This window comes from Mustelus asterias, chromosome 20 (genome assembly GCF_964213995.1).
Source record: "Mustelus asterias chromosome 20, sMusAst1.hap1.1, whole genome shotgun sequence".
Lineage (NCBI taxonomy): Eukaryota > Metazoa > Chordata > Chondrichthyes > Carcharhiniformes > Triakidae > Mustelus > Mustelus asterias.
Genome location: NC_135820.1, coordinates 45,006,475 through 45,128,370, shown reverse-complemented (window position 1 = coordinate 45,128,370; position 121,896 = coordinate 45,006,475). Strand labels below are relative to the sequence as shown.

Here is a 121,896-nt window from a genome sequence, read left to right as displayed (position 1 = left end):
TGGACTTTAACCTGGTGTTGTTAAACTTCTTAATGGATGTGCCACCAGGTTTACGGCAGCAAGCTGAATGAATGGAGTTGGCTGGAAGTTCCAGTGCTGTTCTGAGCAGGCTCCACAGGTGAGTGACTCTGCCCAGGAGCACTCTGGGATTTGTAGTCCTCCTCCCGGCAGGCGGACTACATCTCCCGGCAGGCTGTGCTGCGACCGGACGTGGTGACGCAGGCAGGCGACCGGCCGGAGGCGGCGGTGGGATTCATTGATGAGCGCTCGATACCTGTGGCCATAGCACCCACCCAGAGGGATGGCGGGGGCCGGGAGTTGCGCTGTTAACCGCGTGGTGGTGGTCGCCGTCTTGCTGGCGGCTTGTTGCAGCAGGTGCGACCGGCTGCCGGCCGACGGTCAAGCCGGGGCCGGGCAGGTAGCGGCTGGAGCTGGGGCACGGGCATCGCCTCACCTGGACCAGTCCAAGAGCAGTCAGCAGCGGGATGCTGTACCGTCCCAGCCGGACCCTAAACCTGCCAGCGGCCACACATCTGCCCAAGGTGGCGATACAGCATCCAAAGGACACGCAGACAGGTGAGGCAGAAAATGGACAATAAGGCCCCAAAGTGGCTGCCAGGAGGGCGGTTAAACTCCTCCACCTGTATTTTGTTGTGGTTTGTAAAATCATTCACAATCTTTTGAAGCAAGCTATAAGAAACAGGATGAAAACTTTTTAACGACTTTTAAAGATGTTTTGCGTTGCTTTTGCATATTTTAAATATGAATGCAAAGTGACTTAGCAGAGTGGCAATTAACATCAGGGCAGCACGGTGGTACAGTGGTTAGTGCTGTCTCTCAGTGCCAGAAACCTGGGTTCAATTCCGGCCTTGGGTGACGATGTGGAGTTTGCACATTCTCCCCATGTCTGTGTGGGATTCCTCTGGGTGCTCTGGTTTCCTTCCACAGTGCAAAGATGTGCAGGTTAGGTTGATCAGCCATGCTAAATTGCCCCTTAGTGTCAAGAGGATTGGCAGGGTAAATATGTGGGGGCTACGGGAATAAGGCCTGGGTGGGATTGTTGTCACTGCAGGCTCAATGGGCCCAATGGCCACCTTCTGCACTGTAGGAACTTTGGTTCATAGAAACCATAGAAACCCTACAGTGCAGAAAGAGGCCATTTGGCCCATCGAGTCTGCACCGACCACAATCCCACCCAGGCCCTAACCCCATATCCCTACATATTTACCCACTAATCCCTCTAACCTACGCAGCTCAGGACACTAAGGGGCAATTTTTTAGCATGGCCAATCAACCTAACCCACGCATCTTCGGACTGTGGGAGGAAACCGGAGCACCCGGAGGAAACCCATGAAGACACGAGGAGAACGTGCAAACTCCACACAGACAGTGACCAAGCCGGGAATCGAACCCAGGTCCCTGGAGCTGTGAAGCAGCAGTGCTAACCACTGTGCTACCGTGCCGCCCTTTTTCTACCATGCCGCCCTTTTTAATGGTTCAATGGTTTTAAAATAAATAACTGAGCAATGCTTGGTTTTCTTCATATTGAATTGGTGACCAGACCATTTATATACTTCTAATGTGTTCCTTCACTGCTTTCACATTTTATTTTTTGTACAGGAATGCTAGTAATCTGTTGAAGAATTATTCATACACTATAACAGTGCAATGTTGTGAAGACTTCAAGGTCTGACATGAATACTGTCAGCAACTCTTGTACAGACTTAAGTCAGCAGAGAACCACTGGGTTGAACCACTGCTTTATGGGTGGCAAGGTGGCACAGTCGTTAGCATCGCTGCCTCACAGTGCCAGGGACCAGGGTTTGGTTCCTGGCTTGGGTTACTGTCTGTGTGGAGTTTGCATGTTCTCCCCGTGATGTGTGGGTTTCCTCTGGGTGCTCCGGTTTCCTCCCAGAGTCCAAAGATGTGTGGGTTAGGTTGATTCGCCATGCTAAATTGACCCTAGTTTTGGGGGGAAAATTAGCAAGGTAAATATGTGGAGTTGTGGGGATAAGGTGGGATGGCTGTCAGTACAGGCCTGATGGGCTGAATGGCCTCCTCCTGTACTGTAGGGATTCTATGAAATCTTCAGTCATACTTTCTAACTTGATGGGAATTTTGTTCTCAATCCCGAAGATACTGGCGTGAAATTGTCTTGATGTGTATTAGGACAAGACCTACTGCTGACTTCTTGGCAATGCAGTGCAATTTTATTGAAGGTGTTGCTATTTGAATAGGATGACACGTCACTTGGTTACACCCAGCGACACAGCGGTACTCTGAAGAGTGATACATTTTTAAACTGCCTCCATTTTAACTAGTAATATTGCTTTGGATTGACAGGATTGTAAAATTAAGTAGCATTCTATCCTCTGAGTCATAAGGTTCTCTGTTCGGGCCCCACTCCAGTAAGCAAAGTAGAAACTTCAGACTAGCACTTCATTGCCGAATGGACAGACTACTGCCCTGTCAATGCAGATGAGATGTTAAACCAAGAGTCTGTCTTTCTTGGCTGGTGAATGTAAAAGATCCTAAGACACTCCAAAGATTAGGGAAATTCTCCCAGTGTCTTGGCTGACCCTCACTCTCAACCAACCGAAAATGGATTACCTGGCCATGTATTTTATTGCTCTTCATGGAACCTGTCTCTGTACAAACTGACTGCCATTGTTCCTACATTGCAACGATAAGCACATGCCAAAAGCAAAACCATTTTGTAGCCTCCTAAGACCATGGAAGATGCTATGTACACTCAAGTCCTTTCTTTAGACATCAATTAATAAGTCCAATAAAAGCAATGTCATAGTTTATCAAATAGATTCTGTGCACTCTGACCTATATCAGACCATTGTGATTTATTTGGCTGGTACAAATATCTGGGAACTATTATATTACATATCATTTGTCAAACCCTTCCAGCAACTGTTTCAACAGATGTTCATCCAACCCTTGCTTGAACTTGCTGATATAATTATCCATACTGATGGCAATGCATTCCATGCATATGTCACCCACTGTGTAAAGTAGCAAAATCTAACTTGACTCTCCAACCCCTCCTTGAAGTCATTATTTCTTATCGAATTGACGTAACTAAACCAGTCTGGAATTTAAATAAACCATGGCTGATCTGTAGCTTTTAGTCCACTTGCCAGGCTTTACTTCATATTATTTGACATCTTCTTAATCTATCAATTAAAAATGTAAATCAATCCAGAATCCTCACAGTGAAGGAAAACATGACATCCTTTGTGCAAAAGTCCTTCCTGATTTCACTTCTAAATGACTAGCTCTAATCGTATGATTGTATCTTCTTGTTCTGGATTCCCCCAATAGGACAAATACAGAAAGCGGATCTTCCAACCTTCGCCTCCCCAAACTCTTGTTGTTCACAACTTTAAGGCCTCACTCTTTTTGGCCCTCCTCCCAGTGGAAGAGGTCTTCACCCCATCTGGGCACAGCTTTTCTCATAGGCCTTCAATGTAAGGGAAACAGTTAGGCCCACTCTACCCAAAAATAACATACATCCTGGAAGGACTCCGACATTGACTAGTGAACCCTGACCCTCAGCCCTAATCCCCTTCTAGTGCTATAGGACAAAGAGATGCACGCCTTTACCTCACTCACACAAGAGCTGGGATTCGGTGGCAACACACAAGTCAGACATAAGCAGTAGCTGAGGAGCATCAGAGCTTTCCTCACTGAGTTGTCAACACCTTCCTGCATTGATAGCTAAGCATGCACCAGGACTCCCCAGGTCTCGCACCCAGATGAGATGATTTTCATCCAATTTTTCTCCCTTGGTGTTGGAGGGGGTTACAAAGGTCTTGTGGGGGGGGAGGTAGTGCTTGTAGAGCTGTTGGACAACATGATGGTCTTATTGTGTGAAGCGGGGAGCCATTACGGCATCCCTGATCCTCCTGCCCATGCAAACCCTCGCCTGGCCTCCATCCTCTAGCTCCTCTTCGGTCTCTCCGTACACTTCCTACTGGACATCCTCCTCATTGGAGGAGACGTTCAGCTCCTCCTGGTTGTCATCATCAAGGACATGCACCTGCTGCTGCGCTAAGTTATGCAACTCTCAGCAGACCACTCTGACGCAGGAGACTCTCCGGGGACTGTACTGCAGGGCCCCACCAGACCTGTCGAGCAGAGAAGCATACCTGAAGCAGGCTGATGCACTGCCCGATCACAGACCAGGTGACACTGAGCCTCGTTGCAGCAGGGCTGTACCTCAGACTCAGGCCTCTGCACTGACATCAACCAAGACCTCAGTGGGTATCACTTGACCCCAACGAGCCATGCCTGCAGCCTGGGGTGGATATTGAATATCACAGGGATTTATGAGTGCCCAAGGATAAAGCTATCATGCACACTCTCTGGATAATGTGTACACATGTGCATGATCCTCATCTGGTAGCCACACAGCAGCTGGACATTAAGGGAGTGGAATACCTTCCTTTTAATATATAGGACTACTTGATGCCATGGGGTGCGTAGAACCACAAGTGCCATCAATGATCCCCTTGCACCTGTGGCACACCAGCTCTTGTGACAAATCCCACAGCCCTTGTGTCCTGATGGGCCTGGTTCAGCCCCTCACCCCCCCTCCCCCCAGCTTATGCTGCAGCCAGCCCATAATCCTGGCCTGCGGCTCCCGGCCTCCTGGCTGTGTGTTCCGCTTGTAGTTGCTGGAGTCTGTGCTTATCCAGCGCAGTTATAAGCAGAATTACTATCTCCACTGGTTCCATCCCAAAATATCTCGGAAAGCTGCAAGAGATGAGATAGGTTGGTATCCCAGTCAGTTAGCTTTGGACCCTACCAAAACCCTTTGTCCTCCTGGTCCTGGAAGCAGCCAGTCCTACACCTGATCCAGTGGCTGTCACTGACTCACATCTCTAGTACCCTTTGAACTTCATCGCTTGACCCACCCCAATCAATGCCCTCGCCCCTTCAGAGTCACCTGTAGCCTTCCATCTGGTTGTTCCCTCCCTTAATCTCTACATCACTGAGGATCTGACAGGCTGTTTCAATGGTCTCCCATTCCTCGTGGACAATTGGATGTCTATGTATACGTTGAGGGCTAATGGCAGGTGCTGGGGTCCAGCAACTATGCTCACATGTTCCCTCTCGATTCCCTGGACCCCACCTTTAAACCTTGAAACATGAGCTTTCACTCATATCTTCAACTTTGAGACTTTGGGCAGCTCATAGTTAAGGGTTAACTCATGATGGCCAATTTGTTTGACGAACATGAGTTTCAGGAATGTTAGAGGGAACAAATACTCAATTACTCTCTGAACCAGGGTTAGGAAAGGCTAATGGGCACCATTCTTGCTCAGGCTGCATCATCCTGACAGCTCATTGCTGTTATGCCTTTACACTTAAGATTCCTGGCCACTCCATGATTTCAAAATGATTGCCAATGCCTGGTTCCCCTTTTTAAAAAGTGGTAGTAAGTTGTGCCCATGTAACATCACGCTGGTGGGCAGGAAGATTCATTGGCGTCTGAAGATTTGACTTTAACCTCATTAAAGACATTGAAATGCATTCAAATCCGGTTCTCACCTTCCTGGGCACGAAGCTGATCGCGTCATCGGCGAGGGCCCGGAAGATCACGATCAGAAATTTCGTCGGCACAGATCTCATTTCTGGCCTGTTGCGATATTTTGCGGCCATGATGGGATTTGCGCCCGCGACTAATGGACCCACAAAATCATGCCCCTTGAATAAAGTTTCCTCAAAATTACATTACATAATTGAGCAAATGTGTACATTAGCTGGTGCCGAGAAAGTGCTTCCTTTTGGATTGTTTGGCAAAATGTGTAAACAGGAACATTTGATAATAAAGTGAAGTGAATGATTGATTCAATTAGAAGTACCCGGCAAATGTTAAGATAGCTTTGGTATTCACCAGATTATTGTTACTTTCAATGTTACATTCAATGTTTGCAGGATTGGAAACCACAGTGACTGCATTGTCAAAGTACTAAAAGTCTTTGAGATCACATTGCACATTTCACTTTGATAATTGTTCATATTACTGGCAATTACAATATCTCCATTGTATGAAGTTCAGATGTAAAGAGCTAACTTTTGAAAGGCAGAAAATTAGGTGGATCTTGGATGTAACATTTGACCTAATGGGTCAGTGTGAGGAAATAAACAAATTGTTTAGTATTTTCTGGGTAGTTTTTCCGACCTCAGTGTTTCAGCCTATTAGCATAGTTACATACAAAAATAGTAACAGGACTCGGCCATTTGGCCCTTTGCACCCCATCTGCCATTCATTATGATCATGGCTGATCATCCAACTCAGTAGGTTGATCCTGACTACCCCCATATCCTTTGATCTCCATCACCCCAATTGCTGTATCTAGTTCCTCCTTGAAAAGATTAAAGGTTTCGGGATCAACTGCTTTCTGTGGTAGCGAATTCCACAATGTGGGTGAAGAAATATCTCCTCCATTCAATCCTAAAAGATTTACCCTTTATCCATAGATTATGATCCCTGGTTCTGGACACTCCCACCATTGGGAACATCTTTCCTGCATCTACCCTGCTTAGTCTGTTAGAATTTTATAGGTTTCTACGAGATCCCCCCCCCCCCTCGTTATTCTAAATTCCAGCGAATATAATCCTAACCGACTCAATTTCTCTTCATACGTCAATTCTGCCATCCGAGGAATCGGTCTGATATAACTTCCCTGCACTCCCTCTGTAGCAAGAACATCATTCCTCAGATAAGAAGACCAAAACTGCACATTGTATTCCAGGTATAGCCTCACCACCAAGGCCCTGTATAAATACAGCAAGACATCCCTATTCCTGTACTCAAACCCTCTCGTTATGAGGCCAACATATTATTTGCATTCTTTACTACCGGCATGCTTACCTTCAGCGACTGAAGTACAAGACACCAGACCTCGTTGCATATTCCTTTCTTAATTTATAGCCATTCAAATAATCTGTCTTCCTGCTTTTGTCACCGAAATGGATAGCCTCACGTTTGTCAACATCATACTGCATTTTGCTGACTCTTTCAGCTTGTCCAAATCGCCCTGGAGTATTTATGCGTCTTCCTCACAGCTCACACTCCCACCCAAACTTTGTATCATCTGCAAACTTGGAGATATTACATTTAGTTATCCAGCTAGGTAATGGTTCTTTATTGCCAACCAGAAAAGTTCAAAGTTTTAAGAAGCATCTTTAAGGAGGAAAGAGACAGAGGTTAAGGGAGCGAATTCCGGAGCTTAAAACCTAGGTTGTCAAAAGTATAGTCATCAGTAATGGAGAAATTGATATCATGGATGCTCAAGAAATCAGAATTAGATGGATGCAGATGTGAGGGTTCTGGCTCTAGAGATTGCTGAGATAAGGAGGGGTGAGGACATGACGGGGTGAATTTGAAAACAAAGATGAGTATTTTAAAATTGAGGTGTTGCTTGACCTAGAGGCAGTATAGGTCAATGAACACAGGTGATGGGTGAATTGTATTCTTTGGTTATCTGGCTTATTTAGACACATTTAATTTGGGAGTCATAAATGTTGGATATTTATCCAACCAAGTGACAAATATTTGTATTGTAATCAACGCCAAAAAATGAGCCACTCGTTTTCAAACCAGTGTTGCTGTTTCATTAATTTCAGGCTGTCAAGTAACACTACAGAACAAAATGACACCCTGCAAGCCACCTCAGTTTCTATTACCACCGTCACTACTCCGATTCCACCAACTCCACCAAAACCTATATTGCCTCTGCAGACAGGGGCTGAAGCACAACAAGAAGAACAGTCAAGTGGAATGACTATATTCTTTAGTCTGCTTATATTAGGTATGTCACTGATGCATAAGACTAACGTGTTCTGAATTTTCATTTCATATTTTCTCAGAAGTCTTGATCATTAAACTCTCAAATAAAAGCAAAATACTGCGGGTGCTGGAAATCAGAACTAAAAACAGAAAATGCTGGATAAACTGAGCAGGTCTGGCAGCATCTGTGGAGTGAGAAACAGTTAATGTCTTCAAGTCCATATGACCCTTCTACGGAACAGTTAACTGTTTCTGCTGAGTTTATCTGGCATTTTCTGTTTTTATTAATAATCATTGAACTATTGTCTATGGTTAAACCCATTGACCCTAAACTAGTAATTTTTTTTCCTGCTCTCAAACTCATGCGAGACAAATGTTGATGTTTAGTAACAAAGCTCCTCAGATTTCAGAGTAATTATACAATTATTAACTGTTTTCTTTGATCTGATATTGTCCATTCTCATTGGGCAGCATGGTGGCACAGTGGTTAGCACTACTGCCTCACAGCACCAGGAACCCGGGTTCAATTCCCGGCTTGGGTCACTGTCTGTGCAGAGTGTGCTCTTTCTCCCCGTGAATGCGTTGGTTTCCTCTGGGTGCTTCAGTTTCCCCTCTCAGTCCGAAAGACGTGCTAGTTAGGTGCATTGGCCATGCTAAATTCTCCCTCAGTGTACCCGAACAGACGCTGGAGTGTGGCGACTAGGGGATTTTCACAGTAACTTCATTGCGGTGTTAATGTAAGCCTACTTGTGACTCAACAAAAGCTTTACTTTTACTTTTTAAAAATAATGATGTAGAATGGTTTACTGCAATAGGCAAAAATTATATGTACTGAAAATTTGATCAATGCATGAATGACAGTTCTTCCAAAAGCCTCATTGTTCATTTAGAGAAGCAAATAACATTTACAAAACAATCTTTGCGATTACAAGGTTGTTTTAATTCTGGCTGGTCAAATTCTAAGAAATGATGCATTGGCTTCATACCTGTAAGTAAGTTTATTTTTTCCTCTCGTGTCTTTGTTAGCACTCTTGTCTCTTAATCACAAGGTTGTGGGTTCAAGACTTTGAGCGTTACAATCTAGGCTGCACTCAAAGGTGCTATCTTTTGGATGAGATGTTAAACCAAGGCCCTGACTGTTCTCATTTCTTTTTTTTTTATTAGTCTCAGAAATAGGCTTGCATTAACACCGCAATGAAGTGACTGGGAAAATCCCCTAGTCGCCACACTCCGGCGCCTGTTCGGGGACAGTGAGGGAGAATTTAGCATGGGCCAATCCACCTAAGCAGCACGTCTTTTGGACTTGTGGGAGGAAACTGGAGCACCCAGAGGAAACCCACGCAGACACGGGGAGAACATGCAGACACCGCACAGACATTCACCCAAGCCAGGAATCAAACCCAGGTCCCTGGCACTGTGAGGCAGCAGTGCTAACCACTAGAGTGGTTCAACAAGACACCTCATCACCACCTTCTCATGGGCAATTACGGATGGGCAACAAATTGATGGTCTAGCCAGTAACATCCAAATCTCATGAAATAATTATTTTTTAATCAGTCTTTGAGCCTGAAATGGCACAGTAATCTGTGCTTATTGAAGTCATCTGTTCTGTAGCATTACTATATATTTAGCACAGTTTGTTTTGTGGTTTCGGTAATCGTCTTGAGTCTTTGCTATTTGCAGATTTTCTGTATTATTTACAGGCTTGGCAATTCATACAAGACTCTGAACTATTGATGCAACATTATGCTTCATAATTCTGTGTCATGTTTACATAATTTAAACTGACAATTAGTGAATGCCATTTGCTGCATATGTTATGAAGTATTGTTTACTGAAAGGTACTGCAGTCATTGAGCAGTGTTGGGCTGTTGAGTTCTGGATGCAGTAAATGGGCTTATTTACACACTACTATCAAAACTAAGGAAATGCCAGATAATTTCCCTTTTGAGAATTATTGAAACGTGCTGTTATGGCATGCAGGTAGTGTGTCCAGCTATATTAGGACAGTTTTGTAAGCGTAGGATAAAGCCTGCCACTTGCATTTCTTTGTTTTTCTAATTCAAGTTTATTATGACTTCCTTACAAATTTAGCTAGAGTTTTTTTTGGACAAAAATCAATAACAAACTGTTATTGGTAGTTGTGTGTATCTAGTCCGAACAAAATCTTCATGTTTGCAGATTTGAAAAATTACAATCTGTAACTTTATTGTGCTTGGCATGTTGCAAAGTACGTCTAAATATTAAAGTAGTGTAATTTTTTATTGTAGTTTGAGCAGTTGCTTTTGTGCAGTGAACAATTTTTGAACTTGTAGAAAGTTGATGCACTGAATTTTGAAAATTCTGAGGTCGGTTTTAAAGGCAATACTATGTACAGGAAGTAGAGTGGACTTTGGTCCGAAAATAATTTTTACTTGAGGTGCTGGGAGATGGACATATTATGTATGATGTTATTTATGCATAACTTGCATTCTATTTTAATTTCACAGCTATTTGCATCATATTGGTGCGACTGCTGATCAAGTATAAACTACATTTTCTGCCAGAAAGTGTGGCAGTTGTGTCATTAGGTAAGTGAACTGTCATTTTTTAAATTTAATGCATTGAACGAGATCATTTTTATTTTTAGTAGGATGGCATTTATGTGGCTACAGGGAGCCTTTTTTCTATAAGCTATCTGAAATTCCAGAGCACACAATAGGTGTATTTGATATTTACAATTCTTGACTTGGACATCTCTAAATTGGAGTCCCTTCTGTGTGACCCAAGTTCTAATTGCTCTTGGAAGCCACATTCTCTCAGTACAGCCAGTGTAATTGCAGTATCTTACCATTGCTAAGATCAGAAATAGCGGATCATCAGGTAAAGTAACCAAACCATTAACTCTGATAACTTCAATAAGACACAACCTTTTCACTGCATCAAGTCAGGCAGACCTCCTATCCTGATTAGGCTGATGACCAAGATAAAAAGGAGTCTTTACCAAAAAACCCAAGTATGATCTGCTGGATATAAAAATAGTACACAGGATAAGTTGAATTAGCTGTGCAAGATAGAAAGAGAATTAACATGCTTGTATAAAGTCTTGACTTGTTCTATTTTAGTCTTCATTAGCCCTCTGAGTTTTGATCCACTGTTACACAATATAGTTACACAAATCTTTTTATGGTTACTACTACTTTCATAAAATCCATTCATGTGTGTACACAAAATCAATAAAAGCGATAGACACTTTTGTGAGAATTTTCATATCTCGGCTTAAAAGGATAGAATTGCAGCACCTTTGGCGTGGCCTACCTCCTTTTGTGTTACATGGAGAATAATCTGTGTTGAAAATACGATTAGGCAATCTAACCATATTTATTTTCCCAAGAAATACCAACCTTTTCCCGAATGTCCTCTCCCTTCTTTGATCAGAAGTGCAAATAATTTGAGTTGTATTAATGTGATAGGGGAGACCATAGGATTGTTTGGCAGGAAAGGAGAAAGAGTCAACAGTACAATTTTTTTTCCCTACTGGCTTGCTGCCAAAATGTTGATACTGAGAGGTTAGTTTATAATTAAGCAATGAGAAAGTAACGACTCTTTTAAACAAAGTATCTTTTATAAACTTTGCTCAATATGCACCAACCAAAATTGTTCTCAGACAGCCTGCTTTGTTTCACAATTGCAATAAACTTCCATCTGCTTTTCAAAAGTTGAAGGTTTTATGATTTGTAGTCCTACGCTGCATTGGGGAACTGAGCGGTTTAAAGGAACAACATTTCACAAGTTGATTGTTCTTAATGGTGACAGATGCTGTGGCTTGTTCCTTTGAGGTTAAATAAATGCAATGGAGTAACTTCAGGGAAATGGGAATGTGGGTAATTCTTGCAAAAAATTGCACAAGCAGACCAAACAGCCGACATGTAAACTGTAAAATTCTTTGATTTGTATTTTAGTTTCCATTCCTTCAGTGAAATGTAGTACCTAGCCAAATTCACCACTTTACAATGCAGTGGCGCAAAAAACATCTCTGCTCACTATTCTGAAGTTCTACTGCACTGGATAGCACAGTCAAAGAGGACAGAAAAGAGCAGTGTGATACTTTAATCTGAAATCCAGCCTGATATAATAGCTGTTGCTTTAAAATGAACTCTCTGGAAATATTAAGGTTTTAGGCAAATAGAAATTGAATATCCACTTCTGGTTGTACTATATTTTAGCACTACTCCTTTGGATACCAGTTGAGAGAGTCATTGAAACCCACAGTGCAGAAAGAGGCCATTCAACCCATCGAGGCTACTCTGACAGAGTATTTTACCCAGGCCTCCTCTCTCACCCTATCCCTGTAACACCACACATTTACCATGTATAATCCATCTCACCTCAACTCTTGGGACACCAAGGGAGAGCTGATAGCCCATTGGTATTATGGCTAGAGTATTAATCCAGAAAATTCAACTGATGTTCTGGGGACCCAGGTTCGAATCCCGCCTCAACAGATGGTGGAATTTGATTTCAATAAAAAATGTCTGGAATTAAGAATCTATCGATGACCGTGGAACCATTGTTGATCGTCGGAAAACCCCATCTGGTTCACTAATGTCCTTTTGGGAAGGAAATCTGCCGTCCTTACCTGGTCTGGCCTACGTGTGACTCCAGAGCCACAGCAATGTGGTTGATTCTCACCTGCCCTCAGGCAACGAGGGATGGGCAATAAATGCTGGCCAGCCAGTGACACCCAAGTCCCACGAATGAATTTTAAAATAAAAACCTACCTACCTAACCAGAACATTTTTGGACTGTGGGAGGAAACCGGAGCACCCGGAGGAAACCCATGCAGACACGAGGAGAACGTCCAAACTCTGCAAACTGTCACCTGAGGATGGAATTGAACCCTGGAGCTGTGAGGCCACAGTGCTTGCCACTGCATTTTAATTGCTTTCAGATCATGTGTCCAATTTAAAACCAACTTGTTAATTTATTTAAGAGGACAATTATCTAATAGTATTTGAAATAATATCAATATATTGTTACCCTTTTCTTTTTTTCTCAGGGATCTTAATGGGAGCCGTGATTAAAATTATAGAATCACAGCACTGGGCCAACTGGAAGGTAGGTTTTCAATTGTTGTGTGATAAAACACAAAGCGGATAATTAATCCCAACCATGAAAGTCAGATCACAATCTTCATTTTAAGGATGGAATTTATGTATTTTTGTTACTTATTCATTCTTGGAAAACTTGAACTGGCATCTCTGCCAACGCTAACCAAACAAATTGCTCAACCAATCAACATTTTTAAATGAATCACATAAATTAGAGTAGTGGTAACTAGTTGTGACCTCAATTTTTCACATCTTGAAGAAATTTGAAAGAGAACATTTTTCTTCCAATGTTTTTCTTTCTAAAGGACAAATGGCTGTGATTTGTAGACATGAAAGTCATGCATTACACAAAATCCCATCTAAAGTTCTTGCTTGATATGTATAATATCTGTTCACTTAGCTTTGGCTGGGGATTAAACAGATTTCCCCCTTGTTACTCCCCTGGCCTTCTAGTTTTTCAATGTCAGAAAAATAACCACGATCAGATTTTATGACTTGATATGTGAGCTACAAACCAGATTTATTAAAAGATGTTAAACAATGACATAAGTTCAGATTTGATTTAAAACATTTAACTTCACTTCCATGGAAATTCAGAATCAACAGAAAAGCACCACTTCACAAATTCCTGTGTTCATAATATGTCATTTTGTCTATTTTGTCAGTCTGGTCTATACCTGTCACAATTTTTTTTAGTTTAATTTGAAATCAGGAAAGCAAAATGTCCTCTTCATAGTTGAACAACTATGCAGATATTAAAAATTGTCCCTCAACTCTACCTAGATGCGAGACACGAGGTGGTTTTTACACTTTACAAAACGCTTGAGCTTTAAATTGGTTTCAAAATGAAGCAGTGTAAAATGTCTTTTACTTAATCATTATGTAATGAGCAGACGGTGTTTTCACTGAAACCTGTCCCACGCTATCCTATCCCACTCATACATGGCCAGCTCTTCAGCAGAGACCAGACATAACCCTCGCCCCTCAAGATGCACATCGGAACCTGCGAAGTCCCAACTCAGAGTACGAGGGAATTAGCTGGGAAATTTGAACTTACAATGCGCAATTCCCCTGTTCCCCAGGGTGCTCCAGAAATTTTGACTGACTTACCAGGAAATGTTACACCAAAAAATCCTTGTCTAATTCCTGGGGAACTGTAGAATCATAGAATCCATTTAGTGCAGAAAGAGGCCATTCAGCCAATCGCGTCTACACCAACAAAAGTCCCATCCAGACCCTATCCCTGTAACTTCACATATGTACCCTGCTAATCTTCCTGACACTAAGGGACAATTAAGCATGCCAATTAATCTAACCCGCACATCATTGCACTGTATGAGGCAACCGGAGCACCTGGTGGAAACTCTCTCAGACGGGGAGAACGTGCAAACTCCACACAGTGACCTGGGGCCAGAATTGAACCCAGGTGCTGTGAGGCAGCAGTCCCAAGCACTATGCTACCATCCCGCCCCTGGCATGCCCACTCGATTTTCCCCCTCGCCAATCCACCCCAATGACACAACCTGACTCGCCCCTACCACCTGAATCCACCCCCTCAATCCACTTAGACATTCCAGACCATCGTATCAAGGAGGCAGTACAGCTGTTTGGACTTGCTCTTGGCAGCAGACAACTGTGTACATTACCCATGCTAAACTGTCTTGTACTACCATTGCATTCCTCAAAACTCCCCCTGTTTGAATGGCTTCCTGTACCATGGTCAATTTGCTCATCCACTTTCATCTATGCATGTTGCAATGCCTTGAACCTCTTGGCCAGTTGTAAAGGCTGAGAATCCTCTACTTCTACCTTCTAGGCCCCAGTACCTGCTGTCTCTTGCAGTTAAAACGTCCTTTTCCTGACCACTGACCAAATCACAAAATTCTATCCTAAGTGGTGTACTACCTCCTGGTACAAAGTGTTCAGTAACTTTTCCTCTCCCTGATACATCACAGCTTGGCCTCCAGACTCTTGAGCCAAAGCTCCCAGACAGATGTGTTTTCCATGGATTACACTGGCATGAAGGAGCACCCACATTCCATAATTGTAACACATCTCCTGCCTTGCCGTCTTTATTATGTGTTAATTAATCCATTTACAATTAATGAACACTGCTGCTCCCACTACCCTTTACTACTACTAATATATTTTAGTCCAAGCACAGCTTGCATTTATATTACTCTTGTCGCATAGAAAATCATGGGTATGAGGATTGGCGGGGCAGGATGGGGGCAGCATAAGTAGCCAGTAGCTATCTGCAACTATATCCTTGTAGCATTATGCTTCCCCTTCCCCTAGTCTATGCAGCTTTTATAAATGACAAATATAGTTATGCTGGAGGAATTGTTTTTTTAAGTTAGTGGACAAGGAGAACAGTGGGTGATCAATAGATTTTGTTCATCAGTGTCCCCAGCCCTTCCCTGCTCTACAAGAACTGTGAGGCCATCGATCTTCAGCCATTATATTTTTGATCTCCTCCTGCACAGGAAGAAGAAATGTTTCGACCAAACATGTTCTTTCTGTTGTTGCTTCCACCCATTATATTTGAGTCCGGATATTCATTACACAAGGTAAGTGAGACAGTGAAAGAAGTGTGAGAAATTGTAAGGACATAATTGTGTTTGTGTGTGCCATTTTATTTTGTAAATAGTATTTTAAAACCAATTTGGGGGGAAAAGATGCATCGTGTTATTCCTGTGTTTGTTTCTAGCGTAATTGTACAACTGATTTAAAATAAGGTAATTTTGGGGTGAATGTACGGTGAATGTTCAGCCTTAGATCAGTGCTGTGTTCTTTCCCTGCTTTTTTACCCCTGTCTCCCGTAATTAGAGCTACATCTTAAGTCGCACATCTGCTTAACTATTTCAAACATAGTGCTTCCAACACTACAGAAAAACCTTCAATTTGTGATTTGCAATTAAACTTAATTGGCAGATAGAAACACCGCTCCGGTTCTATTCTGAGTCAAGTACAGTACTTTTGAACGTTATCCATTTTGTACTTGACAGTCAGAGTTCTTGCGAAGAGAAAACACAATTACTTTTGGCTAAGATCAAGGGCAAGATGGGATGCAATGCCTCATCTTGTCAGCTTGGATCTTGTTTGTCTTTCTTATGGAGACCTTAAATTGGACTCAAATTGGATTTTGAATTTGGTGTTTGGTGCAAGCAAGGAATGGATTTGGGTTTGCCCGGTCTATTCGGAGCGTTGGCTTTGTAACTTTAAGGATGGAGTAAAAAAAAAATTTTTAAAGCACACAATTGTAGTGAGTTGGTTACTAAGCTTTATGTAGTCTTGTACTCCCATCTGAAGCACTTTGTGTTTTGAAATATTGCTGCCTAATTCAAACTTGTAATGTCTAAAGATTTTTCATAAATTGTAAACAAAGATGCATGTGAATTTGTTACATAAAAAGTACAGTACATAGAATTTTGTGGGAAAAAAGCACTAGAACCATAGAAAATTACAGCTCAGAAACAGGCCTTTTGGCCCTTCTTGTCTGTGCCGAACCATTTTATGCCTAGTCCCACTGACCTGCACTTGGACCATATCCCTCCACACCCCTCTCATCCATGAACCCGTCCAAGTTTTTCTTAAATGTTAAAAGTGACCCCGCATTTACCACTTTATCCGGCAGCTCATTCCACACTCCCACCACTCTCTGCGTGAAGAAGCCCCCCCTAATATTCCCTTTAAACTTTTCTCCTTTCACCCTTAACCCATGCCCTCTGGTTTTTTTCTCCCCGAGCCTCAGCGGAAAAAGCCTGCTTGCATTCACTCAGCTTCTATAGGTGATGTCACTGAGGGATAGATGGACTGCAGAAGAGAGACATTGTGAATGATATGGGCACACAAATCAAGTATTTTGGAGAGACTGAGGAAGAAAAAAGGGGTGTACAACATCATACTCAGAGAGGGTGTCGCTTGTGACTTTGGCCAGGTCGTTTTAGTACTCTTAGCAAAGTAGAAGCCGAAACTAAGGCATTTGAAAAAAAGGATTGGAAGAATTGGGAAACATTCAGCCTGCTTGGAAAGGAAAGGGAGTTCAGTAATGTGGCAATTTTAGACAGTGAGGGATCAGGGTAGACCTTTTGACAAAAAAAGTGATGGCCAATATAAAAGGATTAAGTATTAAGTAAGTGCACAGGATTCCAGGTGGGGCATTTGAATGATCAGGAGTTGAGTGAAAAGGGAACCAAGGAAACAGGAAATGAGCAAAGACGTTCCCTCACATTTTGACAGTGAAAGAAGGACAGAATTCAGTTGTAAAGGAAATGGGATGGTGCAAGAGCATTAGAACAGTTATGCATATTTGTCTCTCAGATAATTTTTAAAATATGATATGAAATAGATATTTCACTGCACTCCCCCCACTCAAACTTTGGAAATGTGATGTTAAAGTGTTAAATTCATTATAAAATACTAATTATTCACTGAGGCACATGCAAATTGGCACAGTGTGCATCAAATTAGAGAGATGAATATGTGGCTCAAAGACTGGTGTGGGAGAAGTGGGTTCTAGTTTTTGAGGTACTGGCACCAGTATTGGGAAAAGCGAGGACTATACCGCTGGGACAGTCAACATCTAAAGCCTGCTGGTACTGCTGTTCTAGCAAGCTGCATAACTACGGAAGTAAAGTGAATTTTAAACTAAATACTGCCGACAGGGGATCAAATTTTGGAAGATATGGTAAGAGTCAAGACGAGGCAAAAAAGAAATGCTAGCAGTAATAAAAAATTAAAATGACAAACTAAAGGTTTTGTATTTGAATTCATATATAATTTGAAACAAAACAGATGAACAGACATTGCTATTAGGAATAAATACGTATCATCTGATAGCTATTACAAAGACAAGGCTGCAAGAAGACATAGATTGGGGCCTGAATATTGAAACGTACAAGGACAGGAAGCTGGGAAAAATTGGAGGGTTTGGCTCTTTTCATTAAGGATGATATTAAAACAATAGAGGATGACCAAAATTCAGGAAACCAGGATGTGGAAGCAGTTTGGATAGAGATGAAAAATGATAAAGGCAAAAGTCACCTATGGAAGTGGTGTACAGGCCTCTTAACAGTAACCATGGGGACTTTAATCTACATATAAACAGGCGAAACCAGATGGCCAAAGATAACCTGGGTGAGGAATTCATAGAATGTTTTGGATAGTTTCTGGCACCAACCAGATACCAGGTTAAACTATACGTGGTATTGTGCAACAAGATATGTTTAATGACCTCATAGTGAAGATGCCTCTAAGTAGCAGTGCTCATAATATGATTGAGTTTTACATTCAATTTGAGGGACACAACAGTGGGTCTAAGACTAGTAATAAAGGTGATTATGACCGCCTGAAAGCGTAGAACAGTACAGCACAGGAACAGGTCCTACGGCCCGCAGTGTTGTGCTGAGCATGACACCAAATTAAATTAATTTCTTCTGCCTGCCCTTGGTTCATATCCCTCTATTCCTTGCATATTCATGTGCTTATCTAAAAGCCCATTAAACACTCCTATCATATCTCTGCCTGCACCACCACCCCCTGGCAGCATGTTCCAGCCACATATCACTCTGTGTATAAAAGTTGCCCCTCACATCTCCTTTGAACGCCCCCCCCCCCCCCCCCCTTCCCCAACCACCACCTCTCACCTTAAGTGCATGCCCCCTAGTATTTCAACTCTGGGGAGAAAGGTTGACAATCAGAACCTATTTATGCTCTCATAATTCTATAGATTTCTAACAGGTCTCCCCTCCATCTCTGCCGCTCCAGAGAAAACAACCCTAGTTTGTCCAGCCTTTCCTTAAGGCTCATAACCTCTAATCTAGGCAGCATTCTGGTAAACTTCTTCCCACCCTTTGCAAAGCTTTCACGTCCTTCCTGTGATGTAGCGATCAGAATTGGACGCAATACTCTGCAGCCTAACCAAAATTTTATGAAGCTGCAACATGACATCCTGACTCCTGTACTCAATGCTCCAATCAATAAAAGCAAACATGTCATACGCCACCTTTACCACGTTCTCTACTTTCAGGGAGCTATGGACTTGAACCCCACGATCCACGCTGTTCAGTGTCCTGTTATTCTACACTTAACCTTAACATTTGATCTCCCAAAGTACAGCATTTCAAACTTGCCCAGATTACACCCCATCTGCCATTTCTCTGTCCATATAAGACCATAAGACACAGGAGCAGAATTAGGCCACTCGGCCCATCAAGTCTGCTCTGCCATTCAATCATGGCTGATATTTTTCTCATCCTCATTCTCCTGTCATCTCCCCATAACCCCTGATCCCCTTATTAATCAAGAACCTAACTATCTCTGTCTTAAAGACACTCAATGACCTGGTCTCCACAGCCTTCTGCGTCAAAGAGTTCCACAGATTCACCACTCTCTGGCTGAAGGAATTCCTCCTCATCTCTGTTTTAAAGGATCATCCCTTTAGCCTGAGGTTGTGCCCTCTGGTTCTAGTTTTTCCTATTAGTGGAAACATCCTCTCCACATCCACTCTATCCAGGCCTCGCAGTATCCTGTAAGTTTCAAGAAGATCATCACCCCCCCCCCCCCATCCTTCTAAACTCCAATGAGTACAGACCCAAAGTCCTCAACCATTCCTCATATGACAAGCTCTGCAACATCATATCTACAACTGATCTGAGTCCAGTTCTATCTTTTGACAATTTCTACACTATCCACAACTAGCAAGAAATGTAAAGAAAGATAGTAAGAGTTTCTACAGATATCTTAAAAAGAAAAGAGTTAATAAGGAGCGTTGGTCCTATAGAAAGTCACACTGGGGAATTAATAATAGAAAATAAGGAGATGGTAGATGAATAAAACAGGTATATAGAGGATGCAAATAACATCCAACAAATAGCTGTAAATCAGGAAATGGAAGAGAAGGAGGGACCTAAGAAAATTACGCAATCACCAGGAAGTGTTACTGAGCAAATTGTTGGAGCTGCAAGCTGACAAGTCCATGGGTGCTGAAGGATTTCATCCTCGGAGCTTAAAAACAGTGGATGGGGAGATAATTGATGAGTTCGTTTTAATTTCCAAATTCCCTAGGTTTAGGGCAAGTGACTTTAGATTGGAAAATAGTGAATATAACTCCTTTTATTTAAAAAAGGGAGGGCAACTATAGGCCTGCTTAACATCTGTCATTGGGAAAATGTTTAAAAAAAACAGTATTAGAGACACATTAAGGAAGGGCACTTGAAAAAAAATTCCAAGAAATCGGGCAGAGTTGGCATGGTTTTGTGAAAGGGGAAATCATGTTTAACTAATTTATCAGAGTTGTTTGAAGAAGTAACGTGCAGTGGCTAAACAAAACCAGTGGATACACTTTCCAGAAGGCATTGGGCAAAGTGCCACTTCAAAGGTTATTGTGATGTTAAGATCACAAATGATATTGGGGTATTCCAAATTCTAGAAAGGAAGTTTGAAATGCCTGCTCTCAACCTATTTTTGCAATTTGGTATAAGGAAAAATGTGAAGACCAGTAAGGGATATCTCTAATCTTTTTGTGATTATTTTAAACAAAATAAATGTTTATCAAACAATAAAACACAAGAAAGTCAACCAGAAATGCACTTTACTACCTTGTTGGCTATACACAGTGGATGGAATTCTCCCCAAAAAGATTTTAAGGGCTGAATTCAAATAAAAATTGGAGTAAATCCCACTGCTTTCTTTCAGCAGGATTGTCAAAATGGAGGGATTTGGAATTGGGTAAATTTAAAGATACTGGGGGGCGGTTCTCCCAATGTAGCGTAGCGGGCCAGGAGACATCAGTGAAGGCTGTGTAGCGGGCTTCTCACTGGGCGCCACAGTCTCAGCATGTCTCCCACGCCCTGCGTCACAGAGAGCACTAGCGTGAATCAGACTGGAAAGCTGGGGGCGGGGCCTATTCCCGCTGGAGAGGCTGGCAACATAGCGCTCAACAGGCCACTGCACATGCGACGGTCTGTCAACATTGTGATAGGTGCATGTTCAGTGGCGCATGCTCAGTCGCCCTTCATTGCCGGCCAGCTCCGTGACCCCTGCAACGCTGTCCCTCTGATCCCCTCACCCTCCCAATCGTTGGTTCTCCGGGCCAGCTCCGATCTCCCGATTTGCCAATCCCCCCCACCACCCGATGGACAGCCCCGATTGCTGTCCTCCCTCCCTCCCACACCGATCCCGACTGTAGAATGGCAGCAAGTCCCCCCTGCCCCTTTGACACTGCTTGATGCTCGGTGGGCATTGCCACTTTGCTCCTTGGGCAGTGCCAGGGGCCAAGCTGGCACTGGCAAGCTGGAAATACCAAGGGGGCACACCCTTTCTTGCCCCGACCTCCTGGGGGCCTCCATGGCGCCCCCCCACCTTCACTCCAACCGGGTCGGGCCACCAGCATCCCGCTGGTGGGAAGCTGTTGTAAACCCCACGGGAGTTAAATACTCCTGCCAGGGATGGAGATGCTAGTGGGCCCGGAGACTTCAGTCCCAGGCCCACTAATTGGATGCAAACCCTGATTTAAGTAAGTTATTCAGCTCTGCGTCGATTTCTCGAGCGGAGCTGATGATGCTGGAAATCTGGCGGGCGGAGACTGTGGCGCCCAGTGAGAAGCCCGCTACACAGCCTTCACTGATGTCTCCTGGCTCGCTACGCTACATTGGGAGAACCGCCCTCCCAGTATCTTTAAATTTACCCAATTCCAAATCCCTCCATTTTCCTCCCGTAAGTTTTAAAACAAAGGCAAAATCCAGCAATAGTTACCGCACCCGGCAATTGTATGTTTTGGGGTTGCTTCTGACTTGGGCTGAGGCCATAAGACATAGGAGCAGAAATAGGCCATTCGGCCCATCCAGTCTGCTCTGCCATTCAATGAATTCATAACTGATTTGATATGATAATCCTTAGCTCCACTTTTCCGCCTTATCCCCCGTAACCCTTGATTTCCTTACTGATTAAAAATCTGTCTATCTCAGCCTTGAATGACCCAGTCTCCACAGTATTCTGCGGTAAAGAATTCCATCGATTTGCTACCCTCGGAAGAAATTCCACCTCATCTCTGTCTTAAATGGTGATCTCTTACTCTGAGATTATGTCCTGTGGTCCTTGACACTCCCACAAAGGGGAACAATTTCTCAGCATATACCCTGTCAAGCATCCTGAGGGCTTCTATGTCTCAATAAGGTCATCTCTCATTCTTCTAAACTCTGAGTACAGGCCCAACCTACTCGACCTCTTCTCATAAGAAATTCTCCCCATTCCAGGGATCAACTTGGTGAACTTTCTCTGGACTGCCTCCAATGCCAGTATATCTGTCCTTGGATAAGGGGACCAAAACTGCACATATTCCAGATGTGGTCTAACTAGTGCTTTCTGCAGTTTTAGCAAGACTTCCCCATTTTTATATTCCATTCCCTTTGAAATAAAGGCCAACCAGGAAACAACAGCTAGTTTCTCAAATAAGCTTTTCTCCAAACACAGCTTTTGGGAGTTGACTCAGCTTCCTGCTATGGGCTGAATTCTCAAAGACAGCTAGCTTGCATAGCTTGAACTTGCCCCTGGAATATGGGTTTCCCTTTTGATCTCTTATCTGAACCAACCTTAGAAGGCACTTTCATTTTGAAGATCACCTTTTAGAATGCAATTGTGAAATTTGTGCATCACCACTTCCTTTGAACTTCTTTACTTACACCTTTCGACATTATATTCACCATTGTTACCAACTTGCCTTAAGTAAAAATCCATTTATAGTGTAGCTAGGCTTAACAATATATCAAAACATTAGTTTCACTAACCCAGCCAACCCATCTCTGTTGTAGTTTCCATTTTTAAATAGTCTTTTTTTTAAACATGCAACCAACAGAATACTTTCCCAATTCCTGGATTATCTTGGTTTTCACTTTATCACAATTTCCTAACAGCAAAAAAATTAAAGCTTATGGTGTAGAGGGCAACATATTGGCATGGATAAAAGATTGGCCAGCTAATAGGAAGCAAAACATAGGCTTAAATGGGTCATTTTCTGGTTGGCAAGATATAATGAGTGGTGTGCCATAGGGATCAGTGGGGCTTGACCTTTATCTCATTTATATAAATGACTTGGATGAAGGGACTGAAGGTACAATTGCTAATGACACAATATATAGATAGGTTAACTGAGTGGGCAAAGACTTGACAAATGGAGTATATTGTGGGAAAATATGAAATTGTCCATTTTTGTCAGGAAAATTTTTTAATGCACATTTAAATGCTGAAAGATTACAGAACCCTGAGATGCCAAGGGATCTGGAGGTCCTAGTGCCAAATGTTAGGATTCAGGTATCGCAATTAGGAAAGCTATTGTTTATTACAAAGGGAATTGAATACAGAAATAGGGAAGTTTTGCTTCAATTGGGGGAAATCATGGCATAGTTTATTGTCACTGGACTAATAACCCGGAGACCCAGCATAATGCTCTGGGGACCCAGGTTCGATTCCCATCGTGGTAGATAGTGGAATTTGGCTTCAAAACAAAATCTGGAATTAAAAGTCCAATAATGACCATGAAACATTGCCGATTGTTGTAAAAGCCCATCTGTTTCACTAACATCCTTTGGGAGGGGAATCTGCCATCCTTACCTGGTCTGACCTACGTGTGACTTCAGATCCACAGCAATGTGGTTAACTCTTAACTGTCCATCTGAGATTGCTTAGCAAGCCACTCAATCCAAGGGCAATTAAAGATGAGCAATAAATGATGGCTTAGCCAGTGATGCCCACATTCTATGAATGAATAAAAACAAAGTTATAAAGGGCATTGGTGAGATCACATTTAGAGTACTGTGTACAGCTTTGGTCTCCTTATTTCAGAAAGGACATAAGGGCATTGAAAGCATTTCGGAGAAGGTTGGGTGAAGATTTACTAGACTACTACCTGGAATGGGGAGGTTGTCTTGTGAAGAAAGGATAGACAGACTAGGCTTGTATCAGCTGGAGGTGAGAAGAGTAAGATCCTAAAGGGCCTTGACAAGTAGGATGTAGCGGGGTGTTTCCTCTTCTGGGAGAACCTAGAACTAGGGGGCCACTGTTTAAAATGGGAGGTCAGCCATTTAAGACCAAGATAAAGAGAAACATTTTTCTCAGGGTCGTGAGCCTTGGAAACCTTTTCCACAAATATTGGTGGAAGCAGAGTCTTTGAATAGTTCTAAAGAAAAGGGAAATAGAAGCAAGGGAATGAAAGGTTATCAGGACTAGGTGGGGATGTGGAGTTGAAGATCTTATTATATGGCAGAGCCGGCTTCTGAAGGGCCAAGTGGTCTGTCTACTGGTTCTCCTAATTCTTGTGTATCTTCGTATTGTGTCTCAACTACTGCGGCTTGAGGTTATAAATATCAAAATGTAAAGCCTTTAATTTATTCAGTTGCAATTTCATGTGAGGGTTGGGAGAAGTGGGAGAGTAGGAATTGGACACGGTCTGATTTTGCTGTTGTTCCCAATTTGGAAACCTTGCCAATATTTGCGATTTCGTCTTACCAGACAAGTAGAAATTTATTTTTAAATGTTTTTAATTAAACGTTTTCCATGTTAGATTTGCCACAAAATGCAACAAATCCCCAAAATCTAGTGTAGTGACCATTATTCCACATAAACATGCAGAAAGGATTAGCAAATATTAATACAGATTATTCCAATTATCATTCATTGCAATCATTGTGGTCAGCGTCGTCTCTTGTATGGATAAAGAAAGGATACAAAAAAAGAGTAGAAGATCTCAGGATACAATCATGAGCACGTGGCCCCATGTTGCACACCCTCCTCCACAGGCTAACAGAGAGAGAACTGCTCACAATTGTGAGACATAATATACAGGAGCCCTTATGGGGTAATATACAATCAACCAGCGCCTAACTCAACATCCCAGGACATCCAAGTATTGAAAGATAACCCAGAAAAAGAGGAATCTCAGGATACCACCATCGGTATAGGATGTGGTGTGCCAGCATACACTCTTTATGTACAGGAACCAGTAAGCCAAGGATTCAAGCACCTCGCCTAAGCTCACAACACTACAAACCTCCCTCCTCTCCAGCCATACCAGAGGCACTGATTAGGCTCCTCATCACTAGAAAATTTTAACCATTTTCCTCCAAAGAAACCCGACTAACAAGGAGAAGAATCATCGTCAAGACACCTATCAACAGGGTATCTTGGGGAGTGATACCTCCTCCTTCCTCCCAATAAGATAATGGAAACCCTCTGATTAATTATAACAAATCAGAGCCTATACCTACCCAGATGAAGAAAGTAAGCCCCAGAGAGAGAGGAGCATCAGAATTATCTAATAGGTGCCAGACATAGATTTCATGCAAATAATTTTGCAGAAAGGATACCAGAAACGGAGACTCATATGGAACAGGACACTGCACCCACCCCACATACCCAGGGGAGCCCAAACTTAGAAGTCAGACAGACTGGGATTCTCCATATATACCACTTGGAGGAGGCAATCTACTCCTTCATCCAGCCTAATCGCCAACTGAAGAAAGAATCCCAACAAGGGCGGCACGGTAGCACAGTGGATAGCACTGCTGCTTCACAGCTCCAGGGACCTGGGTTCGATTCCCGGCTTAGGTCACTGTCTGGGTGGAGTTTGCACATTCTGCGTGGGTTTCCTCCGGGTGCTCCAGTTTCCTCCCACATTCCAAAGATGTGCAGGTTAGGTTGATTGGCCATGCTTAAATTGCCCCTTAGTGTCCTGAGATGTATAGGTTAGAGGGATTAGTGGTTAAAATATGTAGGGATATGGGGGTAGGGCCTGGGTGGGATTGTGGTCGGTGCAGACTCGATGGGCCGAATGGCCTCTTTCTGTACTGCAGGGTTTCTATTTCTATTTCTATTGCTGAATTGAAGCTCCCAGGCTCGCACAAAATTGAAGATTAATGATGAACTGCAGGTTAATATAACCAAACACAGAGTTTGAAAAAGCCAAAACCATGACGGGATCACTGAGAAACATCCAGGATCCATCCAGAGAGTCATCAAAGCCTCTGCACCTCCGCCATGTTGTTGCCGAATCTGAAGTGACTGTGTGGAGTTTGTACATTCTCCCCGTGTCTGTGTGGGATTTCTCCTGGTGCTCGGGTTTCCTGCCACAGTCCGAAAGATGTGCCAGTTAGGCGGACTGGCTATGCTAAACTGTCCCTCAGTGCTCCAAGATGTAAGGGAATTAGTGGGGTAAATTTGTTATGGTGGTAGGGCCTGGATAAGATGCTCTGTCAGACTTAGTACACAGCCAATGTGCCAAATGACCACCTCTTATGCTGTAGGGATTCTGAGTCTATGATAGGCCCACTCACCAGCAAGACCGCCACTGTGAACTAACCCTGGCCATCTCTGACCACCTTGACCAAACAAGGATTTTCTTGACTTAACTCTGAAGTTTGGTGAAGGGAAACACAGTCAGGATCATAGCACAGATTATACACATCAGAATCGAGTAATTGTGGATTGTGCATCAGGATAAAAAATGGCTTAAAAGATGAGTAGCACTGGAGCTCGCGAGAACAAGCCACTTCTGCGCTTACATTACGTGTTTCTTCTCTCCCCCCCCCCCCCCCCATTATTTGTATAACTTGTTGCATTCTATAGCTCATAAACATAGCTAATTGTGTTTTGACGTCATTCCCTCAAAGTCCAACACCATCCTGACTTTGAATTATATCATCGTTCCTTTACTGTTACTGGGTCAAAGTCCTTGAAAATCCCTTCCTACCAGTACTGTGGGTGTTCCAACAATACAGGACCGCAGCGATTCAAGAAGGTAGCTCACCACCACCACCTTCTCAAGGGCAATTGGGTTTGGGTAATAAATGCTGGCATTGCCAGCAACTCCCATATTTCGTGAAAGGATGGAATCTATATTTTATTGGTCACTCTTTTCTCATTTTCAGGGCAACTTCTTCCAAAATATTGGCTCCATTACCCTCTTTGCTGTATTTGGCACAGCAATATCTGCTTTCATTGTAGGTGGTGGAGTATACTTTCTCGGTAAGGTGAGTGTTGACTGCAATAACTTACAACCTTGGTTAAATCTTAATTTTCTGCTTGAATTTATGCTTGCGGGAGAAATTCAGAGCATCATGTGAATGCACAGACATGTACATGACCCAAGACCTACACATGCATGCTTAGAAATTATAAACTCAGAATTGAAAGGAAACTCAAATATAAAAATGTATGTAGCTAGACTGATGTGAACTGTGGTTAAAAGGATATAACATCATCCCTAATTTACTGAAACCATTGTTTAGAGTTTATAGATTAATATAACACTGCTTCAGCAAAAGAGTATAATGGGATATTTCCGATGGTATGTTCCGGCTGTGGATGTCTGTGCTTGGCACATCAATGGTGGAAGCTTTGTGCAAACTATGTGGCAGAATCATGTCGCCTGTTTTTTACAGCTAGGATGTGTTGGTTTCACATGAGGTGCATGCACTCTGACACTGACCAGTTTCATTAAGGCTTTGAAAAATGCAGCAAGCTTCTTTCTAGTTGTCTCTTTGACATCAATCACTGCATATATTAGCTGACTGAAGTGCTTTTTTGTTACCAGAACTAATGACTTGCTCACTTTTTCCGTGAAAAGCAGCAGGCGATGGCACCGCAGTTTTTCAGTCTGTGTTTCCAACAGTGCAAGGCCTCATTAGTGGAACCATGTTACAATGAGGTACCCTCAACAATATGGTATCCTTAAAAGAAAGGAATGTGTTCTGTTCTGTTAGTTACATGAACCTGTACCCTATCAGCACCACATTATTGGGGTGCTGGATGAGAAGTTCAAGTTACTTTAAGAAACCAGACTAAACACTAACATTTATTTCTTTTTGGCATAAATGTGAGGGTAGGATGCATCTCTCTAGGAGTGATTCCACTGACAAAGTATGGATCTTCTATAGTAAAACCAATTTTAATTAATAACAAAGCTTAAATATAACTCCAGGAAACTAAACAGCTTAACCATTAACATTTAAAGAATATTTAAAAATGAAAGTAAGCAACTTTACTTTCTAGCTTATGACTGTTCCAGTTCCAAATAAACCCCATTCGTACAAAGATCAAAACCACTTTTAAATAAATAGTTAGCAAACCGGGCATATTTGCTATAAATTGTGTCAACAGTCTTAAAGCTTTCAGAGAGAGATTTTGTGGAGAGAGAGTGAGTTCTCAGGAACAGCCTGCAAGTCCCTCTGACTTTAGCAGAACTCCAACAGCAAGTGCTTAACTATTCTCTCTGCTATTGCCCCAGCTCTGCACATTAACCACATTATCACATGACCCTGTCAATTAACATAACCCACGGGAAATCTCCATCTATAAACAAACATCCATTGCTCTATCCTAAGTAAACACTATATGGCTAAGATGAGTAATTATCCTGCTCTTGCAGCATCTGAGCAGCATTCCTCGACTATCAATAGAATAGGGTGGCACAATGGTTAGCACTGCTGCCTCTCAGCGTCAGGGACGCAAGTTCGATTCCTGGTTTGGGTCACTGTCTGTTCTGCATGTTCTCCCTGTGTCTGCGTGGGTTTCCTCCGAGTGCTCCAGTTTCCTCCCACAGTTTGAAAATGTGCTGGTTAGGTGCATAAGCCATGCTAAATTCTCCCTCAGTGTACCCGAAGAGGTGCCAAAGTGTGGCGACTAGGGGATTTTCACAGTAACTTCATTGTAGTGTTAATGTAAGTCTACTTCTGACACTAATAAATAAACTAAAGCTGAATTGTTAAAAGTTACTGTAATATATTTATTCTGCAACAGTCAACAGTGTAACCATGATTTCATGAAATATCTCGATGAACCAGATGGATATTTTGGAAGCATTAGAATAATCTTTCAATCTGTTGTTAATAAATACACCATAAACCTGTTAAAGTAAAAATCTGCTGCTTGGATAGGTCTGAATGTATCCTATTGTACATCTCCACTATACTTTCCAAAGTAATAATGATATATAGCCCAATTATATTTTGGGAGGGGAGATACCATGCTACAGTTAGAAGAGGAGGGTTAGACATACCCTGAAGAGGACAATGGGAATGCATCTGAGGCTGAAGAGGACGTTGCAGTTGCAACAAGGCAGATAAATCCAGCAATGTCCACTTTCCATTATAAATCAATCACCTCAGTTCAAGTATGGCTGAAATAATGCTCCCCGCGAACTGGCGATTATCCTCGAATTTGATCTTGACTAACATGCTATCCATTCACCTTCTACAGAAATTCTGCACTGGACCTAGTGCAAGATACATTGCATTGATATGGTACCTTTCACATCTTCAAGATGTCACTAAGTGCTTCACAATTGATGGCACACTTCTGAAGTGCAGCAACTGTTGTATTGCAGGTAATGGGGCATGCAACTTGCACACCGCAAGATCCCACAAGCAACAATGAGATCAAAGGCAAATTAATATGATTTGGTGGTTGTTGGTGTTTGAGGACAGGTTGCTGGTCAGGAAACTAGCAGAACTCATCTGGTCTTTTTTGAGTAGGCCTCTGGAATATTTCATTTGTCAACCTGTCTGATCAGAATGATGCCATCTCCCCTGTAATGCCAGTGGAGTCCTGTATGATTTTAAGTGTTGATCAAGATTATATAGACTAAGGTTGTGGATTGAAAATTGAGTCAGAAGTAAATGCCAACACTAAGCCAAGCTGACTCTTGTCTCAATCATTTCGGACAGTGGACACTTAAATAACAATTTTAGTCCTCGTCTTGCAGCATTGCTTTTTGCGAATTTAACCTCTTGAGAGCTAAGTTTAGCTTTAATATAAATAATATCATTATCTTGCTATGGCAAAGTAGTCAGAAAACTTTGATTTTTAGAAAGAGAAGTATACTTCTGATCTTTTATTTCACTTCCCTCTCATTTTAGGCTGAAGTTATCTATAAACTCACAGTGACAGACAGGTAATTATTTTGCAAATTATCATTCTGTAAGTGGATCATTTTATACTTGATCGAATAATGTTTGAAATTGTGCACTTGGCATTTTAAATAATTTTCAGGCCCTAATATTGCCAACTTGAGCGCTGTCAGAAATGAGCATGTTCAATCATTATAACATAACCTCTTTTCAAGAGGTGCGATGTGATGATGGGAGTTATTCATTAATCTGAAGATGGTTTTGGAGAATTAAAAAACACATTCAAGTGCTTTCACAATTTTTATTAATCATAACTTTCTGTGGGTTTTGATGGGGACCAATACATTTTTAAAGAAAGATTTTAAAATGCCCAGTGATCAGCACTAAGGAATCACATAACAAGGTTTCACATTGTAAGACTTTTAATGAAACAACCCAATTTAAAATCCATATTCACAAAGTATTACTAAGAATGTAATTAGTACCATAAAATGCCCCCAAAAAGTTATCCCCAGTAACTACTCAACACAACCATATATTACTTTAAAGCACGTTCTCAGCAGATGAGCGGTCTTGTATTTAAAGTCCCACTACGTATGCCTGCTATTCAACAGGCTCTCTTCTCTCTCTGCCATGCCAGGGTGAATTTTCCAGTGTCCTCTTCACTCAATTTTCCGAGCAATTTTGAATGGGCTTCCAGCAGCAAGGCACCCACTGGTGAAAATACAACGATCTTATAAAGTCCAATGGTCATAACTCTTCATAGATCATATAGAAAGTTTTAAGCTTTTCGTGGATGATTCTGAGAGGATACCACATCAAAGACGACAGACTTTTTAACTGTAAAAACGTTACAATTGAGTGAGATCTTCACCTTTTTCTATTGGAATACAGGCTTTCCAGATGGCATTATTGGTTAATATTTTCCCTCTCTAAGGGCACTGAGTTCCATTGTATGCAATATTCGGAGTAGATAACCCCTTGCAGATTAGTGATCAGAGTGGGAATACGTAATCCACATAACTCAGCACATCAAACGATGCATTTGCAATTAAGAAAGGCTCCGTTATTTGTTAGAAAGTTTTGGATGCTTTTTATTCAGAGTCATGATGGTAACTCATGGCCTGTTAATATTTGTGCTTGTCTAAACACAAGTAAAGTGAATGAGTTTCATCCTCTTAACAGTTATATAAATCATGTGAAGTGTTTTCCTTGAGTTTGTTGTTGCTAACAAATCTTCTGCAGAGAATTGATCAGTTTTTACCTATCTTTGTGTTTTTGCATTGTTTGGTGTTATCAAGGATATTTTGTTTAGGAATAAAACTGCAGTATTACAAAATAGCCTATAGTAAATTGGGTAATAGAATGCATACTAACTAGCCACAACCCATATGTAGAGATTACTTTTAACTTGGCTTCGCACATGAATAAACATCCATCAGCAAACTTTGCTTACTGTTTGCGGAGGATGATGGACATTTTGTGTTATGCTGCTCCAAGCTGATTTTGAAGCTGGACCTAGTTGACCACCATGGTTATTGCAAAACCCAAGTAGAATTAATTTGTACCAAGATTTGGAAAAAAAACTGAGAATGTTCAATAACCTGTCGTAAATCAGTTTGTGGCACTCATGCCTCTGAATCCAAAATTTGAATACAAATTAGTGGCCAGGTAACATTGCATAAGTAAACATGCATTTTGTAAGATAGCTGTCAGATATGCTTGCTTTGTAAGGCCAGTTTTCTAGCTAGTCAAATGATGGCATTGCGCTAATTTCAGTCATTTCAATCAAATATGTCCTGTATGGGCATGCATGTAAACCTTGGAAGAGAACTGTTTTTAAAAAGAGCCTCAGCTAAGTCGCGGCAAGATGGGGGAAATTGTAGCTACCTTGCATTCTTTGTCTAACTACTTGATATGTTGCACTGCTGGCCAACTCTGCCTTGGCAGACTTCCTCATCCAGATCTTCTGAATGTTTATTTACTCTGACTGTTACCTCCTGTCAAGCAAAAATACATTGGTAATTATTTTGAGAGGATGGTATGCTGGAGTGACAAAGTGAGCAACCTTTCTTCAAAGAAAATCCCAAAATTTGCATCCAACGATCGAGCCTATTTCTTCCTGGTTCCCCCCTTCCCTTCAGCAGCATTTAACTCCGAGCAGCATGCCATTCCCTTCAACAGCAAGTTGCTGCAGACTGACTCGCTTTGTATTGGGTACTTGGCTTGAATATATAACTAGCCAACCTCAATGAACCTTGAAAGATTAGCCAGCAGGATTTTGAAGAGCAAAAGTTTTAATCTCACAACTCAAATGTTTCCTATAATATACACTCATGTTATCTTGCAGTTTGAAATGATATTGCATTTTTCAGTTAGCTTTTCTTGTGCTGAAAAATATAAACTGCCATTCAAAAGCTACCTTTTGCAGTTCTTTAGAATAAATATTTATTCTAATAAGGAATGATTGAAATTTTTTATGGTTTCTTATCTGTGCTATTTAACTGTTTATATTTTTCAGTTTTGCATTTGGTTCCCTAATATCAGCTGTTGACCCGGTAGCTACAATTGCGATTTTTAATGCTCTGAATGTGGATCCTGTTCTGAACATGTTGGTATTCGGGGAGAGCATCCTCAATGATGCAGTTTCTATAGTCCTTACAAAGTAAGCTTTCATTTCCTCTTCCTCCATTGTTATATCCCTCTTTAGTGTATTGAACATGTCATTTTATTTAGCGGTTGAGTTATTAAATTTGCAACATAGTTACAACAGATATTTATTCTGGAACATTAATTGTCCGATAGCTTCACGATCTGTTCGGTGCAGTTTTCCCTTATTTTCATAATACTTGTACTGTATCTGTTAATCTTGGTTTTTAGTTTACATTTTGCAAAATTTACATTTTGCATGTAATATCCCTGACCGGGGGTATATCCTGTATCTTATCAATTCTGGCAAATATTAGTTAGCTTGCAAAGTGATGCAAATGCTGAATAATTTATGTCCAAATACTGTATTCTAGCACAGCAGAAGGTTTAGCCAGGGAAAATGCACCTGATGTGAGTGGATGGCAGACCTTCTTACAAGCATTGGGCTACTTCTTGAAGATGTTTTTTGGATCTGCAGCACTTGGAACACTCACTGGTCTCATCTCTGCATTGATATCTTTTTCTGCCCATCAGGAATATTAGCATTCTAGTTGATGTATTCTTGGTATTCAGTATTTTAACAAAAAAACAAAAGAAATGAACATGCATATTGAAAATTCTTACCAAACTATCTTCAGAAACCATAACTTCCTGGCTCCCCAGCATCACATTTGGGGGGGGTACCCCATTGATGTGCTGGGTAATCCCTCTAGGTTTACCGCTAATTGTCCAGAAGGGCTAACTTTGCTTGAACAATTGCGCTGGGCTGGTCTTTTGGCTAAGATCAAGTGTCAGATCAAGCCCAAGATGTGATGCAGTGGCTTGTCAGCTTGGATCTTGTTTGCCTCTCTTGCAGGGACCATGAATCGGATTCAATTGGAATTTGAATTTGATTTTTGGAACAAGCAAAGAATAGATTTGGGTTTGCCTAATCCATTCTGAGCATTTGCTTTGTAATTTTAAGACTGGAGTAAATAAAAAAAATTTTTAAAGTTGCGCTGGGCTGGGAACTATCCAGCAAAGTGATTTAAATCGCTAACTTTGGATGGTTCTGCCAGTTTTACCCTCGTAGTTGCTCTGAAATTAGAACTGTTTTTTTCCCTTCTAACTCTTTCAGAGTGACTATTTTAAAGACCCAGACTGAGCCCTGCAGGGGATACCGTGCACAGTTTGCATGTTCTCCATGTGTCTGCGTAGGTTTCCTCTGACAGTCCAAAGATGTGCAGGTTAGGTGGATTGGCCATGCTAAATTGCCCCCAGATATATAGATGAGTGAGGTAAATATGTGGGGTTCTGGGGTATGCCTGGGCAAGAATCAGAGCATAATCGATCAGATGACCGATTGACCTCCTTCTGCACTGTAGGGATTCTATGAAATCTTGCATACTTAGACTGCCTGGGTATACAATACCCTTTCAGTGTAAGGTACTATCAAAGGAAAGAGTAACAACTTGATAAATATTTTTGAATTTACTCTTTCACAGGAAGTGGCTCGGCCAGCATTAATTGCTTATTCCCTAGTTACCCTTGAGGTGATTGGCCTCCTTGAACTGATACAGTCCATGCGGTGCAAGTACACCCACGAGTATGGTAGGGAAGTTCCAGCATTTTGACCCAGTGACAGTGAAGGAACGATGTTATAGTTCCAAGTCAGGATGGTGTGTGGCTTGGAGTGGAACTTGCAGTTGGTGGTGTTCCCACCATAAATAGAACTTTGAAATCTGCACCCCTCCCACCACCACCTTCGATTTGGAGAGGGGATTTTCGATATGCAAAACTGGGGACTGAACACAACTCTCAAGCTGAAATTGCTTATTTATACTTGTGTGCCTGAATAAGTAAGCATTCATTTTTCTTAATATCAAAGTATTTACCTGTTAAAGCATATAGACCTCCGAAAGACTCCATCCCTCGAGTTTGGAATGATGATAATCTTTGCCTACCTTCCCTATGGACTTGCAGAGGGTATAAAGTTGTCTGGTAAGTGTTCATCTTCTTAAATGTGTATGAAAATAATTCTTTGATCTTTACCCTATAATGAGAATGTAGAAGATTTGTTTGAAGAGAAAATCACTGAGGAGGTTCAAAATGTTACTTCTTAATGGCATTGCATTTTATTTTGCATTACCCATATATTTTGTCTATAGTCATGCTTATAACAGTTTTAAATAGATGTCATTTTTTATGTGTTTAGAAAGTAAATTTAACTGAATCTTTAGAGGCTAAAATGTTTTTAACTTGTGAAGTTCTAATACGTTCTTTTGGTAATCATTCATAGGAACATAGGAGTAGGCCATTTAGCTCATCAAACCCACTCTGCCATTCAGTACGATCATGGTTGATCGGACACTTCAATGCCTTTTCAACACACTATCCCCAAAACCCTTTACTGTTCATCAGAAATCTATCAATTTCTATCTTCAATATATTCAACAACTGAGCTTTAACAGCCCTCGGGTACCAGAATCCCAAATATTCACAACTCCCTGTGAAAATAAATCTTTCCTCATCTTGGTTCTAAAGCAGCATCCCTCTTTTTTTTTTGAAATTGTATTTCCTGGTTCTCGACTCCCCAACCAAGGGAAGAAGCCATCTTATCTGTCTATTCCTTTAAGTATTTTGTAGGTTTCAATGAGATCATTTTTCAGAAGTCTAGAGAATACAGGTCCAGTTTGCCCAACCTCTCTTCATAAGACAGTCCCGCCACCCCCAGAACAAGCCTGGTGAACCTTTGTTGCACCCCCTCTATGGCAATAATATACTTTCTGAAGTATGGAGACCAAAACTGCACATAGTACTCCAGGTGCAGTCTAACCAATGCATCCCAATGTGTTTTTTTTCTTGTTTTCTTTTGATCAATACACCAATTTCCCTTATCTGCATTCAGATTGTAAACCTGCAACATGCTTTGTGTTCAACTTCCTTTTGCAGCTCTTGCTGTTATTATCAAGTGGCTCTCTTTTGTTCCTCTTGTGTTTTCCTCTGAGAAGTTTGGCCAATTAAAACCATAGTAATTCCCACAGAATTTTTGCAATTGTTCTTAATGTCTATGTTCTTAATGCTGCAATGATCGGCTGGAAGTAAATTGGGGTAAACAGATTAGGCAAATCATAAAATCATAATTTCTTTGTGATGCATTATAAGGCTATGGTAAAGTTAAAAGATCCACTTTACATCTTACATAATGGAAAACATCAAAGTTAATTTACTCGTAATAACTTGTTATTTGTAATGTGCCTTTAATGTAATACAATATCAAGATACTTCACAGGATTATTTTAAAGCAAACTTTGATACTGAACTGCATATGAGATTCAGCCTGATGACCAAATGGTGGTGAGTGGTGATAGGTGATCCTTGCTGACAATTCATGGGGTCAACAATGGGAGGGGTGGACTAGACAGAGAAGATTGGCAAGGTTAGACCGCAGCCAGCATGTTGGGTAAGAAGGTCAACAAGATAATGTAAAATGGAGCAGTTGGGACTCCTTGTAAGGTGACAATGCTGAATGCCTTGCTGCACCCTTCAGAGGATGCTGAGAGGTGGTGTGGGCTTATCTAAGATGGAGTCAAGTTTGGGATGGCAGCAGGAGAATAAGATGGTTGAAAAACACTGAAGGATTGGAGAGGTGATTTGGAGCAGAGTACCTAAGAGGGGGGAAATGAAAGGAGGCCTGATGACAGGAGCGAGAGAAAACTAGAAAGGGTAAAGACAAAGGATGGGTTTTTGTTGTTAAAAAGGAATAGAATGTAAAATAGAATTGGCGTGCTCAGATCTGACGTGGCAGTCAAAATGCACTTGTGGATGGGCACAATGAAAATTTGAGATAGATAGGCATAGAAACGTAAATAGTAAAATTTGTCCACCTATTACTTATGATACTGGAATGAAGAGTTTAAATACTAAAACCAACAGACTGATGTAAGTTTATTTACATCTTCTGAATGTGGCAATTATGTTGAAATGGTATCTGAAGAGCTTCCTTAATTAGTTAGCTAGAAGCAGCCTTGGCAGAAGTAAGGATGGTGCAATTGCCCTCCTTGGAACTTAACTCTGGAAATAGAATTGCCCAGGATTCTTTGTGGATTGCTAACCTTTGGTGCACGGTGGAAATGCAAATGCACACATGCAGCAGACGAAGACCGGGTCAGGCTGGATTGGAATATCCATTGCAATGAAAGTGTTTCCACCATGCTATAGACTGCCAACTCTCTCGACCACTGCCACCAATCGTGCCCCCCTTCCCCCCAACTGTCCCCTTCATCTCCCAGGTCTTTACTGCAGCCAATGATGCCCATTTCCCCCTTCCCACTCGGCGGTCATGGCACCTGGTTCCTGTTTTTAAAGAGAGTAGTGACTCATGCTGGCATGCCATCACAGCTGGTGGGTGGGAAGATTCAATGAGGGCGGAAGTAGTAGATACTAATGGTCTCAAATTCATTTTACTCAGGTTCGCACCCTTCCTGGGGCATGAATCTGATCGTATCATCGGGAAGGGCCTGGGAACATTGCGATCGGAAATCTCATCAGTGCAAAAGCTGCTTCTATCACCCATCATTGGCTGGCAGCAGGATTTTCCTGTTATTTGCACCCTCCATTGCTGGGAGGTTTCTGTCAACGGGATCGTAAGATCCCACTAGTAGGAATGGCCAGAAAGTTTCAGCCATAGTTACTAGAATAATGAAAAGAAAATGAACAAACAAATTATTTGCCCTGAAGGCCAAGTGCAATCACTAAGGCAAACATTGATGTTTTAAAATTCATCTAAACACAAAACTTTGTGCATTAATGAAAGCAAATTACTATGATTGCTGGAAATCTGAAATAGAAATTGAAAGTACTGGAATCACTCAGCAGGTCAGGTAGCATCCGTGCTCAAAGAAACCTTTCATCAGAATTGAAAGGTGTTAAAGATTAGTAACTTTTATGTGAGATAAATGTTTTGTAGATAAGCTTTATATACATATATACACAGTAGCTTTGTGTGTTTCCATACTTGAATCATATTTCCAAGTTGAAATCTTGTCTGTCATTTATTTTGATATGAAGTTTCAAGTAGTATTTCAATCTTAGTACATTGAAACCTTTTGTCATTAGTCATGTTTTTTACAGTTTCAATGAATGATATTCATAGCAAATTTGGAAGATTGAAGTAAAATTAGTGCTAAAATACATCAATTAACTAATTTGTAATAATTAAAATCAAGTAGTCTAGTTCTTTTAAACACATTTTATTTGTTACGATAAGAGACACAACTCAAGATTTTATCTTGGTTTTTTCCAGTCTTTATAATTTAAGTGCTAAACCAGTATTGGCGGCCATCAACAATAAGAAACTACTTTTTATGGTTAAAGCCAACCTCGTTCTAGATTCTCAAAAACCACCAGTGCAATCTCTTGTTTAGAGCTATTTACTGTTGGGGGAGAGGAATGACTGTTCCGCATACCTTCCACAGTTAAGTGTTTCTTTGTGTAGGTAATCTATATCCCTCCAATATCTCTCAACTGAGTGCAAACTGGAAATGAGATTTGGGATTTTTCTGGCTTTCTTTTGGCTCAGGTCCTCAAACCTTAACCCGTTAAGCCACTGGTGCTGGTTATAAGGAGCAGAATACATGACAATCATTAATATCCAAATTAACTTCATGTTTCCAGCTCAAAGTACACTCGATAATTGCCGAACAATGGCAACAAATAGGATAAAACAACTTAGCACTCTCTCTGACAGTCTTGTTGTTTAAATACTTCAAATAAGATTTCTTCCCTTTCCCAAGTTTTGCAATGTTGCCTTTCAGTTTTTTGATTTTGTTTCACTGGGAAACTTCATTCAATAACTTTTACAATTATGTATGTGATGCATTATGTTTACCAAAGAGTTTTCTTTCATGGAACAGTATGCACTTTGAACATCTATTCCAAGAATATCTAGATGGAATTAGTACTTTAAGAAATATAGAACGCCATAATAAAATGTAATTGTTGGAGCGTCACTTGATTTGGTTAATCTTGGACAGTTAAAATGCTACATTAAGGAAATTACATGTTTCAGTCTGCTTGTAAGTAATATTTCTGTTGAAATCATAGGGAGTTGGTTAAAGAAATGTACTTGATTAAGATAGCGTGCTAATTTTAATGTCTGGAGGATATAAATAAATGTTCAAATACAAAAAAGAAAAATTAAATCAAAGTCTGTCTTTGCTAGTAGCTTATTCACAATTATAAATTACTTAGTTTGTGGCAGTCTCTGGTTAAGCTTTTCGGTATGATCTGTGCGTTGCTGGAATGATTCTGATTTAATATTCAGTATGATGCACATCTTTGTGATGTGCTGTGTAGGGATGGAGGTGAGTTTATGGCCTGAATTTTGGCTTTGTACTGACAAGTATGCTTTATCAGCGCTCACCGTTACTAAGCTGTAAATCAGACACACAGCACCCACATAAGTAAATACAGAAATCTGCAAGTTCCTGTCCAATTTTCCAAGCTCCTTCAGATGCTTTTCCATTACAGCATCTCACTGAAAAAATTCATTCAAAAACATGGAAGGACATGGTATTGTGGTTTTTACTCATTAAACATGGCAAAATAAGTTAGTGCATGTTCTTTTTCAACTGTGCAGTAAGTTTTAACGTGTGTCAAATAACCTCTGATACTAAAAGTTCACATTTCTAAATATGGAGTTCCATTCTTTCACACTTTAATGATTATTGGGAACTTTATGGAAAATTTAAAAAAGAACCAAGAACAGTACAGCACAGGAACAGGCTGTTCGGCCCTCCAAGCCTGTGCTGTTCATAATGCCCTAACTAAACGAAAAACAACCTTCTGCCCTTGGTCCATATCCCTCTATTCCTTCCCTCCCTCATGTAACCATCCAGATGCTTCTTAAATGTTGATAATATGCCTGCTTCCACCACCACCTCTGGCAGCGCGTTCCAGGCACCCTCCACTTCCCCTGCACATCTCCCTTAAACTTTCCCCCCTCCCACCTTGAACCTGTGCCCCCTTGTAATTGACACTTCCACCCTAGGAAAAAACCTCTGACTATCCACATTGTCTATGTCTCTCATAATTTTGTAGACCTCTATCAGGTCTCCCCTCAGCCTCCGTCTTTCCAGTGAAAACAATCCTAGTCTATTCAACCTCTCCTCATACTCAGCACCCTCGAGACCAGGTAACATTCTGGTGAACCTTCTTTGCGCGCTCTCCAAAGCTTCCACATCCTTCCGGTAGTATGGTGACCAGAATTGCGCGCAATCCTCCAAATGCAGCCTAACCAAGGTTTCATATAGCTGCAGCACGACTTCCCAACTCTTGTACTCAATGCCCCAACTGATGAAGTAAGTAGTCTCACAACATCAGGTTAAAGTCCAACAGGTTTATTTGGTAGCATGAGATTTCGTTGCGCTGCCCCTTCATCAGAGGAGTCTGATGACTGATGAAGACAAACATGCCATCTGCTTTCTTAATCATCTTGGCTACCTATGTTACCACTTTCAGGGAACTGTGGACCTGAACACCCAGATCCCTCTATGTTAATGTTTGGCTTTTTCTTTGTCTCTCCAATCTTTCTCATATTTATTTGCCTTTCTATTTTTTTTTTTGGAAATGCTTTTCACTGAATTAACCATTCTAAGTTATACTTCCTGGCTTAGCCTACAGAGCTCAATAAGGATTTGTCATTACTCTTGGTTGAGGACATACTCTGCCATTTGCCCTGATCGCACAGGTCTCAGATCCCCTGTAGAACACAGCATGTTGTTTAGGCTGGCTGACAACTGCGTATTGCGATTTGAAAACGCAGGAATCCTGTGGGCAAGCGTAATGAATGGTATGTGCCATTCATTTACTGCTAGCCACAAATCCGGGCCAGATTTTTGCAGCCATGTGTAATGATTGAGTCTTTTTCAACTTCATCCATTTCACAAAACAAAAATGCCCATATTCTACAAGTGAATTTTTGTCATTAATTGTGTTTGTTTCACAGCTGTGCCAATGTATCAGCAAGTGCATGCTTTGGCAATTACGTTGTTAAGCTAATTGCCTTATTAAAGACTGGTGATGATTCTTGGCTCAACCTCAGAGTAGAAATGGACATAGCTGGAACAGTTGGTGTGGGGAAACCATAAGCTATTGAGCTGTATATAGAATAAACTTGCTGAAGGTAAAAGACAAGCTGCTGTATTATTCCTGCATCATATCATTAAGGGTGGCATGAACAAGTTGGGCCGAAGGGCCTGTTTCCATGCTGTAAACCTCTGACTCTATATACTAGCATTGGAATTATCAGTTGCAGCAATTAACTGACATTTTAGGAACTTTTGAAAAATTTTGTGTCAAAATCTTGTTTCCTTGTTTATATTTAGGAATCATGGCTATTCTATTTTCTGGCATCGTGATGTCGCACTATGCTCACCATAACCTTTCCCCAGTTACTCAAATCCTAATGCAGCAGACACTGCGGACTGTTGCTTTTATGTGTGGTATGTATTTTTAGGGGAGATTTGTATCACTCCAGTCTTTACAATTATAGTGTGGAATTCTTTTTTAAATTGCAGTAACATGATTTTAATTTGGCTCAAAAAGTAACTAACTTTAATCTAATTTGTAAAATGACAGCAGATTATTTGACTATAATATCCTACTTTGAGAGCAATATTTTTCAAAAAAATTAACACCTTGGAAAAAAAATGGAGGACCTTTCCATGTAAATGATCTTTTTTGTATATAAATATAATGTTCTTTCAATTATATTTATGTAAAATGAAGTTACCTTTGATATTTCAATTATGTCTTTCTCTTGGCTTTTGCTGTGCTATGCTTGTTCCCCAGCCACTGGGATAGTAGAGCTGCTACAACACCTGTATCCTTGGCATATTTGTACCACTGAAAGGTGCAAATGTCTCCAAGATGTGGTTCCCTCAATGTCAGGATCAGGAATTTTCAATATATGAAGTTGAAGAAGTGAGCACAATACATCATGCTTTTGGAATTTAAATGCAATTGTTTAAATTTCAACTTTTTGAAGAAAGCTCTGCTCTTCAACTTTGCGCTGGAAAAAGAATAATTATTTTTTTTTCTAGTGCAGCACCTGTCTGTCAGGTATGGCACCGTATCAAGTGCTGAGTAAATCTACCTCAACTGCACTCCCGCAACATGCCTCGGCCTCAAAAGCAACATCAATTATTACACAATCACCTTGATTTACCTGAATTATGTTATCAATTTGTTTTGTGTTGTGTCCTTTTAGGAATTGTGTTCATACTATCCACACTTTTCATATAGGCAAGCCTCATTACATTTGACAGAAGGACAAGAGGAATTTTATGCTTACAATCTGAACTAGCTTCAAACCCAGGTCCCTGGGCAAAACAGCAGTTTGCAAAGCCTTGCTTGGTTGCACTACTATCTTCATATCTTATTAATAGCATTTTTATCCAATAACATGAAACCATTTTTCTTTTCAGAGACTTGCGTTTTTGCTTATATTGGCCTGGCAATATTCAGCTTTCCTCACAAGTTTGAGATCTCCTTTGTTATCTGGTGTATTGTGAGTACATATTTTAACGATTCTTTACATTAACTAACCTTTTTAATCCAGTACAGTTTATCATTCACTACAGTATCATTTAATGTATTACTTGACCAGAAAAGAACAGAATACCAGCACATTGAAAGTGTGCAATGAGTAAGTAAAACAACTAAGTTATTCAGAACAAAGTCATTTGACAAGCTGATCTATTTTTTTTGAGTCTTTTTATTCACCACCATTGAGACAAAAAATCCTAAAAATATCAAGATCAACTATATTCTTTTTATCTATCCACTCTGATTTCCTCAATAAACTTAAACTTAAAGCTAAATTAGTTTTTATTTATTAGTGACACAAGTAGGCTTATGTTAACACTGCAACGAATTTACTGTGAAAATCCCCAAGCCACTACACTCTGGTGCCTGTTCGGGTATACGGAGGTAGAATTTGGCACAGCCAGTGCACCTAACCAGCACATCTTTCAGACTGTGGGAGGAAACCGGAGCACCCAGATACGGGGAGAAACCCACACAGATACGGGGAGAACTCCGCACAGACAGTGACCCAAGTCAGGAACCAAACCTGGGTTCCTGGCGCTGTGAGGCAGCAGTGCTAACCACTGCCACCCTATCCATAGTAACTCCGTATTTGCTCACTTTGTTATGCTGTGGATTCTAGTTTGCCCAAAATAATCGGGGCCTATAATTCGTTGCTTATTCCTATACCTTTTCTTGAACAGGGGTGCAATATTTGACATCCACAAATATGCTGGCACTAGTTTGGTTTCCAAATCTTTGTTTTTGGCAAAATTGCTGGTAATACCTTTATTGGTTACTGTCCAAATTTATCTGAATATTCCAAAATGCACAAATTCTCGAATTTGTGATTCACTCAACTTGTTTTCTTAACCTGCTCAGCTGCCTGTTAATTTTGAAAGCCTGAATCAAAGGAAGATGTTAGGATGGACTTTCCTATTTTCATATTGCAGTGCTGGAAAATTGAGCAACAACTGATGATAAGGCACTGATGTGGTCTTACTTCAGGGTCCACATTCTTTGGAAACATTGGGAGAAAATAGTGGAAGTAAATGACACTGTATTAGACTAACACCACCCCCCTCTTTCTCCCCACCAATCTTCAAACATGGTAACAGGTCAAGTCACAGTGGACCAATAATCAACAAATAGAATGCTCAAATTTATTGTTAATTCAATGAGAGATGAGCTAGAGTATGTTGCACTGAAACCGTTTTGGACAGAATGTACCTTCTGTTTTGCATGTCAAGACACAATGGAAATATTCACACCAGAGCCAATGCAGTTAAGTCATGAGGCTGATACACCGCATGAGGGGTTTGAGTTTTAGGCAAGAGCACAGGAACTGACGCTCTTCAGCTTTGAACAAAGATTGAAGTCGGACCTTGCAGAAGTTTAAGATATTAAGCAGCATGGAACTGGTCAGTCTTGGCATGCTTTAGCAAGGTTCAAACTGGTGAGAGATGGAGTTAGCACTGATATGAAGAAGAATTTCTTCACAAAAGTAGCTAACACTGGGGCTAACCTCTGGGTAGAATACTGTTGTTGAAAACTTTGGATCCATTCAGTCTACATTGGATACTGTGCCAAAGATTTCGCTTTCTGGACATCTGGAACCTGTGATGTCTTATGTCATTACTTTGAAACAATTTATCTTATTACTGTATAGAGGTTAGTTGGTCACTACTGATGTGGTTTGTGACTTCAAGCAAGCTTTTGAAACTGGCTGCACTACAGTATGCTTTATTTAGTTGTCTAGTCAATGAACTCTAGATTAAAGAGGAATGATCTATTGCTTTTAAATCTTGCCGACTACTATGCCATTTTGATGGCTGTTGATAGTCTTTCATATAACAAAAATGTCTATTATGTAACTAGTGCTACGTAGACTGTTAATCCTCAAAATTGTGCAACTCAGCCTTGCATATCCTATATTTCTCATTTGCTGACTTCTGGAAGTTTGAAAAGGCATATTGTTAGTGTTGTTGCCACAATAGGAGATAAATCCTTAACTGTTTGTCTGCGCTGTTTGAGATGCATGTTCCCATTATTTTACATCAAAGTAAATGTTGTGTCCTGAGACCTGATGCAATTCACAAAGACCAATCTTGGGCATTTCTTCCATTTCAAGCTCCCATATTATCTGCATTATAATTGTGAGGCTAATTGGCCCACAAGGTCTTCTCTCCAGTTCGTTATATGAATGTGTGTTTGGCTGTCTTGCACTGCTTTCCTGTCCATTGATATTTTAAAAATGTTCATCAGAACCCAGCCCATTTTCCTTAGAAATGTCATGAGCATTTTAAGCAACTAGGTGATTACTTGTTAACTAGCATTAACTTGATAAATCTTTGTGCTGTTGAGGGGAGGTGCATTTTAATTGACAGAGAGAATGCAATGGTGCAGTTTTAATGCACTCACGACCAATCTAATTATGACTGCTATTCTTAACTAACCAAATTTACAATGTAACTTGTACCAACTTGCATAAATGTAAATAACTATTATGTCCTGTACCTGTTTTAAGATATTGACGGTAAAAGGGGTGGCACAGTGGTTAGCACTGCTGCCTCCGTGCCAGGTTGATGCGCATTTTGGGTCACTGTCTGTGTGGAGTTTGCGCATTCTCTGCATGAGTTTCCTCCCACAGTCCAAAGATGTGTGGGTTAGGTGGATTGGCCTGCTAAATTGCCCTTTAGAATCAGGGGGAATAGTTAGGGTAAATGCATGGGGTTATGGGGATAGGGCGAGGGTGGGATTGTGGTTGGTGCAGACTCAATGGGCCGAATAGCCTCCTCCGGCAGTATTCTATGATTCTATGAATTTTAACATAACCAGCTGGGCAGGAAACTGGTGGATTTGGATGGGGTGCCAGTTTTGCATCCTAGCCAAGTTATCCCCAGAATCTTTTGGAAGAAATATAGGAATTGCTAGATGAGGAAATATCAAGGTTCAGTTAATTTTACTTCTACCATTCTGATATTCACATATTACAATAATAATGGACCTGTTAACTAATCATAGAGATCAATTTCTATCAATAAGTCTATCACAGATCCAGAGATGACATCAGAAAATCCCCCAGCGGTGCAAAGCTTTGACAGTTAAGGCCAATAAACCTGGCTGCGCAAGCACCTGTTACTTAACTGCAAAGCAACCTACTAAGCCCCCAGTGTGATGGCCAGGAAGCCCAAGCATTCTTCTTGCCTAAATTGCACTGCCCACCAATTGGTGAAGGGAAAAATAGGTGTCAAGGCCCTGAATTAGTTGCAAGGGACTTTATCTTGGCTATGTGGAGGCCCCATGCGAGATTGGTTTGTCTTGAGGTAGTCGATACCAGACCTTGGGACTGCCACTTCTAAAAGAGTCTTTGGAATTTACTTACCTGAATATAGCATTGGGAGGAGTGATTCACTTAAGTCCACATCTAAATAACTATGTTCTGCTTCCACCACTACGTGAAAGTTGTCTTGACTATCTGATATACATAAAACAACGTAGCTGTGTCCAGATTACTTTGTGACTGCTGAAGTTATTTTCATTAAGTAACTTATTTGAAAATTTGTTTAAATTGATAGTCTGGTTATACATAGAGAATTTAATTCGGTTTTGTCCAGTTTTATAATCCAAGCCTGGGAGAGTTTTCTTTTGCTAAAGACCGTTTGGCCCAACTACCTATTAAGTACATTGTCTGTTTTCAGCTATCTAATGAGTATTACATTTTAGATTTAACATTATAATTAATCTTTAAAATATATCTTTAAACTGAACTTGGGAAGAATTAATAATATGCTGTGGAAAGAGTTTAGAGAGATTTTGTGTAATTAAAGACCAATGTTAATCTATTTAAAATACATTGGTTAACTCTTCCATTTTTTAAAAAAAATGTAAAGGGTGATTAGGAATGGGAAAAAATGTTGGTCTTTGCTTGCTTACCCACATCCCATGATAGACTAAAAGAATGTGTTTTATGTTAACGTTTATATGACAAATTTCAGGATCTTTAATGTTTAAGCATTTGAGCAGTGTGCACGTTTTGTGTTACTAGTCTCATTAGTTGACCTATTCTACTGAGTTTCATTCAGGTTAGTGATGGTTATAATCACTATAGAGACCTGAAAAAGAAGGAATCCTCAAATGGCCCCGATGAAAGGAGCCAACAAGATTTTGTTGTAAAAAAAATTTACTGTAACAATCAAACCCAAAATCAACATAAAATGCATTACCAGATACTTGGAATTTCAGTAGAAATAGAATTTCATCTTAAAAAGGCAATACAACAAGGATATGTCTTGCAACTGAGCCAGCATCACTCCCAGCATCACTCCCTGCACCACATGCAGTCTTTCAAACTCTATCTGGAGTCTACGGAAATAGGGCAAACAGGTAGGGAGGTCATGGAACCTTTACAGATTAACGGGGAGGAGGTGCTTGCTGTCTTGAAGCAAATCAGAGTGGATAAATCCCCAGGACCGGACAGGGTATTCACACAGACCTTGAGGGAAGCTAGTGTTGAACTTGCAGGGGCCCTGGCAGACATATTTAAAATGTCAGTATTCACGGGGAGGTGCTGGATGATTGGAGGGTGGCTCATGTTGTTCCGTTGTTTAAAAAAGGTTCCAAAAGAAATCTGGGAAATTATAGGCCAGTAGGTTTGATATCGGTGGTGGGCAAGTTATTGGAAGGTGTGATAAGGGATAGGATCTACAAATATTTGGATAGACAAGGACTTATTAGGGAGAGTCAACATGGCTTTGTGCGTGGTAGGTCATGTTTGACCAATCTATTAGAGTTTTTCGAGGAGGTTACCAGGAAAATGGATGAAGGGAAGGTGGTGGATGTTGTCTACCTGGATTTCAGCAAGGCCTTTGACAAGGTCCCTCATGGGAGGTTAGTTAGGAAGATTCAGTCGCTGGGTATACATGGGGAGGTAGTAAATTGGATTAGACACTGGCTCAATGGAAGAAGTCAGAGAGTGGTTGTGGAGGATTGCTTCTCTGAGTGGAGACCTGTGACTAGTGGTGTGCCGCAGGGATCGGTGTTGGGTCCATTGCTGTTTGTCATCTATATCAATGATCTGGCAAATTTGCTGATTATACAAAGATTGGAGGTGTAGTGGACAGTGAGGAAGGTTTTCAAAGCTTGCAGAGGGATTTGGACCAACTAGAAAAATGGGCTGAAAAATGGCAAATGGAATTTAACGCAGACAAGTGTGAGATATTGACTTTGGAAGGACAAACCAAAGTAGAACGTACAGGGTAAATGGTAGGACTCTGAAAAATGCAGTTGAACAGAGGGATCTGGGAATACAGGTACAGAATTCCCTAAAAGTGACGTCACAGGTGGATAGGGTCGTAAAGAGTGCCTTTGGTACATTGGCCTTTATAAATCGGAGTATCGAGTATAAAAGTTGGAGTGTTATGGTAAGGTTATGTAAGGCCGAATTTAGAGTATTGTGTACAGTTTTGGTCACCTAGTTACAGGGAAGGATGTAAATAAGGTTGAAAGAGTGCAGAGAAGGTTCACAAGGATGTTGCTGGGACTTGAGAAGCTGAGTTACAGAGAGAGATTGAATAGGTTGGGTCTTTATTCCCTGGAGCGCAGAAGAATGAGGGGAGATTTGATAGAGGTGTATAAGATTTTGATGGGTATAGATAGAGTGAATGCAAGCAGGCTTTTTCCACTGAGGCTAGGGGAGAAAAAAAACCAGAGGGCATGGGTTAAGGGTGAAAGGAGAAAAGTTTAAAGGGAATATTAGGGGGGGCTGCTTCACGCAGAGAGTGGTGGGAGTCTGGAATGAACTGCCGGATAAAGTGGTAAATGCGGGGTCACTTTTAACATTTAAGAAAAACTTGGACGGGTTCATGGATGAGGGGTGTGGAGGGATATGGTCCAAGTGCAGGTCAGTGAGACTAGGCAAAAAAATGGTTCGGCACAGACAAGAAGGGCCAAAAGGCCTGTTTCTGAGCTGTAATTTTCTATGGTACCTCCAGTACGTAGGATCTCTCACTTTTGCCACTGACTGGATTTGGCGCTCAAGTTGTTTTCATTGACAGGTCCCGAGATGCACTTAACACTGGCAATGCGCCCTTCTACAAACCCTCTCTCTCCCAATGTCACAACAGTCCTGATAGCGTAGCTTTCCAGAGTTCCTTTTCAACTGACCAACAAACGACTCCAGACGACAGTCTGGCAGCCTCTACTACAAACACTCCGCTCTTTAGTAGACCTGCGCCATTCACACCACTTTTAGGTTTCTGTCCCTTTTAACTCACTCGCACATTGTTTGAGAAAGAACTCCATGAGTTCTCTTCCTGCCAAATAGAAAACTGACCTTTTTTTGAAGAGAGCGCTGCTTGCCTCTCCTGAGCACACCAGAGGTTATTTGTTATGCTGCGGCATAACAGCCTGAACCATCATAGCCCTCCTCCCACCCCTCATTCACTTTCATTTATTTGCCTTTTTTGTTTCCTAGTTTTCACCCTCATCAGTCACTGGGTCACTTCTCAGAAGTGACCTCGCAGCTAGAAAATCCAATTACATCCATCCTATTCAGAATTGTCTCAGTTTCACTTTGGGTTAAGGGATATCTCTCAAATACAAGCTTTTTGCGAAGTTCGGAGCTCATCACAATGCACATACGGGTTATTATAGCATTGAATCCTTACAACCTTCATTATAAGCTACTTAGCTTTACAAGTCAAAGAGAATCCTTAATGGTACACCTAATCATACCCGCATTACACATTCTTTGATCTTTTATTCACCAAATCTCAAATATGATAGGTGCTGATATTGAAATTAAATTAAATTACATTCTCCATTTGTCGTCAGCAAACCAAATATTGGGGAAAATGCATTGCTGTCTGCAAGTCCTGTATTTGATATAATAAATACATATAAATATTTTAAAGCATTTATTATCCATATTTCATTCAACTAAAAAGACTTTGATTTACAGGTTCTTGTCTTATTTGGAAGAGCAGTGAATATATTTCCCCTCTCCTACCTTCTGAACTTCTTTCGAGATCATAAAATTACCCCAAAAATGATGTTTGTTATGTGGTTTAGCGGTAAGTGGATATTCAAGATAATGTTGCTTTAAATGGTTGATTACAGCATACCTGAGTATAAATTTCAGTTTTGGATTTTATATAACATCATAATATGAATTAAGAAAATTCATTAAAAATAGAATATTTTGTTTTGTTTTTGTGTGTTCTGGACATATAAAGATGCTTTATTACACCCAGATTGATGTATAAACTTGCAGCAAGGATTAGTCACATTAATTTGTTGTAGCAAATGAGAGTGCATCAAATTTCCAAGAAGAACTTGAGTTTATGTAGTATTGTTAACGTAGAAAAACCATCTCGAGGTAATCTTTGTCCACTTGCACTTCTGAAACTAACAGAAATAGGGAAATATGAGGAGCAGTTAAAACGTTGATAAATTTGATTTTAAAGGAAGTTGTAAAGGAGTAGGGAGAAATGTAGAGGAGCTGGAAGTTAAGGGAAGGAATCCTCTGCCTTTCCACCTCTACTAAACCATAGCTAAAGCTAAATTTTGCTAGTTGGCTACACTATTTCTTTGTCAGCACAAGAATCTTTCCTACACTAATGTTTCCTAATTCTCACCAATGGAGGTAATATACTTGTCAGCCTTGGCTCATTGGGAGCTTTTTTGCCTGAACCAGAAGGTTGTGGGTTCAAGTCCTACTCCGGAGATTTGAGCACATAATCTGGACTGATGGGACAGCGTCAAAGATGCCATGTTTTGGATGAGATGATAAACCAAGATTCCATCTGCCACCTCAGGTGGACATAGCGCTTTTTGAAGCAGAAATAATCCCTCTGTTTTGGGCTATATTCATTCCTGTTAGATCCCAGTAAAGACGAATAACTTCTAAGGAATTAGAACTTCCAGTGAATGGCTGGAAGTTTTACACAACAAGACTTTTACTGTAATGCATGAACTAAAGGTAGCATTGACTAAACGCTATTTCAGTTGGCAACTTATCCTCTAAACTACAGAAAAGATCCCCCATTTAAAACAACCAAAAAATCTTCCCCTCTAGTTATATTTTACTTTGTCCCTTAAGTATATACCTTATTCTCCAGGAACCAGTCCAGACTGATCCTAGCCAAAGCTAGGCAAATCTTCCAGTGTCATTTTAACCTTCATGATCTTGGAGTCTTCAGTCCGAATGCGATCTCCTACCCCCATCTTGTGTGGTGAACAACAGCGACTTGTTGCCTCTATCTGCTCTCTCTCATAGAATCATAGAAACCCTACAGTGCAGAAAGAGGCCATTCGGCCCATCGAGTCTGCACCGACCACAATCCCACCCAGGCCCTACCCCCATATCCCTACATATTTTACCCGCTAATCCCTCTAATCTACACATCTCAGGACACTCAGGGGCAATTTTAGCCTGGCCAATCAACCTAACCCGCACATCTTTGGACTGTGGGAGGAAACCGGAGCACCCGGAGGAAACCCACGCAGACACGAGGAGAACGTGCAAACTCCACACAGACAGTGACCCAAGCCGGGAATCGAACCCAGGTCGCTGGAGCTGTGAAGCAGCAGTGCTAATCACTGTGCTACAGCGCCGCCCCTCTCATGGATTCTTGCAGACATTCAGTAATACTTTTAGCAAAACTTGTAACCCAATCCCGTAATGATTTCTTGTGGATTCTTGTCCCCAAAGTTAATCTCCGTGGCAATGGGAATCACATGGGGCTTGTATTTTTTCTTTATTCCTTCATGGGATGGGGGTGTCTCTGACAAAGCCAGCATTTGTTGCCCATCCCTAATTCTCCTTGAGTTGAGTGGCATGCTAGGATATTTCAAAGGGTTCAGGTCCACCATGGTAGCTGGTAGAATTTAAATTCAATTAGTCAAGCTGAAATTGAAAGCTAGTCAAAGTCATGATGACCATGACAGCTATCATTGATCGTTGTTTAAAAAAAACCCATCTGGTTCACTAAATAACATCAAAATGCAGTTCAGAGGCAACCACATTTCCAGGGGCCTGGAGTCACATGTCGGCCAGGTAAAGACGGTAGATTTCCTTCCCTAAAAGAAATTGGTGAACCAAATAGATTTTTACAACAATTGATGATAATTATCATGGTCACCGTTGTTGAAATTAGCTTTCAATTCCTGATTGATTGATTGAATTTAAATTCCACCAGCTACCATATTGAGGTTTGAACCCTTGCCCCCAGAGTATTAGCCTGGCATCTACATGAGTAGCCCAATAACATTGCCACTGTCACCACCTTCCCCCTCCATGTAGTATCCAAGTAGAAATGCTATTTAGCTATCATGCCCCCAACTCCATTATGTCTTGAAATTAAATGGACAGTTTAATAACGGGACATTCCTAACACCTCTCTTGGAGACTAACAGCTGTTGTGTTAATGGGTACAGATGTGAATATCTTGCACTTTCTTTGCCACTTTAACCTTTAACAACCAAACCATCCAGGTTTTTTGTTACGCAGAATTTGGGAGTTGGTCACATGACTCTCATTCCTCCATTTTATCCTAAATTAAAGGCACCATCCCAAAACATAATCTTTTAAAACCTCACATTTGTAGCATCCTTTAATCAAAACCACCAGTGGGAGCTTGCTATGCATATAATGAGTTATATTTCCGAATGACAACCCCTCTATCAGCCATTTTCTTTCATGCTATGACTTGCTTCTCTAATCTTCCATGTTTCACCTCAAACCTTTCCATCAATATAAAATCAAGTTGCTGATCTTTACATTTGACCTCATAAGTGTAAACAGTATTAAACAAGTAACCATTTGGTATATTATAACTCTAGATAATGCAATTAAATTTTAATTATCTGTAAATACCATCTACTGTATAACTATGTTCATTACAATCCACAAGTTTTTCTCTATTGTAAGTTTTTTTGTAAGGTCTTATGATTTTATAAAAAGAAAGTCTCCCCATACTGAGTTGGACCCTCCCATGTTGCAGTGCAAGTAGCTCCAATCCAAAGTTATGAAGATGATTTTGCCTTCTAGTTCCTACAGAAAGGTTTTTGATTTATTTATTCTCTTTAATGTCAGGTCTACGTGGTGCCATTCCTTATGCTTTGAGTCTACATTTGGAGATGGAGCCAATAGAGAAGCGTCAGCTTATTGGAACAACCACAATAGTTATTGTGCTTTTCACAATTCTGGTTTTGGGTGGAGGAACAATGCCTCTCACCAGGCTGATGGACATAGAAGATCCCAAAACTCGTAGAAGAAACAAGAAAGATATTACTCTTAGCAAAACTGAAAAGATGGTAATTGATTTGCCTTGTTTCTCCTCACATCTTTTTTACACTTTGTGCTTTGACAGAGGAACCCTACTGTAGGCATTAGATCAGAAAATTTGGAATATAAGACTGGGTAGTTGATTTGTAACTAAAACAATGAACTAAGATATAATATTTTCTTAGCTGCTGTTTGGTATGAGCTTACTAATTCTTTGAATTTGCTATCTATCTTCCATTTTATTTAGCGTTAATGAGCAAGTAATATAATTTTGTGGTACAAATTGTAGCACAGGTTTCCGGAATGTAATTTTAAAAAAAGTTGTAGCTAGCAAACCAATTTATTATAAAGTCGGAGTCATAAGATGGTTCTAATTGGTTGCTGTTGTTTCCAGGGAAACACTGTTGAATCTGAACACTTATCAGAGCTAACTGAAGAAGAGTATGAAGCACAGTATATCAAAAGGCATGATCTCAAAGGATTCATGTGGCTGGATGCGAAATATTTTAACCCATTTTTTACACGAAGACTTACTCCTGAGGTTGGTCATTATAAATTTCTCTGACTGATAAATAAAACAATATTTTACATAATGCAATACAGAAACTGTTAATATTGTGTGACAAGTACAAGAGTTTACTATGTTTTAATAATGGAACAGAAAGTTAAAGGTCATTTTTGTAACTAAATTCAAAAGGATGTTAAACCAAAAGAGAAAATGCTGGAAAATCTCAGCAGATCTGGCAGCATCTGAAAGGAGAGAAAAGAGCTGACGTTTCGAGTCCGGATGACCCTTTGTCAAAGCTGTGCTTTCAGCATTTTCAGCTTTCCAGCATTTTCTCTTTTGGTTTCAGATTCCAGCATCCGCAGTAATTTGTTTTTATTCAAGGAAATGTTTTCAGGCTATTAAGGCAAACTGATGGGGTCAATAAAAGGAAAATAATTTCTGCTGATTGAGGATCCTAGGATTAAAAACCTAAAACTTAGAATTTGATTTTCCTCAAGTGAGGTGGGGAAACATTTCTACAAATAAAGGGTGGTAAAAGTTTGGAACACTCTTCTACGAGTTTATGATACTGAGCAATTGTGAATACATGGATTTAGGTCACACATCAGCCGCCATGATCTCATTGAATGGTGGAACAGGTTCAAGGGTCTAAATGGGCTATTGCTTTTCCTGTTTCCCTATGTCCATTAAACTCGGTGTGATGATGATAGCTGTCATCTATTTTGTCAGTCGCTGGCTTTAATGTGTTGGATTATTGACCGAGAAAATTTGGGTAACTTCGTATTAAGATATTTCTAGCCTAAATTCAGCTTGCAAAGGATTAAAGGCACTGATGCTTCCACATGCTGGGAATGTAAATTAGTCCCATTTGCAGAATGTGTTTGGGATGCTGTTCCCTGCAAACCATTGAGATGCCTTAACATATCATACATCATTTATCTCTAATCCAAGTTCAAGGACTCTGATATTTAAACTGTCGAGTTTTCTTTATTAAATCAAGTCAATGAGGTGATAAATCAACCCTTTACATGCAGTATATATGAGACTGATACCAATTATAGCATTTTATATCATAAGCCAAAGATCTGTTCAGGAGATTCAAAATATGTCATCATTAATTGCTTAACCTCAACAAGACAAGGAAAATCCCCAAGAGAACTCCAGTGCCTGTGCTTTTTTTATATATAATTGTGTCCCCCTGGCAATGTCATTATATTAACACATTCTAACTACGCCTGGTTAATCTTCAATGAGGGTGGCATGGAGGCACAGTGGTTAACACTGCTGCCTCACAGCGCCAGGGATCTGAGTTAAATTCCGGCCTCAGGTGACTGTCTGTGTGGAGTTTGCACATTCTCCCCGTGTCTGCGTGGGTTTCCTCCCACAGTTCCAAGATGTGCAGGTTCTGTTGATTTATCATGCTAAATTGACCCTCGTATCGGGCTTGGCAGGGTAAATATGTGGGGTTACGGGAATAGGGCCTGGGTGGGATTGTGGTCGGTGCAGACTCGAATGACCTCCTTCTACACTGTAGGGATTCTGAGTCTATGCACTAAGATCTGTTTAATCACTGATGAGTCTAATCAATCATTAATAAATTCTTGCTTCCCGCTACGAATTCCACTAAACTGCTGATCACCCCAATTTCCCTTCCTGGCTCCCATGATACTTTTAATTCATTTATGGGATGTGGACCAGCGTGTATTGGCCATTCCTGATTGCACTTCAGAAGATGAGGCTGTGCTGCCATCTTGAGCTACTGCAGTCCATGTGTTGGCCGAGCACCCACAGTGCTGTTACAGAGGGAGTTCCAGAATTTTGACCCAGTGACAGTGAAGGAATGGTGATTTTAGCTCCAAGTCAGGCTGCTGCCTGACTTGGAGGCCTTGAAGACAGTGGTGTTCCCATGCATTGGCTGCCTGTTATTCTAGCCGAAAGAAGTCTTGGGCTTGGAAGGTGCTATTGAAGGAGCCTTGGTGAGTTGCTGCAGTTTATCTTGTAGATGTTACATACTGCTGCCACTGCATTGGTGGTGGAGCAAGTAAATGTTTAATGTGACGGATGCGATGTCAATCAAGGGGGTTACTTTGTTCTGAATGATTTTGAGCTCCTTGACTGTTGTTGGAGCTGCATTCATCCAGGCAAGTAATGAGTATTCCACCACATCTCTAACTTTTGTATTGTATATGGTAGACAAAGTCAGGAAGTGAGTAATTCTTCAGCATAATTCCCAGCCTCTGACTTGCTCTTGTAGCCACCATATTTATATGGTTGGCCCATCTCAGTTTCTGGTCACTGATAACCACCAGGATTTTGATATTGGGATTTCAGCTATAGTAATGCCATTGAATGTAGATAGGAGCTAATGAGATTCTCTTTTGTTGGTGATATTAATTGCCTAACTCTTTTTTGTGGTGTGAACGTTACTTGGCACTTACCCAAGTCTTGCTGTATTTGGACATGGGCTATCAGTATTTAAAGAGTTGCGAGTGATGCTGAGCATTGTGCAATCATCCGCAAACATCTCTATTTGACGGAGGGAAGTTCACTGATGAAATAGCTAAAGATGGTTGAGCCTTGGACACTGCTCTGAGGGACTCATGCAACAATGTCCCAGGAGTGAGATGCTTACCCTCCATCTACTAGAATAATCTCTCTTTGTGGTAGGTATGACTCCATTTAGTGGAGCGTTTTCCCCTGATTTCCAATGACTTCAGTTTTGCTCAGGCTCCTTGATGCCCCACTTGGTCAAATGCTGCTTTGATCTCAAGTGCAGTTCTCACCTCATTTCTTGAGTTCAGCCCTTCTTTCTCATTTTTAGACTAAATCTATAATGAGGTCAGGAGCTGGATGCCTTGGATGAACCCAAACTTGGTGTCACTGAATGGAGTATTACTGAGCAGGTGTTGCTTGATAGCACTGTCGATGACCCCTTCCATCACTTTGCTGATGATTGAGAGTAGATTTATGGGATGATGATTGGCTGGGTTAGCTTTGTCCTTTTTTTTGTGGACAGGACAGGCAATTTTTCATGATGTCAGATAGATGCCAGTGTTGTAGCTGTACTGATCAGCTTGGTTAGGAGCATGGCAAGTCCTGGAGCACGAGTCTTTAGTGTTATTGCAGAAATACAGTCAGGGCCCATTGCCTTTGCAGTATCCAATGCCTTCAGCCATTTCTTGATATCGTGTGGAGTGAACTGAATTGGCTGGAGACTGGCATCTGTAACACTGGGGACCTCCTGGAGGAGGTCGAGATGGATCATTCACTCAGCACTTCTGGCTGCAAATGCTTCAGTGTTAACTTTTGCACTGATGTGCTGGGCTTCCCCATCATTGAAGATGGGGATATTAGTTACTCATATTTATTATTTTATTTGAAGTGAGCATCCTTAATCTTGCAGAACAAAGTGAATTAAGTATTTAGCCGTACTGGAATTATAACTTAATTTCCACAGAGTCGTCTCCTCCAGTGAGTTGTTTATTTATCCACCACCATTCACGATTCGGTGTAGCAGGACAGCAGAGCTTAGATTGATTGCAGGATCACTTAGCTTTGTCTATCACATTTTGTTTCTGCAGTTTGGCATGTAGGTAGTCCTGTGTTGTAGCTTCATCAGATTGAAACCTTTATTTTTAGGTATGCCTGGTGCTACTCCTGCACTCTTCTTCAAACCTCCAGAGTCGATCCCTGGGCTTGATGATCACGTTAGTGAGGGATATGCTGGGCCGTGCTGTTACAGATTGTATTTGTATACAATTCTACTGCAGCTGAAGTCCACCATACCTCACGGATGCCTATTTTTGAGTTGTTAGATCAGTTCAAAATGTATCTCATTTAGCACCTGTTAGAGATGTTGGACAGGATTCTCTCCCCACAGCATGTATCTCGGTGTCGGGAGCCGGCCTGCCATTGACCGGCAGCAGAATCTTCTGGTCTCACCGCGATCAATGAGATTTCCCATTGAATCCACCCCACGGGAAACCCATTGGTGTGCCGTCGGCAAGACCGAAAGATCCCACTGGTGAGAGGGGCCAGAAAATCCCACCTATTCGCAGAAAATGCTGGAAATACTCAGCAGCTGTGGCAGTATCTGTGGAGAAGGAAACACAAGTTAACATTTCACACCAGTGACCTTTTGCCAGACCTGAAAAATTCCCAGATGCTACCAGATCTGCTGGGTATGTCCAGCATTTTCTGTTTTAAATTTCAGTTTTCCAACATTGCGGGGTTTTTTTTGCCTGCCTGTTAGTGCAGGGATACCTGGATGTGAGTGGAAAGTTTCCTGAGCTCTAGTAACAAGCATAGTCCTTATAGATTCTATTAATGAAACAGGCTGTCATTAGCAGTGCCATTTTCCCAGGGTGGAAGAGTCAATTACTAGGGGGCAAGGTTTAAAGGAGATGTACAAGGCAAGTTTTTTTACACAGAGGTTGGTGGGTGCCTGGAATTCGCTGCCGGGGAGATAGTGGAAGCAGATACGATAGTGAGTTTTAAGGGGCGTCTTGACAAATGCATGAATAGGATGGGAGTAGAGGGATATGGTCCTCGGAAGGGTAGGGGGTTTTAGTTCAGACGGGCAGCATGGTCGGTGAAGGTTTGGAGGGCCGAAGGGCCTGTTCCTGTGCTGTAATTTTCTTTGTTCTTGGAGTACTGTCCAATTCAGGTTTCAGTTACCAAGTCTACCAACGGGTCAGCTTAGTTTGAACTTCTATGATACATTACATCCTTGCTCCCATAGAACATGATCATTATTATATTGAACTCTTGAATTATCATTATTGTATTGCATAATTTAATGTTGAGCATGGCAAACCAATAGCATTTTATATTAAATAATTACAGCCTGGTTGTGTTTCAACCTAGTTTACTCCGATATGGACATGCAGTAGATGCAATATATTGGTTGAATACATGGATGATGTTGTTTTCTTTTCAATGACATTTGAAGTAAAATATTGCTATTATTTGATGTTTATGTGGTTCATGGCACAAATGATTACCGTAGCTGTAACCATGTTACATTTTGCAGATGTTTTATTTTACACTCAGAGCGACCAGCAGAAAGGAAAAGGCATATTCCGGAGGAATAGCACTACTTACAGCTGGAGAATGATTAAACAAACTCAGTTGTTCATTTAAAATCTAAGTTTATTTAAGCAGATCATTTTGGTTACACTAAACATTGTTGCAGACATAGCAGGGAGCAAAGCTACAAATCAATTTGCATTTTCGTGTTTTTGTTATTTTGTCAAAAAATTCCAATCCAAAACAGATTTGTTTATTTTATCTTCTGAGTAGCAAGTTGCTGTAAGTTGCTGCAAGTTGCTGTAAGTAGGATTTCTCAAAATATTTGGAGAGATGTGTACTATATTCATTAATGTATATTTCATACCTTTAAATATGGAAGGAACATAGAAGCAACAGAATTATAAAATAATACTGTTTAAAGCTCAATGCTAAAATTGCTAATTTCTTAAAACGGAACATTAATGTAGTTTGTTACTTTGCTTTATGCATTACAGGCCAGGTGAATGGAGATCTTAATATTGCATCTGTGATTTTGGTTTCCTGAGAAAATATCTACTTTCTGAATGTTGTCATCTGACTTTTGATCAAACTGGCATCACGAAATTGTCTGATTTGCTGACTAAAAACATTTCTTTTAACCATACTGAGCTGACGCTCATTGCATGATAAGGAAACATGCTTAAATGCTTTATGTAGTAACTGTCCAGCAGAGTACAGCATGCCAAACTGGAAGACCAAGCACCCAGTTTTGTAACTGGAATTCTGCAGTGCCTTTGGCAAATGGGTGACTCTTCTGACTTGAGTGTATGTATGGTCTTAATAGAATGCTGCCCTTGTTTCAACTCATAAATATCTAGCATATTGAAGTAGCTTAAACTTTCTATGCAATACTAAGATGTGTTCATATCTCACATATATATGCTCCAGGATCTCCATCATGGACGGATACAGATGAAAACATTAACCAACAAGTGGTATGAGGAGGTGCGTCAGGGACCATCAGGCTCTGAAGATGATGAACAGGAGCTGCTGTAGCGTATGGATTGATTAATCACCTGGGCTTTACTCTAGATTTTGCACCACTGCGTTTAAGTTCCGTAAAGATTCAGAAGAAGGGCTGGTACCAATTACATTCAATTACACGGCATTGCAATCTGAGCCTCTTAAAATGTACCTAGTGCCATCTGTTGGCTGTTCTGACATTTTTTAAAAAGACAAAATAAATCTGTGCACTTAATTCTTCTAGGTAATGTTTTGCATGTTTAGCTTATTATGAAGGTGAGCAGTTAACTCTAAAGAATATCTATTTAAAAAACTGTAGGTGTAAATGAACATTTGTATGACACACAGACATGCACTTTATTGTAAATAAGATTACACTTTTACACGATCCCCACTTTCTCTGAGCATTCTGATACTGCAGAAATTTACAATCTCTGGTCAGTCTATTTAGCTGCTGAATCGGAACCCTTGCTGCTTTTTTTTCTCCTCGCTGCTGTCATTAGATGGATTTGCTTTATATTTTTGCTTCATAATTTATCTCAACCTTGACTAAATCAGTCATTTGATAAGAAGTGATACTCTGATGTAAATTTCAACTCGAGCAGTGTTATAACCCAGTTCTGGCAGATTTTATTTTGTTTGCTGCGTCACCAGATTGTCCACTTCTCCTATTAGGTACTCCGAACAAAAGTTTCAAGTAAGTTATATTTACAAAGGAATTTTTCATTTAAGTAGCGATTGATTTGAAACTAGAATGTTTGAAGCATTGCAGATTTAAGTATACCATCGCGATGAGCACATTCTGACTTGCAAGTTTTCCAGGCCAAACCAAGCTTAGTCTAATTGAGAACAATTGAACTTTTGTGCTTCTAAAGGGACACAGCAGCACTTCAGAAAATAGTGTACATTACTATGAAAACATTCTCGCTTTTATAAAATAGCATATCATCTGACTTGAGAGTAATGCCATGGGATGATTAATACATTTTTGACGCTGTATCTAATGTGTGTCCATTGCATATGAAAATATTACACTTCTGTTAAGGATACAGTAGTTAAAATAAAGTAACAGCGATAAGAATGCCACACTATTTTGAGAGTTCTGACCTGGAGACAATTTTACAAATACAGTTCCGTTTTCACCCCGACATCAGGGTTTGCAAGCAGATAAAATCAAACCACTTCCTAAAAGAGTATAGCAACTAAACATCACAATCGTGTTCAAAAAAACTGATGTCCTATGTGCAGTGTCACAGAGAACGACTAATATATATTGTGTATGCAAGTGAGTTTGTTTTCCCCATGCAATAAGATCGTAGCTGATCTGATTGTGGCCTTAACTTCACTTTTGTGCCTGCTGTCCATAATCCTTAACCCCATTACAGATCAGAAATCTGTCCAACTCCACAGCTCCCTGGGGTAGAGAATTCCAAAGATTAAAAATCCTCAGAAGAAATTCCTCCTCTTCTCTGTCTTAAATGGGAGGCCCCTTATTTTGAAATTGGGCCTGCTTGTTCTAGATTCCCCGGAAACATCCTCCTTGCATCTATCCTGTCAGGCCTCCTCGACTCTTGCATCTTTCAGTAAGATCATCTTTCTTTCTTCTAACTCCATAGGCTCAACCTTTCATCATAAGACAACTCCTTCATCCCAGGAATCAGTGAACCTTTTCTAAACTGCCTCCAATGTATGTGTAATTCCTCCTCAAGTAAGGAGACCAAAACTGTATGCAGGTGTGGTCTGACCAGTGCCCTGTCTCTGTTTTTGTACCTTATTCCCCCTTTCAATAAAAGCAAACATTCAGTTTCCCTTCCTAACAACTGCATGCCATAACTTTGTGATTTGTTTACCAGGACACTCGGATCCCTCCGTACCACAGCATTCTCTCTCCATTTAAATAATATTCTGAAATAAGTTATATAATTTTCAGGCCAGTGTTTTCAGTTTGCTATGATTTATAAGTGACAGCTGCATTTCAGATTAGCCTTAATGCAAGTTTCATATTAAGTTTCTAAAGATGGTGAAATATTTATTGGCAGAAGGTGACGATGTGGTGCTATCCATCCATTTTGTATTCCAGCTTGAGATGGAAATATTTCAAAGTAAAGATTGCAAACCCCGTTCATACGCAACATGAATCAAATACTGTAATTTATGTAGTAATTAATAGTGGGCAGAATGTTACATTTGCTTTTTAAAAAGCGTATCGATCAACCTGATATTTGATTATAAATCAAGAATAGTGGTGACTCACCAAGAAGAAAATATGATGCTGTACCCAAAAACTAATGAAAACGGAGTGGAAAATTTAGTCCCATGCCCTATGTTTTCAGTTACATGGCAAACAATTAAATCATGTACCTTGATTTCAGTCATTTGTGTTTTTTAGCTCTCTATCCTTTCAACCTCTTCCCAAAATCATTGTGTTTCTGGAATTACCACCTTTTTGGCATTTGATTTTAACACGTTTCAAGCTCCGTTTTTTTAAATCACTTGCCGCACTCTCTTTTAAATTAAAGTACTACATTTAAAGTAAAATATTAAATACTATAGCCCCTTTCAGTCTTTTCAAAGTTTAACCATTTCAAATTGAGGGCTGCACAGAATTCCTGTGAATGGTGCTATTGAGTTATTTCCACAGTGCCACTAACTGGAATATCCAAGCTCTTATGAATGCCTATAATCTCCAACATAATTAGATAAATGCAAAATCACAAGTTTTAGCGAATGACATGTTTCAGATGTTATGGTTCAGGTTAGAAACTCAAGTGTTTTATGAAGCCTGCCTGAATCACAAGTTTTGCATCTTGAATTTGGCAAGGATAAGCATGATATGTTCCCCACTAGGGAGCTTTTATCAAACAAGGTTTATTTAAGAATATAGTTAACATGTATGGAAATATTAGCAATAACTTCTAACAATTACAAACAAAACAACCACTATAATGTATAACCCTTAACAAAAATATCTAAAGTATTCCAATCAAACCAAAACCCTTGCCATAGACAAAACCCTTCAACCAGGTTCAATGCAGCATAAACTAATGTTCACATGATACTGGGATTGAGGCCATTAGTTGAATTCTCTAGTCAAATGCTCTTGAGATTCAGAACAGTTTGAAAACGAGACAGCTTCCCAAAACACCAGAGAGGCACTGTGGTCCAGCCCCCAATAACAGCAGGTTTTTACCCTTCGGGAAAACAAGATCTTGTTTTCAGCTAAACAACAGAATTTTCAAAACAATAGGGAGAGAGGGAAAACACTTCTTTTTCGCTTGCTGTCCCTTCTAAAACTAAAAGATTCAAACTTGCAGCTCCAAAATGAAAATGAGATTGTCACCTAACCTGCCCACAGTTTTTTCTCCTCCCAACAATGACATCACCTAAGGCTGTGAGCATGAATTTTTTTTAAACTCTTAAAGGTACACTAACATCACACATGTTAAGTAGACAACTTTCAGTACTAAAACATGCTCTAGGAATATAATATTTATAAAGTGCAGTCTGGTTAATGAGTTAGAATTACTGAAGCATTTCTTCAAACAGCTCAAACTCTTCGAACAGAAAAATGTTTACCAAATACTCGTAGGAAGCCATTAAAATGTTTAGATTAGATGGCCTCCAGCTCAGGCTCTTGGACAGTAAAAATTTAACTTAATACAAATTCATTTGATTTACATTTTAAGATCCTGCCAGTTTCTCAGAGGGGACCTTCCTAGACACTGTACATCTCCTTGTAATAAACTTGACTTGAGCAATATAGTTTCTCTTTCTAACTTTAGTCAATGCTTAATTTAGCATTTCCAGTTAGAGACACGGCTTGTACAAAAGCAAAATACTGTGATGCTGTAAATCTGAAATGGGAAGCAAATGTGAAAATACTCAGTTGTGGAGAGAGAGAAACCAGAGTTGTTAACATTTCAGGTCAACGACCATGCACCAGAATTGACCTGAGACGCTAACCTTTTCTCTTTCCAAGTCCGCTGAGTGTTTCCAGCATTTTCTGTTTTTATAGGAGAGAGAGAGACACACACAGTTTTCCACCTTTTGGCTAAAGACAACATCAGAATTTTTATTGTCTTGGCTCACTCAATTTTCCCAAAATATAAAAATAATTAATCATTCAATCTTTCTTTGCTCGCATTATCTTCAAGCTTCAAAACCCAAATCATATCACTTAATCACTGTCCATCGCCCAATTTTAAAATGCTATCTTGTGGGCAGAGTTTTATTTAAGAGGTGCATCGTGCATGGAAGCCTAATGACGACAAGACTAAAATGTCAGTTTTACAGTCAGTTGCTGCACATATTGGACTCCAGAATCTGACTAGTTTTTTTTTCTGAACAACATGCTGAAATGAGTAATAACCATAACAAAATTAGCAAAAATGTAAATGGCCAATTTAGTTGTGCATAATTCTCTACCATGTCTGTGATTTAATTTGTTGTTGATTGCATTTTTAATTTGAAGAGCCTTTTTTTAGTATATTAATTTCTATTGGTTAGCAAAAGGCCATGGCCTGTAAAAATGTAACTATTCATGAAAGCTTGCACACTCACTGTTATTTCAAGCTCTGTCAGCATATTTTTAGAACACCATTAATTAAGTAATTAAAGCCCACATTTATAGAAACATGCTGAGAATTGAACATTTTATTTATGAATATTTGTGCAATCAACAGGCATTTGCTCAAAGTAGACATTAATTGTGATGCTGGTAATCTTCTTTTGAAACCACAATCTCCAGAAGTATAACTTTCCCATTCAAAGCATTCTTGTGTCACAATAGAAATCGAAACAGCCTGCCATTATAATACCTCCAATATCAATGTGAAATTTCATTTCTCCAGACGGTTGTGTGTTCCAGAAATGTGGAATGTTTGGGTAATTTAAGATGTCATTAATTTTTACCACTTCTAGTAAAAAAAATTAGAAGTTAAAATTATAAATCTGCTTCAATTCAGATCAATTGAGCTAGAAGAAAATTACATATCACTTTGGCTAATCAAGCCTGTATGTGTTTCCTTTGTGTTTAGTCGTGTTTAATGTTGGAACTTGTACATGAATGTATCAGTTAGGAGCAGGAGTGGGTCATTCAGCCTCTTGAGCATGCTCTGCCATTCAATAAGATCATGACTGATCTGATTGTGGCTTCAACTTCGCTTTCCTTCCTACCCCCTTAATTCCCTTGTTAATCAAGAATCTATCTTAATTTAGCCTTGAAATATTCAATGACTCTGCCCCCAACACTCTGGGAAAAGGGAGTTCCACAGACTCATGACCCTCTGAGATAAACTACTTCTGCACATTAAATCGGAAACCTCTTATTTTAAAACTGTGTCTCATTCTTCTAAACTCCACCAGATACATGCCCAACCTGTCCAACTTTTCCTCCCCTCATTCCAGGAGTGAGTCAAGTGAACCTTCTCCGAGCTGCTTTTATTACAATTATGTCATTTTTTAAAATAAGGAGACCAAAACTTTGCACAGTGCTTTCGATGTGCCCTCGCCAATGCAACCGTAGCAAAACATCCCTACTTTTATATTCCATTCCCCTTGCAATAAATGAAAACGTTCCATTTCCCTTCCTAATCACTTGCTGTACCTGCATGCTAACTTTGTAATGCATGTACCAGGACATCCAGATCCCTCTTTAGCTTGGCGTTTTGTACTCTTTCCTCATTTAAATAATATGCTGCTTTTTTTTATTCTTCCTGCCAAAGTGGGCCAGTTCACATTTTCTCACATTTATACCCCATCTAGCAAATTTTAGCCCATTCACTTTATCTATTATGATACTATTATCAGAACTTCAATGTTAGTACAGGCTTTTACAAGCGTGGAAACATTTTGATAATTCCACGACCTCGGCTATAAAGGTGACTTGTATTGATACTTCCAGGCAAGTAGCTCCATGATGAATTTTGTAGTTGAACTTCCTGACATCTTTTCGTGATTGAAAGCAAATCCACAAGAGCAAGGAATCTCATGTATGGAAACGTGAAAAGGAATTGAAGTAATAACTGGGGGGTATTACTGAAATTAAAATGATTTAAGCATACAGAATTTCTTGAAAGTTACTGATCAGAAATGAAAACAAAAATAGGAAATGCTTGAAATACAAAGTTCAGTCACAAAGGAGTACATCTAACACATTAACTTGTCTTTTTTCTTTATTCAAGCTGACTGGTTCTGCTGTTCATTTCCAACACTTTGTATCTTTATCATCACCATTTGGTTTAAACAGGCAGAATTTTGTGCTGAATTAAGCTTATCATTAATATTGTAATTATATCCATATGATTTTGAAAATATTTTGTGATGAACTGGAAACAAATTACAAAAGAATATTTTATAATTTAATGTTTTGGGATTTATGAAACAAGATAGCTACTGAACTTTATGATGCTCTTCAGAAGGCAATTTTAAAGCTGTGGTTGTAGTTTCACTTTGCCTGCGTAAATCATTGTGAACTAGTCACTTCACTTCTTGGTATATCTAATGGTAATAGTACTGAAATAGTTGAGCAATATTGATTTGGATTATTAGCACATTATCTAAATGGATTATTGGTTAATTAAATCAATCCATAAATTAACTGGAAGCTTTTTGCAGGAACTAGAAAAAGGCCTTTTTGCAAAATGTTTTTATATAGCATTAAATATTTGCAGGTATATACTTTTCTCCTTTTGATTTGATTGGAATTGCATCCTCTGATCACCTGACTTGTGGGTTGTATCCTGCTTTGTACCTGAGGAGGAATGCTCCATCTAGTCCATTTGAGTACAAATAGCTGCTTACAGCATTCTACACAGATTAAACTTTGGGACAAGCTGGAATCTCAGCTGAATTTGTGGTAGTTGTGAAATTGCCATTCTTGCTGCATTGCTTCTGGCTGATATTTTTTCCTATTTGCATGGATTTGCAATACGTTGTATGAATGAATCTTTAAGTTGTAATTAAAATGCTGGTTGGTCACTGTCAACATTTTATTTTTCAGCTGTTTACTGTCTGCTTTACAGCATTGTGGTTAATTCATAACTTGACTGTGTATCTTGAAGATTTAGGCATGAGTGCAAAATTTACAGTCTCTTGTATGAAATGTTTATACAAGAAATGTTTCCCTTCCATGTTTTTGTATATTTATAAGGTATTTTCACATTTCACATTGTTGAATATGGGGATATATGATTTAAAATAAATCTTTACATTAATTACTAATGAAGCATTTCTGACTTTTTGTATTGAACTATAGAATGCTGATAAAAACAGACTTATTTGGATCCACCAGTTCTGTATCAGTGTTGTTCTCTACATGATTTGTCTGTCCTAATCCATTCATCTCACTGAAAGTTTATGCCAAAAGTTGGTGTATTATGTTTAAATTTCCTACTGCACCTTACAGGTTAAACATCACTAATAATAGGGAAGTATAAAACTCTTTCAAGGACCTTCTTGGTTAATACTGTTTTACAACAGTTTCCTTTCTATAGGCACCTAAATTACAGCAGTTAAGATTGTTATAAGCAAATTACACTATTAAACTTTAATGGTGATGGTGTGTTACAGAACACTTGGAATCCAAGTTGCTTGTGGCAACATCAACTTTTACATGGTTGTCATAGGCTGGAGCTTTGGATAGTTCTGCAATCGGCTGCAACTTTCCTTCCGTCACATGGCTGACCAGGAATTTTCTTGCTCTTAATGCTTGCCATTGGCATGTGTTGGAAAGGTTTGTAGATTGATACTCAGTGAAGCAGCAACTTACTACTTCCAGTTTAGTCTACTGTGTTCACTGCTCACATTATGATGATCTCTACGCTGGGAGACGGAAAACAGACTGGGTGACTGCTTTACAGAATGCCTTTGGTCAGTCCCCAAGCATGACCCCGACCTTCCTGTCACTTGCTATTTCACATTACCATCTTGCTCTCATGTGGACATTTCTGTCCTTGGCCTGCTACAACGTTCCAGTGAAACCCAACACAAACTGGAGGACCAGCACCTCAACTTGCAGTTAGGCACTTTACAGCCTTTAGATTCAACATTGAATTCAACAGCTTCAGGCCATTGTCATGAGCCATGCTGATATCTGCAAGGGTGTCCCAACTTAACACCGGTTCACGGTGGTGTCTAGTTTTGTTTTTGAAATGATGTGAGGAGTCGCATGAAACCCCAGTGAGAAGAACCAGACCAGTTATATAACAATTATTAAAGACTATTTATCAAATTGAAGGCAAATAACACACGAACAGGACTACAATACTCTAAGACAATTAAGTATATGAATCACAATGCACACAGTTTATGTAGAAATTACCCCCTGTTCCAAAACACATCGCCAATCCCAAATTCTTTAAGACTTCCCCTTCCCAAACAACATCCAAATTAAATAAATCTGTAAATCAAATCCAGCAAAAACAATGCAAGGCTGAGGAACAAGTCTGGGAAACACCTTTTCCTGGTCCAGTGAAGATACTTAAACTCCCTATGTGAATGTTTCTGCATTGCCTTGGCTCTAAGACTTCGATGTGAGCCTAGCCTCCTGGATGAAAGTTGTGAAATGGCACCTTTCAGGCTGTTGGGTGTAAACTTGCCTCTCAGCTGCTGGGTGTAAACTGGCCTGCCTACTTCTGAGGGTGCTGGCAATTATACAATTTTCCTCTTTGATTCTTCCTTTTGTGTATTTGGCTGTTTGCATCTCTCAAAGTCCTTGACTCTAGAAATTAGCATGTGTATACCTCCACTGGCCCCTCAATCAGCTAGGTAAATTGTTTCCTACCAACAGGGTTATTTATACTTGATTCTGTCCAGATGCCTGCTAATCTTTTGAATGCTAGCTACAGCTGTCGCTAGGCAGATTTCTACTTGTTGCTGATCAGATCGCATCCTATCATGCCTTAATATCATTACATTCTTGTTACTAGGCAGATCCATGATACAATGAACTTTGCCTCCATTTTGAATTCTTCCCCCCCCCCCCCCCCTCACCTCCCTCCGCCAATCTGTATCTTGTTCTCATGTTTTCCCTTTCAGATGGCACTGATCCTTTTTCTGCAATTAACACATTCTGCTCGTTTGTTTCCAGGTGGGGCTGACCTTTATTCTGCTATTAACACCTACTCTGGACCAAAGCTTTAGACTTTATTACTATCATTACGAAGCCCTTTGTCTTGACATATCTGTTGTTTAATTTCTCCTGCCCTCTAACCTATCCCTGACCTTTTATTTTGCTCCTCTTCCCCTCTCCCCTTTTTCAACAACATGAAGCCCATCAAATTTCTACCTTTCCCCAGTTCCAAAGAAGAGTCATATTGAAGTTGACTTGTTAACCTCTTTCCCTCCCGACATGCTGCCAAACCTGCTGAGTTTTTCCAGCACTGGTTATTATTTCAGATTCAGCGTTTGTAATATTTTGCTTTAATATGATCAACCTGTTTGGCCCTGTAATGAACACAGCTTCCTTAACCACCAAGTCCTGGAGGAGGACTCAAACCCAGAGGTTCTGACTCGGAGGCAGGGACGCTACTCACTATATCATGAGACCTCCGTATTAAACTTGAATATCAAAACTTGACAACGCAGACTGCTGCCTTTGATCAATAGAGGATGTTTGACTGTTATAAAATGTCAATTTGTCTATCATTTGCAGGTTCATAATTAACACAATTCTCTGCCAACAGGATTGCATTTGTTACTGTTCAATCCTAAGGCACAGCTTTTTATTATTAGTGTCACAAGTAGGCTTACATTAACACTGCAATGAAGCTACTGTGAAAATCCCCTGGTCGCCACACTCCGGCGCCTGTTTGGGTACACTGAGGGAGAATTTAGCATGGACAATGTGCCTAACCAGCACGTCTTTCAGACTGGGAGGAAACTGGAGCACCCGGAGGAAACCCACACAGACACGGGGAGAACATGCAGACTCCACACAGATAGTGACCCAAGCTGGGAATCAAACTCGAGTCCCTGGTGCTGAGAGGCATCCACATCCCAGTCCGATACTTCCCACATAACTCATTGATCTAACATCTAGTACCATATTTATTGCCTTGTTTACACCTGCCCATGTGCTTAAACTCTATTTCTTTGTATCCACTCATCAGCAAACAAGTATAAATATGATATAAAATAACAGAAAATGCTGTAAAAACTCAACATGTCTGGCAGCATCTGTAGGGTGAGAAAGTTAACTTTTTTAAATGTGAACTCTGTTTCACACTCCACAGATGCTGCTAAGCCTGTTAAGTTTTTCCAGCATTTTCTGTTTTTTATTTCTGATTTCCAGCATTTGCAGTATTTTGCTTTTATATTATTATATCCCTTGCCTTAGATTCTGCAGACTAATTCCATACTTGAATGTACAGTTTCATTTTCAATGAATGTTGGACTAATGCAAGCTATAGCTTTTCCAGTTGCACAACATTTAATCCTAGACCATTCCTCATGTAATACATACAATTTTATCACTATTGTGTTCCAAATTTTAATTTCTCACAACAGCATCTATTTATTTGGTTCTGTTCAGAAATGTATGTCTCCTTTAAATGGGTGTCAGCCTTGACTCAATAGTGACACTCTTAGCTGAGTTCAAAGGTTGTGACTTAAAACTTAACTCAAGATTTGAACACATTTTCTAAGCTGACACTTCAGTGCTGTCTTGTACTGTCCAAGGCGACCTTTAAGGGAATGGATCATGTAACCTCGGGTACGGGGTGAGCTGGTTGGGAGCCACCATGTGTGGACAGTCAATGTTTGGAGTGTGGAGCGAATAGTCGTAATTAAGAGCTGTGTCCCCTGATGCCTGACTGTGGAGTAGTTATTGAGGAGAAGCCTCAGCACAACAGGATTTAACACCTTATTCAACTGCTGCCCTGATGTCAAGGGCAGTTACTAGGGCAGTTAATTGGCCAGATTGAATGTCCTGCTTTTTGTGCACTGGACATGCCGAGGCAATTTTGCACTTTGTTGGATAGATGCCAGTGTTGTTGCTCTGTAGAGTATCAGGACATCAGCTAAGTGTGCTGGTATTTCTGGATCATGATCTTCAGTGATATGGTCAGGATGTTCTCAGGGCCCAAAGCCTTATCTGCATTCAGTGCTTTCAGCCATTTCTTATCACAGTGAATTGAATTCTCTGAAGACTGGCATCTGTGTTGGAGCACACCTTGGCTATTATTGTTAGCCCCAGTTGGTATCTCTTTCGTCTACAAGATTCCAATTTCAAGTCCACTTCAGACAAAAACCAAGGTTGATTCTAGCAAGGTGCTGAGGGAGTGCTGCACTGTGTGAGGATCCATCTTCTGGATGTGATGTTAAACTGCGGCCCTCTTGGATAGTAGTATCGCTTCTCGGCCTTTTGTAGTATGGATAGGATGCTGCACTCGGTTGAGGTCATTAGGTTACACTGAAGCTTCATATGTTTCATATGAAGCAATTTTTAAAAGCGGCATCTCGGCCTTTTGGCTAAGATGCAAATGAGCTCAAGTCTTGGAGGAGGTATTACTTTCCCTTCTCCAATCAGCTTGGCTCATGTAGATCAGGCCCAGGACAGGGTGATTTGGTCGTTTGCCCTGTCTTGTCAGCCTGGATCGGAAATGTCTCAACTTGTTGAGACTCTGAATTGGATTTGATTTGATTGAATTGGAAAAGTATATTTAAAAAAAAATCCTATGGCACTCTCTCGGCCTTTTGGCTAAGATCAAGTGTAGTTATGCGGATGCTGTACTTGGTTGAGGTCATTGGGTTATATTTAAGCTTCATTTACATATGAAGCCATTTTTAAAAGCGGCATCTCAGCATTTTGGCTAAGATGCAAATGAGATCAAGCCTTAGAGGAGGAAACCTCCGCCTACTCCAATCAGCTTGGCTCATGTAGATCAGGCCCAAGACAGGGGTTGCATACCCTGTCTTGTCAGCTTGGATCGGAAATGTCTCAACTTGTTGAATCTCTGAATTGGACTTGATTTGATTGAATTGGAAAAGTATAAAAAAAACATCCTATGCCACTCGGCCGGCCTTTTGGCCAAGATCAAGTGTAGTATGGATAGGATGCTGCGCTTGATTGAGGTCATTAGATTACATTTAAGCTTCATTTGAAGCAATTTCTAAAAGCGGCATCTCGGCCTTTTGGCTAAGATGCAAATGAGATCAAGCCTTGGAGGAGGAGGACTTGCACCTACTCCAATCAGCTTGGCTCAGCTTAGATCAGGCCCAAGACAGGGGTTGCATACCCTGTCTTGTCAGCTTGGATCGGAAATGTCTCAACTTGTTGAGACTCTGAATTGGACTTGATTTGATTGAATTGGAATTTAAAAAACATCCTATGGCGCTCCTTCGAAGTAAGAAGTTTAACAACACCAGGTTAAAGTCCAACAGGTTTATTTGGTAGCAAAAGCCACACAAGCTTTCGGAGCTCCAAGCCCCTTCTTCAGGTGAGTGGGAATTCTGTTCACAAACAGAGCATATAAAGACACAAACTCAATTTACATGAATAATGGTTGGAATGCGAATACTTACAACTAATCAAGTCTTTAAGAAACAAAACAATGTGAGTGGAGAGAGCATCAAGCCAGGCTAAAAAGATGTGTATTGTCTCCAGACAAGACAGCCAGTGAAACTCTGTGGGGGTTACAAATAGTGTGACATGAACCCAATATCCCGGTTGAGGCCGTCCTCGTGTGTGCGGAACTTGGCTATCAGTTTCTGCTCAGCGACTCTGCGCCGTCGTGTGTCGCGAAGGCCGCCTTGGAGAACGCTTACCCGAATATCAGAGGTCGAATGCCCGTGACCGAATGCTCCTTTGAAGAGCAGGGGGAGTTATCCCTGATGTCTTGGTCAATTCTCCACATCACAAGAACAAATTATCTGATCATATTGCTGTTTGTGGGAGTTAGCGGAGTCCAAATTGGCTGCTGTGTTTCCTGCAATACAACAGCAATTACACTTCAAAAATACTTCCATAGCCTTGAAGGATTTTGAGATGTAACAAAGATTGCAAAGTACTTTATAAATGCAATTTTTTTCTATCAGTATGTAGTATCTGCCTGTTTGAAGATTACCCCATGGAAGAGGAGAGTTCCTCACAGAATGTGCCTATTAGTTTTGCGTAGCTATCTAATAATTGAACTGTTCACATACCCTTTTGTTTCTGGTGAATTTTGGATTAACAGGAGAATTGCCTCACTAATGCATTTCAAAAATATAAAGCTATTAAATATTTAGCAGAATCCTACCCAATGGTTAGGCTTCCTTTCCTTTCTGACTTGAAACAGTCAGACAAAAAGAAAATGTGCATCTTTCACTACAGCAGATGGCAGTATTTAAACATTATTTTCAGCTTTAAATTACAAAACTTGTGTAACAAATTAGTCGGGTAACGACTCTATAACTATATAAAAGATTGCAATTCGCTACATATTATGCAATGGTATATAGAGTTCATGAAAGGGAAAGAAAATCCTTGGGGATAACGCTTTACTCAAGGTAGTATCTGTCTGAGAGGCTCCTTTTATAACTGAACTTACTGAATCATTGTTCAGTAATCCTTCATCAGTTGGTGAGGATCAATTGGATCTTAGCCCTGCATATCACATGGTGGCACGAGAAAGGAATGTTCTGTCGATAGTATCCCTGCTTTACAGCATCCAAACCTGCTGCTAATGATTGCAACAGACCTAAATCTGTTAAGATGCGGTGTTCACCTCCAGGAGGAGTTACTCTGAGCAAATGGATGAAGAAATAGTATATCAGCCAGCTGGGAAATGCAGTAAATTTGGTTCTGAAACATCTCCAGGTCATAATTCTAGATGAATCCGTGTGCATGTAAGCAAACAATATTATGATAATCTGTTAGGTCAACCAATCAATGATCATGTAGCTTACTGATGTTACGATCCAATATAGTATATTAAGGTAATAGCTTACCGGAGTAAAAAGCATACCAGCAGATGTTCTCCATCATCTCATTATTTACCGTTACAAGTGGAAGATCCTGATATTCAGGATATGGAAGTGGCCAAAGATAATGTGCAAGACCATATTCATATCAATGATGGATTCTCCTTGGAAATGAAGGTTTTAGCTGTGTCTCCATTTTCTTCTGAACCAATGCAGAAGAAATCAGAAAATTACCCTTACGATACTTTTATGGTTTCTCAAGACAATGTTATTTGAAATCCTGTTAATCCGAAAGGACAGAAATGATCTTATCTCACCATTGGGATAAGAGTCGGTATGAAATATTGGCCAGATTTCTCCGACCTTGATTGTAGCTGCTGTTTATTGGAGATTTGGCTGAGCACCAAATTCTCCGTTCTTGCTGGCAGTTGCGATGGGGGCGTACAAGACCAGAGAATTATGACCAAAATCAGGAATATTCCAGTTGACAGCCTGGCTATTGAAAAACAGTGAACAAACAAATGATTAAATGGCCCCTCGGCTTTGAAATAAAAGCAGAAAATGCTGGAGAAACTCAGCAGGTGCAGCATCAGTGGAGAGAGAAACAGAGTTAATGTTTGATGTTAGATACCAAGCTCAATGTACACAAAATGGATAGTAATGAGGCTTACAAAGCAAAATAGAAAAGCTTCATGGAAAGGCAATCTGCAAAGCCAATTAGGAATATCTTATCTGAAGTCCCACACTGGAACTGGCAAACCTATTCCTAGCCTTATCGGTTAAATAGTGCGTGCACTGGAGTCTTACTTCTCGCTGTGGTCAGGCAGGGTACTTCTTGATGGCGGAGAAACATGGTCTTCTTCAGTTCTCTGCTCAAAGGCAGCTCTGATGCACAGAGCCAAGATCTCCACTAAGGGTAGGCAAGGAGGCAGATACTGAACCCTGTTCAGTGTTAGCACCAGAAAGCTGAACTCCAGAGGTGAGATGAGAGTGACTGCCCTTAACATCAACGCAGCACTTGACCGAGTCTGACATCAAGCAGCCCTAGCAAAACTGGAGTCATTGAGAATCAGTGAAAAACTCACTGCTGGTTAGTGTCATACCTAGTACAAAGGAAGATGGTTGTGGTTGTTGGAGATCAATCATCTCAGCTCCAGGATATCATTGCCCGAGTTCCTCAGGGTAGTGTCCAAGGCCCAGCCAGCTCGAGCTGCTTCATTAATGACCTTCCCACAATCATAAAGTCAATGGTGGGGATGTTCACGAATGACTGCACAATGTTCAGCACCATTCATGACTCCCCGGGAACTCAAGGAGTCCATGTCCAATTACAGCAAAACCTGGGCAATATCCAGGCGTGTACTGACAAGTAACGTTTGCACCACACAATTACCAGAGAATGATCATCTCAAACAAGAGAAAATCTAACCATTGCCCCTTGGCAGTCAATGGCATTACCATTGCTGAAACCCCCACTATCAACATCCTGGGGTTACCATTGACAGAAACTGAACTGGACTAGCCATATAAATACTGTGGATCCAAGAGCAGGTTACAGACTAGGAACCGTGCAGCAAGCAACTTGCCTCCCAACTCTCCAAAGCCTGTTCCGCAATCCATAAGGCATGAGTAATGATGGGATACCCTCCTCGTGCCTGAATGAGTGCAGCTCCAACAACATTCAAGAACCTTGACACCATCCAGGACAAAGTATGATTGGCAGTCGTTCCACCAACGTACACATGCACTGCAGGAACTTACCAAGTCTCCTTAGACAGTATCCTCCAAACCCACAACCACTGCCATCTTGAAGGACAAGGGCAGCAGATCCCTACCTCCATCTGGAGGATCCCCTCCAAGTTACTCACCACCCTGACTTGGAAATATGTTGCCATTCCTTCATTGTCACTGGATCAGAATCCTGGAACTCCCTCGCTAATAGCACTGTGAGTGTGCCTTAACCACATGGATTGCAGCAGTTCAAGGCAGCTCACCATCACCTTTTCAAGATATTAAGAAATGCACAATAAATGCTGGCCTAGCTAGCGACACCCACATCCCTTGAAAGAATTTTTTAAAAATCTGATACATACTTGGTTGCGCAACCAACTGAGCCACATAGGCAGGTTCCCCAGACATGGACCCCAAGTTGCTGTGGCAACAAAAATTAGTACACTGGGAGATCAGGCCAGCTGCGTAATAGCACAACAAGCGCTCTACAGCTGGCTTCACCAGCAAGCTTAGGCTCCGCCCCAGCTCCTCCTCCGCCCCAGCTCCTCCTCCACCCCCACCCACCCCCTCCACCACCACCCCTGCCACAGACGAGAATCGCATCCGGGCTCTTATTTTGCACTGAGTGCCATAAGGTTACGACTCGTGACTCGCTGAAAAAACTGGCGCCATCCTCTCTCCTGTTTTCTTGCTTGTTTGGCACTTAGAATATTTTTCGTAAGATCGCGCCCATCAAATTTTTCGGCCCATATTTCAAGTTTTCACATGAAAGAGATGAAAGAGGAAATGTCAATTTCTTAATTACAAAGTGTAGCAAAAGGATGAACAATTTGAGCTGCAAATTTGATTAAGTGTAGAGAGTCCTTCTGCTACTGAAATTTTGTGAAGCGAATGCTCAATTGATGTATTCTCTGGGCTGTTAATAGGATGCCATGGTGAAGACGGGAATGGGTGAATGAACTTTGTAATACTTAGAGATTTGTGACAGGCATTGTAGAACTTGTTTTCGTGTATCCAAGAACAGATAAGAGAAGCAGCTGTCCTTGCTGCTGTATACAAGCTCATGATTTTCCCAGCTAATTGTGTTCAGGAATGTGGCTAACCCAGCTAGAATCCATTTTGTGTTCTTTTATATTATGTACTCCTGTTGAACACGGTGGAGCTTACATGTATGCCTTCCGTGATCGTATAATAATAGATTCATATATATTCATTATATACTATTCATCCTTACCGATATAAATTGTTATATAGGCCCCTGTATTTCAGTTAACTTGTTTATGCAAACTTATAATCTTGTATGCTGGATAAACAAACCACAGGTGTCCACATAGAGGCGACAAAACAGACAGCCTTGAGATGGCTACGATTACACGGACTACACGAAGGATGGAATCGCTGAGGCAGCAATAATCATGAGAAAATGTGGACGTGACCAGGGGCGAAAATATATGTATAAATATTTGCTCTTAACCTATATTCGGCGAGAAGTCTGGAGACCGTGTGAGGAATCGGACTTCTCCCACAAGCTTGTGGAAATAAATCACTGTACTTTGACTCACGACTAGTCTCAGAGGTATTATTTACTTACAACACATGGTTTTAAATGCAGAAAATGTGGGATTTACAAGAAGACTTGTCCATTGTGTCAGAAGCCTGAATTTTTAAAAATTACATTTTAGTATGGAGAGGCCGATGATTCCAATGGCTTTATGGTATTTGGGTTTGAATTTGCTCTTAGCAAATTGTTACTGATGTGTGAATGTGGTTTTTTGTTTCCCTGAATGCAGTAATAACACTGGTGTACATTTCAAACTAAAATGAGCCACCTGATCAATATTAATGAAGTTGTTACAGTTAGCAAAGTGGGAAACCTTGCCTAAAAATTCCCCTTCACCAGCAGTACCTTGGCTAAAAATGCCCCCAAGAGAAATAGAGGGAAGCAGGGAAACTGAACTGCATCACATAAAATCACTCACAAAAATGATTGTTAATTAGTAGCAAAGGTAAATCAATGAACATGAACATTGTGTACAGAAAACAAGGGATAACCCAACTGTACAGCAGAAGGAATAACACAACCACCAGCTGCCAGTGAAATAATCATCTGTGGAATTTCTTGAATTGAACGGGTGGAAGATTTTAAAACTGCCAACATTATATTCTCCTTGCGCAGATAAATAATTAGCACCCTTGACCACATAATGACCTGACCACTGTGCGAAAGGCAGTTGGCAGCAGGTTGTTGATTAAATCGATGCCCTTGGCAGCATACTGATATTATCAACCAAATAACTAATGCTGTTGACAGCTACGTTACATGGAGGACTTCCCTCAAGGCCTGCAACTTCTGAAATTAGAGGGTTGTTGAGCAGCCCATATGTACCGCTCCACTTCAGAGCTTCCTAGAAGTAATGAGCTGAATTTTTGAAATCTCATGGTGAGCACTTGGGGATGGATATATTTTCCTTCACCCTTCAATAATTAATCTTTTTGCTGCAAGTTGCTGGAAGTGCAATTTGATATTCCTCAACTGGGCATCAGTTGCATGTTTTATGTGCAGAGCAATTAATTGCTAGCTGGTTAAAAAACTGAGGGCTATTGGAAACACGATACCATTAAATTCCATGGGTGGCACGGTGGCATAGATAGGGTGAACGGTGGGAAGCTTTTCCCCAGGTCGGTAGTGACGTTCACGAGGGGTCATAGGTTCAAGGTGAAGGGGGGGAGGTTTAACACACATATCAGACGGACATATTTTACACAGAGGGTGGTGGGGGCCTGGAATGCGCTGCCAGGCAAGGTGGTGGAGGCGGACACACTGGGAACGTTTAAGACTTATCTAGACAGCCATATGAACGGAGTGGGAATGGAGGGATACAAAAGAATGGTCTAGTTTGGACCAGGGAGCGGCGCGGGCTTGGAGGGCCGAAGGGCCTGTTCCTGTGCTGTATTGTTCTTTGACACAATGGGCAGCACGGTGGCACATGGGTGGCACGGTGCCTCAGAGCACCAGGGACCTGGTTTTGATTTCTGGCAAGGGTCACTGTGTGTGTGTGTGGAGTTTGCACATTCTCCCCGTGTCTGTGCGGGTTTCCTCCGGGTGCTCTGGTTTTCTCCCACAGTCCGAAAGATGTGTGGGTTAGGTGGATTGGCCATGATAAATTGACCCTTGGGGTCAGGGGGATTAGAGTAAATTTGTGGGGTTGCAGGGGTGGGATTGTTGTTGGTGTAGGCTCGATGGGCTGAATGGCCTGTTTTTGCACTGTCAGGATTCTATGAAAATGCTTACACAGTGAAATAACAGCTGTAACTTTCTGTGGTGAGATTAATTCATTTTTACAGCACAAATGCAGCCATTTCTTGACCCTGAAGGAATAGTTAATAGTGAGCTTTGTTTTTTGTCTAGTTAACAGCAGTGTCCAGCAATTTCTGGTGACTCACGACTTACTTAACATCTCTTCCTCACAACATATTACAATTAGTTTTAATGTGTTAATAGTGGCACGTGCCATCAACTTGCTCTAGCAACGCAACAGGCCAGGAGACTGTTTAGCGGGCTCCCCACACGGTGCCACGGCCTCCACACATCGCTGGGACCTGGATTTCTGGCGTTTTTGTTTCGCCATTTAAATCTGATTAGCGGGTCCGGGACTGAAGTCTCCAGGCCGCTAGCATCTCCCCCCTGCCAGGCGTGATTCACTCCAGCGGGGTTTACAACAGCTCTCCACTGATGGGGAACAGGTGGCCGACCCCGCTGGAGTGAAGGAAGGCCATGAAGATCCCCCAGGAGGTTGGGGATAAGTGGGGGGTGCCCCAGGACGTTGCCAGCCTGACCCCCTGGCACTACTCAAGGGGCAAAGTGGCAATGCCCAAGGGGCACCTTGGCACTGCCATTTGGGCATCGGGCAGTGTCAAGGGGTCAGAGCCATAGCGGGTGGCGCCAATTGGGGGCAGGCCTATGAGGACGGCAATGGGTGCGGGTGTGGGGTCCCACTGCTACTCTGCATTGGGATCAGTGGCACAGGGAGGGAACGAGCTGATCAGGGCTGGCCATTGGGATAGGGGCTGGTTGGGACTGCCGGGGATGGGGTGGGGTGGGCGGGGGGGGGGGGGGGGGGGGGTGTCGGGGCTGCTATGGGGGGGAGCGTTGGGGAGATCGGGACTGTGGGCTGGGGGAGTTCTGGGTTGGCCCGGAGAGGCCCAGGAGGCCAGCGATCGAGGGGGTGAAGGGGTCAGTAAGCCAGCAATGGGGAGTTGCTGTGCTGGCCAGCAATTGAGCGCATGCGCAGTGGCTCACTCAGCACTATGCTGCCGGCCTCTCCAGCGGGAATAGGCCCCACCCTGGATTTTCATTGTGAATCTCACTAGGGCACTGTGATGCACAGAGTGTGGGAGATTCATTTTGAAAATCCTGCTGAAAATGCAGCGGGAGTTACTCCAGTTTTTACGCGAATTCGGCACTTCGAATGTTTCTTGGGAGAATGCCGGCCCCTATTTTGCAACAAATTCTGGGCTAATGTCTTTACCAGGCAGGTTAGATTTACCCATTCCCCCCTAGTTAGTTTGCTTGATAGCAATATAGTTTTTACACACTGCTCTTATGCAACAAATAACTCACCATCAAAAAAATCAATGTTAGTAACATAGAAACATAGAAAAACTAGAGCACAAAACAGGCCCTTCGGCCCACAAGTTGTGCCGAACACATCCCTACCTTCTAGACCTACCTATAACCCTCCATCCTATTAAGCTCCATGTACTCATCCAGGAGTCTCTTAAAAGACCCTATTGAGTTCGCCTCCACCACCACTGACGGCAGCCGATTCCACTCGCCCACCACCCTCTGTGTGAAAAACTTAACCCTAACATCTCCCCTGTACCTACCCCCCAGCACCTTAAACCTGTGTCCTCTCGTAGCAGACATTTCCACCCTGGGAAAAAGCCTCTGAGAGTCCACCCGATCTATGCCCCTCAACATCTTATACACCTCTATTAGGTCTCCTTTCATCCTTCGTCTCTCCAAGGAGAAAAGACCGAGCTCCCTCAGCCTATCCTCATAAGGCATGCCACTCAATCCAGGCAACATCCTTGTAAATCTCCTCTGCACCCTTTCAATCTTTTCCACATCCTTCCTATAGTGAGGCAACCAGAACTGAGCTCAGTACTCCAAGTGGGGTCTAACGAGGGTCTTCTTTAGCTGCATCATTATCCCCGGACTCCTAAACTCAATCCCTCGATTGATAAAGGCCAGCACACCATACGCCTTCTTAACCACCTCCTCCACCTGCGGAGCCGATTTTAGAGTCCTATGGACCCGGACCCCAAGGTCCTTCTGATCCTCTACAGTACTAAGAGTCTTTCCCTTTATATTGTACTCCATCATCCCATTTGACCTACCAAAATGGACCACGACGCATTTATCTGGGTTGAAGTCCATCTGCCATTTGTCCGCCCAGTCTTGTATCCTATCTATGTCCATCTGTAAAAAACATGTAAAAATCATTTTGCTGCACAGACTATAATAAGTGTTTTCTACATCAGGCATGATATGCATTTTTGTGCATTCTTCAAGTACTTTGTGACAGTACAAAACTATGTCTTGGACCTGAATAATACCCAGATTGAACTGTATGAATGCTGGGAGCACAAATATTTATTTGGTCCAGCAAAGGACACTAATCTATTTTGAACAATGTACAATTATTTGTAGTAGCACTTTCTTTTAAAGCATGGTTTCTATAAATACCAATGAATTATGTCTATTTACCTGTGGACAAATTTAAGCACAAGACAAGAGTGTTGGTGAGGCCATATCTAGAGTATTGTGTACAGTTTTGGTCTCCTTATTTAAGGAGGGATATATTGGAGACAGCTCAGAGATAATCCATTCGGTTGATTCTTGGGATGAAGGCATTGCCTTGTGAGGAAAGGCTGAGCAGGTTGGGCCTGTACTCATTGGAGTTTAGAAGAACATTATTGAAAAATATAAGTGAGAGATTGTCAAGGTAGATGCTGAGATGATGTTGTGGGGAAAGCTAAAACTAGAGGACATAGTTTCAGAATAATAGGTTTTCATATTAATACAAAGATGAGGGGGATCTTCTCTCAGAAGCTTGTGAATTTCTGGGATTCTCTGCAGATAAGAGCTGTGGAGATGGATTTTTAAAATATATTTAAGGTTGAGATAGGTAGATTTTTGAACTTTAAGGGTATCATGAGTTATGGAGAACAAGTGGGAGAATGGAGTTTTAGCCAAGATCAGCCATGATCTGATTGGATGGACCATATCCAGCACTTGCAATCTATTATAGCATGAAGTTTAAAGAGAGGGTGTAGGTTATTTCCTTATTTAATGTTCTCTGTTATCTAGCTCTCAAATGGTGAACGGTTATCACTACCACCTTTCTTCCCTGCCTTATTCCTGTTCCCAGTGATTAAACCACCCAGCTACTGTGAATTTCAATTTTCTAACACTAAACGTTTGTGGACACTGACCCCTTTATGCCACCTTTTTGTGAGAATTTCTGGCAATGTCAGCATTTGTTGCCTCTTCCTAATTACCCTTGGCAGGTGACTGCCGCAGTCCATCTGGGGTAAGTACACCTTCAGTGTAATCCGGAAGAGAGTTCCAGAATTTTGACCCAAAGACACTGAAGGAATGACAATAACTCCAAGTCAGGATGATGTGTAGAGATGAATTTGCAGGTGGTGGTGTTCCAATCCATCTGCTGCCTGTGTCCTTCAAGGATATAGATTTCATGGATTTGCAAGATGCATCTTGTAGATTGGACATCCTACTGTGACTGTGCACTGGTGGTGGAGGGAGAGAATGTCTAAGGCAGTGGGTGACATGCCAAACAGGGAGGCGGCATTGCTTTGGATGGTGTCAAGCTTCTTGAGTGTTGTTGGAGCTGCACTCATCTAGACAAGTAGAGAAAAATTCATCACACTCCTGACTTGGGCATTTTGGACTGTGGACAAGCTTCGGGGAGTCAGGAGGTGAGTTATGTGCTGCAGAATTCCCAGCCTCTGATTTGCTTTTCTAGTCATAGTGTTTATATTGCTGGCCAAGTTAAATTTCTGGTCAATGGTAGCCCACGGAATGTTGATGACGGGAGATTTGTTTATAGTGATGCCATTGAATGTCAAGGGGAGACATTTAGATACACTTTTGTTGGAAATGGGCATTGCTTAGCACCTGTGAGGCATGAATGTGACTTGTCACAACTCCGCCCAAGTCTGAATGCTGTCCAGGCCTTGCTACATATGAACATTCATGCTTTCAGTATCTGAGGAGTGCTGAACTTTGCGCAATCATCAGTGAACATCCCATTTCTGACCTTATGATAGAGGGAAGGTCATTGATGAAGCAGCTGAAGGCGGTTGGGCCTAGGACACGACGCTGAGGAACTCCTTCAGTAATGTCCTGGGACTGAAATTATTGGCCTCCAACAACTACAACAACCTTCTTTTTGTGCGAGGGATGACTTCAATATTCATAGTCTTCCTCCACCTTGGCCTTATCATCCAAAATTCCATCCTTATGCACGGTGGCACAGTGGGTAGCACTGCTGCCTCACAGGCCAGGGACCCGATTCGATTCCCGGCTTGGGTCACTGTCTGTGTGGAGTCTGCACATTCTTCCTGTTTCTGCATGGGTTTCCTCCGGATCCTCCGATTTCCTCCCACAGCCCAAACGACGTACTGGTTAGGTGCATTGGCCATGCTAAATTGTCCCTTACTGTACCCGAACAGGCGCCAGAGTGTGGCGACTAGGGGATTTTCACAGCAAGTTCATTGCAGCATTAATGTAAACCTACTTGTGACACTAATGAATAAACTTTAAACTTTAAATTACTGAACATCTATACGTCCTTCCTTATCTTCCAACATATCTTTCACCCCACATTTTTGATCAACTCTCCTAACGCTCTCACAAAGGTGCTTTTCTGTTCCTTTTCCCCTCTGTTAAACTATTTTTAGAAGGTTATATACGTGAAAAGTATTGTACAATTAATAAGTCATTGTTATGTGCAGTTCTTTCTGAACAAAATGTCAACGTGGACACTTTTATAATGCTGGATTGTCCTTAAACCTAGATTAAACCAACCTTAATACCCTCACTGTTCAACACATAACTTGAGATGAAAAAAACTAATTGGATGAATTTCAAATTGTTTTTCATTGCATTTTAAATGTTATTTTAATTAACAGAAGCATTAATTAATTAATTAACAGTCCTTGCGACTGAGTGAGTTTGGTCTTCCAGAAGAGTTGAGTGACATCTGTGTGATTTCCATGTGGATCTATATTTGGTTGGATGGCTGCTGTTGTCAGAAAAAATGAGTGAGTGTAAGTGCCTCTGCACCTGTTTTACACCTATTTATTGGACCCCTCTGACTGGACCATAAAATAGGTGTGTTGCTGACTATTGATGGTCAGTGGACCTTAACTCTTTCCTGATCAAGTATAAAATCATAGAATCCCACAGTGCAGAAGGAGGCCATTTGGCCCATCGAGCCTGCACCGACCACAATCCCATCCAGGCCCTAGTCCCGTAAACCCACATATTTATCCTGCTAATCCCCTGACACTAGGGCTAATTTAGCATGGCCAATCAACCTAACCCGCACATCGTTGGACTGTGGGAAGAAACCGGAGCACCCGGAGGAAACCCACGCAGATACAGGGAGAATGTGCAAACTCCACCCAGACAGTGACCCGAGGCCAGAACTGAACCCGGGTCCCTGGCGCTGTGAGGCAGCAGTGCTAACCACTGTGCCACCATGCCACAATGGCAAGTTTTATTTAAGAGTAAAGCTTCCTAACATAAACCTCTTATGTTCCTTTAGAGGAGCAGATTCTACTGCACCAATTAAAAAAAAACTTACAAGACATCCATGCCGCCCAGTGCACATTGGTATCACCCTGCTGACTGAAGAAAGATGAGGACCTGATAGAGACTCCAGTCACCTTGTCCCCTCTCACAGTGCCACTGCACCCTTCAGCCCATGCAAAATGATAGCACACGGAGCTGCGTACACTTACACCATCCACCCCGTGATACCCTTCTCCAGCCTAGCAGGCTCAGGGGTTCTGACCTGAGAATTACAGAAATAATGAGACCACATTCAAAATTAACCATCAAAAACCTTTACTGCTCTTTTGCAATGAGCTGTTGGTCAAGTGATAAAACACAGAAATATAGAGAATCTTGCACGTACAAGTCACCCATTGCTGGTTAATTCTGTGCTGATTGTAGGCTTCAGTGATTGAATCATCTCTCTGTCTTGACACTCAGCATGGAAGTTTACAAGTCACTGTGTTTTAGATAGTTAAGATCAGCGTGTGCTAATTTGGGGGCAAATCTCACTTTCCAATGTCCTTCAGCAGAACTCGATTAGGCTGTTGTCCAGATAAACCACCTGAGTGCCTCAGTTACTGGTGAGCAATTAATTGCCTTTATCAAGTCTCAGGGACACTGAGTGATCTTTCTAGACTCTCAAGGCCTGTTTTCGAAGTATCTTAATAACCCTTCCTACTCCTTTTCCAATCAGATTGTCTGAGAACAAATTACTTCTCACAGATCAGCAGTTTTGAGATAACAAGCTGTCTCCCATCAGTCCCGCTCCCAATGTCTCAAAGCATGATGGTTTAAGATAGTCAGGCTTTAATATTTACTGATATATATATTTACCATTATGGTTAGACAGGCTAGGCCAGTCTCAATCACATGAACTTCCATTCTCCTTTCTCCAGATTTCATACTGTACATCACTGACTTGGGAGGAAATAGTGGTGCAGTGGTATTGTCACTGGATTAGTAATCCAGAGACCCTGAGGAATGCTCTGGTGACTGGGGTTCAAATCCCCGCATGGCAGATGATGAAATTTGAATTCAATAGAAATCTGGAATTAAAAGTCTAATGATGACCATGAAACTATTGTTGATTGTTGTAAAAAACCATCACTGACCTGTCCACTGGATCTGGGTCTCCATGAATCACCAATCTCTCGATGACGTGGCCACCTGCACAGATGAGAGAAAGCTTGCAGCATTCATGGCCTGGGTGGATTCCTCCAATGTCAGAATCAGGATGTGGATAGCAACTGGAATATTTACGTCTCTCTTGTAATGACTTCAATCAGGCATTGAGGTTGGCCTATTGAAGTATGAGCTGCCTGATTAAGGATCCAATTGTTGGGCCAATCAGGGAGTCTTTGCCTTGTACTTAAACAGGAGTGTCAGTTCCTCTGACTGCACCCCCTCCCCCTCCCCCTCCCCCCTCCCCCTCCCCCCCTCCCCCCCTCCCCCCTCCCCCCTCCCCCCCTCCCCCCCCCTCCCCCCTCCCCCCCCTCCCCCCCCCTCCCCCCCCCCTCCCCCCCCTCCCCCCCCCCTCCCCCCCCCCTCCCCCCCCTCCCCCCCCCCTCCCCCCCTCTCTCCCTCCCTCTCCCACTCCCACTCCCACTCCCTCTCCCACCCCGGAGGTAGACTGCTAACTACTAGCACTCTGTGTACTACTGTTAGACTTTGCAAATAAAGGGATTTTGGTGAAGGGACCTCTGCCTCAGCCGACTTATTACAGCCTCATGTTGCTACACTACCAGCATCTGGCACTCACAGCATGATTCCAGAGGTACTTCATCAGTCTGGGACTCATCATGGGCCTGACCTCCCACCATCCTCTGACCATTAGTGGCCTTGGCTGTCACAGCCTCCGACAGCTGGTCAGGCACCTGCAGTGATGCTGGTTAGGCACCTGCAGTGATGTTAACAGTTTGTGTCCCTGAACCCAATCACCAGCACATAGAAATCATAGAAACCCTACAGTGCAGAAGGAAGCCACTCAGTCCATCGAGTCTGCACCAACAACAATCCCACCTAGGCCTCATCCTCATAATCCCACACACCCATCCACTAATCCCTCTAACCTATGCATCCCAGGACACTAAGGGGCAATTTAGCATGTCCAATATACCTAACGTATCTAACCCGCACATCTTTGAACTGTGGGAGGAAACCGGAGCACCCGGAGAAAACTCACACACATATGGACCAAGATGAAGTATCTGCATTGGTGAAGTGTGGATGGGGGTGGGATGGGGCGTAAGATTGATGAGATCTCATCCTTCTTCGTGTTAGTGGATGAGAGTCTATCAGAGATGGCTGCTCTTGATTCCTGTAGTTGACCTGAGAGAGAGAACAGAATGGAAGTCCACAGAGTAGCCTGGACTTCACATCAATGTCTGTAAGTTGGAGAACAGTGAACGCCATCCCTCATACCCGCCTGTGGCTTCCTTCATACCTGGTGACCAGGCTGCTCACCCATTTGTGACTGCACTCTGGCCTCACTGTATGCAATGGAGGGGCCGTCCTGATACCCTGACAGTTCCAGTGCCTTGTCCTCAATGGAAGTGAGCGTCAACAGGGCCAGGCTTGTATCGCCTGACAGAGCTGCAGCCATTCCTTTCTTCGGAAATGCTGCAACCTCTAGTCATTGTCACTAACACGGTGAGCCCCCACACCGCAGCACCCACACCCTCACGTTTATCCATTCACCAAAGGGGACTGAGGTTTTTTCACTCACCGCTATGGAGCAGAGAATGTTGTTGATCCACTGATAAAGAACCATAATTATTCATCAAGTCAATTCAGATGGAGAAAGGAAAAATAGAGATTGAGTTGCTTATTCATGCATTCTGTAATGGTGTATGGAGATCAACAATATATTCTTTAGTCTATCTAACTCCTAGCATGACAGTGGCAGAAAGAGATTGCTCACAGCATTGGTCAGATTTTAACTCACTCAAAACAGCGCTGGGGACATAGGTTCGATTCCCGGCTTGGGTGACTGTCTGTGCGGAGTCTCCATGTTCTCCCTGTGTCTGCGTGAATTTCCTCCGGATGCTCTGGTTTTCTCCCACAGTCTGAAAGGCGTGCTGGTTAGGTGCATTGGCCATGCTAAATTCTCTCTCAGTGCACCCGAACAGGCACGAGAGTGTGGTGACTAATGCGAAGAAGGATGAGATCTCATCAATCTTACGCCCCATCCCACCCCCATCCACACTTCACCAATGCAGATACTTTCATCTTGGTCCATATGTGTGTGAGTTTTCTCCGGGTGCTCCGGTTTCCTCCCACAGTTCAAAGATGTGCGGGTTAGATACGTTAGGTATATTGGACATGCTAAATTGCCCCTTCGTGTCCTGGGATGCATAGGTTAGAGGGATTAGTGGATGGGTGTGTGGGATTATGGGGATGGGGCCTCGGTGGGATTGTTGTTGGTGCAGACTCGATGGACCGAGTGGCTTCCTTCTGCACTGTAGGGTTTCTATGATTTCTATGTGCTGGTGATTGGGTTCAGGGACACAAACTGTTAACATCACTGCAGGTGCCTGACCAGCATCACTGCAGGTGCCTGACCAGCTGTCGGAGACTGCGACAGCCAAGGCCACTAATGGTCAGAGGATGGTGGGAGGCCAGGCCCATGATGAGTCCCAGGCTGATGAAGTACCTCTGGAATCATGCGTGAGGTACCAGATGTTGGTAGTGCAGCAACATGTGGTTGTAATAAGTCTGCTGAGGCAGAAGTCCCTTCACCAAAATCCCTTTATTTACAAAGTCTAACAGTAGTACACTAGTAGTTAGCAGTCTACCTCCGGGGTTGGGGTGGGGGTGGAGAGGTGGGGGGTGGGGGGGGGCGCGGTCAGAGGAACTGACACTCCTGTTTAAGTACAAGGCAAAGACTCCCTGATTGGCCCAACAATTGGATCCTTAATCACAGTAACTTCATTGCATTGTTAATGTAAGCCTACTTGTGACACTAATAAAATAAACTTTAAAACTTTAAACCCATTCACGGACATAAGGGTAAAAATCAGGCCCATGTATGTTTCTCATAATTAATTGCCCTGTTCAAAATATTACTGTGTTAGCAGACTGGCTCCTGATTCATGGGCCCTGCACAGATATGTAAAGCTGCGAGGGTTCACTATGGACAGTTAGCAGCAGACTCCAGCAAAGTAAAAAATATTCCCATCCAGTGATGAGTGCAAACCTGGCAGGTTTATTTTAGTGTTGCTGCCAGCTACACATGTCTCACCTGTCAGAAGAATTGTGGACACCTACCTGTACAGTACGTATCCAAATAGAAACAGTTGTTGATTAACAATAAGCGGAGTCATGATTGAACTGATAACTTGACACAGTCTTCAAAGAACAAAGAACAAAGAACAATACAGCACAGGAACAGGCCCTTCGGCCCTCCAAGCCCGCGCCGCTCCCCGGTCCAGGATTGAATCCTGAATCCAGGATCCCCGCCCAATTTTCCAGCCTATCTACATACCAATATCCTATCCACCGAGCTGTCCCTCACAGCTACGATGCTTTGTTCATTACAACCTATTAACTCACCCCCACCCCCCTATTCCAGACCATGTGATCCCCAGGGAGAGGCGAAAACCCAGAGTGAAAAACCCCAGGGCCAATATGGGGAAAAAAAAAAATCTGGGAAATTCCTCTCCGACCCCCTGAGGCGATCGAAACGAGTCCAGGAGATCACAATGGCCCTGATCGGAAAATGCTTCCCAACCCTAGTCATTTCCACTTCCATGAACACCATATGAATTCCCTGCCCCCGAGACAGGTTCCCAACAGGTTCAGGAAGATCATTTTCTAGGTAATATGAAGCACCTCCATTCTGAGTTAATGGAAAAACTTATCAGATTGACTGAGGGCATCTGTGGCCATTCAAATTCAGTCAGTAGTACTCACTATTCTGGGCAAGCTCAAAACAGTATAATTGTTTTTGTGGTTTGGCCAATTGAACTTGAAGGGAAATGATTGAACCTGCCAGAATTCTGGTATAGTACAACCCTTATTTTCCAAACATAAGTCATCGTGGTAGCTTAACCAATGCCATTGTAATCGCTTCCAGGTGGGTGAAAGATCCAGGAGCCAAAACATTAATTACTGTTGCCACACTAATCATCACTGTCACTTTAATCCTTACAACACTGGCACCACCGGGGAGTTCTGTATTCCTGTGCTGCTATTTGTTTAAGTTTTCAGCTCTTACACTGAGATGCCTAAGAATCATTTTATTATCGCAGTGGTAATTCTTTATCTGCCTACTCAAGTATGTTCTTTCTTCTCTTTTTAAACCTCGACGTTATCTCTTATCAGTGTTTATTAATTTTACAATCTTTATGCATCTGCTGTTTTATGAAATTTGCTCAGTGACTATACTGACATCATATATTTTTTAAAATGAATAAATAAATGGTCATTGTAGCAATTTGGTCAAATTCCTGACCTCAGTTTTCAGGTGATGATGGAAATCACTAAAACAGGTGACAATCTCAGCATGAATTCATTTGTTACTAATGAACGATGCATCAGAAAATTAAATATTCAAATGATGATATTCCATTTCCCATCTAGAAGCATTTACAATGAGCTTTGCTTTCACTGCTGTGACGCACAAACTCATTCTTTTTTGACATGAATTCATTAACCTTGAATCAAATTGGTATTTGATTATAACTGATCTGAATACAAAGTTCTCAATTACTGAACACCACGCTTGATTTTCAATCAATCAATCTTTCCTCTAGGTGATTCTATGAGCCTTCGAACTATGATAGTCAATGTGCTACGTGTGGTTTTGGGTCATTACTGAATAAACAGCAAGCATAGGAGATCCCTAGTTCTGTGGATTGGCCATGCTAAATTGCCCCAAAGATTTTAAGGGGCGTCTTGACAATTACATGAATAGGATGGGAATAGAACGATATGATCCCCAGAAGGGTAGAGGGTATTAGTTAAGTCAGGTAGCATGGTCGGTGCAGGTTTGGAGGGCCAAAGAAACTGTTCCTGCACTGTAATTTTCTTTGTTCTTTGTTCCAGATGTACAGGTTAGGTGAATTAGTCATGATAAATGCACAGAGTTACAGGGATAGGGCAGTTGGGGGAGGAGAAGGGGGGAGATGAGCCTGGGTAAGATGGTCTTCAGAGAGACGGTGCAGACTCGATGGGCCGAACGGCCTCCTTTCCAACGTAGGGATTCTATGATTCTATTGAGTCACTTGGTAAGCAACACAATCAGCAGGATTTTTCCAATGGTGGGGTTTCCAACCCACACACAAAAAGGTCAAAGGGAACGCATTTCCACTGATGTTGGCAGCCCTGCAGCTATTTGGGCATTAATTGGCTGGAAGCACTCACTTCAGAGAAAGTCCAACCTCCCACCTCAATCTGATTGGCCAGCAGCTCTGTAGTCCCAGCTATGCCACCAGGAGCAGTGGTCAATGCTGGAACTACAGGCAGTCCCTAGTTTCTAAGTGTCAGGAGCACTTCAAGGTTATTGGGGGTAGGCAGAATCTGGAGTTGAGGTCACAATCAGATGAGCCACGATCTTACTGTATATATAACCTACTCCTGCTCCTAATCCATGTGTTCAGATTTTTGGGGCCAAGACAAAGGTATGCCTGGGGGGTCTTATGGGGGGACAGGAGTGGAGAGTGGACATGAGAGGGAGTGCAGGCTCGTAGAGGGGGAGGGAGGTCAGGGAGGGTGGGGTAGTTTTGAAAAGACTAGTGGAGGAGGGAAAAGGGAGGAGGAAGGTGAGGGAGACATTGTGGAGGGAGGTCTCAATCAGGAAAGGGGGCCAGTGATGGGGGTGTGGTGATATAAACAGGGCCTAGTTTTAAGGTTGATAAAATTGGATATCCTAAATTAAAGAATTGGGCATATTAAAATCAAACACAGTCAAACCTCGGGCAGGCCAATTGTACAAATACACAAACATGTCTGGGCCTGACCCATCAACCACCCATCAAAGGTCGTGACTGATACTTAGCAGGAGATCATTGCACCTCATTGAACTGCACCGGCCTATTGTTAGAAGCCCAGATCGGGCCAGACTTTCTGTCACCAAGAGTTCCTGTAGATATCTTATCTGATAACAAGTTCAACAGCATGGAGATGAGACACCTGGGGGCAGACTCTAATTCCTGTCAGGCAGACATCAAGAAACCCACTGGGTATTGGAACCCCCTCCTGGAACCTCATTGGCCGGAAGCCAGAGAAGTTTCTGGAAAGGCAAGCAGGCTGGGGAATAAAGGAACACACTTTGAGAGACCAGCAGTGAAGACTCGACGAAGGAGGCGGCCTTGCCCATTTGGAAGACTGACCGAAGAAGGAAGGAAGGAAGAAGCTGCCATCGAGACGCACCTTCGTGACGGCGGACCAGAGGGACTCAGAGAATCGGGCCTGCAGTTCAACCAAACCATCTTTACGGGTAGTATACTTGAATCTGGGGTATCCTCTTGTTTTATGTGGGTAATTTAAGGGTTAATAGTGTTATTATTAATAAACTTATTGAACCTTTACTTGTGTTTGTCCTTTGTCCATCTTGCAAATAAGGGCACCGGGGTAAAACCTTGGAATAAGTAAACTGGTTGAAAGTATCTGAGAATTAACAGGTACAACAGTGGCGACCCAGATGGGACTTCGATAAGAAGTAATACGTTGCTCCGAAGTCGAACCTTCAACCCAATATTATCCAACACTCAGTCTGAGCCTGAATTAAGGGGGCAGCTGCCCCACGTGATGGCCAGTCTTAAGTGAGTAAAGGTCTAATACAGATTCAACCAGTAAATTGGGCCATAAACCCGGTGTCTGTTACACAAGGTGGACAAACTGTGTAGTTAGAACTAGAACAGTCTAGGGAATTTGGGTAAAATCTGCGGGAGGGAATTTAGTGAAAACCGGACCCCTACCCCGATCCCTTACCTATACTCAAGTGACGAATCCTAAAAGGAAATAATCATGGCCAGTCATGCTGAATGGGAGGACCTCTGGGATTGGGGTTCAAATGTCCAAATCCACCCATGGGTCCGCATTCTGTCACAATTGGCCGTAATAGGTATCCTTCTTATGACAGTGCACCTAACCATCCTCACATTTAAGTTCGCCCGATGGGTAGAGGAAGTTAAACGTAAATGCAGCGACCTATACGCTGCAGTAAAAGTTTTGCATCAAGCAGGAAAAGTAAATACAGCCCGTGCAACAGACCACTCCAAATGCCTGCGTGAGATTAAAGATTTAAAAGCACAACTAGCCATAAAAAGGGGTGTAATGTGTGCATACACGACTGAAACAGGGGATAGTGACCCAGGGGTAGAGTGGGGGGATTTAGAAGAGGATGCCTGCCACCATGCAACAGCTAGCGTCACTGCCGACTGGGGACCCCCACCTCCCTTCCCGGTAGTGGAAACAACGGCACCACCTAATCCGGTCCCCATCTCGGAAAACTCAGTCTCAGCTCCTAGTCCTTTTACCATCCCAATAAGCCCAGTCACTAATCCGGTTCCTGTACCGATGAATCCGGTCACCACCCAACGACAGGACGGACAGGACCACAATGTGTCTTATGTAACTCCATACACCATGACACAGCTCACTGACATAGCTAAAGTGATTGGAGTATTTGAACCCTCCAGGGATCCACATGCTCTCTTTGACCAGGTCACCCAATATCGTGTTTTAAATGGCCTAGACGAGGCAGAAGAAGTTAAACTTATTCTGTTATGTTTAAGTCCTGCCATCCGTTCCGCCCTACCCAAACCCCAGAACGTGGCCGGGGGAACCCTATCAGAAATGAAGGCGACCGTTCTGGCCGCCATAGGCTACAATAGGGATGACCTGGTACAAGGCTTAAACAACTGCCAACAAAAGAGAGGGGAGCACCTGACAGCCTATGCTGGCCAACTATGGAACCAATTTATTGCGGTTTTCGGCCAATTAAATTGAGTCCAATTAAATGCACACCACCGGCCCACATGGATCCGGACCCTGATAGCACACGCCACCGAGGGGAGTCAGAAAGCCTGTGAGAATTTTGATCCCGATGATAATATACACACAGAAGCCTAGACCATCTGCAAAATGACTCGTGTGTAGGAATGGGAAGTCAGACGAATAGACACCCCCAAGCCCACAAAACACGGAAAGAGGAACCCAATCCACACAGACCCAGCCCCAGTTTGGCGTAACGAAGGGGAAGGTGGAAACAGGGGACAGGGAAACTCAGGGCACCCACCCCCATATACCCCTGCCAATCATTGATACAGAAAACCGCAGCCCCGTGCAGAACCCTGATATATTCCCAACCCCAGGTACAGGGAACAAGATAAAACCAACCCCAGATATGCACCCCCACAAGCACAGTGTTATAACTGTGGGCAACCCAACCATTTTGTCCGGGACTGTAGGGCACCACCAAATTTCAGGGGACCAGCAAACCCCGCACACTCATACACTATTGCTGATCGCCGACACAGGGAACCACAAGGCCGCACAGGACATAGGCCCAACCCCCGACACCGAGAATGATATAGAGCTGAGGCCAGAGGCCCACGCCCACAAGCACAGTGTTATACCTGCGGGCAACCCAACCATTTCGCCCGGAACTGTAGGGCACCACCCAACTACCCCACACGACCATCTCAGCAGTTCCCCGATGATGGACCCCGACCCATGCCCCTTGAAGGACCGGTCCGACAAGCAGCTATAACCCCCTCATTCCTGGCAGACAACCTAACCTACGCCGGGGAGCCCCATGAATGCCAGGTTCCGGCAATAAAAGACCCCAAGGGGCCATTTTCGCCAAAACAAAAGGGGGGAGGAGCCAGGGGAATCAGCCAAACCCCGGCTCAGGACAGTTTAAATATTTTTGTAGATGGGTCATCCATGGTGGAAGAGGGAAACAGGAGGACAGGATGCGGGATATACGTGGAAGACCAAGAAGGCCAGCCCCTCGGTATACAAGGTCATGGTAGACCACAAGAAAGCCGGGTGGTATCATGTGAACCAAATGAAGGCATTCGGCTCCCAGCAAAATTTTCACCAATACCATGTCACCCTGGAAGGAGTCTTTGAGTCACAAGGAAGCCCCAACCCTCACCCCACAGCACCGGACCTAAACCACGGTCCACAACCTGTACCCCAGGTTATCAACCCCCACCCAGTATCCCCAGGAACAGCACACGCAACCGCAGGCCTCGCCCCAATTTACAGGGCTTCAGGAATAAAACCCCGGCCCAGGGGACCCTGACGGAAAGGATGGGGAACCCGCAAACCTTACCCCCTGTGGCGGCCCTGGTACCGGGACTCCCAGAACCGTTTGACCCGGCGCTCACTCCAGAGGTGGTAATGCAGTGGGTACCTGGCAGCCAAAGCCCGCCCACATAGGTTCCCTCCACTAAGAATCAGGACATCACAGTCCAGATTGTAAATAGCTTTATCCATCCACTCCACGCATCACCCAATTGAAAAGGGTTTCTTATCTGCCCACGTTATACTGCGTCATAATTTTCCGACACACCCCAGTTTGGTTGTGGGATGAAGAATCTATTGTTATACTGTGCCATAGTCCTCCAACAACAAGGACGCATGCCATATACCCAACATTTTATTTTCACGCTCTGCAAACTCCTTACCCCACTCAACCCCATTAACACTGATTGCCGACCAACCCTTCGTATGGCACTATTGGGCTTTTATTATTCCTTTACTTATTTCTTTGTTTTTTTTTTAAAAAAAGAAGAGTCGTACAACATTCTAGCAAAGAAAAGGAAAAGAGAATCAGATATTAATAAGAATTAACAGGTGCTACCTTGATCTTCCCCAGAATGAACTACATACTTCTCTATTATCTGGGACTCCTCGTCTCAGACCGAACCACAGACACCACATCAACCAAAGACCAGAAGACCAGCCTATGATACCCTGAATATATGTGGTTCACCCCACGCCCGATGGAAGTCCACTCGTCAGAGGTCAACCTTTTGGCACCCCTTAGAAACTTTCTGGAAGGGGACTACAGAACAATATCTAAAGAACGTAAACTCTTGCAGAATAAAAGACTTGATTTAGATGCAGCAAAAGCAAGACTGAAGAAGGCAAAGGTCTCAGAGGCCCGTTCAGCAGCAGAACAGGAAATGCGAATTACACAAAGTGAATTTGATCGCCAGGCAGAGATCACAAGACTTTTGCTTGAAGGAATTAGCAGTACACATGCTCATCACCTTCGTTGCCTGCATGACTATGTTGATGCCCAGTTGACCTACTATGCTCAGTGTTACCAGTATATGGTTGATTTACAGAAGCAACTTGGAAGTTTTCCAACCACGTTTTCTTCCAACAACAATCAGACTGCTCCGGCTTCCCTATCGTCCTAAGGAATTTCTGCAAAAAATTGGACTCGGCAAGGGCCATCCGACACCGGGAGAGGCTCTACAATCAAGAGCCTTGATACTCTCCCATCTGTATTTAATATGTATAGTCACTTGTCATTTTGTACTGTTTATTGCTTTGTTTTGTATATACCCGATTGATGTATTGTTTCTCATTGTTTTTTTAAATTATTTTACTTCATTTAAATTTGTTGGTACTATTGTGGGTTAGGGATGATACTGTCAACCCCAGATTCGGGGTACTTGCTTGTTGAGATGGTTTGGTGAGAATTGTGTGATCCGGTTCGCTGATGCTCATTGGATCAAGAGGAGGGAATGTGGTGATATAAACAGGGCCTAGTTTTAAGGTTGATAAAATTGGATATCCTAAATTAAAGAATTGGGCATATTAAAATCAAACACAGTCAAACCTCGGGCAGGCCAATTGTACAATATACAAACGTGTCTGCGCCTGACCCATCAACCACCCATCAAAGGTCGTTACTGATACTGAGCAGGAGATCATTGCACCTCATTGAAATGCACCGGCCTATTGTTAGAAGCCCAGATCTGGCCAGACTTTCTGTCACCAAGAGTTCCTGTAGATACCTTATCTGATAACAAGTTCAACAGCATGGAGATTAGACACCTGGGGACGGACCCTAGTTCCTGTCAGGCAGACATCAAGAAACCCACCGGGTATTGGAACCCCCTCCTGGAACCTCATTGGCCGGAAGCCAGAGAAGTTTCTGGAAAGGCAAGCAGGCTGGGGAATAAATGGACACACTTTGAGAGACCAGCAGCGAAGACTCGACGAAGGAGGCGGCCTTGCCCATTCGGAAGACTGACCGAAGAAGGAAGGAAGGAAGAAGCTGCCATCGAGACTCACCTTCGTGATGACGGACCAGGGGACTAATCGAGCCTGCAGTTCAACCAAACCATCTTTATGGGTAGTATACTTGAATCTGGGGTATCCTCGTGTTTTATGTGGGTAATTTAAGGGTTAACAGTGTTATTATTAATAAACTTATTGAACCTTTACTTGTGTTTGTCCTTTGTCCATCTTGCAAATAAGGACACCGGGGTAAAACCTTAGAGTAAGCAAACTGGTTGAAAGTATCTGAGAATTAACAGGTAGAACAGGGGCCACCTTTCCCTCCCAACTATCTGCTGGGATTCCCTACACCCCTGACCACCTCTCTTCAGTCTCACAAATGTAGCCCGAAGGGCAACAGCCTTCAAATGACCAATAATTGATCACTTAAAGGCCTCAATTGAGTGCTGGAGTGGACAGGCCATCATAGGACTCATCCACCCCTGTAAAATTTCAGGAATGGGCGGATAGGTGGCAGGATGGCCACCTGGAGAATTTTTGAAGACCTGCTGACAGGGCCCCAGAAAAATCTAGCCAGTATGTCAGTGATGGTAAAACAGGAAATGCTGGGAACACGCAGTAGGTCAGGTACAACCTCTGTGTAAAAAAGTAACAAGTCAACTTTATCCTAAATCAGGGCCAGAAAAATAATACAGATGAACGCCTTATCAGACCAACAGAACATGAAGGGAGAAAAAAAATGTGCACAAGGAAAAATAATGAGCTGTAAAGTGGTTTGATGGAGAACAGAAGATCATTAATCTCTTTCACTGGTTCCCAAGCTCCAGAAAACCTGAGCTGAATATGTTAAATTTAGAGCTAAGTAAATTTCAGTTGAAAAATTAATTACTGCCTCTCAAAGAAAGTAATTGTTGTGTTAAGTACAGGCAGAACCACATTAATTAAAGTTCTGACTTTCGTGTGTAGGTTGCTCAAATGCCATTGTTAAGCATGAAAGTGATCATGTTGGGACCGGGTTGTGGTCCCAATCTAAAAATATCTTATTTAACTTTCTATCCTCCCCCAACTCACCTGTTTGGGGGGGGGGGGGGGGGGGTTAAAATTGCATCCAGTGTTCATGGAATGTTTATTGCCACACAGATGGGGCGAAACTGATGAGATATTAACACACAAACATGTTCACAAAGCCTATTTACTTGAGGCTGTTTTAATTTCATGTGACAACACATTATAAACTTATCCCAAATATGCAGAACCAAAGTGGTGTTAAAAACCAGGTGAATTGTTAAGACATAACAGTTGATGCTATCTTTTGATTTTTGTAAATATCTTCGACATCTGTACTCTCTGTTAACCGCGGTGGATCTGTACAGCACATTCAATGTTCAAGGTGATTAAAAAATGTAATGACATTTTATCGTTGTGTTATATTAGATCCTTAGTGAGCTTGGTGGGCAAAGTGCCTATTGCAACTTCAGTGTTTTCAGTTGAACATATCACGTTTCCAATGAGCATCACAAGGGTAGTTGTTTTCGAATGTCCATGTGTTGTATTGTTATCACTCGCATTGTCGGTACTGGCTTGGGATGTAGATCCTCGTGGACTCCGAGGTTCCGGGTGGTCACTGAAATGTTCAAACGCACCGGTGCAGGACGTGTTGCAGGCAGCCTGCAGATCCACAAATCCATTTGGGAGTTTGCAGGAACTCAGTGCGATTGGATCGCAAGCTGATTTCAAAGGCAGATCCGGTCCACTGCTGCAGTGGCCACTCTGCCGCCTGCACAGGTCGAGAAAACGTGCCATGACTTCACTCAGAAACTTTCGAAAGTTTGGTTTGAACAGCAGATGGATGGCCGGATTGTATAAGGTAGAGGATTTTGCGAACATAGCAGACAGAGCAAACGCTATAGGTGGAACCTCGTCAGCATTCCCAAATGCTGCCCACAACGCTGTAACTGCGTAAGGTGTCCATGCTGTTAAGAATCCCATGCACACAGCCACACTCAACTGTAAATTAATGAAAAGTGAATAGTCACTTGGCTATAACTAAAATGGTTATTTTGGTTCACGGTGGTAATGATTGTGACAAAAATATTTGCTGAAGGTTAATCATAGAATCCAGATGGAGGCCATTCAGCCCATTGAGTCTGCACGGATTCTCTGACAGAATATCTTACCCAGGCCCCCCTACCCTGCATTGTCCCCATAACCGTACACCATGGCTAATCCATTTAACCTTTACATCCAGGGACACGAAGGGGCAATTTTTATTTACCATGGCCAGTCCATCTAACCAGCACATCTTTCGGACTGTGGAAGGAAACTGGAGCATCCGGAAGAAACCCACGCAGGCACGGGGAGAACGTGCAAACTTCACACGGACCCAAGGCCGGAATTGAACCTGGGTTCCTGGCGCTGTGAGGCAGCAGTGCTAACTACTGTGCCATTGTGCCGTGCACAAAGTCAACATCTTTAACTCAATCACAGTACACAACCAGTTTCACTGATTAAAATCTTATCTCAACTGGGTACAAAGATTTGTCGATCAAAACAAATGGACAATTGTTACAATCGAAAATAAAGGCAGAAAGAGTCGTATGGACTCAAAACATTAACTGTTTCTCTCCACAGATGCTGCCAGACCTGTTGGGGTTTTCCCAGCATTTCCTGTCATTAAAATCTGATTGGTCTGATAATGTTTTTGAAAGCAGCAGTAATTCCATCTTTGAAGCTTTCAAGGAGACGTAATCAAGAAAGATAACATCTGGAGAAATAACAAGAAGCTGCTGCAATACAACCTTTCTTCCAACACACTGCTCACCTCCAAGAATGGTCTGAAACATTCCAGTTAGGGAATGGGCTGAGTGGAGAGGGGCACTGGTAGAGATAACTAACAGGATGTGATTATTGGTGCCTCACAAGGAGCTGTGTTGAGGCTTCAACATTTCACTGCATTCATTGACAATTTAGATGATGGAATAGAAAGCCATGTATTTACATTTGCCAATCACTGAGATAGGCGGTAGATGGAAGCATAAAATTACAAAGAAATATTGATAAAGATTAGCTGAAGGAGCAAGTGGATTTCAATGTGGGCAATTATGAGATAATCCACTTTGGACCATTAAAGATAGAACAAGATCAGTACGGACTTGGATTCCTGGTACACAGACCCTTTAAATCCCATCAGCAGCTACAGAACATAACCAAACCAGGCCAAAGGAGTGCTGGCCTTTATAACCGACTGACTACAATACAAGGCAGTAGATATCATGCGTCAGCTATTCAAAGCCCATGTTAGACCACACCTGGAGTTACTGTGAGCAGTTCTGGGCATCACGCTCCATGAAGGATATACTGACCTTGGAAGAAGTGCAGCATATATTAACTAGATTCATCCTTGAACTTCAAGGCTTAAGCTGCAAAGAGAGATAAGATAGTCGAGGTTTGCACTCCCTGGAAGTTAGGATGTTATGTGTTGTTTAGATGGAAGTTTTCAAGTTTTAAGGGGGGGGCAAAGTGGGTAAATTGGGAGAAACTATTTCCGCTGGTTGGTATTGTCTAAACATTAAATCCAGATGTTTTAGGAGTGAAATTGGAAAACACATTTATGCAGAAAGGATGGTAATTTAGAAATGAGACTGATTTATTTTTGTTAGCTCAATATGTTTATAGTTATGGAGCAAAGCTGCTGCGAAGATTCACTTGACTGATTCCTGGGATGGCAGGATTGTTGTACAAGGAGAGATGGGTTGACCAGTCCTGTATTCACTGGTGTTTGGACGAATCAGAGGGGGTCTCATTGAAACACATAAAATTCTGACAGAGCTGTACAAACTGGATGCAGGTGTGATGTTTCTCCTGGCCCGGGAACAAGGGGTCACAGTCTCAGGATATGGGGTAGGACTGAGATGAGGAGAAATTTCTTCACTCCGAGTATAGTGAACCTGTGGAATTCGCTATGACAGAAGGCTGTGGAGGCCAAGTCACTGAATACAGTTAAGGAAGAAATAGGCACTAGAGGCATCGAAGGCCTGGAGAGAAAGCAGGAGTTGAAATAGAGGATCAGCCATGATCGCATTGAATGGTGGTGCAGGCTCAAATGGACGAATGACCTTCCTGCTCCTATTTCTATGTGTCTTATGTAGGGTTAGGTGACAGATGAGCTGTGATCTCAGTGAATGACATAACAGGCTTGAGGGCTTATTTGGTTTACTGATCCTACATTTCTGTGATCCTAATAGAAACTGCCTCATTTTCATTCCATTGAATTTAGTGAAAGAAAATTCCAACAGTTCTGTAAGGGGTTTGCAATCTTCCCTGCCTTACTTCCCTTTCTGCACCCTACTTAGATGATTAGACATTCTAGTATCAGCTGAAAAACCTACTCAGTGAAAAATCATTCTTTTTTTTTTCATTCATTGGACATGGATGTTGCTGTCTGGCCAGCATCTATTGCCCATCCCTAATTGCCTAAGGGCAGTTGAGAGTCAACCACATTGCAGTGGCTCTGGAGTCACATGTAGACCAGATGAGTTAAGGACGGCAGATTTCCTTCCCTAATGGGTGATTAGTGATCGAGATGGGTTTTCCCCGACAATCGACAATGGCTTCATGGTCATCAGTAGATTCTTAATTCCAGACACTTTTTATTGAATTCAAATTCCACCATCTGCTGTGGTGGGATTCGAACTTGGGTCCCCAGAACATTAGCTGAGTTTCTGGATTAATAATCCAGCGATAATACCACTAAGTCATCGCCTCCTCCTCATCAAAAATATTGAGTGAGGAAAACCTAAAGGAAACAACAATGATGTACCACAAAATTCATCTCCATAGTCTCAAGTACAGTTTGGTTCCAAAATTGAATCTGTGACACGTGCACACTTCTGCTGTAAACCACACTAGATGTTAGTTTGGTGATAGCATTAGAGTTTGTGCAGGAAAGGTCTGCTGGAAGAATGCAGAATAGGCATTTCATAATGTCAATCAGCTGGTAACTGTGATTTGACACCAGTGCTGCCATTTTAAAACTCAGTGCTCTAGCTTATGCTGTCTCTTAAACATGCACTGTTGATCACATATTCAATAGCAGGAAGGAATCCCCACCAGCACTATTTAAAAGGATCATTATTACTTTCAGGTTAATTGCTAATTTCTGTAATTGCTGAAGTGTTTTGTGCTTTCTGGAGTTATTTAAAATTGTTGGACAATAGGGGGTTGTGGTGCCAGGTATGGAAGTACCTTAACTTCAAGGATTCAACTTGCGGCTATCACATATCGATGCAGTGGACCACTTTCCCCTTGGAGTATAACATGGGAGGGAAAAGGAGGAGAGGCAACACAGAGCGGGACCAGATGCTATAAGTCGGAGAAGGGGACGAGGTGGCCATATCTGCCCAATTCTCTGACCTGAACCTCAGCAAGGAACAGAGTGCCAGACAATTATACTTCTCTAAAGATGTCCTTATTGAAATCGATCATCTACACCTGAGAAATAAATGAGGATATCATAGCCACAGGCTGTGACGGTGGCCACAGCCATGAATCTTTATATGCCTAGTTTGTTTATGTGCCATTTCCAACAGCTCACAGTTTGCTGGCTGCTGTTGCTGAAGCTTTGTAGTCCAAGAGGGCTGAATACATTTCATGCTCTTTTGCCAGGCTGGATCATGTTGCTTTGTGGGAATTGTAGACATCCCCATTATACAGGGTACCATTGATTGTGTGCAGGTCAATTTGTGGGAGCCACATGTCAACTGAAATGACCCATAACCGCAAAGCACTCTTTCAACATGTGTGACCATACATAGCATATAATGCCCAGTATTTTGGCAGCAATTATAATGTCTTCATTCTGCAGCAGTCTAATGGTGAGCCATGCAACAAACCAAAGAGCTACCCTTTGACAACATGGCTCATGACTAATGCATAACTCAAGCACACATGGGCAGTATACATTTGTTAAAAGCCACGATGCCACCTGAAATGGAGTATATTGTGGGCAAATGTGAAATTGTCTATGTTAGCAGGAAGTATAAAAAAGCATACTATATAAATGGTGGAATATAGCAGCGCTCTGAGATTCAGAGAGATCCGGCTGTCCTTGTACATGGAATTACAAAAGACTGGTATACAGGTACAGCAAGTAATTAGGAAAGCCAATAGAATGTCATAATTTATTGTGCGGGGAATTCATTACAAAAGTAGGGAGGTTATGCTTCAGTTGCACAGGAGACTAGAGAGACCACATCTGGAGTATTGTGTACAGTATTGGTCTCCTTATGTAAGGAAAGATGTGAATGCGTTAGAAGCAGTTCAGAGAGTGTTTGCTAGACTAATACCAGGAATGGACGGGTTGTCTTATGAGGAAAGGTTGGAGAGGTTAGGTTTGCATCCATTTGAGTTTAGAAGAGTAAGAGGTGATCTGATCGAAACATATCAGATTCTCAGGGGTGGACATGGAGAGGATGATACCTCTTGTCGGAGAATCTAGAACTAGGGGTCACTGTTAAAAATAAGGGGTTACTCAATTAAGACTGAGATGAGGAGAATTTTTTCTCTCAGAGGTTTGCGAGTCTCTGGAATTCTCTTCCTCAAAAGGCAGCGGAAGCAGAGGCTTTGAATATTTTTAAGGCAGAGCTAGACAGATTCTTGATTAACAATGGGGTGAGAGGTTATCAGGGGTAGGCAAGAATGTGGGGTTGAGGTTACAGTCACATTAGCCATTATCTTATTGAATTATGGAGCAGGCTCAAGGGGCCGAGTGGCCTACCCCTATTCCTAATTCGTATATTCATATGAAACGTGAAGGGGCAGGATATTGCCACGCCTAAACAATGCTTCTGATGCGTAGACCACTCTGAAGGGACTCTGCAGTACTCAGCAGAGCACGTGTGTTAAGATTCATGGTGGTCTGGTACATGTATGCATCTTTGCCATCGTGAGGGCACAGGCCTTGCCACCAGCTTAATGCTGAGTGGCTGAGGAATAGGAGGAAGGGAGAAGGCAAACAGCACAGTCCAGCTCTGGCCAGGCCACCCAGGGTTGCTTTGTATGACTTTGATGTGAGTAAACATAACCCAATTTCCAATTCACCAACAGTCCCACACCCTCTTTTCCCCGTGTTGCTGACCTTCACCGCATCCATTTTCTCAAAATGTAAAGATAAATGTATAATTGAGCATTCCGAAGCAGATTTTTAAATCATAAATGACATTAACTAATCAGCCTTGTGCGTTTCCTTAGTGCTGGCCTTCTGTGTGCCCTTGTCTGTCCTAGTGCTCTTAATGTGGAGATGCCAGCGTTGGACTGGGGTAAGCACAGTAAGAAGTCTCACAACACCAGGTTAAAGTCCAACAGGTTTATTTGGTAGCAAATACCATAAGCTTTCGGAGCGCTGCCCCTTTGTCAGATGGAGTGGAAATCTGTTCTCCAACTGTTGGAGAACAGATATCCACTCCATCTGACGAAGGGGCAGCGCTCCGAAAGCTTATGGTATTTGCTACCAAATAAACCTGTTGGACTTTAACCTGGTGTTGTGAGACTTCTTACTAGTGCTCTTACACAGCGTTACACCATTGTTTGCAGCATTGCAAGGTGACCTCGAGTCCAGGTTTGGACTGTGATCTCGGAATGGGTGGCAGCAGTCTGGGCTGCCAGTCTGACGCACTGTCAGAGTGGCAGTGGTGGGCAGACGAGAGAAACACAACTGTTTTGCACTCCAAGAAGCCATTGGCACTGACCTAGGGCAGTGCCTCAGCAATTCTAGCAATCTGTTGGAGAACAGACCGAGGCACTGATGTGACACCGTGCGAGCCCCTTTGAACACTGTATTCTCAACCATGCTGGCAGCAGTTTGAGCTTGAACGGCAGCACCAAGATGTTGAGTGCTTGTGCTACAATGGAGATGGAGGCTTCAATCGTCAAATGGTGCCATCATGGTTTGTCCATGTGCGTACTAATGCTCAAGAGGGTGAGCTCCGCCTTGCACAAAGCCCTGTGCCAAGTTGGTGTCAAACCTTTCCATATTCCTTGCTGTTGCATGTCGGCTCTCTGGTAAGATTCCCAATGCACCAAGTATTGTGCATAAAATAAGGGTATTGAGTTCAAACAGTTTGTGTCCCAAATACTGCCTCCCCCCCCCCCACCCCCTCCCCGCCTCCCCCCCACCCACAATCAATCTAAGGCTGACTTTCCATCAGTAGGGGCCAAGAGTTTCCAACCAAGTTGTTCTCCTCATTTCCAGACGCACCTTTACAATTAGATTGTGAGCATAGCTTGAGTTTGTCTGCGGGGATACATGCTGTTGCACTGCTCTTCTTGATCCTTTTACCGTTAAGAGGATGAGGCTGTATGACGTTGTGATTATACCACAAGGGAAGATGTAGCAAAACACAAAGAGTGCAGTGATATAGGATGCTGCGTTGGAATCTGTTTTTGATGCTTTCCAATCTATGCAGCAAGCAGTTCCATAAGGTTCCATTCCGTAACTACCCCAGTTTGCTAGAGGAGAAACGGCGAATATAGAAGCATATGCCCAAGTGCAGGTGGTGAGGAGACATGCATACTCTGATGTAAATCTGTTACCTGTTGTAGAATAAAAATTTAAAAACATTTGATTAAAATCAAACAAAAAGTTCTAATTGATGCATAAAAACACTGTCGCACATCGAAAGAGCCATCAAAACCCAATCCTTTCAAATAATCCATACAATTTACTCAGCTGAGGGCTGTTCCCCACCTCTTTCCTTTCCAAAGGGAATGTACTACTTAAAATATTCCATCATTCCCCAGAAAAGCTAAATTTCAGAATATTTCTCAATAGCTCAATTTGACCCTGGCCTGCTGTAATCTAAAGGAAATGCCACAGTTCTGATATGATTCTCATCCCCATTCTCCACATAATCTTTGATCCCCTTATTGATCAAGAACCTATCTATCTCTGTCTTAAAGACACTCAATGACCTGGCCTCCACAGCCCTCTGTGGCAATGAGTTCCACGGATTCACACCCTCCGCCTGAAGAAATTCCTCCTCATTTCAGTTTTAAAGGAGTGTCCCCTCACTCTGAGGTTGTGCCCTCTAGTTCTAGTCTCCCCCACTAGTGGAAACATCCTCTCCACGTCGACTCTATCGAGGCCTCTCAGTATTCTGTATTGAGGGATCCCCCCCTCATCCTTCTAAACTCCATCGAGTATAGACCCAGACTCCTCAACCGCTTGCTCCTCATATGACAAACCCTTCATTCCTGGGATCTCATGTGTAAATTTGTTACAACATAAATCACACAAAAATGCCCCCAATTGTACAGTCAAGCTCAAAAAGGGATGTCGTTTTAGAAGCATCAATGAATGTTTAAAATCTCACATTAATCCAAACAGCTTCCCTAAAGTTATGCAGTTTCAAACAGAATTAGGGAAATTATTCATTGAAACTAAACAGTGTTTTCCCCACGATAAGAATGGCTGGAAACTGCTGAAAAAGTGACGATCACGCTGCTATTATTCATGGTCACCATTATTGAGACTAGCTTTATATTCCAGGTTAATTATTAAATTTAAATCCCAACAATTGCAATGGTGGGATTCAAACCTGTACACTGACCTTTCTTCTGCTATCAACACGTTCTGCTAGTGCCTTTATGCCACTATCAGCACCTTCTTTAGTCTTTAACACTGCCATTAATATTGCCTCTGTCTTATGCCCATGACATTTTTGTCAAATCGCTCCAACTCTCTGTCCCTGACCTTGTATTTTGCTCCACTTCCCCTCTTAAACAGTATCAAATCCATCAAATTTCACCCTCTGGTTAGCTCTGAAGACTTGAGATGTTAACTCTGTTTCTCTCTCCACAGGTGCTGCTAAAGCTGTTGAGTTTACCAGCATTTTCTGTTCATCTTACTTTCATAGACCAATTAGGTTGAATATCTGTTTCTGTGCTGTAAATGCTATGCACTTCTCTGTAGATGAAGCCGTCTAGGGTTGATATATTATTGTCAATATTCATGAAATTGTATTTGAAATTCGATATGTATTATAAAACTGAAAAATACTAAATTGAACCTACCACAAGTGGGGTAACAGACCTTCATACAGCAGACAACACTCAGCACTGTCAGGTTGGTAAGGCTGCAGATACCAAACAACATACCACAGAAAGCATAATAGAGGCATGTTCCTTGGCCAAACAGCCATCTGGAAGAAAGATCAGTCTGTTAGTCGTCTTATAAGAGTAAGCATAAGGTTAGAGAATTCTGAATCTAGGATTGAGGCGGAGATACTTATTTAAATGCTTCACCTTGCCAAGATACGTATGCTAAGTTTTTTAATCTAATAAAGCTGATAATCTCATAAAACTTCCTTTTTCCATCTGGGTTTTGAATTTCAAGTTGGAGATACTTAGGCCGGAAGTGTCCAACCTCGCCCGTGGTTGGGCTTCTCTAATCCCGCTCCAGTGGATGGAGATTTGGCTGGGTGCCAAATTCTCTGTTCTCGCTAGCAGTGGTAGTGGGGTGTATGAGATCGGAGAATCCCACCCTTTTGTGCTTCTATTCACAATATGCCAAAAATTTTGAACTTAGCTTGATAATTGATCCTTAATACTGAGCACTGAATCAAATGATTGTACTGAAAGATACTATTTGCTATCCAAAGCCAAATCCCTTTGATGAATCAAGAACAAAAAACTTCTGAAATGCTCGAATTGGATTTGTTATGAATTAATTTGTGTGTTTTAATTACCTGTGTGCAAAAGATGATGGTATGGCCAGAGGTAATAGAGTTAATATCATTCCAAGGTCACTGATCGCTAAGTTTACAATGAAATATTCAGCAGGTTTAAGGGTATGTCTTTTCTGGTATGCTATAAACAGGAGAGTGCCGTTTCCAAGCACAGATAAAACACCTGCGAAAACACAATGATTATTGTTCTACAGTTAATATTCGAAGCATTTTTGCAGTCGGAAAACTTACTTCTCACATACAAATTACAAGCAAAGACACTTGCTCCAACGTCTTTTAAAACTTACACTTTCCCAAGAACCAATATTTTCCAAACAAGTATTAATTTAAAAATCCACAACTGCCAGCGCAGGTGTAAATCTCCATTAATTAGGCAGAAATTCGACAACTGACTTGGCCGATATCTGATCTAAGTTATATGCAATGTGTGAATTGTGCGAACTCTTGTTTTGACTACCAGATAAACACAATAGCCTGGGTAGTAGTAATAATGGTGAAACTGTCAGCTCTCACTGTAATTACTGGATAAAATTGACAGTCACTTCTGGTGTCTGCAGATGCGCAGTTAAACATGGACATGGTGAAGTTGCTTATTCCTCCAAAGACTGTAATTTTGCATTTGTTGCCAATTTAAGAGAAGCTGAAGGTGCAGTGGTGATGCCACTGGACTAGTAATCTTGTTAATACTGCAAGAACATGGATTCAAATCTCATTATATCAGCTGATAGAAATTTAAGTTCAGTTAATTAATACAGATCTTTAACAATTGAAAGCTAGTTTCAGTGATGATGGCCATGGGACTATCATTGATTGATATAAAAACCTGTCTGGTTTAATAATGTCCTTTAGGGGAAGAAATCTGCCATCCTTACCTGGTCTGACCTACATTAGTCTCCAGACCCACAGTGGTATGGTTGACTCTCAATTGCTCTCTGAAATGACTATGCAAGCCATTCAGTTCAATGACATTTTGGGATGAGCAAAAATGCTGGCCCGGTTAGTGATTGCCCGCATCCCATGGAAGAATTTTTTTAATGGAATCGGCACTTAGATTACCAATATTGCCCGAACTTAAATCAATTACCTGCTCTCCTTACTGTAAAGACTGATACACATGTTAAAATGTTTTCCATTTGAGGTAATTGTGCTTTTAATTCTGTGCCCAGTTATAATTACTTCTGAAAAACTTCTCTGGTCCTGAACAATTAATTTTGGTTAATTAATTTAGGGCGGCACAGTGGCACAGTGGTTAGCACTGCTGCCTCACAGCATTAGGGACCTGGGTTCTATCCCCGGCTTGGGTCACTGTGTGTAGTTTGCACGTTCTCCCCGTGTCTGTGTGAGTTTCCGCCCACAGCCCAAAGAAGTGCAGGTTAGGTGGATTGGGGGGACTAGCTAGGGTAAATGTATGGGGATAGGGCCTGGGTGGGATTAGGGTCGGTGCAGACTTGATGGGCTGAATGGCCTCCTTCTGCACTGTAGGATTCTATGACACTTCTATGAATTTTACAGGTATGGTGTCTCAATCCTTTTGGAGAAAATTAAATCAGTGATTCTCAGAGTGAGTTTCATGAGAGCCTTCCAGTTGTTCTGTGCACTGGTCCAAAGTGTAAGTCATAGACGCATAATGCAACAGTCGAAGGCATACAAGAGAACAGGTCAAAACTCTAATACTCACCACTCACATGATGGCACGAACCAGACCGCCTCCTGTGTGTGGCACAGTACATCATCGACGCACGTAACATCAATGTATTTTTTACAAGGGGCAGATTTATGTTACTGTATAATATCTAACTGTGAGATTGGACTTTCAACACTTGTGGGTTTGAAAACAAAGTGGGACTGGCTAAATGTGGAGCTTGACGTGAGATTGAAGCTCTCCAGCTCGGGACCAGACATCACTTCATTGGTGTCTCATCAAAAGCAACACACATCTTCCCATTAATTCTGATGATTTTTGTTTTGCAGTGGCAAGCAAAAACAGGTGGGGTAGCACTGGCAGGTGGTCTTTTTCCCCACTTAAGTGATCCTGGGTTAAAACATTTTGAGAGCCACAAATTCAAATATTGCAAGTTTTTTAGAAAAACAGTTAATGTTTGTAGTATGCTCTTTAGGTTCCTCCCTCAATCCAAGGTGTATGTCCTAATGTAGTTTCACGGTTGCACAGTGGTTAACACTGCTGCCTCAAAGCACCAGGGACCCCGGGTTCAATTCAAGCCACGGGTCACTATCTGTGTGGAGTTTGCACGTTCTCCCCGTATCTGCGTGGGTTTCCTTTTGGTGCTCCAGTTTCCTCCCATAGTCCAAAGATGTGCGGGTTAGGTGGATTGGCCATGGTAAATTGCCCCTTAGTGTCAGGGGATTAGCAAGATAAATACGTGTGGTTACGGGTATAGGGTCTGGGTTGGATTGTTGTTGGTGTTGGCTCGATGGACCGAATGTCCTCCTTTCTGCACTGAGAGAGTCAATGATACTATGAATTTGATTTTTCTGTAACCTATGTTCCTTGCTTTGCCATCTGTGAGAATGTTTCAAGCTGATTGGTTAATCAGGCTCCCTGCTACCTGCCCTGCTACAGATCCCCTGTAGAAAGCCAAATTCTAACTGACATCAGAAAAGAGGACGCCTGCGCACTGGAGTTCATTAAAATGTGGGCAGTTTTTCTCAGTGTGAATATCAGTAGCGTTCACTCACTGCTGACTACAAAATCCAGGCTTCTGCAATGGAGAGTTCAATCACAGGAGAGAAAAAGACAGAAGGAGCAGCAGGAAAGAATATTTTTTTTCACTGAAACTTGGAATAATGCAGCAGTAGTTATAGATAGAGTCATAGAGGTTTACAGCATGGAAACAGGCCCTTTGGCCCAACCTGTCCATGCCACCCTTTTTTTTAAATCCCTAAGCTAATCCCAATTGCCCTCATTTGGCCCATATCCCTCTATGTCCATCTCACCCATGTAACTGTCTAAATGCTTTTTAAAAGATAAAATTGTACCTGCCTCTACTGCTACCTCTGGCAGCTTGTTCCAGACACTCACCACCCTCTGTGTGAAAGAATTGCCCCTCTGGACCCTTTTGTATCTCTCCCCTCTCACCTTAAACCTATGCCCTCTAGTTTTAGACTCGCCTACTTTGGGAAAAGATATTGACTATCTAGCTGATCTATGCCCCTCATTATTTTATAGACCTCTATAGGATAAGTTCTGCTGTCCTGCATCACAGAATGTATTTGCAACTATCACAATAGCTTTCAGACAGCAGTATTCATTAGAACCAAGGGGTAGTCGGATTACCAAATCAGGTTTGATATATTCCCAGAGGTTTGGAAGCAGGATCTCTCACCTCCTGTATAACCTGTTTTCCCATTTCCAATATTTCTCAGTTTAATAAGTGAAAGTGTTCAAAGAAAATGAAAAGAAAAGCTTTTTACAACTCCCCTAAGAATTTTTCCCCGGGTTTTACACAGTGGTGTCCAGCAGACTACTTCTCATTTCCTGGAGACTCCAGGATAATCCTGGAGGATCAGTGAATCAGAGGCATTGGCCGAAACCAGGGAGATAGTGACCTTCCAAGGCAATCTGCAAGAACATTAAGGGAAAAAATAAAACTCAAACTATTACGAAGATATTGTTCCCGATCCAAATAAAGTATGCGTATTTGCCCTCGACATATGTTGAAACATATTTCTGGGCATTTTGAGTTGTTAACTTGAACATTGCTGGGCTGCTGTTAGACCCTGAAAACCCTTTGAGCCTCTGAGGAGCACAAACCTGCTGTCTTCTCTCAATGTGATATCATTCGTCCTCTCAACACTGCCACTCCGTCAGTGCCCTTGCTGCTTTGTGTCAGCCAGCCCTGACGGCTGCCGCCCATGTCAAGATTGTACCAGGTCTTCTAGGGTCAAAGCTGCTTTTATACTTTACCCAACTTTTTCTCCTGTCCAGCATGGCAGCCCCTGCTTTCAATCTTCTCCCCCAAATATCTTTGATTGACTCTGAGAGTCTCTGGGTCTGGGCAGTGACAAAACCAGCTGCTTCCTCCTTTCTGTCCAGGTGTTAAAAGTTTTCACCTTACATTCAGCAAGTCTTGACCTAGGCCCCAGCCCCAATGGCAACCAGGTCACATGGGCTTGTCTCCAAGCATTTTCATGGAGGGCCCATTCTCCACTACTCCATTTTACCTTGAATTAAAGGAGACAGTTTAAAACATAATAGTTTTATGAAATCCAGCACTCATAAAATTGGGGGCAATTTTGAGCCCGCACTCTCCGTCTGCGGGAATGTCCGCTCACAACCCAGAGGGCGCACCGGCGAGTTTCTGAGTTTCGATCCTCCCTGTCCCTTGTTGATGGAGTGGCCTAAAACAGGGCGTGGGACCACACAGAGTGCTTATTTTGATACATTAGCATGTCATTAGTGAACAATCTCTCCGGATATTGAGCCCATGCAGAATTTTTAGCTGGCACTGGTGCCATTTACAAGAGCTCTACAGAAGTGTGAACCTCTGAGGGAGGTTTCGGAGGTGAGCACACAGGTAGCCAGCACCCTCCAGCTCAGGGGAGAAGCTCGGGGGACATGGATAGGTTCAACTCGGGGCTGGGGGTGGGAGTCCCAGAATTGTCATTTTTGGGGAGGGGGGGTCAAGAGGGGTAATTTGCAGACGTTCTCTACCCTTCATGTAGGGGGCCACCCCTTGCTTTAAAGGTGTTGTGAAGGTTGGTATGCAGGCAGCGCTTCCCATGGCCTCCTTCCTGCGTTCCTGTCCACATCTCTGCTGGGAGGGAGTGCTCTTCCTTAGTGGGTGCTGGCAAGAGGGTAGGTGGGACATAGCATTGCCATTCTCACAGGGGTGAGATGCCAGGTGAACGCACTGGTTCCCCCAAACTGGGTGGCATGAACATACAGTGTGGAGGTTCTGTGGTTGAACAAGTGACAAACATTCAGAACAAAATGGTGACTTTACTGCATTAGTGCCTATAATCACTCATGCGCACTATGTGCCTACGGTTCCTTAAACTTCCTCACCCTCCCACTATGTCGAGGTGTCTCCACAAGATACACAGCTGAGGTTGAGGTGGCCAGCTGACTTCCACGCCCTTTTGCCTGAGATGGCTTTGGCAGGCGTCCCCCAGGGTGCCAGGACCTTGAGAGTCCAGGTCTGCTTTCAGGCAGCGCAGATGTTCGACTGCTGCCCTTCTTGGTGTCAGGGGCTGGAGGCGTGTCGCTCACAGGGAGGGGTGTGTCAGATGGGCCGAAGACGCCCGGGGTCCCCTGGCTGGAGGGCCCCAGGCAGTATTCCTGCTAATCTCTTCCCTTCAGGTTCCCAGGGGCCCCTATGCTCCAGCCTGGGGTGGAGGGGCAGCTGGAGTGAAATCCAGGAGCCCCACCGCCCTCTGGCGCTAACACTCGTGGACTCTACACTGTGGTATGGATATCTCCTGCCATGGAGTGCACGTGCTGCACCAAGGTCTCCACTGCACACATCAACCTCACAGTGTTGGCCTCAGTGCACTGCAGTGACGGCACCATCTCCTCACTTAGAATGCGATGGGACTCCTCCAATCAGCCTTGCAGGCTAAGGAGCGATGCTGTCACCCGTCCTGAGTTGCATGACTCTGTCTTTGCAGCTCCAGCAGCTGTGGGGTGACCAGGTCCAGGGGCACATCATTGACCTGGGACATCTGATTCAATGCTAACCACTGGGCCGCTCCAAAAAGTACTTTTTCTTATGGCACGAACTACCAAGACATTCTGTAATTACTGATATAATCTTGAGGGATACCGTACAATTACTGACACAATCATAGAATCCCTATAGTGCAGAAGGAGGCTATTTACCCTATTGAGACTGCACTGACTCTCTGACAGTATCTTTCCTAGGACCTCTTTCCTGCCATATCCCGTAACTACAGAACATATTTACGCACTTACCCCGCTAATCAATCTAACCTACATATCTTGGGACACTAAGGGGTAATTTTACCACCGAGCTTGCACATTTTTAGACTATGGGAGGAAACCGGAGCACCCGGAGGAAACCCACGCAGACACAGGGAGAATGTGCAAACTCCACACAGACATTCAACCAAGGCCGGAATTGAACCCGGGTCCCTAGCACTGTGAGGCAGCAGTGCTAACCACTGTGCCATCGTGCCACCCTCAACCTTCAGATGGTGAGACTGACGCACTGCTTAGGGAGTGTGGGAGGGAAGAGAGAGACTCTTAGAAGGAGACCTTATCCACTTAAAGTCTTCCAGGAGTACTTCTCTTACTTTCACCTAAACTGGGAGCAAAATCTGCATCACCGATGATTCATGGTGGGTAAATTCCACCCCCAGTCTGTCAACATCTGTGAAGAGGGAGAAGCAAACGATGCCAGACCTGCTGAATATTTCCAGCACTTTGGTTTTTATTTCAGATTTCCAGTATCTGCAGTATTTTGCTTTTCTCATACAGTCTGTTAATCCACATAAGAACAAAGAACAGAGTGCCGCTCCTTGGTCCAACTAGACCAATCGTTTGTATCCCTCCATTCCCAGGCTGCTCATGTGACTATCCAGGTAAGTCTTAAACGATGTCAGCGTGCCTGCCTCCACCACCCTACTTGGCAGCGCATTCCAGGCCCCCACCACCCTCTGTGTAAAAAACATCCCTTTAATATCTGGGTTATACTTCGCCCCTCTCACCTTGAGCCCGTGACCCCTCGTGAACGTCACTTCTGATCTGGGAAAAAGCTTCCCACTGTTCACCCTATCTATCCCCTTCATAATCTTGTACACCTCTATTAGATCTCCCCTCATTCTCTGTCTTTCCAGGGAGAACAACCCCAGTTTACCCAATCTCTCCTCATAGCTAAGACCCTCCATACCAGGCAACATCCTGGTAAACCTTCTCTGCACTCTCTCTAACGCTATTTTTACCAACAGTACAAGTAACATGTGTCTAATATCTGACAGCAAGGTTCAAAAACTCTTCTGGTTGGCATGATCGAGACCTAATAAATATATGAAATAAGCTCTGACTTCCAAATGCTGATGCCTCAATAAAAGAATTTGGCTCAGTTACTCCACAATGAGGCACAAGAGATTTTGAAGTGACTTCATCCTTTATAAATTTGTTTTTCATATATTAAATTAAATTTGACCCCTACAAATGACTGTCAGCTGCTCCCCAGTCTCTTGAGACAGTTAAGAAATTGATTCTTGAGCTATACAAAGATTCCAGCTTTCATTCCATAGCTGCGCTGAGTTAACTGATCTCAGTTGAGGTGTTGAAAGGGCAGCTATAATTTCCACCACTAAGCTAGGGAGATAAATGAAATACTCTTCATAGTCCATGTCGGAATTGTGTCAATAACGAATAAGGATAGGATCAGCTCAAGAGAATCTGTTGCTAAAAGACTCATGCTTATTTAAAAAGCTTAAGTACTTGTCTCACATGCAAGCACTGCATAAACAATATTAGTTCACATAGAAGCCCCACAGTGCAGAAGGAGGACATTCGGCCCATTGAGTCTGCACCGATACTGTGAAAGAGCATCTTATCTAGGTCCACCCCCTGCCCTATCCCCACAATCCTGCGCATTTACCATTTACTTGTGAACAATTAAAACCATTGACCACTGATATTAAGTCCACAGATACAGTGTGAATGTTCCCAAGTGCTGTGTTCAAATTTTTTAAAAACAAAAATATTGAATTTTCAGGAATAGAGATAAATTGTGAACTTTTGATACAATTTTAATAAATTAATGGTTCACAGCATTTCAGTAAACTGGAGCAGAATTAATTGCAGAAGTTCATGATAAGTTGCCAATAATCCATTTAACCTACCCACCTTGGGACACGAAGGGGCAATTTACCATGCCTAATCCACCTAACCTGCACATCTTTGCAGTGTGGGAGGAAACCATAGGACCCAGAAGAAACCCACACAAACACGGGGAGAACATACGAACTCCACACAGACAGCGACCCAAGGCTGGAATTGAACCCGGGCCCCTGGTGCTATGAGGCATGAGTTAGACTGATAACATTGGCAACTTACCATTAAACTTGTATCAAAAGTTCACAATTCACTTTTATCATGAAAATTCAATATTTTTGCTTTTAAAAAATCTGGACACAATGTTTGGGAACATTCACGCTGTATCTGTGGACTTAATATCAGTGCTTAATGGTTTTAATTGTTCGCAAGTAAATGGATATTGTATGTGTTAGCTTCAGCATGTCTGTCGAAATTTGCTTATCAAGCCTGATTTGGAACTATATTGCTAATCCTTCACTGTCACTGGGCCAAAATCTGGAATTCCCTGTCTAATAGCATTGAGTGTACCTACACCAGATGGACTGCCGGAGTATCAGAATGCAGCTCACCAGTGCCTTCTCAAGAGCAAATAGGGATAGGCAACAGATGCTTGTCATGCCTGCACGTACATGTCCCATGATAGAATAAAATCTACATATTACTGTAAAATAACAAGAATAGATTATTTTAAATGCCCTTTCAGAAGAACAAGTTGAAGTAGGTAATTTGAATTTCTTGAGTTGATAAATCAAATAAAATGTTTGCGGGAAGATATAATTGCTACAAAACTGGGTTTTATAATACCATTAGTTTTGGGGCTACTGGTGCCATTTGGTATCAATGTATTCGCGTATGCATTAAGAATGTGCGTTGGATATATGCGCACTAAGCAGATCATGATGCCAGTCAGTGTGTTAAGGCTGATTTGACACTGGTGTTGTCATTTAGGGCCTCACTGCTCTAATTAAAATGCTCTCTTAAACATACACACAACTGAACATGCATTCTGCAATATGGAGGAGCACCGCATTAGTTTTATTTAAAAAATCATCAACCCACAGGTTAATTAATAATTACTTGCTAATGGCTCTGAGTTTTTGGAAGGAGTGGGTGTTTTGAGGAGTTGGTTACGGTTGGTGAAGTTTGCAGGGAGTAATGCTGTATGTGGAAAAGGCCTTGGTTTTGACTGGGCACACTCCTAGTCATTGATGCTATCGTAGCAGTCCCCTTCGGACTGGACCATGAGAGGGAGATAGTGCAGAGGCAGCAAACAAGGGAACAAGCTGCCTGTTTAAAGGAGAGGGAGGGAAGAGAGAGACTCTTAGAAGGAGGTCTTATCCACTTAAAGTCTTCCAGGAGTACTTCTCTTACTTTCACCTAAACCGGGAACAATGTCTATATCACTTATGATTCATTAAAGAGATTCTCACAGAATTCTGCCACCTCTTACAACCAGACCTGCGGCTTTGGAGCAGGATGAGGATGGTTCTGCCAATCACTATGAAGGTCATAGCCCTGAATTTCTTTGTGTTGAGATCCTTCCAAGCTGAAGCAGAATATCTAACAAAGAACAAAGAGAACAAAGAACAATACAGCACAGGAACAGGCCCTTCGGCCCTCCAAGCCCGTGCAACTCCCTGGTCCAAACTAGACCATTCTTTTGTATCCCTCCATTCCCACTCCGTTCATATGGCTATCTAGATAAGTCTTAAACGTTCCCAGTGTGTCCGCCTCCACCACCTTGCCTGGCAGCGCATTCCAGGCCCCCACCACCCTCTGTGTAAAATATGTCCTTCTGATATCTGTGTTAAACCTCCCCCCCTTCACCTTAAACCTATGACCCCTTGTGAACGACACCACCGACCTGGGGAAAAGCTTCCCACCGTTCACCTTATCTATGCCTTTCATAATTTTATACACCTCTATTAAGTCTCCCCTCATCCTCCGTCTTTCCAGGGAGAACAACCCCAGTTTACCCAATCTCTCCTCATAACTAAACCCCTCCCTACCAGGCAACATCCTGGTAAACCTCCTCTGTACTCTCTCCAAAGCCTCCACGTCCTTCTGGTAGTGTGGCGACCAGAACTGGACGCAGTATTCCAAATGCGGCCGAACCAACGTTCTATACATCTGCAACATCAGACGCCAACTTTTATACTCTATGCCCCGTCCTATAAAGGCAAGCATGCCATATGCCTTCTTCACCACCTTCTCCACCTGTGACGTCACCTTCAAGAATCTGTGGACTTGCACACCTAGGTCCCTCTGCGTATTTACACCCTTTATGGTTCTGCCATTTATCGTATAGCTCCTCCCTACATTATTTCTACCAAAATGCATCACTTGGCATTTATCAGGATTGAACTCCATCTGCCATTTCTTTGCCCAAATTTCCAGCCTATCTATATCCTTCTGTAGCCTCTGACAATGTTCCTCACTATCTGCAAGTCCTGCCAACATCTCTCAATTCACCATCCATTGCTGCAGGGAGGTGGGAGAGGCTGTTTATGTCAGGGGAGGGAGTTTATTGTGTTCTCTCTGAGCAGTGTGTGCATCTGTCTTTGTCAGGATAGTAAGCACTATTAACTCTGCACATACCGTTTTATGAGTAGTACATCTCAAACCACAAAAGTTACCATTCATTGACTACTCAGTCGGTGTGTGAGATGCTGCTGCAGGCCCCAGGATCTTGGCAGCAGGAGTGATACTTTCATTCTACACCAGTTCACTGTTCCTTCAATCTTTCTGTCATCCTGTCAAACCAAAAGGTGGCTGCTGGCCAGCAATCTAACTACATTACAGCTGCTTTATGACATAACTCTGCATAACTCAACCATACGTGGCTAGTATGAGAGCCATGCTGTCATGAGAATCATCATCAAGCAAACAATGGGGGTGCTGAAGTATGTTAGAATGTAACTGGTGACAATTTTGTATTGGATGGAATGTGAGCAATGGGAACAAGATGTAAGGGTCAGCTGACCCAGTAAACCATGGAATCAATTACAGAATGATGTAATAGTCAGCTGACTCACTATCAATAAGAACCTGTTTAAAATTGTGGAGAACTTGGTGTCGCCCAGGGCAAGGCCCCAAGTTTGGAGTAATGATGTTTCTTTATTAAACCCTTTCCTTGATTTATAAGTTGGAGAAAGTTTTGTTCTATTTTTATTGTCTGCATTTGAAGAGTTATTTGATGAGACAAAGCAATGGTTCCGGTGCCTCGACCTTTTTGGAGAAACCCTCCAATATTTGGCAGGGTGGCGTGGCGCTTTGCTTTATCCTCCCACAACCTGACCATCATGAGACACCAGCCCTTACCACTAGTGATGCAGCGAGCGCTTCAGAAAAAGGAGGAGGAAGAGGAGGTGGAAGGCAGGAGGCAGTTGGCACCTCTGCACCAAGGATGACTTTTCCATGAGTGCCTCATACTACTTCAGGTCCTGTGAAAACAACCCCAGAGCCCTACGGAACAACAATCCCATATCTTACCATCCCTCTGTCCCATTACAATATCTTCTTAGCCACAGTCCTGAAGTTAAACCACCACAACAAAATAATTGTATACCAAAGTTATCCACCAGAACATTGAATATTCCATACAAAACTAATCAGCATTGTTCATTTTCTTAATACTTGTCTTTGCCTGAAGCCATACTACCCCAGTGATTGCAGCATGGCTGTTTGGGGATGCTACCCTCATTGAGAGAGACTGCAGATGGCCTTGCACGGTGACATGGAGCTGCTGTGGGCTTGAAACATGCAGCTTTGGGTTGCACCATATTGACATGGGTGGCAGCAGTCTGAACTGGCTGGCTGGCAACCAAAAGCAAAGGCAGTATGTGGACTGGCTGTGGTGGGATGACCAATGCTATCATCCTGAGAGAGGTCAACAGGTTAATGTTCCATGGAGTCAGTGCCACTTCCCCAGGGAAGGGCCTCAACAATTTTAGTCTGTTGCAGCAGGTTGCTGAGAGACCCTGAAAACCTCTTTGAACAGTTGTAATCGCAGCCAGCATGGTAGAACTCTGAGTCTGCATGGCAACAAAGTGCATTTTCATTACATCATAAAATCCCTACAGTGCAGAAGGAGGTAATTTGGCCCATCAAGTCTGCACACAATTCCACCCAAGCCCTATCCCCATAACCCCACTTATTCACCCTGCTAACCCTCGGACAATTGGCAATTTATCATGGCCAATCAACCTAACTCGCACATCTTTGGACTATGGGAGGAAACCGGAGCACCCGGAGGAAACCCACATAGACACGGGGAGAATGTGCAAACTCCACACAGACAGTGACCCGAGACCGGAATTGAACACGAATCCCTGGCACTAAGAGGCAGCAATGATAACCAGTGTGCAACCGTGCCGCCCGACATAAGTCTGGGCTTCCATTGCAACCACCACATGTTAGGTGACTTCTTCCGGTGCTGAGACATCAACCATCAGATGCTACATTGTGTTGGGTCTTCAAGTGTTCTTGTTGAGTCAACAGTACTTGCCTGCTGGAAATCATGGTTCCCAACCTCTGCCAAAGCCCTTTGTCAATTTGGAGCTGCCCTCCTCTATGCACCTTGATAACAGGCTTCCTGACCAACCTGCTAATGCATGAGACATTTCTGCATGCGTATCCATCAGCATTTCCCTATTCATCACGTCAATGTTCCTTACCTGAATCCTCTGCAGCTAAATCTATGGGGGGAATTTTACCATTTTGAGTCTAAGTGCCGAATCTGGGCGTCAAATAGATCCGTGCCTGGAATCCTCTTTCCAGCGCGCCCATATGCGTTTTGCCGGCTCCGGCCCGATCCGCGCTGTGGGTGGGGCTTAGCGCTGGCGGACCGATCAGAGCTCTGAACTGCGCATGCGCAGTTCGAAAAAAATCTGACAGAGCGCGCCCGGGCGCAAAACAAAAAGCAGAAAGCGGAGAGAGCGGCTCTCTGACGTTCATCCTCTGGTCGGGGGGAGGGGGAGGGGGGGGAGTGGGGGAGGTGAGTGGGGAGGGGGTGTGACCGGTCATCCCCTGGGTGGGGGAGGAGAGGGGGTGTGACCGATCATCCCCTGGGGTGGGATGGTGGGGGGGGGTCGGCTGCCAGTCTGCGGCCGATGCCTCCTGCCGGAGTGGACATGCGGCCATGCCATCCCACAAAACCTTCAGGATGAAGCGATTCCTCGCTCAGAAGGTGAAGCAGAACCGGCCGATTCCACAGTGGATCCGCATGAAAACCGGCTACAAGATCAGTACAAGTCCAAGAGGAGACACTGGAGAAGGACCAAGCTGGGCCTGTAAAGGGATCCACCATCACTGGTACACTACCAGCCACAGATTACTCTTCCCTGCAGGGGCAAGAGAGCGGGAGAGATGGCTGTGGCTGGTAGTGTACCAGTGATGGTGTATCCCTTTACAGGCCCAGCTTGGTCCTTCTCCAGTGTCTCCTCTTGGACTTGTACTGATCTTGTAGCCGGTTTTCATGCGGATCCACTGTGGAATCGGCCGGTTCTGCTTCATCTTCTTAGCGAGGAATCGCTTCATACGGAAGGTTTCGTGGGATGGCATGGCCGCACGTCCACTCCGGGAGGAGGCATCGGCCGCAGACTGGCAGCCGACCCCCCCCCCCCCAACCAGAGGATGAGACGTCACACCCCCTCTCCTCCCCCCGCCCCCCCTCCCCCAGGGGATGATCCATCACACCCCCTCCCCTCCCACCCCCCCCCCCCCCCCCCCAGAGGATGAGACGCCACCCCCCTCCTCTCCCACCTCCCCCCCCCCAAGGGATGAGACGTCACACCCCCTCTCCTCCTCCCACCCCCCTCCCGCCCCGACCAGATGATGACCTGGGTCAGAGAGCCGTTGCAGTCTCTGACCCCGCTCTTCGGAGGCTGCAGCGGCGACTTCAGACTTTTATTTTGCAGGTCGGTAACAGCGCGGACGCGAATCGGTAAAGTGGGATTTGGTGGTGCAGTTGGGCGCGCGGTTCATTAAGTCAATTTAAATGCATGCAAATGCATTTAAATCGTCGGGCCGCCCAATTCGGGCGCGGGCACCCGAAAACGGGCGCGAAGCTTTGGTAAAATCAGGCCCTATGTGTGAGCTAGACCCCTGGTGAGCTACCAACCATACTACCCTTTCACCCTGGCCTGACTGCAGCCCACTTGTGCCTGCTCAGCCACAGGGTGCAGGTCCTGCCTCTGTTCTACTCTCTAAAGAACGTGCAGTGACAATATCTGAGCTCTTGTCAGTAAGTGTCGGAGTGTGAGAGGATGTTTCTCCTTCATCAGCCTTTTCTTCCTCTCGGACTTCATGGGCCTGCACCAATTCTTCACTGGGTGGCAGTTCCTGGGTCTCAGAAAGCACAAAAGCAGTAAGGTAGGATTGGAGGAAGGAGAAGGAAGCTCCAGTGGCGCAATCGGTTAGCGCGTGGTATTTATACAGCAGTACAGCCAGCGGGCGATGCCGAGGTTGTGAGTTCGAGCCTCACCCGGAACAAATGTTTGGCGGCACGGTAGCACAGTGGTTAGCACTGCTGCTTCACAGCTCCAGGGTCCCGGGTTCGATTCCCGGCTCGGGTCACTGTCTGTGTGGAGTTTGCACATTCTCCTTGTGTCTGCGTGGGTTTCCTCCGGGTGCTCCGGTTTCCTCCCACAGTCCAAAGATGTGCGGGTTAGGTTGATTGGCCAGGTTAAAAATTGCCCCTTAGAGTCCTGGGATGTGTAGGTTAGAGGGATTAGCGGGTAAAAATATGTGGGGGTAGGGCCTGGGTGGGATTGTGGTCGGTGCAGACTTGATGGGCCGAATGGCCTCCTTCTGCACTGTAGGGTTTCTATGATTTCTATGATTTCTATGAAAGTTGGGCAAAATAGGAAGTGCATGGCTAGACCATGTGCAGAAGAGAGTATGGACTGAGGGGAGGTTGAATGTGAGAAGGAAGATGAAGTAGGAATACAGCATCAACTTCCATGGTCTCAACCCAACTGCTGTTCACAGCCTCAGTTGTGGACAATGATGGCAAACAGCATCTCGTCCACTGGGAAGAGGAAATGCTGCTCTGTGTACCAGTCATCTCCTGCTCTGCTGCCCCTGATTATGTGCCATTTTGTCCTGCAAGAGAGAGAAATATGTCAGTGTGACACAGTGTGCTTGGGTAATGTGCCTGCTACAGTTGAATAGCTATCAGTGTGTGTAACCTGTGAGATGTGAGTGTGACAATTGCGGTAGTGCAAAGTGTGTAAGGGTGAGGTGAGACTGAGTGTTGAGTATGAGTTGTAGTTGATTTAGGATTGTCAGTATGTGACGAAGGGGGTGTGGTGAGTAGAGCAGTGTGCGAGGCTAATGGTTCATTTGTAAGGAAATGGAATGTGAAGACACTGGAAGCTCGGCACAACATCGTGGGCCGAAGGGCCTGTTCTGTGCTGTACTGTTCTATGTTCTATAAGATACATTGACTGACCATGTCTATTCATCATTAAGGTCCTCGGGACTCAACTTGGCATTGACCATGATGGCTACTTCCCACCACCAGTGTCTGCCCGAAGGGACTTCTGGTCTCCTGGACAAAGAGGATGTCTCTTCCCCTGTGCACCTCCTGCATCAAGGCCTTCAGTGGTGCATCAGAGAGCCTCAGGCCACGCACAGTTGCCCTATTTTTCATGTTCTTCCAGCTCATTGACTCCTCTTTCAGCACTCTCACCCCTGCTGCAGCCAAAACGCACTACATTAATAAGTCACAGGGCAAAATTAATCCAGAAAATCGGGTCAGAGGTTAAACAGGGGGAAACCTGAAGTAAAA

General features: G+C 42.6%; 1 protein-coding gene and 1 non-coding gene across 2 annotated transcripts; both read left to right on the top strand.

The window, feature by feature from the left end:
- The first annotated feature begins 210 nt into the window (after positions 1–210).
- Positions 211–60,661, top strand: slc9a8 (solute carrier family 9 member 8). Its single transcript, XM_078236474.1, has 17 exons — positions 211–576; positions 7,648–7,832; positions 10,300–10,380; positions 12,849–12,907; positions 15,387–15,470; positions 26,823–26,924; positions 29,811–29,845; positions 32,323–32,466; positions 32,825–32,963; positions 34,325–34,430; positions 40,817–40,933; positions 41,918–42,000; positions 48,979–49,090; positions 52,114–52,334; positions 52,700–52,846; positions 58,772–58,880; positions 60,463–60,661. Exons 1-16 carry the CDS (start codon positions 302–304, stop codon positions 58,877–58,879), a joined length of 1,998 nt encoding a protein of 665 aa, XP_078092600.1. The 5' UTR covers positions 211–301; the 3' UTR covers position 58,880; positions 60,463–60,661.
- A 59,840-nt stretch (positions 60,662–120,501) lies between these two features.
- On the top strand, positions 120,502–120,596 carry trnai-uau (transfer RNA isoleucine (anticodon UAU)). The gene is made up of 2 exons: positions 120,502–120,539; positions 120,561–120,596. It is a non-coding gene; the product is annotated as a tRNA-Ile (tRNA).
- Positions 120,597–121,896: the final 1,300 nt, after the last annotated feature.

What these genes read in the sequence shown, in the direction of transcription:
- slc9a8 (XM_078236474.1), top strand. Translation starts at nt 302, where the DNA reads ATGGCGGGGGCCGGGAGTTGCGCTGTTAACCGCGTGGTGGTGGTCGCC. An exon ending in TGTGGCAGTTGTGTCATTAG is followed by an intron (nt 10,381 to 12,848) that starts GTAAGTGAACTG and finishes TTTTTTTCTCAG; the next exon opens with GGATCTTAATGGGAGCCGTG. An exon ending in TTAGCAAAACTGAAAAGATG is followed by an intron (nt 52,335 to 52,699) that starts GTAATTGATTTG and finishes TGTTGTTTCCAG; the next exon opens with GGAAACACTGTTGAATCTGA.